Source organism: Salvia miltiorrhiza, chromosome 2 (genome assembly GCF_028751815.1).
Source record: "Salvia miltiorrhiza cultivar Shanhuang (shh) chromosome 2, IMPLAD_Smil_shh, whole genome shotgun sequence".
Classification (NCBI taxonomy): Eukaryota; Viridiplantae; Streptophyta; class Magnoliopsida; order Lamiales; family Lamiaceae; genus Salvia; species Salvia miltiorrhiza.
In genome coordinates, this window is record NC_080388.1 from 66,084,556 (window position 1) to 66,211,681 (window position 127,126).

General features: G+C 35.6%; 13 protein-coding genes across 30 annotated transcripts; 9 read left to right on the forward strand and 4 right to left on the reverse strand.

Annotated features, from left to right (window-relative positions):
- The first annotated feature begins 14,908 nt into the window (after nucleotides 1–14,908).
- Nucleotides 14,909–15,759, forward strand: LOC131013120 (transcription factor MYB114-like). Its single transcript, XM_057941132.1, has 3 exons — nucleotides 14,909–15,162; nucleotides 15,244–15,361; nucleotides 15,443–15,759. The coding sequence occupies exons 1-3, from the start codon at nucleotides 15,021–15,023 to the stop codon at nucleotides 15,708–15,710; spliced, it is 528 nt and encodes a 175-aa protein (XP_057797115.1). The 5' UTR covers nucleotides 14,909–15,020; the 3' UTR covers nucleotides 15,711–15,759.
- A 14,201-nt stretch (nucleotides 15,760–29,960) lies between these two features.
- On the forward strand, nucleotides 29,961–32,368 carry LOC131013122 (protein ELF4-LIKE 4-like). 3 transcript variants are annotated; one of them, XM_057941140.1, is made up of 3 exons: nucleotides 29,961–30,334; nucleotides 31,148–31,532; nucleotides 32,025–32,368. In XM_057941140.1, the coding sequence occupies exon 2, from the start codon at nucleotides 31,171–31,173 to the stop codon at nucleotides 31,513–31,515; it is 345 nt and encodes a 114-aa protein (XP_057797123.1). In that variant the 5' UTR covers nucleotides 29,961–30,334; nucleotides 31,148–31,170; the 3' UTR covers nucleotides 31,516–31,532; nucleotides 32,025–32,368. The 3 variants fall into 3 exon arrangements, with proteins under 3 accessions (XP_057797123.1, XP_057797122.1, XP_057797121.1); XM_057941138.1 differs by having other exon boundaries at nucleotides 29,967–30,334; nucleotides 31,136–31,532; XM_057941139.1 differs by lacking the exon at nucleotides 32,025–32,368 and having other exon boundaries at nucleotides 29,963–30,334; nucleotides 31,136–31,686.
- A 342-nt stretch (nucleotides 32,369–32,710) lies between these two features.
- LOC131013121 (uncharacterized) lies at nucleotides 32,711–35,260 on the reverse strand. Of its 4 annotated transcripts, none has more exons than XM_057941137.1 (9): nucleotides 34,976–35,259; nucleotides 34,235–34,318; nucleotides 34,092–34,150; nucleotides 33,873–33,968; nucleotides 33,706–33,783; nucleotides 33,574–33,636; nucleotides 33,314–33,487; nucleotides 33,080–33,175; nucleotides 32,711–32,997 (listed from the first exon to the last, which is right to left on the reverse strand). In XM_057941137.1, the coding sequence occupies exons 1-9, from the start codon at nucleotides 35,151–35,153 to the stop codon at nucleotides 32,926–32,928; spliced, it is 900 nt and encodes a 299-aa protein (XP_057797120.1). In that variant the 5' UTR covers nucleotides 35,154–35,259; the 3' UTR covers nucleotides 32,711–32,925. The 4 variants fall into 4 exon arrangements, with proteins under 4 accessions (XP_057797120.1, XP_057797119.1, XP_057797116.1 ...); XM_057941136.1 differs by having other exon boundaries at nucleotides 34,092–34,156; nucleotides 34,976–35,256; XM_057941133.1 differs by having other exon boundaries at nucleotides 32,711–33,175; nucleotides 34,092–34,156; nucleotides 34,976–35,260.
- Nucleotides 35,261–40,130: 4,870 nt separating this feature from the next.
- LOC131013123 (uncharacterized) lies at nucleotides 40,131–45,095 on the forward strand. 7 transcript variants are annotated; one of them, XM_057941146.1, is made up of 9 exons: nucleotides 40,137–40,329; nucleotides 40,642–40,774; nucleotides 41,009–41,186; nucleotides 41,991–42,088; nucleotides 42,418–43,233; nucleotides 43,690–43,980; nucleotides 44,074–44,130; nucleotides 44,523–44,635; nucleotides 44,886–45,095. In XM_057941146.1, exons 2-8 carry the CDS (start codon nucleotides 40,676–40,678, stop codon nucleotides 44,607–44,609), a joined length of 1,626 nt encoding a protein of 541 aa, XP_057797129.1. In that variant the 5' UTR covers nucleotides 40,137–40,329; nucleotides 40,642–40,675; the 3' UTR covers nucleotides 44,610–44,635; nucleotides 44,886–45,095. The 7 variants fall into 7 exon arrangements, with proteins under 7 accessions (XP_057797124.1, XP_057797125.1, XP_057797129.1 ...); XM_057941143.1 differs by having other exon boundaries at nucleotides 44,549–44,635; XM_057941144.1 differs by having other exon boundaries at nucleotides 40,686–40,774; nucleotides 44,549–44,635.
- Nucleotides 45,096–47,116: 2,021 nt separating this feature from the next.
- Nucleotides 47,117–52,346, forward strand: LOC131013124 (developmentally-regulated G-protein 1). Of its 2 annotated transcripts, none has more exons than XM_057941149.1 (12): nucleotides 47,117–47,345; nucleotides 47,617–47,704; nucleotides 47,953–48,020; nucleotides 48,181–48,257; nucleotides 48,481–48,661; nucleotides 48,844–48,900; nucleotides 49,612–49,686; nucleotides 49,913–50,032; nucleotides 50,785–50,955; nucleotides 51,100–51,213; nucleotides 51,356–51,526; nucleotides 51,874–52,346. In XM_057941149.1, exons 2-12 carry the CDS (start codon nucleotides 47,635–47,637, stop codon nucleotides 51,967–51,969), a joined length of 1,200 nt encoding a protein of 399 aa, XP_057797132.1. In that variant the 5' UTR covers nucleotides 47,117–47,345; nucleotides 47,617–47,634; the 3' UTR covers nucleotides 51,970–52,346. The 2 variants fall into 2 exon arrangements, with proteins under 2 accessions (XP_057797132.1, XP_057797131.1); XM_057941148.1 differs by having other exon boundaries at nucleotides 47,298–47,510.
- Nucleotides 52,347–59,762: 7,416 nt separating this feature from the next.
- On the reverse strand, nucleotides 59,763–61,433 carry LOC131013125 (protein BIG GRAIN 1-like A). Its single transcript, XM_057941150.1, has 2 exons — nucleotides 60,942–61,433; nucleotides 59,763–60,716 (listed from the first exon to the last, which is right to left on the reverse strand). The coding sequence occupies exons 1-2, from the start codon at nucleotides 61,194–61,196 to the stop codon at nucleotides 59,853–59,855; spliced, it is 1,119 nt and encodes a 372-aa protein (XP_057797133.1). The 5' UTR covers nucleotides 61,197–61,433; the 3' UTR covers nucleotides 59,763–59,852.
- Nucleotides 61,434–63,573: 2,140 nt separating this feature from the next.
- On the reverse strand, nucleotides 63,574–67,808 carry LOC131013126 (protein Brevis radix-like 2). Of its 3 annotated transcripts, none has more exons than XM_057941151.1 (6): nucleotides 67,565–67,808; nucleotides 67,133–67,265; nucleotides 66,356–66,732; nucleotides 65,117–65,249; nucleotides 64,519–64,886; nucleotides 63,574–64,029 (listed from the first exon to the last, which is right to left on the reverse strand). In XM_057941151.1, the coding sequence occupies exons 2-6, from the start codon at nucleotides 67,256–67,258 to the stop codon at nucleotides 63,951–63,953; spliced, it is 1,083 nt and encodes a 360-aa protein (XP_057797134.1). In that variant the 5' UTR covers nucleotides 67,259–67,265; nucleotides 67,565–67,808; the 3' UTR covers nucleotides 63,574–63,950. The 3 variants fall into 3 exon arrangements, with proteins under 3 accessions (XP_057797134.1, XP_057797136.1, XP_057797135.1); XM_057941153.1 differs by having other exon boundaries at nucleotides 67,133–67,228; nucleotides 67,565–67,799; XM_057941152.1 differs by having other exon boundaries at nucleotides 67,133–67,800.
- A 12,802-nt stretch (nucleotides 67,809–80,610) lies between these two features.
- LOC131013127 (phospholipid:diacylglycerol acyltransferase 1-like) lies at nucleotides 80,611–84,631 on the forward strand. 2 transcript variants are annotated; one of them, XM_057941155.1, is made up of 7 exons: nucleotides 80,981–81,122; nucleotides 81,190–81,392; nucleotides 82,416–82,638; nucleotides 82,702–82,985; nucleotides 83,080–83,401; nucleotides 83,624–83,883; nucleotides 83,960–84,631. In XM_057941155.1, the coding sequence occupies exons 3-7, from the start codon at nucleotides 82,438–82,440 to the stop codon at nucleotides 84,441–84,443; spliced, it is 1,551 nt and encodes a 516-aa protein (XP_057797138.1). In that variant the 5' UTR covers nucleotides 80,981–81,122; nucleotides 81,190–81,392; nucleotides 82,416–82,437; the 3' UTR covers nucleotides 84,444–84,631. The 2 variants fall into 2 exon arrangements, with proteins under 2 accessions (XP_057797137.1, XP_057797138.1); XM_057941154.1 differs by having other exon boundaries at nucleotides 80,611–81,392.
- Nucleotides 84,632–86,124: 1,493 nt separating this feature from the next.
- Nucleotides 86,125–95,229, forward strand: LOC131013128 (polyadenylate-binding protein-interacting protein 3-like). The gene is made up of 15 exons (XM_057941156.1): nucleotides 86,125–86,280; nucleotides 87,903–88,078; nucleotides 89,125–89,268; nucleotides 89,387–89,520; nucleotides 89,669–89,859; nucleotides 90,140–90,317; nucleotides 90,410–90,646; nucleotides 91,145–91,266; nucleotides 91,437–91,506; nucleotides 91,596–91,629; nucleotides 92,197–92,444; nucleotides 92,554–92,700; nucleotides 94,013–94,105; nucleotides 94,268–94,330; nucleotides 94,838–95,229. The coding sequence occupies exons 2-15, from the start codon at nucleotides 87,943–87,945 to the stop codon at nucleotides 94,868–94,870; spliced, it is 1,830 nt and encodes a 609-aa protein (XP_057797139.1). The 5' UTR covers nucleotides 86,125–86,280; nucleotides 87,903–87,942; the 3' UTR covers nucleotides 94,871–95,229.
- A 1,360-nt stretch (nucleotides 95,230–96,589) lies between these two features.
- LOC131013131 (PHD finger protein ALFIN-LIKE 4-like) lies at nucleotides 96,590–100,004 on the forward strand. The gene is made up of 5 exons (XM_057941161.1): nucleotides 96,590–97,006; nucleotides 97,117–97,149; nucleotides 98,317–98,545; nucleotides 98,942–99,074; nucleotides 99,469–100,004. The coding sequence occupies exons 1-5, from the start codon at nucleotides 96,916–96,918 to the stop codon at nucleotides 99,712–99,714; spliced, it is 732 nt and encodes a 243-aa protein (XP_057797144.1). The 5' UTR covers nucleotides 96,590–96,915; the 3' UTR covers nucleotides 99,715–100,004.
- A 763-nt stretch (nucleotides 100,005–100,767) lies between these two features.
- LOC131013130 (uncharacterized) lies at nucleotides 100,768–105,460 on the forward strand. Its single transcript, XM_057941160.1, has 4 exons — nucleotides 100,768–103,292; nucleotides 103,577–103,720; nucleotides 103,960–104,277; nucleotides 104,840–105,460. The coding sequence occupies exons 1-4, from the start codon at nucleotides 102,867–102,869 to the stop codon at nucleotides 105,248–105,250; spliced, it is 1,299 nt and encodes a 432-aa protein (XP_057797143.1). The 5' UTR covers nucleotides 100,768–102,866; the 3' UTR covers nucleotides 105,251–105,460.
- Nucleotides 105,461–105,739: 279 nt separating this feature from the next.
- On the reverse strand, nucleotides 105,740–109,188 carry LOC131013129 (protein phosphatase 2C 16-like). Of its 3 annotated transcripts, none has more exons than XM_057941159.1 (5): nucleotides 108,891–109,166; nucleotides 107,363–108,231; nucleotides 106,845–107,195; nucleotides 106,647–106,752; nucleotides 105,740–106,238 (listed from the first exon to the last, which is right to left on the reverse strand). In XM_057941159.1, the coding sequence occupies exons 2-5, from the start codon at nucleotides 108,140–108,142 to the stop codon at nucleotides 105,904–105,906; spliced, it is 1,572 nt and encodes a 523-aa protein (XP_057797142.1). In that variant the 5' UTR covers nucleotides 108,143–108,231; nucleotides 108,891–109,166; the 3' UTR covers nucleotides 105,740–105,903. The 3 variants fall into 3 exon arrangements, with proteins under 3 accessions (XP_057797142.1, XP_057797141.1, XP_057797140.1); XM_057941158.1 differs by having other exon boundaries at nucleotides 107,363–108,226; nucleotides 108,891–109,118; XM_057941157.1 differs by having other exon boundaries at nucleotides 107,363–109,188.
- Nucleotides 109,189–117,758: 8,570 nt separating this feature from the next.
- On the forward strand, nucleotides 117,759–120,647 carry LOC131009899 (uncharacterized). Its single transcript, XM_057937301.1, has 2 exons — nucleotides 117,759–117,972; nucleotides 120,451–120,647. The coding sequence occupies exons 1-2, from the start codon at nucleotides 117,759–117,761 to the stop codon at nucleotides 120,645–120,647; spliced, it is 411 nt and encodes a 136-aa protein (XP_057793284.1).
- Nucleotides 120,648–127,126: the final 6,479 nt, after the last annotated feature.

A 127,126-nucleotide genomic window follows, 5' to 3' on the forward strand; every position in this document is an offset into this window, starting at 1 on the left:
ATAATTAAAAAAGTAGGCAGTATATCGAAAAAGTTGATTGGGATGAGGTAGTCGCTCGGCTGACCAATTGCAATTCGATAGTTTTGGCTTTGGTATTATTGCCAACAAGGTGAGCACTAAAGTAGAAAACGATAGTATAAATACAAAACTCAAGGACCCAATTAGAAAGTCGTGACAATTCAAGGTTCACTTTATGTATTAATAAATAATTAAATTTAAGTAAATTCATTATATAAAATAGTACTTAATTAAATCCTAAGAAAATAATTAAATATGTGGGCCCAAAATTAGATAGCACGACAGAGGTTAGGCCCATTAGTGACTCATCTTCTTCAAGTGCAAGAAATGAACCATTCAATTCTAGCCTCTCCAATGGCCCATTAAGCCCACTATTGAAGGTTCTGATTTAGGACCACAAACCACAACGATATAATAATATAATAGAAAAGTAAATTCAGCCTTATTCCCCCCAAAAAAAACACTAAATTCAACCCACATTGAATAGGAAAAAAAAAAACGCTAAATTCAAATTGTTTTAATAGAGCGTGTATTTTTTAAGTCGATTTACCAACTCGAAGGTTAAGAACATTGCCCCAGAATATAGGCTATTGCAATCCTCCTTGAAAGTTTTTTTTCTCTTCTTTTTAAAAGGATCAATAATATTTTAAATTTTAAAACAAATGATTCCTCATTTATCCATTTATAATGACTCGAACTCTTACCCTAATAAGTATAGAAAATTACCTTACGAATTAAGCTACAATTTATTATTCATTTCACCTTGAAGGTTCTCTTAGAATGATTTATCATATCATATTTTCGTCTAATGCAATTTATTTATCTCTAATTTATGATTTAGTCGGATATTATGCACGAATACCCTTGTCATTAACGAAATATATTTATTTTTGTCTAATTTATTCCCATATAATTTACAAGTTACTCTCTCCGTCTTATAAAATGTATTCAATTTGTCATTATCGTCCGTCCTCATAAAATACCAATTTATTTTTAGTAAGCTTTCCACTCACAATACATTCAACTACTTTATTAAAATCCGTGCCATTTATAAATGGTGACTTTTTATAAGGATGGAGGAAATATATTGTATCATGTTCCGCTTAAATATCACCCCATATTCAACAATAACTAGATCGTGTTTTGGTAGTACCCAATCTTTAGATAGTAGTATTAAATTTAGACCACATATTACGTTCATGTGGACACACTAGATAAATAATACGTGACAGGTCCTTTTCAATTAATTTTTTAAATATTTCACAGAGGGGCCAAACGAAAAAAATTCGTTTTTCTTCTTCTTCTTCTTGTTGGAGTTGTTGTCACTTGTCAGCAAAACCTAAATCCTTCTTCTCGTATTCATATATAAATATATGCATTTGTATGATATATGCAGCCAATGATAATTGTCGAATTTTGATTTTGATTTTAGAATGCCATCGGGTTTTGATTCCGTCGTGCTTAAACATGACCGACGTGGCGAGGACGACATCTAGTGCTTAAGCAAAAATTCAATCCAAAATACAACGGCCTCAACATCCTCTTCAACAAAACCTAAATCCTCGGCCTAAGCACTGGATGTCGTCCTCGCCACGTCGCCGTCATGTTTAAGCACGACGGAATCAAAACCCGATGACGTCCTAAAATCAAAATCAAAATCCGACAATTATAATTGGCTGCATATATCATACAAATGCATATATTTATATATGAATACGCATATCAAATAGATCATGCGTGTACCAAGATAAATCTACGTATTTGCAAACGGAGACATGCATATTAGACAACAAAAATATTTAAAACAGGAATATACATGCACGTCTCTCATTTTCGCATATTTCTTTCCTTTTCACTCGAAATTCGGCTAAATGAATCTCATGTGTTGATCACTAGCTTTCTTTCGTGTTGATCCATTGTTTTTTCTTTTCTCTCGATTATGAATATATAAGGAAGCAATTAATCCCCATATATACAATAGAGCAAGTTCTGGAGCACTCAATTTTATTCATATATCTGTGTTGAAAGTTGAAACGTGTACAGATTGTTAGTTATCCTTGACATCATCTAATGATACGCAGCGGAATATACATTCAAGGATTAGATCTAGATTTACAAATGCATCATGTGTAGAGATAGACACACAATAATAAGAATAACTTACTTGTTATGTGGTAAACGTGCGTCTCGATTCGTGCCGTGAATCCACTACTAAGGTATCCACGTGTATGTCGATTCGATGCAGGAACTATTCCAAGTGCACGATTCAATCGTTGACAGCTAGGAAATCTCCGATTGAAACTATAGTGCTCTCTTAGTGTTTGCAAACCAAAAGCTCTAAGCTAATGTTTTCGTATGTTTTCGTATGACCAAGCTTCCTTATTTATAAGCGAAGAAGACAATTCTAAATTGTCTTGTCTTCCTTAGTCAACAATTACGACTAAGGAATTCACACTTGAGTCAACAATTACGACTAAGTAATTCACACTTGAACTGTCTTACTTAGTATTAGAATATATCAAATATATCCTAATCTAGTCCATAATATCTTTCAATCTCCCACTTGGACTAGCATTAGATTAAACACCAAGCACTAACTTTGCACTCTTAAGCGAATCAACAATACACATAAAGTGTGACCCTTTAGGCCTCCATTATCGACGATAATCAAATTAAAGTCTACACAAAACTCCTAGACTGCGTTGTGTAGCGAACTCGATATATGAAGAACGTTTACGTGGATTCTGTAAACAAACCTTTATATGAAGTTTATGTAATATCCCTTCATTCACGAACCACTCGATTGAGCCTAGGATCTGCCATGTGTCTATCCCAATAGCTCAATCATTTTATCTCATCTTTATTAAATGACCCTTCCGATCATATTCAATTATTCTAATTGAATATATCTTTGCATTGGCCAATGACTAACGGTCAAATAATATAGAGAATTTGAAGTGTTCTCTCGAAATTCAAATCGAGGAATGAATCCTATTCTTGGCTCAACTACCATTTCCATTTGCCTCATGATGTACCCAACACAAGCCGTATCTACCCCTTTGATGGAGTGCAAGCATTGTACTTGGTCAAAGCACACCACTCAACAAACAAAATGAGTATTGACCTCAAGTCAAAGGACTATTACATACTCCATACACTATTAAATCATAGACACTAGAACAAATGATTTAATAGCAGGGTATACCAATATTCTCCAAAATATCCATGTGTCCATCACGAGAATCAAATTACTCGTAGTTGTGAGATCAACTACATTCTCTAAGAATATGATGCAGACCACATGCTAACCTATCGCATGTCATCAATATCCCATTCTTGATGACCATTGGTTAGGGCATCTTTTAGAATTACACTCAAACCATTAATGTCTCACATCATTAATAGTAGTGATAATTCAAGGGAACAAATAAAAGAATAAAGTCAAACAATAAAACCAAATATTCTAATAAATGCACTAGCCCATGAAATCAAATAACATATATAAATGTGATCAGGTAAGGATGTCTCAATTCAAATTGTTTCTAAGACATTCAAACCAAAAACTCCCACTAAATTAAAGCCAACTTCCAACATGTCTAACACCCAAGCTCTCAAAATGTTTGTTGTGTTTTGCTATACACAACGGCTTGGTGAAAGGATCGGCTAAGTTATCATCAGTGGGTACTCTTTCTAATTTCACATCGTCTCTTTCAATTATTTCTCTGATCAGATGAAATCTGCCTGTCATGCTAAGCGCATATGCCACATCTGGCCTAGTAGATGTCATGGCATACATTATCGATCCTATAGCAGAAGCATATGGGATCCTTTTCATGTATTCAATCTCTTGGTCACTAGAAGGGCAACCCTTCTTAGACAAGATTATACCATGTACCATAGGAAGAAATCCTTTCTTAGAATTTTCCATTGAGAAGCGCTTTAGCAATTTGTCTATGTAGGTGGATTGTGATAATCCCAACAATCTATTAGGTCTATCCCGATAGATCTTTATCCCAAGGATATAGGAAGCATCACCCAGGTCCTTCATCATGAAGGAACTAGCCAACCAATCTTTCACGGATTGCATCATAGAACGATCACTACCCATAATCAAAATGTCATCAACATATATGATAAGGTAGACAATGTTCCCATCTTTGCGTTTACTATAAACACATGGATCCTCTTTGCTTCTGACAAAATCAAACGATTTGATAGCTCTGTCAAAGCAAATATTCCAACTCCTAGAAGCTTGCTTAAGTCCATAAATGGACTTCTTTAGCCTACATACTGCATTCGGCCTTTCTTTGGATACAAAACCTTCAGGTTGAGTCATATAGACTTCCTCTTCAAGTTCTCCATTGAGAAATGCGGTTTTGACATCCATTTGCCAAATGTCAAAGTTATAATATGCAGCTATAGCAAGTAAAATCCTAATGGACTTGATCTTTGCAACTGGTGAAAAGGTTTCGTCATAATCAATGCCCTCGCGTTGACTATAACCCTTTGCCACCAACCTAGCCTTGTAGGTTCGTACTATGCCATCTGCATCTCTCTTCTTTTTAAGATCCATTTGCAGCCTATGGGATATTTCCCATCTGGCAAATCAACTAGTTCCCAGACTAGATTGAAGTACATTGAGTCCATTTCGGAAGTTAAAGCTTCAAGCCACTTCTCCGAGTCGGTGCCCGACACCGCTTCGGTATAGGTCTTAGGTTCATCATCATCTGAATCAACTCCATCATCTTGGTTCTCAACCAATAGATTAAGTCTTTCAGGTGCTCGACGATTCCTACGAGGCCTATGGAGTTGTTCTTGCGTTTGTTCGGGTTGTATATTCTGAATGTGAGCAGGTTCCTCTGTGTTGAACGTTTCAACAATTTCGGAATTTTCAGGGACATCCTCAAGATTTTCTTGAGGTGGTGGTGACACAACTATTGTATCATCGTGTCTTTGATGCATCTCATTGTCTTGAGGCGTCTCTCTAAGAGATATTCCCCTTCCCAATAGATCATCAAATACTCCCACTGAATTCTTGTCCACACCATTAGACAAGTTTTCATCCTCTATGTTATTTTGCGATTCTTGAATTTCTTCAAGTTCTATCGTATTGTGACCTTGTTCCTTAGAGACAAAGGTGTCTTCAAGAAACGTCACATTCCGGGAAACAATCACATTGTGATCACCGGGAACGTAGAAATAATATCCAATTGTTTCCTTAGGATATCCCACAAAATAACATTTCTCACTTTTAGATTCCAACTTATCAGTCATCATTTTCTTAACAAAAGCAGGACATCCCCAGGTCCGCATATGGTTAAGACTTGCCTTTTTGCCACACCATAACTCATATGGTGTTTTCTCAACTGATTTAGAAGGAACTCTATTCAGAATATAAACAGCGGTCTGTAAGGCATGACCCCAAAGGAATAAAGGGAGACTTGCAAAACTCATCATGGATCGAACCATATCTAATAAAGTCCGATTCCTCCTTTCGGATACCCCATTCATTTGAGGTGTCCCCGGAGGAGTCCAGTCTGACCGAATTCCATGTGATTTTAAGTAATTAAGAAACTCATGGCTTAAGTATTCTCCTCCTCGATCTGATCGAAGAGCCTTTATACTTTTTCCAAGTTGTTTCTCGACTTCTAACTTGAACTCCTTAAATTTCTCAAAGGCCTCAGATTTGTGCTTCATGAGATACACATATCCATACCTCGAAAAATCATCAGTAAAAGTTATGAAGTACGAATATCCACCTCTTGCTTCTGTTGGAAACGGTCCACACACATCTGTGTGAATCAATTCTAGCAAGTTTTTGGCTCGTAACCCCTTCCCAGAAAAAGGTTTCTTAGTCATCTTACCTTTGAGACAGGATTCACAAGCACCATATGACTCAAGGTCAAATGATTTGAGATAGTCTAACTTTCTCAATCTTGCTATCCTGTTTTCATTGATATGACCAAGTCTACAATGCCAAAGATAGGTAGTATTATTCGCATTACTCAGCTTAGGTCGTTTGTTTTGTACATTGAGAATACTCCTTTCACATTCAAGATAATATAAACCATTCAAAAGAGAGGCACTTCCATAAAACAATCCATTAAGGGAAAACGAGCATCGACTGTTTCCAAAATGGAAGGAAAAACCTTCAATGTCCAACATCGGAATGGAAATAATATTCTTTGAAATAGAAGGAACAAAGTAACAAAGTAACAATTACTTAAAACAAGTCTATTTCCCGAAGGAAGATCTAATCTATAAGTCCCCACGCATTCGGTAGCAACTTTTGCTCCATTTCCCACGCGTAGATCGACTTCCCAGGCATCACTTTCTTGGTTTCACTTAGGCCCTGCACATTATTGCAAATGTGTGAGCCACAAGCTGTATCTAATACCCAAGATTGTGAATTATCAATAGACATGTTTATCTCAATGACAAACATACCTGAGCTCATACCCGATGCACCTTGTGCCTTGTATTTCGGGCAGTCTCTCTTCCAGTGCCCCTTTTCATGACAGAATAGACACTCATCCTTTAGCAACTTCGGCTTTTTCTGAGTCCCTCCACCTTTAGGCTTTAAACCAGCATCAAATGCCTTCTTCTGCTTTTTCTTCTGCTTGTACTTCCTTTTGGAAGACGTGGCAGTAGAGCTCACCATGAGCACAGATTTGCCTTTAGAGGTGGAAGACTCATAGGTCTTCAACATGTTATGAAGCTCAGGCAGGCTTGCCTTCGTGCCGTTCATATTGAAGTTCACTATGAAGTTTTCAAATGAGGCAGGCAAAGACTGCAGAATCAGATTGACAGAGACAGTAGCGGGTAGCATCGTTCCAATCGATGCCAACCTCTCAATCAACCCGATCATCTTCAGTACATGATCAGAAACCTGACCCCCATCATGAAGCTTACACTTGAAAAGATCTCGGAGTATCTCATACTCCATAGTCTGAGCTTCTGAAGCATACAGACTCTTCAAGTGTTTCAGCATATCATAAGGGAACATGTGTTCGTGTTGCCTCTGTAACTCCGTAGTCATAGAGGACAGCATCACACATTGTGCCGATGTTGCATCCTCGACATGCTTCTTGTGAGCAGCCTCATCAAATGATGCATACTCAGCAGACTTCTTGTCAGGAATGACAGTGATTGGGTTGTCCAAGACATACTCAATCTTTTCTAGCCTTAAGACCAGACGCAAGCAACGGAGCCAATCCGTGAAGTTTGACCCAGTCAACTTATTTGTTTCCATCAAACATTTCAATGACAAATTCGACATATTATCTGATCAATAAATAAAGAAAAGCAAATTAGAAAGAATAAACTATGATCACATTGTATCACTAATCAAACAATGGGCTATCGTATTGATTAGCTCCCACTAATTTTAACATATCTTACGCCCCCAACGTAAAATACGAATTTATAATCCATATAAATCTTAGTGGTCCAAGATCCAAGTCAATATTATGCAGCCTCTGCTTTGCTGATGACTACAATAATATTACTTAGTAGGCCTCTAAGCCAATTGCAACAACAATTTTGCAACTCTTGGTTGATTAATCAAATTAATCTGCGTCCTTAAATTATTCTTGGTCGCTTTGCGTTCCAAAATAATTTAAGTAAGTCAATCCCATCACACGGTGCCAACCTATGAATGAGCCTTGGCCTTGTAGATTAGAGCATACAATTTTATGTAAATACTCTTGATCGAAAAGGATGGGTTGCTCAGACAATTATGATGGACGACGCGTTTTGTGTTTACACAAAGACTTATATTTAATGGGGATTTAACATGTGATACTAATTGCTTATATTTAATATCCAATATTAAATAGCAACATAATTACTGGGTGCCGCCTACCCAGGCATATAAAATGCGGACCACACATATTGGGCGCCGCCTACCCATACATAGCAAAACGGACTACATATATTGGGCGCCGCCTACCCAAGATAAATGCGGTCTTTAACTACTATAGTTAAATAATAAGCATAAAATCAAATAACATGCTTATCACATAAAGACATAAAATCTCTACGAATAAAATCATTAATCAAATTAATATTTTATTCTCTAATTAAATATGGGTTAATCAATTTATATTAATTCTAAATTTAATATAAATTTATTTCTATTATTATTAATTCAAAATTAATAACAATAATTTAAATCTATTAATCCAATTAATAAATTAATTCTGAAATTGGGATTCAATTATTAATTCAAAATTAATAAAAGATTTTTTTTTTTTTTTTAAAACAGTTTCAGCCCAAATGGCCATTTATTTTTAAAACTGCAGGCCCAGACCCTAAAGACCGCAGCCCAGCAGCCCCAGGCCCAGACCAAGGCCCACACCTTTGAAAATTGCAGCCCAACAACTCCTCTTGGCCCAAAACCCAATTTTCAGCACAAGGGTTTGAGAAATGAATTTGCAGCAGTAACTGCCGCTTCCTTTCTCCTCCCCGTCGCCACAACGCCCGTCAGCCAGCCGGCACCGCGCGCGAATCGACGATGCCATCAGACGTCGCGCGTCCACGCCGGAGGTCTCCACGCTGGTCGCAGCTCGAAGCTGCGTCGGAGGGCTGCAGCCGCAGCAGCAGCCGCTGCTCCTTCGATTCCCGTCAGCCATCGCCGCGATCGGAGCCTTGGAGCCACGCCGCCGCCGCTCGAAGCAGCGAAGCCATCGATGCAGACGACGTCGCGCGACCTTGCCTGACGAAGCCCGCTGGAGTCCAAGGTCGCGTCGAGGAGGAAGCAGCGGCGCTCTTGCCGCGAGCGCGCAGGTCCGCCGCGCGAGAACACCGCCGGTTCGACGCCTCTTGCGTCGTCTCGCCACCAAACCACCACCACGCTTTCGCCTTCCACCGCCGGACTCCAAGCCCGAGATGGCAGAATCATTACAGAGGGGCAGCAGCAGGCGAAAGGCTCGTAGGTTCATCCAATGAACATCCAATTTCAGAAAACCAATTCTCAAAACAAATTTCGAAAATTTCTAATTCCAAATTAAATTTCAATTTCGAAATCAGATTTCTAAATCACATATTCTTAACCCATAAACAATTAGAACACAATAGCAATTGTAAATCGAGCCCCGGGCTCTGATACCACTGTTAGTTATCCTTGACATCATCTAATGATACGCAGCGGAATATACATTCAAGGATTAGATCTAGATTTACAAATGCATCATGTGTAGAGATAGACACACAATAATAAGAATAACTTACTTGTTATGTGGTAAACGTGCGTCTCGATTCGTGCCGTGAATCCACTACTAAGGTATCCACGTGTATGTCGATTCGATGCAGGAACTATTCCAAGTGCACGATTCAATCGTTGACAGCTAGGAAATCTCCGATTGAAACTATAGTGCTCTCTTAGTGTTTGCAAACCAAAAGCTCTAAGCTAATGTTTTCGTATGACCAAGCTTCCTTATTTATAAGCGAAGAAGACAATTCTAAATTGTCTTGTCTTCCTTAGTCAACAATTACGACTAAGGAATTCACACTTGAGTCAACAATTACGACTAAGTAATTCACACTTGAACTGTCTTACTTAGTATTAGAATATATCAAATATATCCTAATCTAGTCCATAATATCTTTCACAGATTTATGTCCAACCATCCACAGATTTATGTTCAATCATATGCAGATTTACGTTTAACAATATGTATGTTTTTTTGTATCGCATAAAAAATTGAATTGCGATCATACCTTTATTACTATAAAATCAGCGCTCATAAATTAAAAAATATGAAAAAAAAAATTGGACTAATGAAATGAATAACGAGATTAAGTACTAGTATATACCATCTCTCTGTAACAATTTAACTATTTGGTTTCTGTTGACCATCGCCGATGAAAGAAATAATTTAGAAATAATTTAAAGTATATATCCATTGCATGCATTATTAAATTTTATGTTAGCATTCAATATATAGGTCAAAAAATGTCAATTCACTACAAAAAAACGCCGAATTACCGGCGGCTTTTTCCCGCCGCTAAATAGAGGGCGGCCGCCGGAAACACATTTACCGGCGGCATTACCGGCGGCGAGAGGCCGTCGGTAATTTTCTCGTCGGTAAATAGAGTGGCTGTTGCCGCCGGTGATTAGTGGCGGCGCCGACGCCGCCGGTAAAGTCCACCAGACGGCGGCCGCACGCTCGCCGGACTGCCGGAGGGTTACCGGCGGCTTTTTGCCGTCGGTAATATTTTTTAATTTTTTTAATTTTTTTAATTTTTTTAATTTAATTTATTTATTTATTTTATTGTATGTCCACAATTTATTTTCGTATTTATACAGTATTGCATAACTTAGACGAACTTCCCACTCGGTCACTCATCTTACTTGTACTCTGAGCCAAACACGCTTAACCTTGAAGTTCTTTTCGAGTGGTCACCAGTACAGAACACTCGTATTATTGATATATCTAGTACTTATTAATTCATTTAAAGTCTACTTCAATATACAATATCATATATATTCATAACCTTAGAATATGTCGAGATGATATCCAAAAAATGTTGTTAATTACGGATTTGGCTCGTTTCCGTCCTTATTTTTATGTCGGAAAAATATTTATTTATTATTTTAATTTAATTTAATTTATTTTTTATTTTTATTTTTATTTTTATTTTTTTATCAATCTAGTAACAATCTTGAATTCTTACTATGAATATATCTTAGATTAGTGATAATTGATGAGTGAATCACTAATCAAATTAACATTCTTAAGTTATAATTATAAGTTTCTTACTAAGAATCTTGAATTCTTAGTAATAATCTTGGATTAGCGATGATTGATGAGTGAATCACTAATCAAATTAACATTCTTAAGTTATAATGATAAGTTTCTTACTAAAAATCTTGAATTCTTAGTAATAATCTTGGATTAGCGATGATTGATGAGTGAATCACTAATCAAATTAACATTCTTAAGTTATAATTATAAGATTCTTACTAAAAATCTTGAATTCTTAGTAATAATCTTGGATTAGCGATGATTAATGAGTGAATCACTAATCAAATTAACATTCTTAAGTTATAATTATAAGAGCACTCCCAGCAGAAATCCCAAAATTATGCTCATATATTCCTCCCTAAAGCTTCCCTATTTAATTTTAGGATCTCGATTTTATAAATACATACACCAGATCTCCTATTTTCTACATAAAAACAATAATTATGTGTGGGCCCTACTAATTATAAGCTTAAAATAAATTTAGGGTGGGTGTAAATTTAAGATTGAATTTAGGTAGGTGTAAAAAATTTTGTGGGCCCCATCCAATTTAGGGGATCTGCTGGATGCATTTTTTATCTCATTTTCAATTGTTTTAACCTAAATTTAGAGTTAGTGATGTATTTAGGTGATCTGCTGGGAGTGCTCTAAGATTCTTACTAAGAATCTTGAATTCTTAGCAATAATCTTGGATTAGCGATGATTGATGAGTGAATCACTAATCAAATTAACATTCTTAAGTTATAATTATAAGATTCTTACTAAGAATCTTGAATTCTTAGCAATAATCTTGGATTAGCGATGATTGATGAGTGAATCACTAATCAAATTAACATTCTTAAGTTATAATTATAAGATTCTTACTAAGAATCTTGAATTCTTAGCAATAATCTTGGATTAGCGATGATTGATGAGTGAATCACTAATCAAATTAACATTCTTAAGTTATAATTATAAGATTCTTACTAAGAATCTTGAATTCTTAGCAATAATCTTGGATTAGCGATGATTGATGAGTGAATCACTAATCAAATTAACATTCTTAAGTTATAATTATAAGATTCTTACTAAGAATCTTGAATTCTTAGTAATAATCTTGGATTAGCGATGATTAATGAGTGAATCACTAATCAAATTAAAATTCTTAAGTTATAATTATAAGATTCTTACTAAGAATCTTGAATTCTTAGTAATAATCTTGGATTAGTGATGATTGATGAGTGATTCACTAATCAAATTAACATTCTTAAGTTATAATTATAAGATTCTTACTAAGAATCTTGAATTCTTAGTAATAATTTTGGATTAGCGATGATTGATGAGTGAATCACTAATCAAATTAACATTCTTAAGTTATAATTATAAGATTCTTACTAAGAATCTTGAATTCTTAAATATTGTCAAATACTCCCTCCGTCCGCCAAAAGTATTCCACTTTGGCCGGGCACGGAGTTTAATAAAATATGTGATGATGTTGATGTAGTGGAGAAAGGGCCCCACCACTTTATGAGATGTGTGGTTGAGATTGAATTTGGGGTGAGTTTTTTATAAATAAAGAGTGTTTATAAGGATAAAATATAAAGGTGAATGGTGGGACCATGGCTTAAAATGGAAAGTGGAATACTTTTTGCGGACGCCAAATATAGTAATTGTGGAATACTTTTGGCGGACGGAGGGAGTAACATTTATGTCCTTAAAATTATATTTATATTTTTATTATTCAATAACAATTAACAATTTATTTTGATATTAGGAAATGCTTAAATTTTATATCGAGATATGATATTTTTATTGACTAAAAAATAACAAAAACAAAATGAACAGAAGGAAAAAAAAGAAAGAATTTTTTTAGCAGATTACCGGCGGCAAACACCGCCGGTGATTAGCGGCGGCAGTAACACCACCGGTAACTGTGGCCGGACGACGGTGTTTCTATTGCCGGACCTCACCGGCGGCGTATGCCGCCGGTGATTAGCGGCGGCCACACGCCGCCGGTAAATAGCGGCGGCATCGCCGCCGGTAACCTATTTACGTATATAAATTAATTCATATTATTGTTATCGGCGGCGCCGCCGCCGGTAATCACCGGCGGCAGTGGTGCCGTCGGTAATGTCGCTGCTATTTTGACAAACACGGGTCGTCCGCTCCGCCGTCGGTGAGCCGCCGGTAATCACCGGCGGCGGAGCTGCCGCCGGTAATTTTTGCCGCTAAATCGGCGTTTTTTTGTAGTGATTGACTCAATTCTCTAAACATTACAACAGTTTATAGACCATATTTTGATTCCAACACATTAGCTACAACCTCATTTTTACCATATTAAAAAGAAGGGATAATTGCGTGAAAATACACAAACTTTGCCAAAAATTCATATTTGGCGCGAAGTTAGGATTTTACATTTTAATACGCCAACTTTCGTTGTTGTCCAAATTTGACACGACTTAATTCTTAAAAATTCACAAAACAACCCCTTTTTGTAAATAATTATACAAAGACCCACTTATGTTATTATTTGGGACATTTAAACCAAAACAAGACATTTCCTTATGATATTTTCTTTTAATCTTTGATCTGCGCCTAAAATGATTTAAAAGAAAACATCATAAGGAAATATCTTGTTTTGGTTTAAATGTCTCAAATTATAACATAAGTGGGTCTTTGTATAATTATTTACAAAAAGGGGTTATTTTTTGAATTTTTAAGAATTAAGTCGTGTCAAATTTGGACAACAACAAAAATTTGTGTATTAAAATGTAAAATTCTACCTTCGCATCAAATATGGATTTTTGACAAAATTTGTGTATTTAGGTGCAATTTTCCCTAAAAAGAACGTGACACCATTCCAACCAAATTATAACTCTAGGTGAGAAAAGAAGGGTAGACTATTATCATAATTATATTTTACTACAAAACATGATCTCAAAATAACCTTTCAATTATGTTAGGTTTTACTTTATTGTCTTAAAGCTTATGTCCAAATGCTGCATCGTGCAATTTTAAAAATTTATTCAGCAGCCCTAGAGTGGCTGTCCCCATCGAAAAAGGTGTTTATTTTTTTAAGCGCCTATGACTCTATTTGTATTTTTACTTCTTTTTAGCTGCCAATATATTTTAATCTTTAATTATCATTATTCATAAAACAATAGTACATATGGTAGTTAGACAAGAAAAAATGTGTTATATTCTAGTCATACCCTAATTCCACATGAATAGATCTACATCTCAAGTTTTGAATCACTCTAGCAATTAATTAGTCATGTAATTAAACTTAGGTCAAAATATTTAATTTACAACATGACTAAAATGAATATTTATTGTCCCCAAGGGGACACCAAGCGGTGCGACCTCCTGTGTGTGAACAGTGAGGTCCCGGGTTCAAATCCCACTGCTCCCCCTCCCCAACTCCCCCAAGTCAAAAAAAAAATGAATATTTATTTGTTGACCCTCAAATACAAAGCAAACTTAGAAAATAAATGCCACATGCATCCCCCCATGAGAAATAGTCTAAATATTCAAATGTAGAAACAATGGATCGGATAAACTTCACTTCCCACTTGGATTTTATTTTTCTTACTAAAATCTAATGACAAAAGCGTTTTGCCGGAAATAATAATAAAGCATGCGACACCTTCGAAGCTAGTATTAGTTTAATTTTCATAAATATATATTCCATTCCCAGTGACGGACGCAGAATTTCTATTAAGGGGTGGCAAAAAAATTATATCAACTAAAACTAAATATATATATAAATTATCTATGAAATCCAATCTATATTTGACCGTGATGATTCGTCGTGATTTGAAACTCATATATAATAGCATCATTAGAAATTTAGAAACACAACATGTTTGGTAGGTAGGATAAAGCTTATATTGCTTACATATTTTGAGTTAACTAAGCGTTTGGTAGCATAGATACATTAGAGGAAAGACTGGTTTAATGTAAAGGTCCGGCTTAAGTTTATTGTTCATCTTTAGAAAACAAATCTCACCTTCACTCCATGACAAGTTTTAATCTTGATTAAAATCTAGGATATCAAACAATCAATCCATTATAGTATATGTTTCATATCTTAAATACCAACACAAATATTTAAGACATATTTATAAATAAATAATTAATTAGGGGTAATATAGGTATTTCAAATCAAAAATCAAGGGGTGGCAATTGCCTTCCCTTGACTCCATGTGTGTCCGCCCCTGTCCATTCCAACTATAAAAAGAGAGTTGTTCACATTTTAAAGCAAGAATTTTTTTTTCCATGGTAGCCTCAACTTCGATCAAAGAGAAGCAGCGGCCGTCCAAGAAGAGAGGGCCGTGGACGGCGGAGGAGGACCAGAAAATCACGGCCGCTGTCGCTGTCCACGGCGCCAAGCAGTGGGCCACCATTGCTGCTAGTTCAGGTCACCACCTTGATAAAAAAAAATTGAAAATTTTTCACGAGTTATGAATTGTTGATTTATATGATTGCACAAATGAAGCAGGTTTATCGCGTGGTGCTAAGAGCTGCAGGGTGAGATGGATGAATTATCTGAGGCCAAACATCATGTCTGATCAAGAAGAGGACTTGATCATCAGGCTGCATAAACTCCTCGGAAACAGGTAAAACCTTATACATGTCCAATCCGGATGTTAAATTGTAATTTTCCCTTAAAATGAAAAAGGTTGAATCTGATGGTGCAGGTGGTCGCTGATAGCAGCTAGGTTACCTGGTCGAACAGACAATGAGATCAAGAATTATTGGAAGCATCATTTGAGCAAGAAGAGATTGGAGAAAGGGGTAGTGGTTGCAGGGATTTCGAGTGATCAACACAAGGGAACAAGTGTCAGTAGCAAATCTGTGGAGATCTCAGTCTCAGAAGCCAAGATTGATGATTTCTTTGATTTCTCTAATGAGCATCCTTCCACTTTGGAATGGGTCACCAAATTTCTTGAGTTTGGTGACACTTGATGTTAATATCATGGAATTCTACTTGCTTTTCAGGTTTGAAGCCTGTTTCTGAGCTTTCTTCAATTTTCTCACAAACCCACAAGTATGTGCATATAGGTGTAGCATCGCTATAATCTTTAGCAAAAGTTTCAATCCAACAATAAATCTGTTTGCAGAGTGAAACAGAATCTGCAAATTAAAAATAAAACGGATTGAAACTTTTCTAGAATAAATAGTTTTCTACAAAAGTATCCATTGCATGCTATTAAATTTTATATTGGCAGTCAATACATGCTAATGCTGTAAAGCCATTTTCAAAAATTTCATTATAGGAAAGGAACGTCTAAATACTAGCGCTACCACTAAGTTCTGAGGCTCATTGCTCATAAATACAATTAAGACATGGGCAGAGATGATTTGTATTGTAGCAAACGGCGACTGCACCAAAACCAGAGATGATCAATGTACAAATCAAACTAGCAGTGGAAAAGAAGGATGGAATTTAGTTTCTTGAAGCATAGAAAGAAATACCTCATCTCCTCTTCTATGAATGTAGAGAACCAAATCTTGTTAGTAATATGGAACATCAACTTTCCATCAATGCCAAAGTTGTGCAATGCAATGAACGTAATTCACAATAAAATAAGCTCAACTCCGTCTTTAGGATAAGCGTTTGGAAACAGTAGTGTGATTATCAAAGTAATATTAGGCAAAACACAACAAACTTTTCAACAACTAGAAAGAAGATTTCAGTAAATTGTATGATCACTACGCTGCCTAAAAACATTTCCATTCCCCAATTCGACAAGATTCCATGAAAAGAACAACTCATCAGGATTTGGAGAGAAGGCTCTGTTACAATAGAGCTTGAGGAAATCTATTACTTTAACAAACTTCTCAGTCCCAGCCATCTATATTTCAAAGCAAAAGAACCATATTTTCTTGATTAAAAAGAATAACATAAAAGGATTTAACCAACTACATTGCAATGATACCATAACCAAATTCTTGAGTCTTGACTAAGCCTAATCATATTCTGCTAACACAGTGAACCAGAATAATCCTGAAAATCACATTTCTTCACCAACCAACTATCTTATATTTCAATTTCTAGGGCCATAAGTTTATAGGGTTACTCCAATCCCAAAATTAATCCCAATTTCTATTTGTTTAATTAGGTTTTATTTAATATTTTAATTATTGGACCGCATAGTGCGATGATCTGCACAAAAAATCATCATGTTTTATGTATTTTTGAAAGAGTAGGACTTGTGTGCGGACTCCCGCATAGTATGCTGACCCGACCCGAATCGAAATGTTATATTTTAGAGTTTCATAAATGAGATGAATAATGTTGAGTGGTGCATTGGTTATGTGCGCCTTTTTATCTCAAAGGTTAAGAGTTCAAAACCCAATTCCCCCATCTTTTTCACTTTTTTCGTTTTCTTGCTTCTTTTTTGGGTTTTATTTATTTATTTATTTTTTTTGTGCTTTTTTACGTGCTTCTTTTTTGTTCTTTTTTTTGTGATTTTTTACTTCATTTATTACTTTTTCCCAACACTTGAGGCTTGAACCACAAGATATTTCTTTATAATGGAAGCAATAAAATATTATATTTTAAATCCCTAAACACTAAATCCTAAACTCTAATAGGAATATTTACTTTTAATAAGTATAAAATATACATTTGTGCTAATAAATGTATATATATGTTAATATAATATTTACCTTTCATTCAATATAAAGTATTATATTTTCTAAATTCTAAACCTTGAAAACTAAACTCTAAATCATAAAATAAATGAAAAATAATTAATGACATGAAGAAATGTAATGTTTTTGAAACATTACTTTTTCTTCACATCAATAGTTACTTTTTTTTACGACAATGATCATTTGACCAAATATACAAAATTACAAGTTCTAACGAGTAAAAATAACATTACTTTTATTCATATCAATGATTACTTTTTTCGTACAATAATAATTATTTGATTGAATAACTAAAAATATAAACTTTTAAGAATTAAAGTAACAATTACCGTGAACAAATGTAATTATCTAGAAACGTTACATTTCATTGTAATAATAATTACTTTTTATTACGACAATAAATACTTGGCTAAAAAGTTAAATATATAAGTATTACCCATCATTCAATATTTTTAAAACCTAAACACTGAATACTAAACCCTAACCCTTGAATATTAAACTCTAATGGAAATATTCACTTTTATTTATCCTAATATATACATTACTGTGCATAAATGTATACTTATGTGAATATAAGTATTACCTATCATTCAATATTTTGTAAACCCTAAACACTGAATACTAAACCCTAATTAGGGAATACTAAACCTTAAACACTGAATACTAAAGCCTAACCATTCAATAATAAATTCAAATGGCAATATTTACTTTTATTTTATCTAAGATATACATTTCCATGCATAAATGTATACTTATGTGAATATAAGTATATATTAACCATCATTCAATATTTTTTAAACCTAAACACGGAATACTAAATCCTAAACACTGAATACTAAACCCTAGCCATTCAATAATAAACCCAAATGAAAATATTTACTCCCTAAAGGAAATACTCACTTTTACCTAAACACTGAATGTATACTTTTATTTTATCTAAGATATACATTTTCATGCTTAAATGTATACTTATGTGAACATAAGTATTAACCATCATCCAATATTTTTTAAACCTAAACACTGAATACTAAACCCTAAATGAGGAATACTAAACCATAAACCTTGAATACTAAACCCTAGTCATATTCAATAATAAACTCTAGTCATTCAATAATAAATCCAAATGACAATATTTACTTTTATTTTATCTAAGATGTACATTTCCATGCTTAAATGTATACTTATGTGAATATAAATATTAATCATCATTCAATATTTTGTAAACCCTAAACACTGAATACTAAACCCTAAATAGGGAATACTAAACCCTAAACACTGAATATTATACCCTAACCACTGAATAATAAACTCAAATGACAATATTTACTTTTATTTTATCTAAGGTATACATTTTAATGCATAAATGTATACTTATGTTAATATTAGTATTAACCATCATTCAATATTTTTTAAACCTAAACACGGAATACTAAACCCTAAATAGGGAATACTAAACCCTAAACCTTGAATTCTAAACCCTAGTCATATTCAATAATAAACCATAGCCATTCAATAATAAATCCAAATGACAATATTTACTTTAATTTTATCTAAGATATACATTTCCATGCTTAAATGTATACTTATGTAAATATAAGTATTAACCATCATTCAATATTTTGTAAACTCTAAACACTGAATACTACACCCTAAATAGGGAATACTAAACCTTAAACACTGAATACTAAACCCTAATCATTCAATAATAAACCCAAATGACAATATTTACTTTTATTTTATCTAAGATATACATTTTCATGCATAAATGTATACTTATGTGAATATTAATATTAACCATCATTCAATATTTTTAAACCTATATACGGAATACTAAACCCTAAATAGGGAATACTAAACCCAAAAAGTACTATTACTTTTGCTTACACAAATAATTATTTGATCAAATAACTAAAAGTACAAATTCTCAAAAATAAAAGTAACAATTATCGTGAACAAATGTAATTATTTAGAAACATTACATTTAGTTATTTTATCAAATAATTATTATTATAATAAAAAAATAATTATTGACATGAAGAAATGTAACGTTTATGAAGAAATGTAATATTTTAAAATAATATATTTTTCACAAAAATATATAAAAAATACAAAAGAAAAACAAAAAATAAAAAACAAAAGAAAAATAAAGAAAATACCGAAAGGATAAAAAAAACCAAAATATATTAAAAAAGAAAAAGAAAAACAGTAAAATTAAAAAATAATGCAAAAGAAAAAAAAATATTGTAAACAAAAAGAATATATATATATATATATATATATATATATATATATATATATATATATATATATGGGTCAAAATTTAAAATACCCACCTTCATAACTTATCGATCAAAAATACCCACTTTCACAAAACACATATCAACTATACCCAACTCATAATTAATACCAAAACTACCCCTCAACCAAACCTCAACAAATCCATCCTAAAACCATTTTATGTTCAAATTATCAAAATTCAATTAAGACATTACCAGGCCCAACATGCTTCCGTACAACTTCGAAATAATTCAAATCATAAATCAACAGTATACCTTTCGTCTAAGGGTCACCTTCAGGAGCTTAATCGCGTTTTACGGACTTCTTGCCTCCTCGGCCTTCGTCCAACCACCCACTCGCAAGTGATGGTTGCAACCTTCTTCCTTCACTGTGTTTCGGCTTTCGCCGAATGGTCACCTTCAGGAATCAGTATCCCTCCTTCACTGTGTCTAGACTCCAAATATTTTTGTTGAAAAATGAAAAGAAAATATTTTTACTAAACCGGAATAGTTGGACAAAACTAAGTGTTTATAGAGGAATTATATAATAATTAATTTTATTTCATAAAATAATCCCCCAAGGGAGGAGACAACTTGTTTTAGCTACTCATAGTAGCTAATACTTGTGTACATAAAAAAAAACTAAAACTAAAAACGAAAAACTTTGAAGACAAAAATTAAAATTACAAAGATAATTTCTAGAGAGAGGAAGTGGTGTGTGAAAATGTTGTGAAATTTCGGATGTCCTTCTTCTCTCCAGCTCTTGTGATTTTATAGAGGTCTGATACCCTCTATTATTGCTTGGTGGTTGGCCTCGGATGCTATCTTCGTGGCCAGCTTGCTTGAAATTGACAGCCACCTTCTTTTGTTGGCCATTATTGCCGACACTTGTTGGTGTTGTCACATGTGCTGGGCCCTTGCTCTATCACTTTGTGATAATGCTGGTAGGGGCCGGCTGCTTTCTTTCCACTCGCATTTGTCTTGGAGCGCTGAGTGGTCTTCCTGTCATTCCACCCACTTTTGTCGTTTTTGTGGGTGCGATCCTTGCTGTGAATCACATGATTCACTTTGCTTTGTCGGCCACCTTACTTTTTTGGTGCCCGAGGGGTCCTCCCCTTTGGAGTCTGATGCTTGTCGTGTTCATCAGACCGGAACCTCCTTCTGTCAGGTTTCGGGAAGAAACCTTTGCCGAATTCTGGTTCCTTCTGCGACGAACATTGATCGCAGATTTTCTCGATCCACTGGCCCGAATGCGCCATGTTGCAGAATTTGCGACGAGTCTCTTTGCTCCCCGCAATCTTGTTGTCCCAAATTGTTTGCCGTTTTTTCTCGAAAGATTTTTCGGCAAACTCGGTTGTTGTTCTTGTCATCGTGTTGACCAGGAACGTTCCCAGATCTGAACTCTGAAAGAATTTAAACCTGGACTTCATTTTGTCCATCTCTGTGAGACAGACCCAAAGACCCCATGCTCGTCTCGTGGAGATTTGATCCTCCGTAAATGTTGAGGCGATTGGGACTTGAAAATCAGGAACTTTGATCCGGTTCAAGGCTCCTGTATCTGGTCTCCGAAGCTTGATGAAATGAAAAGCTTCATAGACTCCTTTTCCGACGGGTTCTGGAGCTGCACTGAAGAAGTATAGTTCCAGAACATCTCCCCGTTTAAGGGACTCGTTGTTCTCCCAGGCTTCAAACACCGTTCTCTGGATCCACTTGGGTAGACCCTGGATTTCTTTGAAGGCTGGAGCAGTGGTATAAACTGAGGCCAAAGCCCCAAACTCATACCATTCCTTGATGTGATTTGGATTGGCTCCCGGAGTTGTCCAAATCCTAGGGTATCTCCCTGCAACATCAACCCGGCAATTTCCCGGATTAATGCCCTTTCTCGTGATGAGTTTCTCCCACCTGTCTTGGTACATCTGCCAGGAAGGAGAAATATCAATAAAATTAGTATCAACCTTAACTTGGCCTGTCATGGGCCTAAGATTGATCTCTTCATCTTTTACCCCAGATGCGGAGGGTTGACATGTTGATTCAGGGTGTGACCCCTTAACAACATCTTTTCCTCGAGCGTCCGGCTGTAAAGCCATTCTCTCAGGACTTGTGCTAGGGGTACTTGAATCCCCTGCTACAGGTAATCCGCCCTGTACGGAAAGCATTGCTTTAGCCCGGTTTTCACGGACAACGCGCAAGAGCGGCCTGTTGAGTACTTCCTGAAGATTGAACATCTTCATGAAGCAATCATCGATTTGGTTGGATACTTGGGCTTCGTCAGCCGCTTGTATCTTTCCAGCTTGTTTAGTGTGTAGTACACACTTCTGCCATTCTTGTTGTAGCAGCTCTAGACTTGCAAAGAGCTGCCCCTGTATTGCCTCGATGGCCTCCACTTCAGGGAGCTCCATCCCTTGTAAGGAAATCTGCAAGAACATTCTGATCAGATTTCAAAACGACAATATCATAATCATAATATTGACATTCGGCTTGCCATCTAAGCAGTCTAGATTTTTCAGGCTTAGATTCAATCTTTTTTGTTAAGAAAGCTTTAACGTTAGTGTTATCTACTTTCAAAACAAATTTCTTAGCAAGTAAGAAAAGCGGCCATTTTTTAAACGCCTTTCGCACTGCAAAGAATTCCTTCTCGTTGATGTGCCATCGCACAGCCTCGTCGTCGGAGAATAGACCACTACAGTATCTGCAAGGTTCTTCTCCAAAAGGGGTGATCTTTGTAAGCACTGCTGCCCACCAGAAATCACTTGCGTCGGTGTAGAGGACCAAGTCATCCTCGTCTTGTGGTATTGAAAGTTTCGGGAGATTTTTACAAATCTCTTTCAACTTCTTCATACCCTCCCGATGTTCCTCCTTCCATATGAATGGAACATCCTTCTTTAGTAATGGACTAAAGATTTTCCGGTACTCTGCAAGATTTTTGATAAACATTCCTGCAAAGTTAACAACTCCGAGAAAGCTTTGGAGCTGCTTCTTTTCTTTGAGATCTTCCGGAAATCCCTGGACTTTTTCCACAATATGATCTTGTAGAATTATCCTAGATTCATCGATCTCGATCCCCAGAAACTCCATCTTCTGGGTGGCTATGACTGCCTTCTTTTCTGACAGTACCAGTCCTTCTTGTTGACAAACATCCGCAAAGATCTCCAGATGCCTGACATGTTCATGAATGTTTTTTGATGCAATAAGGATGTCATCAATATAAACAAACATAAACGAAGAATAATCTTTGAAGAGATTATCCATCTTTCTTTGGAATATCTGGGGCGCGTTGGCTAACCCCATTGGCATGACATTCCAGACATAATGTCCTTGTGGAGTTGAGAAGGCTGTAAACTTCTTACTCCCTTCCTCCATGCGAATCTGGTAGAAACCTGATTTGCAATCGAACTTTGAGAATACCTTTGCACTTCTGATGCAGTTGATGAGGTGTTCTCTGCTTGGGATGAAGTATCCGTCAAACTCAAGAATGTCATTAATTCCTTTGTAATTAATAACCAATCTTGGTTTTCCTCGCTTGATCTCCCCATGATTTCTCACCAGAAATCCAGGACTGCTGTAGGGCGATCTCCCTGGTTCGATCAGCTTCAAATCAAGGTGTTCCTTGATTATTTCCCTCATATCCTGTTGATCTTGAGTATTCATCAGGATAGGTCTGTATCTAACGAACTCATGCTCCTTTCCAGTTTTAACTTTCAAGGTTGCTCTGAGCTGGTTCTTGTCCCACCATGCCAAAGGATCCTCATGGTAACACTTCTGGATTCTCATTTTGACGTCGGCAATGGACACCTGTTCTTCCTCCTTGATATCTTGGTGTGATATCAGGGAGACTTTGAGGATTTGAATTTCCTCTTCGGAGAGATTTGGGAATCCCTCAGTTCTGCATTTGAGCAAAACTTCTCCGAACCTCCTTTGATCCTTCATTTGGGGTCTCCGGAGTCTGCCATCATCACCACGCTTGCTGCGAAAGTTGATTGGCATCGAACGATGAAAAGCTCCCTTGAGCCTTTGCACAATGATTTTGTGATCACAATTGGTTGTGAACACTAGCCTCCTGGCTTCATTGTCCTGTATGTACCGCTTGAAGCTTTGCAGAAAATTATTTCCGAATAATATATCTGCTCCGGTATCATGGAAATAAATTGGTGGAGTTTTGACCTTGTACCAAGGTGTCTGTCCTGCTCCGCCGATCAATATTTCCGTCTGTTTTACTCCCTTTGATAAGAGTAAAATCTTCTTGGAGAAATCCCTTCCTGCAATTCGAGGTAGATCTTCTTCCACTTCTGTTGGAAAGACTCCTCGTTTTGCTGTACAGATTCCTGCTCCTGAATCCACATAAGCAGCAAAATATTCTGCTTTGAATTTCTCATATAACATCCCTACAGAGATGTATATCGAGAATGGACTGGTCATTGGATCATCACTCTTTGGCGCCCAATGGTGATCTCCATTCCTCCTGCTTTCCATGACCATGGTTTATATTTGTCAAGGAAATTTCGTCCTAGGATTAGGACATCTGCTTCTTGTCCGGCTTGGCCTTCGGTCTGAATTTCAAAACCTCCAACCTCCAGAGTTCCGATGTATCGGTTGTCGCCTGGATTTGCCAGATAATACAACATACTGCAGGGAAACTTGTTTTCCATGCTTGTTGTATCAATCTTTGTGGAAACCTGTCTCCATCCTTCGGGGCATTTGAATTTGACCTTCATGTCTGGGACTGGTATTTCCTGGATCGCCCTTCTCTCATAGGAATGAGAGAAACTTCTTGATATAGGTCCTGAAGTTAGCCTATTTCCTTGGAATGATAGCCTTGGTGCTCCCAGTCTGAGACTCTGGGTATGGCTAAGCACTGGTTTGTCTCCAACATCGATGTCGATTTCCCTGATCCGGGGAATTTCTACTCGGTTTGGAGGGGCTGCCTTGGCAACTTCCTTGAATATTTCTGGAATTTCAATAGATTCTTTTCCCAGAAATAACTCCGTATGATGGGAATTTGATAAGGCATACGAGACTTGATAAGTCAGTGAGTATGGCCTGTTTCCATCTGTCATGTACTCCTTCTTTTTGTAGTCCTGATAGAGAGTCAGGGCTCGGCTGAAGGATGAATCTTGTAGATTATAAGCGATCTGTGGGTAGAATTCGGTTATAATCTTCTTGGCATAGAGATTGCCCGAAAAAGCTCCAAGAACTGATTCTCTGGCATCTTTGACCCTTTTGTCGCAGAGTGCGACATCAATTGGTTGGTCTGTCCCTGGGAAGAGGGAAGATTTGATCACCAACTGAATTGCTCCAATATGAATCCATTTCATCGTGCTTGCGACTTCTGGCTTCATTTTCTTGAGATCCTGCCTAATATCTTCGGCCGGAACCAGCTGGATTTCCACCTGGTTACTTGTGATCTCAATTGGAAGCGCCGTTTCTTGGCTTGTGACGCCAAAATAGACATGATGCTTCCTTTTGGTTGGAATCAAGCTATTAAGAACTCGATTCAATCTTCCATTGGAAAACCCTTGATAGGTTTGAACCTCCTCGGTTTCCTTCTTGAGTTTTCTTACGAGCTTCTTCACCACCTCTTCTTGTGGAATCAGAAAATGGCTGGTAAATCCATTCTGATCCTCCTTCTGGGTGTGATGAACCTCGCTTTCCTCTTTAGTCTGACTCGTCTCCGGTTGATCCATCGGTCAACTCCGAATCCTCAGAACTAAAGACCTCTTCTTGCTCATATATACTCTCATCAGAGGATATATCTTCGAATTGATACACGGGTATCAATTTCTGGTGGTAGATAGCGTCTTCGATATCCGGTGTGGATTCGAATCTTCTTATCTCCCTTTTCTCGTTATCTGGGCAATTGGTTGAAATATGCCCCTTTGCACCACACGACCAGCAGTTGCAATCCTTAAAACTTTCATTTGTTTTGGCTTGAGTGCGCCTGAAAGTTTTTCTCGCCGGAATTCTCTTTTGATTTGAGAATCGGTTCCTTGATGGTCCGCTCCGTTGGCCTGACTTGTAGGAGCGTGCCTTCTGTCTGGTCCACATAGTCCTTGGCTTCCAAGAACTCCTTCTGGACTTTCTTTCATAGGGTTGGTACCTATGTTTCTTTCGGCTCCTCCTTTGATACAGCAACTCAGCACCAATCTCTGTTGGAAGATCAATGTTGTCGCACATCAATGGGGATTTCTTGTTGAGTCTTCTCAATCTTTTGAGATTCCTCTGGTCCGCCGCCTTCTGGCACCATTCGGACAGCTTCTTGTGGACATAAGACATCCTCCTTGAAGCACTATCGAGGGGATATCCTCCGGGCGAAACATACTCCTTGATGAGCATCTCTCTCCATGGACTTGGAAACTTTGGGAAAAAGAGGTCCATGGCCGTTTGATCTTCAACTTCCCCCATATGAACATATAGGGTATAAAGGCGCAGAAATTCATCGAGAGCTTTTGGCTCCAGCACCATCAATCTTAGATTGTGAAGTGCCTGTTGATATTTCTTGCGCTTCTCCTCTGCGGCTCCTTCGAAAAAACCCATTCCCAAGAAATGGATTTTAATCTGCTTAGTAATCTCCTTGATGATGTCATACATGGATGTACTACTAAACAATTCTTCCCTTACTGGAACCTCAAGTTTGTCCCAGTATTGTTTTGCCATTCCTGCCAAACTAGCTTCGAAGACTCTGGCAAATTCTTTTTTATCGTAATCAATTGTAGCGATTACGACTTTCAATGATGAAGCCCATTCGTCAATGAGACCCTCCCATTCTTTGAAGCTGGCTTCGTCAAGGTTGAGAATCAATCCATATGGATGGACTGGTTCCAGTGTGACCTTTCCAACCGGAGTATTCTGCATCTGAGGCCTCCGTCGTCGGGTTCGCTGGAACTGGCTTGCATCGTCTTGTGCTGACCCTTTTCCTGACGATTCTTCTCCTTGAGGCTCAATTTTGGGGCCCTCATCTCCTTGGTTCATCTTTAGATCAACCATATTGAGGTTAGCAAAAGACTCTGCTAACTCTTGTAGATCCTCCAATCCGATTCTGTCAAGGCTTTCCATGATATTTGCCTTTCATGATTCGGATTATGTCCTCCGGCTGCAACTCCTTGGGTGTTGCATCAAATAGAGAGGTAGACGTCGGGTCTTTGGACCATTGATTCCGAATTTTCCCGGAACATGGTTTTCGCCTTTCGATCTCCTCTATTCTTTTCTGGATATCACGCAAGAGAGTTAGTATTTCCTCTTGTTTGAGTGATATTCTGCTTAACTCCATCGGTAGATCATACAGCTTGACGCCATAATATTCCACCGTCTTCTGGATCTCCCGCAAGTTGACGTTGTCGGAAGAGCTTGGCTCGATCTTTTGGTAGCCTGGATAGACCACTCCCGCCTTGTCTTTGGGTTCCATTAGTCGTGAGACCAATGGGCTTCCTCCATGTTCTGTTCAATCCTTGTTCTGGCTGCCGCCATTCTCATGAGATTCTCATGATAAAATTGGATACTCGCGATGACCTCACGAATAAACTCGATATCTCCTCCTCGTCGTAGGTTGGTAACGAGAACTCGATTATTCCACCTGAGATCGCCTAATAGGCGACTGGTTTCTATCTCCAGATTCTGGAGAGAGTTCCTGTAGTGTACACATCTCGGACACTCGTCCGGATCCATAAACTTTTAATGGAGTCTCCTCCCACATGGGTTAATAATAAAATAAACTAAAAATTATATAATTCCTCTATAAAAACCCGCTCTGATACCATTTTGAGAAGCGCGGGATCAATTTGAACAATTACCAATTATAATAATTTTTTGCTTAACAGTACGTGGCGTTGTCGCACAGTCCAGACCCAGTTTACCGAAGTAACCTATCGGGCACGAGGAAAGTTTCCAGCCGATATACTAGTCAAGCTTAATTAGGCAAAAGATGGGAGATAAAGAGAAATTAAGTATAAGGGTAAAAATGGCATTTCACAATAAAGTGGGTATTTTTCATAGATGTTTTATAGAGGTGGGTAGATTTGATAGATGTATTATAAAAGTGGGTATTAAAAACCATTTGCCCTATATATATATATATATATATATAAAGATAAAAAAAATAAAGAAAATAGGAAAAGGACAAAAATATAAAAAAAGAAAGAAATAAAACAAAAAAAAAAAATGGTTGAAAATCAAAATAGTGGGGGGAGGAGAATTGGGGATTAAGAGTTTCGAACTCTTGACCTCAAGAGTAGAAACTGATGCTTCCACTCGACCACCACAAGATTTTGTATATTTAATCTGAAAACATATATCTATACTATAAAGACGATGCGGCCACCCGCATGCAAGTTTTTGCGTTTTTGAAAATGGTGTAATTCCAATGCCACATTGTCCATCACTAGGACACAAACAAATCAAGTTGAAATATACAAATTATTCATCATTTCAATACTGACATTTTTAATCTATTGCTGTATCTCTACATTCATGCACATTGTACACTATAAAATTACAAATTATTCATCATTTCAATACTATTTCTCATTTAAAGATATTGCTATTGATTTGATAGTCAAAATTTAACTTCTAAGTCATAATATTTCATATTGAGTTTTCACTAAAAGCGATATTTACGATTAGATTTCAATCATTCATTTTTTCTTTTTTCTTTTTTTTTTGAGGTAAACCAATCAAATTACAATGATACCAATATATCCTATCAAATTCATACACGTATTGTTTATGGGCCTCTAATAATGGGCACAAATTATTATTCCTAACTCCCAAGTGGTCCCAAGAAGATATAATATTTGGAAACTTCTTCGCCTGTACATATCTTTTAATTGACCCATAATTATAAAAGTATTTTCCTAATTATTAACTCGAACAAATCTCAACATTTTTCGAGCTTATTCTAAGTTATATTCAATTTTTGACATGTTTCAATAAAGTTTAAACTTTTCATTCATTATAATATAAGTTCGTCTCTCCTAATATGTGCAAGTTTGTGATTTAACTCTCGTTGTTTGTGGAGGGTCATCTCCATGTGCCATGTACGTGTGATTAATAAAATCTCTCTTTTTCCTTAAAAAAAAAAATATGCGCAAGTTTGAAATTAGATATTTAAACTCAAATTTGATGTCAAAATTTAAAATTAATCAAAGACTTTTAAAATATGTTTGACTATTTTCACTTATTGTCAATTCTTCTATCAGATGTCTTAACTAATTGAATTAAAAATTGGTGCGATAGAATTAAAGCTTCGCAACGGCTTCGGATGTTCGATGATGAAATTAACAATACAAAAAGTAGTCTAAATAACGAATCTCAAAAACCCTAAATTAATTTTAAATTTAGACATTAAATTTAAGCTTTAATTTACGGGGGAAAAAAATCAAGAAAAGACGAATTTATTGTAAATTTGAAATATTTGAGACATCATTAAAACATTTTAAAAACTCCGTGTAATTTGAAATAAAGTGGGATGCCTTGAGATTTCAATAACGAATCGGTTCTATTTAATACTCTCTTCGTCCCAAATTTTCTTTTTGGACGTCACATTTATAATGTTTCAATCTAAAAAAGAAAATAATTTATTTTATCTATTATCTCTATCGCTTTCCTCATTTACGTTATCTATTTTTTACTTTTTCAATACTCTCTCTACTTCTTTTCTCATTTACTTTATCTCTCTATTACTTTATCTATATTTTCTTAATTTATGTGTCATTTTGAGATGTTATTATTGGGACGAGGAGAGTATACTTATGAGTAAAAATTTAAAATGCACATTTTTGTTAAGTTGTAATGAAAAATGCCCACTTTTATAAAACTATTGTGTTTATGTTCAAATTGATTAAATTATCTTTAATGTCTCAATCAATATACATGCAAGACAAAAATAGTCTGTTGTCGGAAAAATAGGCCGCTGCCAGGGCGGCAACCTACTTTTTCTTGTAGCAAATTAAAAATTTCAATAAAAAAAGTAGCTTACCGATAGGAAAATGAGCGACAACCTACTTTTTCGATAGCAGATAATTTTTTTCTACATTTTTCTTACACATTTGTAATTGTGTCAGAAAAGTGTAAGCCTTTACTCAAAAAATGAGCAAAACCATCAACATCCAAAGATAATTTTGACTCTTCCCTTTAATTGAGCATAGAATTAACTTTTTTATAACAATAGATATTTTTAATTAAAAATTATAAATATGGGCATTTTTACCCATTAACGCTATATTTATTCCCAACCTATTGGTATATTTTTTTCGATTCTTTTTAATTGTCAAAGAAAGGAAAAGGAATTATAGCATTAACTATTGGAGGCAAGTGGAAGCTAACATGGGAGCTGGAGATTGGAGAATACTTTTCCATAATCATCGAAAAAGGCCAGCAATGAATGAAGGCCGAATCCCGCAGGTGAAGTAAGCGGAGAGAGAAAGTACATATCCATCTGTCAAAACTCTCTCTCTACAATTTTTAGACAGAGAAAGAAAAATCCCACAAAGCCACCATAGGACGAGGATCCTCCGTGTGACTGACTCTCTGTATTGTCGAATCCCGTACAAAGCAATTCTCCTCTCTCTCTCTCTTCATGATTTCAGGGGACCTGTAATTGTTTGTAGTGTTGACATTTGAAGACAAAAGACAGAGAAGAGCTAACCTATGGTGCTCAATTAAAAGGTGAACTTCTGGAAAAACCTTTGTTGTTGGCTTCTTCTTCTTTTTTTCTTTGTGTCTAACTCTGTTTCTTGATGGGTTTGCTTTTCTCGTTCTTTAATGCATGTGTGATTTCTAAATTCTTGAACTTTTTTTTTGTTCCTCGTTAGATTTCTTTATTTGTGTGTTTTATTGCAATTTAGGCACCTGCTTCATGAAAGAAACAAAGCTTTTTGTACTGAGTTGTCATAAAAATTTCAACTTTCCTTTTTGCGTTTTCTGACCCCTTCTTTTCAAGAATGTAAGGTTTTAAATTAAAGGTGTTTGGTTTTTCAATTTTGTTCACAGTTGAGCTCTTTTGTTTTTTCTTTTCTAACTAGAGAGATTTATCTGATGTGAGTATTCGGAATTACAATCATTAGAATATGACTCAATTAGCTTATTTATTGAAAAGCGATCAAATTTCTCTTTATCTCTCTGACTGTGTTTTTTCTTTTTCATGTGTACTTAGTTTCAGTTGCCATCTGATATGAAGAAGTAGAAGTTATGACTTGTTTTTAACTTTTCTGTTGTACATGGATTCAATGGATTATTGTCTTACATTCACTTTCTTGAAGAATACTATAATAAAGGAGTCTTCCTAATTCTTTGGAGTATAGTCTTAAATTTTAGTTTAATTTTCAATATGATTTGAAGAAGTAGAAGCTCTGGTTGTCTGATTTATGTACATTGTATACTGATTCAAAAAATTCTTGTGCTACATTGATTTTCTTGAAGAATAAAATGAAGGAATAAAAAAGTGATCTTGATCTGTATCTTCTTTAGCTAATGTTGCAGTTGAATTGAGCAAAGAAGGAGTGATGGAAGACGATATATTTTCGAGCATTGCAGCTAGTGGACAGATTGAGCCTAAGTTTCAACAAAGATTTCAGAAAAACTTTGTGCTGGTCCAGAACATTTTGGACCAGAACAGGTTGTTGATAAATGAGATCAACCAGAACCACGAGTCGAAGATCCCAGACAAGTTGACGCGTAATGTGGGACTAATTCGTGAGCTCAACAACAACATTAGACGGGTGGTTGACCTATACAGCCATCTCTCCGACTCTGCCAGATCAATGGAAACCTTGTCTGAAGGGGAGTCGGCTGGGACAACTAAGTCCGATGGGAGAGGTGGACTAAAGAGAGTTAGGTCTGGCAATTGATCATATCCCCTTCCTAGGTATGAAGCTTCAATCTTGTGGCTTCATTATATGACATGTTCTTCGCCTTAATCATGATGATGAGTTTTTCTTGCAATGAGATTACTCGATTGTTTCTTATGCAAATTGTTCTATTGAATCGGTGATATGTGAAAAAAGTACAAAATTTCATTCCTTGTGGCTTCATCATGCTACACTTTCATGGCCCTGATCTTGATAATTGAGATTTTGTTGAAAGGTACAAAATTTCATTCTTGTGGCTTCATTGTGTGACATTTTCTTGGCCTTAATCTTGATAAACAGCTCTTCTTCCATTGAGATTAGTCAAATACACCTCACTTGTAGCTTAGTAACTTGTTCCATTTAATATATGATACAAAATTTCATTCTTGTGGCTTCATTATATGACATTTTTCTTGGCCTTAATCGTGATAATGAGGTCTTCTTGCATTAGGAATAATCCATACACCTCACATTGTAGCTTACGAAACTATTCTGATTGAATCATGTAGTCTTACTGCACTGAATCTGGTGGAAGAGTACATACACGAGATTTAGGTCTTGCTTCATATCTGGGGTTGTTTGATCTGTGGAAAGGTACAAATTTTCAATTTCAATTATCGTAGCTCGATTTCTTGTAACATTTTCTTGAGATTGATCTCCATAATGAGCATTTCTTGCATTAGAAAAGTCGATACGCCTCACTTAGTAGCTTATGTAACTGTTCTGATTGGAGTAATGTAGTTTTGCTGCACCCAACCCAAATCTGCTATTGCAATGTTGTTTGTGAACCTGCTGATTGTAGACAGTGAAGGGTTTTACATCTATCACCACTTAATGTGTTTGGTTCATTTTAGATTCTTCGTGTTGTAACTCCAACTTACTAAAGAAAAATGGGCAGAATTTCACTTTTTCAGTTTGCAATAAAAGAATAGGTTGTTCTCTTGTAAATTGATAAGCATAAGAAGCATATAAAATATCTCGTGATGAAGTTTTGAAACGCTAATTTGGATCGATTTTGGTGGACTAGAATTGTTGGCAACAACTTGTGATGTTAGCAGCCACAAAAAAATAATAAAATGAAAACTAGATTCTGATTGTGAAGAATACTGTTAGATTATAGACTTGTGTTTTGTCCCATTTGATGTTCCTCTGTTAAATTTGTTACTTTGCTGACAGAATCATACGAAAAAGAATCTTGGACAAAAAGCCAACATTGATTAGATTTAAAGGGTTTGTCTCAATTCATTAGATTCTTGATCGATGGATGATGATCATACACTTTGCATCGATTCGAGGGTAATTTTGTCTTTTAGAAATTGTACAAATAATAATACAAACGTAATCTCTCTTTTTCTTCAATAATCATTAGATACGAACCGGGTCTGGTCAGACCATTTGGATCTCGAGCTCCTACATCGATCTTTCTATCAAAGCAGCAAAACATTTTTTCCAGTCGGAAACCTTCTCGTCACCGTTAACTACCTGTAACGAACTCCAATATAAAAAAAAAATAGGATGTGAAAAAATAACTGCATGAGAGAGTTGAGTAGTTGTATTTCGAAACCTCAAATAGCAATCCATTCTGAGGGGCATTGTCTAATGCCTCTACACAAATAAAAGCAGCATCTTCTTTGCTAAGACTTCCCTTTGCTGCACAACCCTGTCATCCATATTATCTAGTCAATCCAGAAAATTCATATGAATTCTTATACGGGTAATCGAAATAGTTTTTGTAATATCCCCCTACAGGTATTTTAACGTGCAAGGCCCGAACTTGGACACGAAAAAATGGAAATACCTCATGGAAGCAGAAACCTTGTTGCCCCCCAGGGGTGTTTTTCAGGATCCCAGTTCTGATGATGGTGTAAGGGACACCAGAGGCCTTCACCACATCCTCATCTTGCTCAGCTAGTTTTCTTGCGTTGCTGTTCATGACGGCTTGGATGCCGCTAGAATCCCTATAAACAGACAGCTGAAAACCTTCACACACTCACAACATCAGACATATGTGTTTTTTGAGGTTGCAGAGCTTAGATTCATGTCTGAAATTTGTGATACCTGAGACAATAAGATCACATGCTGCAGGCCTTTCCAGCCATCCACGTTGTACAAGCTTCCTTCCTATGATTTCTAATTATCGGTCAAATGCATTGATGAAGTAAAACACAATGTTTTTTAAGGGATACGTACAACTGGGCATATAACTGCACGGACGCCTTTAAAGGCCTTCTTCAAGAAGGTCTTCTCCTTTGGATCTCCAGCCAAAGACTTCAAAACAAACAAGAGCTTCAGATTTAGACAGCAAATTTGTTTCACTTTAAAGTGAAACAATCTGTAAGGAGAATATGTGTACCAACCTCAACATAAGCGCCAAATGCTTCCATGGCAACGCGCTTGTCCTTCACAAGAGCTTTTACTCGAAGTCTTTTGACAATCAGCTGAAGTATAATCATCTGGAGAAGCAAATGATCGAACACCAAAGTTTCAAAACATGACAGCAGAGTACCATTTTTCGTGTTCCAAATCCTAATGCAATCTAGACTAATAAATTCGGATCATATAGTATTTATTATCACCTGACCAATCTCATTGTCCCCATCAGTTACTAACACTGCATCTCTAACTTCGCCTTCCTCTGTTTCTAGAAAAGAAAATGAATTAATGCGACCATCAACAACAAAGGACTAACAAAAGCAATAAATCTGCTAAAATATAGGACCTGGAGCCTCATCTTCGTTCAGTTCATCTTCATCTTTCTCAAGAATATCAGGAGCTCCATACCATTTCCTCAACTTTGGACCACCTACATGTGAACCAAACACATTCTTACTCGACAAGCAGGGTTGTAAACGAATCAAATCTAGTGCGCACACACTGTCATTTCAAGCTTGTTTGAACTTTTATCGATTTTTAAGAATCATGTCTGAGACTGATCGATTATTTTCCGAAGCAAGAAGAAGCAATAAACTACCAATTCAAGCTTGATTGAATGATCATCACGATTTCAAACGGTGCTGGAACTTGGTTCATTCCCAATCAAATCGAGCTTACAAACGAAACTATTAAAATACTGTAGATGACCAAATTACATTTCAAACAAAATGATTCAGTAATGAATAAAATCTAGCAAGCTCGCTACCATTTTAAGATCGTCTGAACTTTTATCGATCTTTACGAATCATGTTTGAGCTTGATTGATATTTACCAAATCAAGAAGAATAAATGAACTTTCAGCACCAAGCTTGATTTTGAATATTCATCGCGGCTTTCGCAATGCGTTTCAACATAATCAATCAAAATGAAACCCTTAAAGTCTTAACCACACAATAAATTACATTCCAACACACGAATTCAGCACATAAATTTTGGAATTGAGCGAATCCAGTTAGTGAAAACTAGTCCAAGACCTGCAATGAAAAAATTGCAAGGCAAAAAAGGTGAAAATGAAAGAGCGCGGGACCTTCAATGTAATCGAGAATCTGGTCCATGAAGCCGAGTTTTTTCTTCTTGGACGAGAAGCAGGTAAATGAGAGCCGCTTTTCGAAAGAGGAAGACGGTTTGGCATTCTCGAAAGCGCGGTTGGAGTAGAGGGATGAGAGAGAGTTGGAGAGAGAGAGGGCTGAAGCTGAACCCGCCATTGATGGAATTCAGCTATCTTTGATTGTTCCGTACTTTCGTTTTCCCACCAATTTTCTCTTATCTGCGTTTCGTATGTCATCCAATCGTTCGAATTTTGGACTTTGGAGTGGGACCGCTTAGTGTCGATAAAATAAATTTTAAGTTTTAATGTATTTGATATTTCACACTTTGTATTTTCTTACGTTCGTGTATTTTTATTTGTTAAATTTGAGTTGTTATGAAACTCAACATTCTTGGTTCAGTTGATGAAACTTCTCAATTTAATTTTTTTTAGTGGATTATACGGATGGAATTCTATCTCCCACTAGGGCCACACTACTTACAGCTGGTCTCTGGTGCGCTCACACGTCGTGAATTTTAAGCATTATCTTATATGGAGCTTGAAGATTATAACTTATTTGTGAATATTATTTTGTCTAGAATTTGTGAAACTATAATTAAATTATGAGAATAATCTCGTCTCAAACTTTAAACAACATCGTCAAATTTGAAATCATATTCAATCGTATACATAAACGTATTATATATATACATATTAATTTGTGAGTATGATGTGATAAACTTAAACTAATATTATATAATAAAATAAAATACAAATATAAATCTTTTTTAGATATGGAAATTGATTAAAAATTTAGAAAAAAATAAGAATGAATGAAAATTGAAGAAAATTAAAATAGAGTGATTATAGGGCGCCACGTAGGATATGATTTATTTTACTATTTTATATATGTAGATAGATTGGGCATATGCATGTATTTTATTTATTTATAACATTTAGTTGAAGAATATCTTTTCTAAAAAATGAATTGACATTTGAATTGATTGCTTTTTCGTGGATTAATTTATTGGTATACTTTATTTAAGTTTTAGTCACACTTAGAACAATCTCAATTAAGTGGGTATGAGGATTCCTATTCTGGATGCCATCATTTTATTAAGTTAAATTTTTCGGGTGAAAAAAGGGTGGATTGTGAGGCATGATGAGTTCTTGTTGGTCATTGAGTTTATATATATAAGAAAAGTTGGTATGAGGTTGGAAGGGATTTCAGGCGTTTGAAAACAAATGAATGAACTCTCGAAGTGCTAATGTGTTTTAATTTGGCTGGGTTCCGATAATCAAATGGATATAGTAGAATTTATAATTAAATGGATATGTTGGCTTTATCTAATAGTTTTATACAATTATTTAATAGTACAAACTTTATCCAATAGTTTTATACGATTATTTAATAGTATAGAATTTATCTATAAATTTATATGATTATTTAATAGTTTTTAAATGTAAAAATTGATTAGAAAGGTATAAATAAATAAAAAAGAATGAGAATTGAGGAAAATTAGAATTAAGTGATTATATGATGCCACGTAGCCATCATTTTATTAAGTTAAATTTTTCAGGTGAAAAAAATGTGAAAAAGATGGATTTTTCGGGTGGATTATTTAAGAGTTCTTGTTGGTCATTCAGTTTATATATATAATAAAAGTTGGTATGAGGTTGGGAGGGATTTCAAGCATTTGAAAACAGACGAATGGACCCTCGAAGTGCTAATGTGTTTTAATTTGGTTGGGTTCCGATAATCAAATGGATATGTAGGATTTATAATTAAATGAATATGCTGAATTTATCTACAATTATTTAATAGTACAGACTTTATCTAATAGTTTTATACGATTATTTAAGGTGATGGTTGGTATGCAGGAATGGAATTAGAAGGGAATGAAATGAATTTTGGAATGAAATGACAATGGGAATGAAATGGAATGAAATGTAGTATTCCCATGGTTGATATTTACAAGAAATGAATGGAGAGGAAGGAAAGAAGAAGAAGAATAAGAAAATAAGAATAAGAAGATAAAGATATAGGAGGATAGAGGAGGGATTATAATTTATACTATTATTTGTTACATTTTATTATTATATTAATAATAATAATAATAACTACTATTATTTATTATTAATTTTTTTACAATTTTTAGTATTTATTATTATTTTATTTAAAAAAATAATTTTTTATTTTTAAGTAATCTTTTTATTTAATTTAAAATATATAAATTTTTATTTTTAAGTAATCTCACAATAATAATAATAATAATATTATAATAATAATAATATATTATTATTATTATTATTATTATTATCTTATTATAATTTATTATTATTTGTTACATTTTATTATATTAAATAATAATACTACTATTTTTATTATTTTTTTTACAGATAGTATGGATGAGAAGGATAGTAGGATGAGTATTATTATTATTATTTAAAAAATATATTTTTATTTTTAAGTAATCTTTTTATTAATTAAAATAAATAAATTTTTATTTGAAGTAATCTCACAATAATAATAATAATAATAATAATAATAATAATAATTATTATTATTACTATTATTTTATAATTATTAATTGTTACATTTTTTATTATTACATTTTATTATTATTATTTATCATTATTTTATTATTTTTAATTATTATTTGTTACATTTTATTATTTATTATATTATTAATAATCTTTTATTATTATTAAATTATTCTATTTTTTACAATTATTATTTTTAAAATAAATAAACTTTTATTTTTAAGTAATATCATATCCGTGAGAGTACACAATACCATGTAGGAGGGGAGGAATGGCTAATCCGATATGCATGGGAATAAGCATTCCATCGGGAATGGTGATTCCCATCACAAAGTCTGTACCAGCCATAAGATTAAGAATCGACGCAGAAATCACCATTCCATTCCCATTCCATTCCTGCATATCAGTCATACCCTAATAGTATAGAATTTATTTATAAATTTATATGATTATTAATAGTTTTTAAATGTAAAAATTGATTAGAAATGTATAAATAAATAAGAATGAATGAGAATTGAGGAAAATTAAAATGAATTGATTATACGATGCCACGTACGATAGGACTTATTTTGCTATAATATAAAAAAATTGATTATAAATATATAAATAAATAAAAATGTATTAGAATTGAGAAAAATTAGAATGAAGTGATTATACGATGCTACGTAGGATAAGATTTATTTTGCTATAATATGTAAAAATGAATGAGAATTGAGAAAAATTAAAATGAAAAGATTATAGGATGCCACGTAGGATAAGATTTATTTTGATATAATATACTCCCTCCGTCCACCAATCAACTTCCCATTTGCCTCTAAAATTTTGTCCACCAATTAACTTCCCACTCTGCTTTTTGGACTTATATACCCTCCATTACTTTTTAAATCACTACACATTATCAATTGGACCCACCACACTCTATCATTACTTATCTAATTAATCCAATTTTGATTTTAATTAAATAGAGTAGGATATTTAAAAATTTTCAGTTTATTTTTTATTTTCTGAATTTTCAGTTTATTTATTTTCTGAAAATTTTATTTTCAGTTTATTTATTTATTTTCTGAATTTTCGGTTTATTTATTTATTTTCGAATTATCAGTTTATTTATTTTCCAGTTTATTTATTTTTTGAATTTTCAGTTTATTTATTTATTTATTTACTGAATTTCCAGTTTATTTATTTATTTATTTTTGAATTTTCAGTTTATTTATTTATTTATTTATTTTCTGAATTTCCAGATTATTTATTTATTTACTTTCTGAATTTCCAGTTTATTTATTTATTTATTTTTGAATTTTTAGTTTATTTATTTCCAATTTATTTATTTATTTATTTTCTAAATTTTCAGTTTATTTATTTATTTATTTACATTCGAATTTTCCAGTTTATTTAATTATTTTCCGATTTTTTAGTTTATTTATTTATTTATTTTTGAATTTTCAGTTTATTTATTTATTTATTTATTTATTTTCGAATTTTCAGTTTATTTATTTTCTGAATTTTCAGTTTATTTATTTAGCTATTTATATTCGAATTTTCAGTTTATTTATTTTCCAGTTTATTTATTTATTTTCTAAATTTTCAGTTTATTTATTTATTTATTTTCTGAATTTCCAGTTTATTTATTTATTTATTTTTGAATTTTCAGTTTATTTATTTATTTATTTACTGAATTTCCAGTTTATTTATTTATTTATTTATTTTTGAATTTTCTGTTTATTTATTTATTTATTTATTTTCAGTTTATTTATTTATTTACTTTCTGAATTTCCAGTTTATTTATTTATTTATTTCCAATTTATTTATTTATTTATTTTCTAAATTTTCAATTTATTTATTTATTTACATTCGAATTTTCCAGTTTATTTAATTATTTTCCGATTTTTCAGTTTACTTATTTATTTATTTTTGAATTTTCAGTTTATTTATTTAGCTATTTATATTCGAATTTTCAGTTTATTTATTTTTCAGTTTATTTATTTATTTTCTAAATTTTCAGTTTATTTATTTATTTATTTTCTGAATTTTCAGTTTATTTATTTATTTATTTTTGAATTTTCAGTTTATTTATTTTCCAGTTTATTTATTTCCAGTTTATTTATTTATTTTCTGAATTTCCAATTTATTTATTTATTTATTTTCAAATTTTCAGTTTATTTATTTTCAGTTTATTTATTTCCAGTTTATTTATTTATTTATTTTCTGAATTTTTAGTTTATTTATTTAAAGTGTAAAAAAAAGAATAAATAAATAGCTTATCAAAAAAAGAAAAACTTTAAGTCAAGGCATTAAAATAATGTCAAATAGCTAGTGAAAGATTAGTAAAATTAATCACTATACATTAACACTACCCTTTTAGTCTTTTACACCACATTTTTCAACTTTCTTAGTTTCCGTGCCGACCACCAAATGGGAAGTTGATTGGTGGACGGAAGGAGTACTATGTAGAATTTTTTAATATGCGTGACCTATAATGGGACGAGTAACAATTTTGCTTTTACCTTTTTATCCTTTTAAAATGAGAAAACTAGAACGTGCTCTCGGGGGTCAATTTTGTCATTTCAGAAATGATCAAAACATATCCGGACTCCATATCCACTTTCGGATCCAGTTAATTCGATAGTTAGGATTCCGGGCTCTTTTGGTAGTACAACCAGCGTGCTCACGAAGCAAAAGCAGAAAACCTCACTCTGAACTGAAAAATTCGAAATCCCCAAACTCATAAAAAATATATTCACTGAAAATTTTCACTTCTCCGTGGCCGGATTATTCTATTTATTTGATCGGAGTTCGGGTACAATTTTGTGGTAAGTTAATTTACCCCCCCCCCCCCTTTTTGGTAATTGCCAGTTTTTTAGCTGAATATTGTTACATGTAGTAATGTATATTAATTTATGTATCTGTTTGTTAGCAATTTTATCTGCGAAGAAGGAAATGCTGGTGGAATTTATTGTGTATGTGATGTAGGAGAAGCATAATGATTTTAATTTGATGAGCATGTTTACATGTCATGCATGCGTTAAATTAATTTGCAATTATTCGAGATTTTGACTTCAACTGAGAAATTTACGTTTCTGTGGAAAAGGTTTTGTATTTATTTTATTTTTCATTGTTGGCAGTCATTGTATCTGAGTGGCATATGCTTTGTTATCAATGGAAACAGTGGTTGATATGCTGGGAGATGAGGAAGCTAGAGATGAAGATTTTCGGTCGCAAGACACTGCAGACCCTATTGTTTACCAGCTCGTTCGGGTACAACTTTATCTGCCATTAATCAATAAATTTTTGTGAAAATTGTTATTTAAGTGGTTCTAATGAGGAAGTATTTGTATTATGATTTGGGCTTGCTTTTCATTTTCAGTTTGATTGTTTTATGGAAAATATGATTGGTTGCCCATGTACTGTGATTCTTTTTGAGGCAGGAATTTTGTAGTGGTTTTCCTCTGTCCCTGATTAAATTAACCTGCACCTCTTGTAAAATTTAAGGTTGATGGCAATGGGAGATTAGTACCTGCAACAGATGATGAAGTTATAGCAGTCGAAGACTTGATTGAAGATGATAAGTGCAAAGTAAGAAATATAGACGATGGCCAGACTCTAGGATGCAGTATAAATAGTGGGAGTAAACCATGTGCTTCAAAAACAGCTGAGTTTGAGAGCTCAGGTCCAGTACCAAAATTTTATTCATTTGTTTCTGTACGTTAAATGCGTGTTACAGTTGCAATTTCCATTTTAACACATCATGCATAGCAGTTATCTAAGTTAATACACATGTATTTTGTTGAAGAAGCAAAACCACATCCCCCTGGTTTATGCTTAGCTTGCTACACATTTCCCATCTTTTATGCATTGCAAAACAAAACTAAAGCTGAAAATTGCTGCACGATCCTGGCCGAGTTGGTGCTTAGGAATGGATCCACATTAGCACATGAAAATGAACTCAAGTAAATTATTCATACCCATGCTTATACTGCTGATGGGGTCCTCTTGGGACTGTGTTTGAACAAGTTTGAGATTTTCCTCCCAATCCAGAACATCTTGGAGGTGTCTTATCAATGTCTTTGAAAACTTTTTATCCATAGTTCATCTTCATTAGGGCAGTGAATGCAGCTAGAGCCTTACCAGGCATTGAAATCTTGACTGTTGTGGTTCTAGAGTTGACTTCCACCAAATGCACGACATTGTGGCATTCGTCCCCAGGTCCCCTTAGCAGGGCACCTTGCTATACCTTTTTCCTTTATATCAGTTGACAAGCAATAAGCGAATATACCTACAGGATCAAATTTGAGCCTGGATAGCAGCTTTGTGATACTTTTCTCCTGGTGACTTACAACTTATAAGTGTATGTATTTTTTGCTTCTGCATAGTTTGGGGAAGATCATCGCACATTTCTCTAACTTGCCATTTCATTTACTTTGTGTTTTATATTTCTGTGATATCTAGATTAATTTTTCTTTTTTCCCTGCAGGTCAGACACAGCTTAAGGTCCTAGAAGTTGGCAGAGAAAAGCAAATTTTGTCACCTGAAGCTGAAATTGGTTATATAGAAGTAGATGTTAAGCATGAGGTAATTAAGTTGGTGTTTCAGCCATGTTAAGCTATTGTATGACACCAATATTTGTTTGATAGAGTCCTACTATGCTGGATGTCAAAAGCAAGGAATGGTCAAACTTCTTCAAATGGTCACTCTAATCCTTTTCAGTGGAGTCGCTTGTATCCCATTCTGTCCCTAAATATCGCCAACGATATTGTTTACTTTTGTCTGTAAAATTTAATTCTAACATAGTCATGTTTGTTTAAGACATGTGCATTTCAAAGATTTGTTTGTTACAGAATGTAACAGATCTGCTCAACATTTTTGCTGCAATAATATGCATGTTAAATTTTACCATGCAGGATAAGATCTCTAAATTGGTTCCAAATGCAATTGATGTCAGTGAATGCCAATCTGGGAGTGTAGAGGGATGCTCAAAGCATTTAGATGAATCAAACAAGGCCAAAACCTCCAACTCTCCTGTTGGTGCTGACTTTAGACCTGATTTCTCACTGTTGAATGGGGAAATACACCTCGACAACCTGTCAGTTAAAGATCTTCAGGAGATTTTTCACGCGACATTTGGAAGACAAACTTCTGTGAAAGACAAAGAGTGGCTCAAAAGGAGAATTATTATGGGATTGACTAATTCCTGTGATTTCTCTACCACAACTCTAGTAATTTCTGATAACAGAGTGGTGAAGAAAGGTAAAGATGAAACCAGTCAAAGTATGGATGGTTCTGTTTTGGTTGATTGTGTAGTTACATCTGCTCTGGAGACAGATGAAAGTCCAACCACTGTCCATGATGAACCCATCGAAACCCACCCAATTGGTAATGCTATGGCAATACAAAGTTCTGTTAGTCAAGATAATTGTGAAAGTAATGATACTGACACAGAACAAAGACCAGTAAAACGAGTTCGAAAGCCCACAAGACGGTATATTGAAGAAATTTCTGAAGGAGAATCCAGAGATTCTGGTGCACAAACTGCCTCCTCACTTGAACCCCCCGCATGTGACCAGCCATCTGAAGAAGTTTGTGTTAGACCTATTCAGAATTTTGGACTAGATCGGAGATATCTCACAAGGAAAGATTCTCTTGGAGGTTTTGGAATTCAGGTTCCATACGTCAATCGCATTCGCCGGAGCCGTCCAAGGAAAAATTTTGTGACTCTGGTAAAGTTGACATCATACATTTGTTTTTGTTGAGCTTTTATTTTTTTATACTCTGATTATTTCCGTGGTTTATGAACAATGTATATGGTTACCTGATCACCTGTGTATTATTTTTCTGCGTGTCTGTCGACTTGTGAAGTGTTGAGTTGAAGGAGCAAGTCAGGCAGTGGGCAAACTCAAATTAGTTTGTACTATGCTAAAAGAGAACTAAAGCATAATATCTGAACAGAGAACCCTGCGGGATATGTTGAATGGCATGGTGAAAATTGCATCATGGAATTTTCTGGGAAATAATCTCTTCTTGTTTGATTATGTTTCTTTCTCCCTCATCCAATAATTCCATATCTGCTACTGTTTCAGCTTCTTTGTTTGAAGTTTTTATGCTATACAGCTTATGTATTATTTATCAGTTCCCGTCAAAAGTTGTTAAATTGTGGAACCTCTATATGTGTGTAGTCTGTTGCTTATTCGGAGAGATGCACTTCAGAAACAGAAAGGAAAACTCTTCAGTTGGAGCAGGAAGTGAAACTAAAAAGTATGGAAACGTTGAAGTCTAATTCAGATGACGATGTTGTCACTGTACCTACTGCAAATGGAGGAATGAGGAGGAAGCATCATCGACCTTGGACACTCGGTGAAGTTGTTAAACTGGTTGAGGGTGTTTCAAAATATGGTGCTGGTAGATGGTCAGAGATCAAACGCCTTGCTTTTGCTTCATATTCTTACCGAACATCAGTTGACCTAAAGGTAAGTGGCTAGGAGGTCAATCGCATACTCTATACAGTTGGTCTTCTGGTTTTCACTATTAGAATAGTTTGAGAAGGTGAAATCATCCTACAGGACAAATGGAGGAATCTCCTGAGAGCCAGCATGGCTGAATCACCAACAGGAAATGGGGTGAGCCACATATTCTTTCTTCGTATATGGTGCAGTTAAACATGATATCTCTATCTATCCTGTATGTAGTCCCCACTGCCTTTGTTTCATTTTATCCCAGAGGAGATAGTTGCCAAGAACCTATTTCTTGATAAAAATCAAAACAATAAATTGTTTTAACATGGTAGCTTTGAAACTTTTAGGAGGGTGAAAGCTAATGTTGCATAACACCTATGTGTGATTCAAGTCTGCCTCTGCCCTGAAGTTCTTATTCAAGCTGTCCATGCACCGAGACAGTATTTTGTTTGTTGATAAATGTTTATATTTGCTGAATTCAAAAAACTTATATTTACACTGTTTCCGTGTTCTATAATATTTTATGATTTTACTCGCATCATTTCCCCATGGAGTAGGTTGACAATGTTGGGTGGATTTACAGATGCAGAGTTCTCGGAAGCATGCATCAGTTCCCATTCCTGCTCAGATTCTGTCAAGGGTGAGAGAACTTGCTGATACACAAACACAGGTTCCTCCAAGCCTCACCTCTAGCAAATTAATCAGACATAATGACTCCAATAATCCTGTACGCGTTGTAGATGTGCATGTTAGCTATTTTGATTAAGAACTCTGATGTAGTGTAAAATAAACTGTAGGGGTGGTGTATCCTAGGGCATTAGTTTGTGTTAATATATCGATGTTTGATGATCATTGGAAACTCTTGTTTTTGACTAACACAGCATCAGTGGGGTTAGAGACGTGTGTATTTGTTGTGACAGGTCACAGGGTTCGGTTGCTTGGATTCCATCGGTCATGAGGTTTTTGCTCCAAATTCTGTAATAGATGTTTAGTTAACGGTTAATCGCTAAATAAATCACCATTTTTAACCCGTTTTGCGATTTAGACACTATATTTAAAATCAACGTACCTTTCGTATTTTTCCCGAGCAAAAACACATGAAAGATGAAATGAAACTATTGTTGGGTGTATTTTGTATATTCAAACAAATAACATTATAGCAATCTATATGGACTATATAAAATATGAGCTTTTATATTGAAGAAAATAATTAATTCGAATATTCAAACAAACAAATAACGTTGACGAAAAAAGAAGAGAAATAAAAAGATCTTTAATTTGATTATATATCCAAAAATTAGAAATTTAAAACATTATATAAATTCATTTAATTATGTGTATTATTTATTTATTTATTTATATAAATATATTTTGTGTTAAGTTTTTTATATTATCCGTATTATTCATGAATTTTTATTTAGTTTTAGGTAATTTAAATATGTACTTTACTAATAATATGATTTGGACTTTTAAGAGTTCAAAATTGTTAAATTAAATGATAGCTATTAATTTTGTCATATTGATGGTATTGTGTTATTTTGCTCAAAATGAGATTGACTTAAATTATTAGTTTTACAATCTGTAAATTTAATTATTATTATTATTATACAATATTTATTAAATTTAATATTATACTTATTAAGTTGATAATATTGTTATTATACACTATTTTAAATCAAATATTAATATTTAAATTAACATAATTTTTTTGTTGCCAATTAATCTAATCCATAGATAATGATATTTTGACATAATTTAAAATTTTAAAAATAATAAAATATATAAAATAGGAGTACATACTAATTTCTCATTGTATTTCAATATTTTGATAATAAAGTGGATAAATAACATTCTCATGTTTGGTAGGTCTTATCTATCTATATATCTATATATCTATATATAATATAAAAGAGAAGTTTAACGTAAATTTTTTCCCATCAAAATTTCTCTCTCTTTATTTTTCTTTTTGTAGTTTTTGATTCTCTCTTAAAATCATCAACTTTAATTTATAAAAAAATATTCAACATGGGTGTTAAATTAAAGATAATGACGATATCTTTAATTTGATGTAAAGATTATAAAAAATAAATTTAAAACCAATAAAAAATTATAGTTTAAAGTCACAAAATTATTTTTTTTTCTCTCTCCTCTATCATATCCTCTCTCATTTCTCATTTTTTAAATGTTATGGTTCTTTCATTCATTTTTCCATATTCTTTCATTTTTTTTTTTTTTATGTTTTTACTATGTATTAGTAAATTGAAGAGTTTAATTTTGTAGTAGCACATTTATTTAAATTTACTGAAATTGTATACATTTTATTTTTGAAAATGAATGATACATATCTCATGTTAAATCCTTTATTTTTTCACTTTCCAATTGATAAAAAATTGTATATGTTGATAGTAACTTTATTTTAAAATTTGAGCAAAAACAAAATGACCACATAAATATGATTTAAATATGTATTCGAAAACTATATTAATCTATAGCTATACCATATGTAAATAAATAGTTTTGTACATCTTAGAATACTATATGATCCATAATGATACGTATTATCATCTATACTTGCTTTTGATATTTCACAGTTTATATATTTATACACTTTATCAATTAAATCAGTTAATTGCTATTTCAAAAATTGAAAATTCGAATGTTTTCAGATTGATATTTTTATTGAGATTATATTGTGGATAATTTATTTTTTATTGAGATCATATATGTTTATATTTACTTATATATATATATATATATATATATATTTAATATTTATTTATTTATACTATTGTTCAATTTCGATGAAGTCGTGCATCGCACGAGCGGGCACATACTAGTAAACATAAAAAATTAAACAAGTTGTGATTTTCTATGAGTTTAGCACCCCAATTTATTAATCAAGACGCCCGAGATAAAACCAAAGTCTTCTTTTATTTCACTATTCCTCTTTGAAAAACAACCTTATCCTTGAGATAAATTAATTTTAATAATATAATAACTATTCATTGTATTATTATCTTACTTTTATTAATCACCATTTCCAAACCTAACATGGATACCAAACAATGAAATAAATACGCCTCTCAACTAATATTAAAATTAAGAATATTTTAACCTTAATTATAACATTTTTTAGTTATAAGATTAATATGCAATTGGGAGTCAAAACTTGGGGCGAATATATGGGCATTTCGCAGCCCATATCAATTCACTACATCCCACGATTTTAAGGAAGCGTTTGAAAGATTTAAGAACATTTTGTGGCACGCTTTTAACTAAACGATTCGAACTCGCTTCAGTAAAGCCCTACAGGCTGCGAATTCCTGTATCCTCTCCCATCTCTCTCTCTCTCTCTCTCTCTCTCTCGCCTCTTTCTCTAGGTAACATTTTGATTCAGTTATGTATATGTGCATGGCCATAGATGTATATGAGTGTGGATTGACATATCAAGTATATCGACGAGAATTCTGGATTCCGATAGGTTGTATGTATTTGCATCGAACAATTAATCTTAGCTGAAGCATTGCGGAAAGTGTTTATGTGCAGTTATAATCTGTTTACTTGAACTCCTCCATTTAGTTAGTAGTTCTATGAATGAAGCAATACTCAACTGATTGGGAGAATGTTGTTGCTGTTGTCAATTTTTTTCAGGTAAATAATTAAGGAAAGATGGGGATCATAGAAAAGATTAAGGAAATTGAAGCCGAGATGGCTCGGACTCAGAAAAATAAAGCCACAGGTGAATTCCATACCCCACTGCTCTCGTTTTTCTCCGCCTTCTCTGAATGAGTATATATCTGTGAAATGTATCTGTCGAGGTTTATAGCTTGTATTTATTTTATTTTATTTTATTTTAACTAAGCTTTGTGCAAGCAGCTGTGTTGTATTTTTGTTTCATGAAACTTTTCGGGCATGAGAATTGAATTGGAGTTGGTTCTGTTCTGAATTTAATTTGATGCTGACATTTTGTGTAACTTATTTGCTCAGAATATCATTTGGGTCAGCTCAAGGCTAAGATAGCAAAGCTGAGGACACAACTGTTGGAGCCTCCAAAAGTATGCAACCTTTTAGATTTTTGTTTTTGTGGGGTGAAGTTACAATGAATCATATCTTTGTTTCATTTGCATGTATTTGTATACTAAATGCGTTTTCTAGGTGTTACTATGCATCATTTGCAAGTTACTCATATTTCATAATTCTTTGATGGTGGATCAGGGAGCTAGTGGAGGTGGTGAGGGCTTTGAAGTTTCAAAATACGGGCATGGCCGTGTCGCACTGATAGGTTTTCCCAGGTTTGTCATGTGATTATGTTAGGACACATGTGTTGAAGAATTTAGATTAAGATAATTTGACTTTGATGACTAATTAAGTGATTTTTGGTATTTTCTCATTTTGTACAATGGGATTGACTGCCATTCTTTGTTTATGCATTAAATTGTCCTTTTTAGGTTATCTTAAATCATCCCTTTTCATTTTTTAAATTCTAAAGGCATGTTTAATTTGCTTTTCCTTTAGTGTTGGGAAATCTACACTTTTAACTATGTTGACGGGAACGCATTCAGAAGCCGCGTCATATGAGTTCACCACGCTTACCTGTATCCCGGGTATTATTCACTATAACGACACAAAAATTCAGTTGCTTGATCTTCCTGGAATTATAGAAGGCGCATCTGAAGGAAAGGGTCGTGGTAGGCAGGTAATTATATATACAGTTGATGCTATTACTTGATACCTAGTGAGACAGAATGGGAGATGCACGTGGTGGAGAGGTCCCGGGTTTAACCCACTCTGCTCCCCTCCCCCAACTCAAAGGAAAATAAAAATAAAAATGACAAGATTACACACCTGATTTGAACAGTTAAACTTCTTGTTTTTCAGGTTATTGCGGTTGCCAAATCATCAGATCTCGTATTGATGGTTCTCGACGCCTCAAAAGTAAGTCGTAGCTATATCAACTGCTCCTGGATAGTCCTATATTTCTCTATGATAATTTTGAACCACACTATTGTCAGAGTCATCTGTACTGATATTTCTGTGTGATGCTTTGACTGCGTTAAGATATTTGTTTGCTTGCCATTAGTAATGGAGTTTTTTCCCTCCTTCAATTGGGCATTATTGCGATCTCTTATATATTTAGAACACATTGCATATCCTGATGATTAATTAGACACATAAAACACTTTTGAGTATGTGCTTCAGAAAAATGTCATGAAAGCAGTCCATGCTAATTTTACATGACTGCTACTAATGGCCTTTTAGGTTGCTACATTATATGTGGTTCTACAAAGTGAGTTATTGGCATAATCCTTTGTTTATTTGGTTTTCCGGACACTATGTGAACCCTCTCTTTTTGGGAGCTTAAATACATTTATCCTACTTTGTAGAAGAAGATTATTGAAAAAAGTTATCTATTCCGGCATTGCTAGTAGCCTTGATATTTGTTTGCACTTGCTCGTTGATCTTCTGAATTTACATGGCTGCCTCGTGTTTTGCTTAGCATTTCTAGCTCGGCGAAATTGTACATTGAGATGATTAATAATTTGGGGTATTCTGATTTTGCTATGAGAAATTAGTAGTTAACTAGTTATATGATATCTTCATTCAGCTATCTCTGAATCTAATTTCTTCTTTATCCTGAAAATCTAGAGTGAAGGGCATCGGCAAATCCTAACAAAGGAATTGGAAGCAGTTGGCTTGCGTTTAAACAAAACTCCACCTCAAGTAATTGAACTTTCTCTATTGCATCTCTGGTTCTAGCATTTATTCTCGAGCACTACTTAGAACTTAAGTGTATGCTTTTAGGCCTTTTTCCGCTAATCCTTTTGGGAGGGATAAATCTTGAATATTGTAATTGAATAGCTCTTTTGGGGAGAGTGAGGCATTTCTCAAAGTTTTGACTTATAGCTTGTCTCATAATTGATGTGTGTGTGGTATTTCGTGATGACAGATATACTTCAAAAAGAAGAAGACTGGGGGAATTTCTTTCAATAGTACGCTACCGTTGACTCATGTGGATGAGAAGCTCTGCTATCAAATATTACACGAGTACAAGATTCACAATGCTGAGGTAACTACTAATCCCCAAACAAAATCAAACATGCACTAGTTTCTCTCCCTTTCTCTCCGTCTCCCTCTCCCTCTCCCTCTAACAAATTGAAAAGTGTCTCTCCACCGATGAATTTAGAAAACGACTTTTGTTATAGTTATCCTTTCACATTAAATGACATTATTATTTCTTTAATGGAGATATACATGCTTGAAAGTCAATTGTTTTCTTAGTTCAGAGCAAATATGATTTTGTTTAATATATCTGTGTGATGTCTGTACACATTACAAGTTACTTTATCTATTAGAAAGACCTTGAGCTTGTAGACAGATTCACATTTTACTTCATCTAAAATCTGTGAATTTCCTCTCCTAAAAGTGTTGATCTTCTTATAGCTTCTATTAGCTTGTGCTATGAGTATTACTAGACTTGAGAATAGCACAGAATTATCATAAGGAAAAGAAATACCCCTGGTATATAATACTAGTGATGCCTTAGCACATGACCACCAATTACTGAGCACACATTAAAACTGCTTAACTCTGAAACACAAGCAGCGGAGATTGACTTCAATGCTTGTAAACCCCGAGCTACAATGTCCCGAACCTGGTAGGAGATTCTCTTCTTCAATGTTTGTGTTCCAGCTGCCTGGTATTGTTCACTCTGTTTCAGTTTTGTGCTATGATATATGAAATGGTGACTGGTAATGGCTGAACTATGCACTAGGGCTGAGAATTTTCTTGACGGTGCTTTTCTACATTAATTTTCACAAGGTTTTGTTTCGTGAAGATGCGACCGTGGATGATTTGATAGATGTTATTGAGGGCAACCGTAAGTACATAAAGTGTGTATATGTCTACAACAAGATAGATGTTATTGGTATTGATGATGTGGACAGATTAGCTCGACAGCCCAATTCAATTGTCATTAGTTGCAATCTGAAGGTATTTGTTTTGTCCATGTATACCTTCCCATCTATCGTTTATATTATTAACCAAAAGAATTTGACGGACGACTGATAACTAGCATGTGGCCTCAAACAACTCACTTTTCTTGCTTAACATTGTGTGGTTATGTCATTCCAACAGCTCAATCTGGATAGACTGCTTGCAAGAATGTGGGAAGAGATGGGTCTTGTTAGAATATATACAAAGCCTCAGGGCCAGCAACCAGATTTCACAGACCCATGCGTCCTTTCTGCTGTATGTCTCTTAGTATCTAATACAATTCTGATACATGCATGTACTTTTGTGAAGCTCTCTTCTTGTACAGATAAAGTTACTGTTTTTTTTTTCTTTCCATTGATCTATTTTGTTTCCCTCAATGGTTGGACTTTTATTTCAGGGTAGAGGTGGCTGCACCGTTGAAGATTTTTGTAATTACCTTCATCGAAGCCTGGTAAAGGAAGTTAAGTATGTGCTGGTGTGGGGCACAAGTGCAAGACACTACCCTCAACATTGTGGCCTTAGTCATATTCTTAATGATGAAGATGTAGTACAAGTGGTTAAGAAAAAGGTACTTGAGCTTTTCCAATCTCGCCTCTTCGCGTTGCTCTTGATAAACACGATCATAAATATATTATCCTCAATAATTTATATGATAATTGATGGGAGCTAAAATTTGGTTGGACGGTTAAAATAGCATTTTCTATATAGTAGGATTTGATAAATTAGGATTATGTATCCCAAAGCAACCCTCTTGCTTCGAGCCTGATGAGCTTGTATCTTAAACAGCGACATGTTGATTTTGTTCATTGTTAGGGTATTATCCGTTTATTTATTATGACACTGGTCCTGACCTCCTGTCTCTGAACCAAATGGAGTCGAAACCCTGACAAATGAAACCCCGACTGCCTTATGCAGGAGAAAGAAGATGGAGGTAGAGGGCGATTCAAATCACACACTACAGGTCCTGCTCGTATTTCTGACCGAGAAAAGAAGGCTCCTTTGAAGACATAAAGTGGCACCGGTGAGTAACCTCTGGGAAACTCTTTACTTATATGTCGCTATATGCTGGAGGGACTAGCCAAAGAATTTCTTGGAATAGCGTGCTGAAGCTGAATCTAGATTGGTATTTCTCCTCCCCTGTGATTCAAAATAGCCATTCATCACTCACAGACGTTGAAGGTTGTGATTTTTGTGTTGATGCCTACTAATGTAAGACTTTAAGGTGGCAAAATTTGGTTATGTTGTACAATTTTTGAAATTTTATGTCAGCAGTCTCATCTTTTTTTTGTTTTTTAGGATTTGATTTACCATGTTTTCGTGTTATAGACACATATTGAGCTTATCGCATGAATCGATGATATGTAATATAAAATGCTATGTCGAAGTAATACATTCTCTCTCTCTCTCTCTCTCTCACACACACACACACACACTGGGCATGGAATATGTAAATTTTGATACTTACAACCATTTCTTATGTGGCTACGAAGTAACTCAACTTTAAAGGTCAATATGTATTGGTTCATTTCATGATTGTTTTTTAGTTACCAGTATGTGTGTTAAAATCAGAAGTTGTATAAAAGGAATAATAATTCCGGTTAAAATCAAGTGTCACACATCACCTATATTCGTATTTGAATTAAATAAACAGTTTTTTTGCCATATCTCTTTTTGCAATTGCATTGCAACACGTGCGAACTCGAGGTCCAGGGTAGTTGGTTGATGGGTACAATTAAGAGGGTAGGGCCCATTGGGCCTCATAGATGACATACGTATGGACAATGAGGGCCAGCCCATCCCATCATGCTCACCCAAACGTATATGGGCCTCCAATAGTGTTTTAGTTGAGATTGCCAGATAATTTTCCATATATATATGGCTGTGGCTGTGGTGGTGATAGGTAGACATGTCTCAACAAATATACTTAGCACATATAAAGAATACATTTCAAAATAATTAATAAACTCGATATATTACTAACCAATGGTTGTGTATAATTTTAGAGAAAACACGATATCAATCATGTTGCATGTGATGATGTCTTTACAAGAAAAAAACATCATTGAGATGCATGCATATTGCAGATCGTAATCTATAGGATCACAACTTCTTACATGAAAGAGGAGACTCAAGTGCAAGATTTGAAAGATTATCTTAAATTTAAACCCTTAAATGGAGAATTATATCTAAAAGATTTTCTTAAATTTAAACCATTATATGAAAGAAGAATATGGGTAATCATGCACCCATTTTCCGAAGGGCCTAGATGAATTGCCACCAACATAGCTTTCATAGCATTGTCCATAAGATACGAAGTAGAAGACAAACTAGATGATTTAGCATTCAAATTATTATTACTATTCTTCTTTTATAATTGAAGTTTTTGGATTGGCAAATCTATACACAAAAAATTGACCCACCTAATATTTTGTGGAAAGTTTGGAGTGGACATGGATAAGAGAGAAAGTTTAATCAAATCAGTACAAAGATAAGATTATAAAATGCTAAATATATATATATATATATATATATATATATATAGGGTGTGGTTCTAGAGAGAACTACATTATTTGTGAGAACGGGAGAACCATCAAATCTAATGCATTCTATGTAAAAGTTAATGCATTCGCTGTTAAAATTAATGCACTAAAAAAAATAAAAAAAATTGCTCCCTTCAGGATTCGAACCCAGGATCTGCATTCATCCAACAAGATGATGCATCCACCGTAGATCTTGATGATCAAATGGCTAAAAATGGTTCTCCGTTCTTTTTTTATTTACAGTTCTTTCCTGAACCTCTCCCTATATATATATATATATATATATATGAATTGTGGATGTGCTTAATTCTATCTCAAATTAGTGAACAAAAGAAAACAAAAATCAATGGATTATTGGCTGAAGATTGATCCCTTCTTGCACCCTTAAGAAAAGACAAGAAGTAATGAAAAACAATTATTAATTGCGCGCGCATATATACATATATATATAGGGGGCCGCTCCAATGAGACCCCCTAATTTTAGTGAGATCTAGGGTACGATCTGGTGCGTTTATTTTATAAATCCTATGGCTGATGTTGTATCTGGAGGGAGAATTTTTTTTGCAGGGTTCGAATCCCGGAGGGAGCAAAATATTTTAAATTTTATTATTCATTATTATATACTGTATTGTTCATCAGTATATAATGCCTTGTTCATCAGTATATATGTCTTATTCATTAATAATTTTTTAAATTTTGTTTTTCACTAGTATATACATATTGTTTGTTAGGTATAAGTTTTGTTCATTAGTATTATATGTCTTATTCATTGTCCTAGTGTTTCACGAAAAATAGGGGGTCTCACTGGAGCGCGCCCCTATATATATATATAAACTTAAATGTGGTATATGTAACAATTGCCCACAAAATTGGGAGCAGTGATTGTAACAACTTATTTTGGATACATGAACATTTAATAAGTAATGGATAGTGGCAGTTGAGAAATATAGGTAATAAAATACTGGGCACTTTTTAATAAACTGTTTGAAAAAAATAATGACCGCCAGGCGCCAGTTCCTAACAATTTGCAAACGTATGCTGTATGCAGTTTTAAAATACATCATGGAGGAAATTTTATTATAAGTTTATAAATAGAGAAGATTTTGAGATAGTTATATAAAATAATGAAAATGAATATTTATTTATAAATATTATTTTATTGAATTTTGATCATTTTTAAAAATTCTGGATGAAAATACCCTGAACTCATTATTTCTAACTGTTTTCGTAGTATTGTTATAATTTTTGCTTCAGACCCGATTGAGATTATTCAGGTGACCACGAAAAGCTCTTTATTAAAACGAAGAGAACGTGTTTTAGGGTCTGGAGTCAAAAGAGATTGCTTAAGGCCTCAACATGAGAATGACTAGTACAAATGGATTCTTTCGTATCATTCGTCCCAAAAGTGCATGAAAACAAAGAAATGTAAGCCCAGGACCACTTATGTCATCGCGCAAGGCACGATGAGTTCACTCCAAATCGTTGTTTTACTCCCGAAAAGGTATTATAATAGGAAATCTAAGTTGCAGACCAAAAGTTATGTCTATTTTAAATTTTGCCGACAACGATACTTTTTCGCGATCCTTAATTAGCAGCTAAATAACCAACGACAAGTTGTTCCACATCAGTAACACTTGGAACAAATGATATGGATGAGGTTCTTTTGTATCATTCGTCCCAAGAGGTAACACGCAATATTTGGGGCGACTGATATGAATGAAGTTCTTTCGTACCATTCGTTCTAATAGTAGCGGGGAACACTTGGGACGATTGGTACGAATGGTGTTCTTTCGTACTATTTGTCCCAATTGGTAGTGCATAACCGTTGAAACGATTAATACGGATGAGGTTTTTGTACCATTCGTCCCAAGAGCTGACGGGATTACTTGAAACGAATGGCACGAATTGGTCCATTTGTATCATTCATTCCAAGAACTGGCGCACAACACTTTGTACGAGTGAAATACGCAGTGTTCTGGCACATCTGGTACAAATATTTCTCTTTCGTATAGTTGAACGAAATATCATGGCTAGATCTGGAAAATAATTTTTTTTATGAAAAAATATAAAAATCGATTGGTTAAAAAATCAAATATGATCGAAAAAGTATATTTGTAAGCCTTAACCAAAGAAGGAGGTGAAGCACCAAAATCGCGTGAAAAATATATGAAAAAGATGATCGAAAAAATATACGAAGAAGATGATTGGAAAAATAAATAAGAAAAAGAGAAGTTTAAGCAAAATAAACACTTAAAAATATGAACGCCGTTGTCGGATAAAAGCACAGACGCCGTAAGGATCCTTACGGCGTCAGACAACGTGTGATGTAGAGAATCAGACGAGAGAAAATGAGTTATGGTATAAAAATATGGGCAATTTCGTCCCCTTAACAAAAGTTAATTAAAATTTATATTTAATTGATGTTATGATTAATATCTAGAGAAAAGGGAATGTTCTAGTCAATAATATATGCATAAAAGGTAAAGTGAAGAGTATTTGATTTAAAATATAATTAATGAATGGAAATAACAAGATGGAAGCATAATTTGAACGTGCAAACTAGTTCAGCATGCAATAGACCCACACCCACTTTTAGTCTACGAGTATTAATTAAATTGGAGTAAAAAGTACTAGTATATTACTACAAGCAGGGACGGAGCCAGTAATTAAGTTCGGGGGGCTGGATTTGTACGGCCCCCAATAAATTTTTTTTGGGCATTCTGTATATTTAAGGTATTTTTTTTAATTAAAATACGAGCATAATACTAATAATAACGAACAATGTTTTCATATATTATATAGTTTCAATATATCACAAAAAATTTTTTGGACATTCCGTATATTTAAGACATTTTTTATTAAAAGGCAAGCATAATAATAATAATAATAACAAACAACATGTTCATAGATTATATATTTTCTATATATTACAAATTAGTTTCAATACATTATAATTTCTTTTAGCATTTCATACATATTAGGCATTTTTTATTAAAAGACAAGTATAATAGTAATAATAACAAGCAATATTTCATAAATTATATAGTTTTAAATAACAAAATTATCCTTAAATTAAGTATATATGAGAGAATATAATAACCAAATACTCTTTTATAAAACAAAATTATTTTATAATAGGTATAAACATATATCTATATATATTAAAAAAAAAAAAAAAAAAACTCAAAATTTGGGAGGGGGCTCTAGCCCCCGGCTCCGTCCCTGACTACAAGTTTATTTTTCATCGAAAGCAATGATTTTACACCTCATTAACTTTACCTAATATAGCATTAATCATTTATTCAAATAGACTAAAACAGAAAATATGACAAAAATCGTGATATATCTAATTTTAAAGTGCATAGTGTGTATTAAAAAAAAAAACACTTTCATGTATGATATGTATATATCATAATATCATCAATTGTTATGTATATACGTGCCTAATATATATTATTATAATATGACAATAAATATTACTTAACCATTAAATAACAACATAAATTATACTATCAATTAGTTTGAACAAAAATATCACTAACTTTTGATTTACTAATACCTACGTATCAGATTATGAGGTCGTCAAAGTTAATGGTGCGATTGAACTTGTTAAACGTATTAGTCAAAATCTCACCTACCTAAATCAATCTTGTCTAATTTGAGGAGGTTTGTATCTCCTGTATAGTTTTTTTTTGAGGCAGAACCTATGGAGTATATTATTCTAAGATCATTCCGTACAATATCCCTAAGCCAACTAGGGAAATTTTAAGTCCACCTCATACGGTGCTCAATATGCCGCGCAAATTGCGCCAAACTATGTGCGGCTTTGTTTGCCGTTCTATACATATGATAAACGCCTATAACCAAGGTCTTCCTCGCCGCTTTCAAAATCTTTCTGATGTCAGTTGGCAGAAAATGCACTCACATATATCAAATAAAAATATTTTTTTTATTTTTATTTTTATTTTTATTTTTATTTTGAAAGATGATAAATTAATTGACAAAAACTATTTGTTTTCATTTTACAATCATATCCTAAACACCCTCCTTGAGTGCACCTACAACTATCCAACTCCATTCTCATTAAGTCTACGGCACTTTTTGAACATAGGATAGCCTTTCCTTCTCTTTTAGTTCAAGACTAGTTAGTATAACCTTTTTATAACTATTAAACCATAGTTGTTTCAACTATATATAAGCATGTCAACCATGTTATCATTCTCAATGTGGTCCTCATTTTCTATCACGTAATTATATATTTTACTAAATTTTCTATCACGTAATTATATGTATTTTACAAACTTTTTCTTCACTTAAATCGGTGCAATTTGATGGAGGTTTGACTCATTAACTTTACCCGTCTATTGCTCACATATTTTAATCAAATTTTTCGGGTGAATCAATTTAAGTATGAAAGGGAGACACCAATGAACTAAAGGCAAAGTTGAGGCATCAAAGACTTTTTTGGGTTCAATTCCACCTGCGTGTGCGGCGATGTTTTTTCATTTTAGATGGTGTTGTATTCTCACCTGCATGCGGTGTTGTATTTTCGTATTGAGGTCCCAACGTTTCTCACCTGCATGAGATGATGTTTTTCCACCGTTGAATGGTGTTGAGGTTCCTGCCTGCCTGCGTGCAAGTTGCATAATTAATTATATTCAGATATCACTTGTAATTTTTTTTAAAAAAAAGTATGAAAGGGAGTAATATATTTGTAATTATAAATTAAATATTTTTTTAATAAAAAAATGTCATTAATTTGGATTTGAATCTTGACCTATGTTGTTAATTTTACTTTAAGACGGTCTTATATAAAAAAGATTGTAATAAAGAATTTTGTGTAAAACATAGACAGATAAAGTTTACAAAGAAAGAATAATGGAATAATATATTCATCGTAACGTACTTTGCCTATATACATAGTAAAACTATAGATTATCTGATATATATATATATATATATATATATATATATATAGAGAGAGAGAGAGAGAGAGAGAGAGGGATAGTAGGGTTAGGCTACCGTAAAAACAGCTCTTAAAATAAAAAATACGAACCAATAAAAATGTATGAATTTTATGTAGAACATGTATGAATTCGTTGTATAAAGGTATGAATTACGAAAAATAATTTTTTTGCTACCTATGGGATTCGAACCCGGGACCATGAACTAATCCAATAAGGTGATGAATTAACCGTAGATTTTGATGATCTATGGGCTGCAAATTGTTCATATTTTATATTCTAAAATGTGTTTTTATTTTATATTCTAATATATATAGATATATATCTATATTTACTTATGGTTGAGTTTGAATTTCATGTGGTACCACTTACATAAATTTACAATATGGGATAGTGAAAAATAATAAAACAAGAAGAGATTTTCTTTTTTTATTTGGGGAAGGGAAACGGTGGATACCTTACTTCTTGCTATTCATAAACAGAAGTTTGCATCTCTTAGGATATATAAAAAAAGGAAAAGAAAAAGGTACTTGGAACCTTTCTTTATGGCTAATTTGCTCAATCAATTTATCACACATCTCATCTAACATTAGGTTTACGTACCGAACTTTTAGAGACCAACATCATCAAATTTTTCCAATAACCGTTTTATCACCATCATAAGTAAGTTCTTTAATATCATAAGTAAATTGTTAAATATCATTTCAATTAATGTATCACCAATACATATATTCCTCTTTTAATTTTTTTGAGAATAAATTCAAAATATTAACAAAAACACCTATAGGATATCTAGCCAAGTGAGAAAAAAAAAAGTATACCTTTTGTTTATCAAATAAAATTTCAAGAGAGAGAGTAATACAAAATAAAAGCTATTATTAGGTTGAAACTTGAGAGGAAGATTTTCCCTTTGCTTTCACTTTCACCCTAATCATCATCTTCAATCTTCTTCTTCTTTCCACTTTTTTCCCTATATTTGCATCATTCTTTAACTCAACGTACAACTGTATCAATTTTTACTTAATCTATCAAATACTCTCTTATAGAATCCCTACTTCACATAATTTTTTCATATACGTACGATAAAGTAATTAACATAAAAATAAGTAACAAGATCGAAAATAGTATCTTAATTATTTCTTCTTATTCTAATTCCCAAACCAATTAACCTACAAACCTCAATATTTTATTTTTACTTTTAATCCATCAAATACTCTTCACGTAATTAATATTTTCGTTTACATCCACTAATTAAATTTACCGAAATCGCAACGTACGTAAATAAATAAGATGGCAAATATATATCAACATTTATTTCTTCTTATTCAAAATCCCAAATCAATTAACTTACAAAACCTCAAACTCTTTTTTTGTGGGCAATTTTACAAATTCAATCCATTTGCATAATTTTCTCAAGACGAGTAGTTTCATAAACCGGTAGTTCTTCCATTCCAATAGCCGATAGATTCTCCAATTCAAACAAATCCGAACTCGCGCAGCTCGCTCCATCAAATTCATCGTCTTCATAATCAAATTCACGATCAAAATCTCGATTTTTATCGTGAATTTTGCTGAAAATATCGAAAGAATGCTCTTTCTTCCTCACATGCATGGCCAGCTCTTCATCAATGGCAGCTATGATCGAATCCACGTCACCGCTGTTGTTGTTTTGGAGCAACGATTTGCGGCCGCATGGCCGGCGATCTTCGTCGCTAGCCGGAAAAAACTTAACCGACCTCTTCGCGTCGGCGGCGGACTTCGCCGACGACGGTGTCGTCATTCTGTTTAGGCAGGAGCGCGAGAACGGCGAGGAGCAGGTGGTGGTGGTCGATTTCAGCGACGGCGAGTCGTCGCCGCATGCGGCGGGGATCTTCGATTTCTTCAAGTTTCCGGCGGCGAGGAGCGAGTTTAAGAAGGCGGCGACTTTGCCGCAGGGAGAGATCGGCTGCTTCACTCTCTTCAAATTGCCGTAGATTTTCTGCGCTTTCGACTTAGTCTTCACGAATCTGCTCTCGCTCTTCTGCTGACGCTCCGATCTAGATCCGTCGCTGAAACCTAGCCGATTAATTCCTGAATCGTCGCAGTTTGTCCCCTTTTTCTCCTTCCCGAACGCCGATTTTCCGGTTCGAACCGGCTTAGGCGGAGGAACCGCGAAGGATTCGGCTTCGGAAGGGGAGAAGAAACTACCGGCGCCGCAGCTGGAATCGGATGAACTGGAGCTCCAACACTGCCTATCTTTCCCTGACATCTTCTCCTGTTGAAATTCAAACAAACCTAATTAATAAAATCTCATTTGAGTTGAGTTCTAAAATTCCATACACATATACTTTGGATAAAATCTAAAGCTCTTGAGCTAAATCATATTCATAAAATTTAAAGATCGGGTGAGCAAAATAACATAAAATTAGTTATTGTATTTAAAAATAAGTTTGAAGGAACGTGAAATTAATTACAAATTATAAAATGCAAAGTAATTCACCTGTAACTTGGGTGTGGATCTTTGGCGGGCAATGGCCTTCTTCTCCATCCACCTCTCGATCATGCAAGCGCGTTGGTAATTGGCCATATCTTCGTCGGTCTTGAGGAGAAAGCCAGTGGTCTTCTTCCTCATTGATTCTCCCTCGTCTCCTCCACTATCAATGGATTGATAAATTTCTTCCAGCAGCGTTGAAGAGAAGGATAGGTTGTTGGAACTGTGATTACTCGTGCAACTGTAACTAAAACGATCTGCCATTGTTTGCCGTTTTATAGTTGCAGGAAATCAGAAAAAGGAGAAGAGGAAGACAAGGAATGATATCAATAAATCTTTAATGTCGGCTTAGAGAGAATCAACAAAAGCTGATCGAGAAAGAGATATTAGAGACAAGAGCACTGATGCGATGTGGGTTTGCCACAGAGAGGCTGCTAATGAGAGCTCAATGGCACGCTTAGAGAGAGAGAGAATGCGTTGTTCCATGCGTGGATGTGGTTACCTTTTATATTAAATTGGGATGGTAAATTTTGAGCAAGGTGAGGAATTATGGATGCAAATTTACTCTATCTTATTAATTTCCCATAAATTTTATTCAAGTATATCACCACCAAAATTCAAATTATTAGAGGATTGGCATTTTGCATAATGACAATAAACTTATTGTTTCACTATTCACGCTATGAGCGCTTTTAATGATAAAAGAATTACGAAATAGCACGAGAGATATTTATAATTAATAAGGATATTTTGATGAATTATTTTTCCTTCAAACTAACCGTAAACGTTACTTTCAACATAAAGTTGAGTCGAGTATTTTTGTTTTTCATTATTTCAAGATGTATTTAGTTAATCAAATACATTTGCATTTTCTTAATATTATAATAGTCACTTTTTCTTACTCGTTTGTTTCTACTATAGCTTATTTATTCACTACTTATTGATGAATATATTACTTTTTTTTAGGGAATGAATATATTATTTTTAAACTATTGATTTTATGAAATATATCGAAAAATGCATCATCTAGTATATAAAAGTCACTAAGAAAAAAATGTAATTAAAAAAACCACTAGAAAAAGAGTTCAATTTTTATGTTTTCATTATTATTACTATTGTTATTTTCAAAAGAAAAGGGCTACGTTTTCATTCGCACGTGCGCGCGTACTTGTGCACGAGAGAGAGAATATATAGAAGGTAATTATTGATGAGATGAAGAAATTATAGCCAACACATACTTGTGTGTGCGTGAGAGAGAGAGTATAAAAAACATGATTTGATCTAGTGATCAAATCTTAATAATATTCAAATATATAAAGTATGAGATATCGTGGGATGTAAAGTTATGTGATTGTGACTCAAGTATGTTCAACTATAATTGTATAGCATTCATACGAATCCACTAGAAAATTATTCCATAATGAATATCGAATTAATGTAAGATGCATCATAATACTTGTTTATACCTTTTTTTTCCTTCCAAAAGAAAATCTTCATTAAATTCGTCTATATACCAAAAAATGTTAGCAAATAATGTTTTTAGGCAATGTTAGCAATTGTGAATATAATTTATAACAATATTTGTACTACTTTCATCCCTGAATAAGTTTCCTCTATAGTCAATTATCGTATACCAAGAAAGGGGATAAATTTAATCTTTTTATCTTTAGTTATTGCTTGGAATTAAGGACAATAGACATATGAAAAGTTTGATATCACTTGCTATAAAATTCTAAAATATGACACTTGTTAGAATTTAGAAGACGAGTATTTATTTCCAAATAAAACACTTATTGTGTGTTGTGTGTTGGCCAAACGATAAGGGATTAATGCGTAAAGCCAAAGGTCTTGGGTTCGAGTCCTCTGTAGCGCGACCTTTAATTTTCTTTATTTAATATTAATAATTTATCAAAAAAAAAAAACACTTATTAAGAGGTGGAGGAGTACACGGAGAGGCGGTACCGAACACAACACGGAGAGATACTTGGAACTTATGAAGAAAGGGTATCAAACACAGGAGGGGGGCTAAGAACCTCAAAATAATTCTCTTCATAAACCATACTTGAGAGAGAGAGAGAAGTCGTAACTTGTCTAGTGGGCACAATGTAACAGGGCTAAAAAGATGAAGATAAATCCTTCACAAACTTGAGATTCCAAAAGGGACCATGAGAGAGAGAGAGAGACTTTAGTTCAAGTTAAAGAGGCATGAGAATCATGTACCATCACCAAAAAGAGGCGCAGCGGCAATCCCGAGAAACAAAATTCCAATCGTACCTTACCTAACTACACACATCTTCGAGTGAAACAAAGCAGACATTGATCAATCCAATTCACTACTACAACTATCAAAGGACACCCTCTTTACCTTTCCTACTCACAAAAAAGGGAAACTAGACAACAAGGCCCATTTCCACTACTTTATGCAGCCAACAAAGTAACAAACATGATCAGTGAAAGTCATAATTCAAGATTCCAAAAATAAACTAACCGAGTGGGAGTGTGATCCGAGACCCAATCGTTGCCAGTTTTCTTTTTCTAAAGCTGGCAATGCTTTCCATTCCCAGCTTATCCACTGTCTATCTCCCCTGCAATGTTCCTAGAGAATGCGTATAGTGATAATATCATATTATAAATGCATGTATGTGTAAATCTTAGACGCGTTGATGAATTGAAACATGAGATTCGTACACAATGATAATTACAGGTTCAAGACTTCGGCAAACTAAACGATTGACATGTGTTGCTGATTTTCCACTAACTAGAAGTAGAAGCCACATAAATGTCCACAAATTTTCATTGTGTTGTATGGTATAAGTTTCAACAGACAATAAAGTTATCCGCACCCTGATCATTGCTTTTTTCTCAAGAAAAGGGTGATTTCAAGAAATTCACCATAGCAAGGCGAAATTTCGACACACTAGAATTGGAAGAATGCAGCACCCGTTGATAACTTAGTAGCTTTTAGTTAAAGAATTCATGAGAATGGTAAGTGTATCTTCCTACTGAGTTTGCCAAAAGTCACAAGTATTGCTGTTGAATCCTCAATCTGTTCTCTTCCCACCACAATCTTGCTTGAGATTCTCCAAATCTTTCTCGGCTGCATTCATCATTTACAAAGTCAGATACAAGCAATGATGTGTAAGAATAAAAATTTACTGTGGTAAAGTGGCTCGTAATTGGTTTTTCCGTGTGAGCCAACCTTTTCCATTTTATTACAGTGGATAAAAATCATAAAATGGATCCAAATTACTTATTCCATTCACAACAAGGATAGTGAGATGTAACATTTAGATAGTGCATATAAAAGTGTGACTAATTGGTTTCCAAATAATTTCCCTAGTTTCTGAGATTAGCAATGGGATTAGATGTGATTCCCAGAATAATATTTGTCACCTTTAAGTTTGATACTAAGAAAGAGTATATAAAAGAAAGAAAGAGTGTATAAAAAGATCATATATATGTTGAGTCTTCCTCTTGTGGAAGCCAATCGTTTGTAGCTTCAGTATTATATGACATAGATGCTATTGATTGGTTCTACTTATTAGGAATCAAAGAATTACAGGTCCAGCTTTAAAGGAATGCTCACCTGAACCGCACTCTTTTAAGCTCTCGAGCACCATTTGAAAGTATTCTGATGGTAATGTAGACTCCAGGCTCATCTTGTTCAACCCACTCAGTCTCTAAATCACTAGCATTGCTAACTGAAAGCTCTCCAGAGTGATCAATCTCCCTTGAAGAACTTGAACGTGCAGAAGCATCAATGGATGACGTCTCAATTTTTGCAGCACTGGCGCTGGAGACTTTTGGTGTTGAGTTAAGACCGCCAGAATCATAGTACTGACGAGATTGCATTGGGTGCTGTTCGGTAAAGCTCTGACAAAAGTGGTGAGGAAGACGCTCCTTGCTCAGTCGAGGTGTCTCAGGGGTATCCTCCATCGATTCAACTTTTGAATTCTAAGGAAAAGGGATCACTTCAATTATTACTCTTTGCAAAAATCCATTGAAAGGTAAATCCCACAAGATAGTCACTGACAATGAATAAAAACCAGTATATATTGACAAGCACACAAATAATTGAACTGAAGAAAGGTATATATTCAACAAAATGGCAGGTTAAACCAGTTGGATGATCACTATTGTCACCATTAATGACATAAGAAGTATGAATTCTCAAAAAAGTATACCTCATCTTCTGATCGAGGAGTTGGCACTGGTACTGCATGACGACTGAACTTTTGAACATTGTATAATTCTATTACTTTATCCTGGTTCTCCGCCCACCACCTTTGAGCTTGCCACTTGTTAAATATCTCTCGGCTGTAAAAACAATCCAAGAAAAGTGAAAAGTGAGAAAATCGTGAACAAGTATTGTTGAAATCCCTCAATATGGAAAAAAACCAGATCAAATCAGGTCATTCTCGGGAACAAATAATATGTTAGAATTCTGTACAGATTAAGGTTTGATTATACAACAGTAAAAGCAGTAACTAAACATGCACAGTAAGTTACACAACTAACAATTCTCATCTTCAAGAAAACTTTTGAACTTTTATTAAGGCTCCACACAATATTCCTGATAATATGGCTAGCAATTGAACACTTTAATGCTAGTAACTCCACGAATAGAAGCAGCAACAGAAAAATACAGAAAAGGACTATCCAGTTTGGATTCTTTGTGGCACTTTTTATTTTTTCATTCATTTCTATTTAGATCGCATAGTTGACTTTTTTTTCTGATAAGTCCAACATTGATTCCCTCCCATGTGTCAATTGGGCAAATACGAACTCTTTTTATAAATTTTATTTTTATTTTTCTGTTAGTCAATTACCCAAACAAACTAGTATCCTCAGTTAAACGTTATATTCTCATGGTGATAGGACTAAGATGTAATAATATGTATTACTGATTTAGCCTTCAGTGCTATGCCATTTTTTCCATATCCCACCACTTTTTCAAAGAATCAAGGGCCACCACCATAATTGGGGGCTAGTGCAATTCATAGTGGCTAACATGCCCCAATTCAATTCAGCCACATTCTCCACACTTAGAAATCTCAAATTCTGCAAATAAATCAAGACAAGTAGATAACCACCAACTAAGATCAACATCATGGATACCACATTAAACTTTTCATCACTCGCGAAGAAATCACATGTTCCAGATATCATGTTGAATCAGATTTTGCAAATGCACTGTTTATAAAGCAGCAAAGAAAGCACTGCAGAATCACAAAATGATACTTAACACACTTCGCATTTACCAATGTGAACAGCCAAGTGAGCCATAATTCAATAAATGAACTTCATATCAATATTCAATGTTTCACAGAATAATGATACTTATTTCCATAAACCAGCCCGTCATATTAATTCTGCTTCACAACATGATATATAATTGATTACCCGAATAATTGATTCATTACCTGAATCTGATCCTCTTAATATCATTTCCACACTGTGGCAACGAAACAAATGTAATCAACACCCCAGGCTCAACCTGTGCAACCCATTCTTTCGGCTCATCTTCCTCCATAAGAACAAACGCCTCACTTCTACTGCTAACTGAAGCTGGTGTAGCATAGCCACTCGAGAGAGCCTTCAACTTCACATCCATTTCCTTTCCCCAAAGCCGTGGGGTGGACTCTGAACTGCCAGCCCTTCTGTATGAGCCATAGAACCTCTCTGACACCGAGCCAGCATCTGAGTCCAAGTAGTCCCGGCCCTTGCCGTGCCCTGATGAACCAGCACAGGGCTTGCAGTTCTTATATGCACCCGATGCCTTGACAGCCATGTCCTTGATCTAAAATATTCATGCAATCACAAATAAATACATCGAAAGAAGATTAGGAACAATTCAAAATTGCAGTTCTATAGATGATGCATCAGATTAAATATACCTGGCATACTATAAAACAAACAAACAAAACATGTCGTGTGAATTCAAATACTAAATCAAATAAATCGAGAGACATTCAACTATTAAGCTAAGAAACCACTTTCCATGAGATATTCACATAATACACAAAATAAAACATATATATGGTGGGCTCAATTTTTTGGCCTGCGTGATCGCCTCGATTATACGCGCAAATATATGGTGGATACTGGATGATACTACAACAGTCCATGTATTTGACAATGCTAAAAAACTTGGAGAAAAACTACAACAATAGGGTGAAATGAGGGAAATTAGTGTTTACTTGGGCAGTGAGGGTTTTGATGGCCTGTTTGGAGGAAGGAGCCGCAGCACTTCCGTCGTCCTCAGGCGGCTCCGGGAGAGATCCGGCGGCGTTCAGCTGCTTCGAGCAAGCTATGCACGTCAACATTCTATCGCTAAAATCAGAAGAAAACCAAACCGAAAATGCAAACAGCCGATTAATTCAGTAATCGATCGAAAAAACAAACAAACGGAGTAGTCTCTGTCTCGACAAAAAGAAGCAAAATAAATAAATCAAATGGCCATTTCTCAGCTGAGTCCAATCGTTACAATTTCGGGAAGTTGGGCAGAGAAAGAGAATGCAGGAAGAATGGGGAGTTTGAGGAGTAACGGAGGTGGCGTTAATGGCGAAGTAGTGTCATAGTTTCTGACGATTTAGCTTAAAATAGTATGCAGCGTGGGATTAATCTATCACCTCTCTTTGAGCCACAGCTCATGTGTGGGAGATGGACATGGTGAGTGCAACAAGAAATCTCTCTCTGTCTCTAGAAATGGAGGGGAATGAGGCTTGTGAGGAAGAGAAAGAGACGGCGGCAGTGTGGAGGCGGGCCTCAGCAGTGTGGGGTGTTTGAATCCAGCCCAACAATACTTTCCCTATCATTTAATTTTTTTTTTTTTTGAAACGCCTATCATTTAATTTTTGAAGTTGTATAAATTTGATGTCGAAGTATGATAATGATAATTTGTTGAATTTATACAAATTGAATAGTGTTACTACCACTTCCAAAAAAAAAAGGAATAATGTTACAGCCACGTCTATTTAAAACCCATATCAAATCTAAAACATCAATGCCCAAAATTATACTTTAGACTTCTACTATGGTTGACAATGTCGATTTTGCTTTATTTTTCGTTGAACAAACTCTTTCTCAGGGGAAGAAATTTTTACTATAAATTATTCCAAATTCAACCCTAATATTCAGAACCAACAATGGAAAGGTCGACTATCAGATTATTACAATTTGAAAAATCAAGAACCACACTTTCATTTTGCATGATATATAGCTTAAGAAGGAATCCGAGAATGAGTATGAAGAGAGATGATGCACCAACATTATGGTTTATGAGCCGTCATTGAAATTGAACGAACTTTGCAGGGAATTTTGTAGAGTTCGAGTTGGACAAAATAAACTGGAAATTATCAAATATATCAGTTTTTCATAAAAACATGAGTTCTCCACCGGCAGCAAGCTTTCCCCGCGACCTGTCATCCATGGCCTGGAATGTTTTCCTGGCGACGGCCCTAACCGTGCGACGCAGAGCTGCACGCGCCATGCATCGGCGCCGGCCAGAAAGCGTCCAAGCTGAGCGGCTCCTTTCTCTCTCTCTCTCTCCCCACCAGGCCAACGCATCGTTCCAGTCGCCAGGAAAGAATCGACCCCCAATTAGCCCCTCTTCTTCTTCGTTCCAGTCGCCGAGAAAGAATCACTACAAGAAAACACGGCTCTAACAACCGAATTTTCGGTCGTTAATCGTGTTAACGACCAAATTAACGACTGTTTTCGGTGGTTGTTGTTTGAATCGTCGTTCCGGATCCCAATGACCATTTTTTCCGGCCGTTAACTTTAACGACTGAAATTTTATTTTTAACGACCGAATTTTCGATCGTTAAAAAATAAATACTCCATCCGTCCACGAAAGTATGACACTTATGTCATTTTTTATGTCCACCAAAAGTATGACATTTTCCTTTTTAGAACATGGCCCCACATCTTTTTCTTAACTTCTATCCTTACAAACACTTTTTATTTATAAAAAAATCTATTTCAAATTCAATCTCAAACACACATCTCATAAAATGGTGAGACCTTTTCTCCACTACGTAAAAATCATCATCAATTTTATTAAAATATGTGCCCATCAAAAGTGCTATACTTTTGGTGGATGGAGGGAATAAAAAATAATATTTTTTTTCAATCTATCTTTATATCTCACAAGTATTTTGGTATTTTTAATATTTTTTTTAAGAATAATTTTTTAAGGTGGTCTTGGGTGCAACCGGTTGCACCGTGCTATCGGGTTGCACCCTCACTTAAATCATGATCTGTACCCTAACTTGAATCCATATCATGATCTTAACCGTATAAATGTATTTTTAATGTATTTTGACCTTATTTGCATACAATTTGACGAACTTTCCAGTGGGTCACCCATCTTAGTCGTGCTCTAGATCAGGCACGATTAACCTTGAAGTTCATTTTGAGTAATCATCAGTACAAAACACACGTATTATTGATATAACTAACACTTATTAATTCATTTAAACTCTATTTCAATACACAATATCATTCATTCATAACCTTAGAATATGTCGAGATGATATCTAATAATTGTAGTGCCGGCGAAAGAGTGATAGTAAATATATGATCGAATTTAAAATAATATAAAATTAATATTATCGTAATTTTTTTCAAAGAAAATATTATGAAAAAATAACAATCAATTTCTAAAATAATTAGAGTATAGTGTAATAAATAATTATTTGATTTAATAAATTATTAGATTTATTATCTTCAAATAATTATTAGATTTAAAATAATTCAACTTTAAAAAGTAAATGTAATAAATAATAATACTATTCTATATTGATATAGTGTATTTAAAGTAAATCATACTAATATATAATGTGGAGTATAATCTATATATATCTATACAATATTAAAAAGGGAGTTTCCAATTTGAAATCAATTTCAAATTAATTTGAAAATTAAGTGGCAATTATGTAATTATAATAAAATAGAAGGTTTATGTTTAAACTATATATTTTTCTTTTTATTTTCATTTTCTTTAACTTCTTATTTGTTGTTACATTTCTTTCCAAAATTGGGAAATTTGATTTTTTATAAAATATTTAATATGCATATCAAATCAAAGATCACTATAAGAGCTTTAATATGATACGTATATTGTATGAAAATATTTGATTTAAAATGTAAAAATTAAATTTGTTTAAATATTAAAGTTTTACAAATTTCTCTCTCCTCTTTCATCTTTTTAATTACTAGTATTTTATTTTTAATTTTTTTAACTTATTTTTTTGTTTTTGTTTTTCATACTATCAAATTTTATAAGTGTGAATTCTTTTTTATTTTCTCAATATTCAATTAAAGTTAATTTTTTATTATATTTATAAGTATAATAACTAAATTAGTATTAATTTTATATAAATATAAAAATATAATCAAATATATGCAAATGCTAGTGTATATATATAAAGAGAAGTAAGTGTAAATAAATTCAATTAGAATGCTGAAATATAAAGTTTATTAAAAAAAGAATAAAGAGGTTCAAGAGATAAAACAAAAACAAGCGAAAGCACCCGCGAGAAGCCACGGGTAGTGTGACACCCAAATCCATTTTAATTTTAAATGAAAACGCACGCGGAAAAACTATGAATATAAATAAATATTTAACGAGAAAATCAGGAAATAAATTCTTATTAATAAAATATTTAAAGGCATGGTTTTATAGTTCAAATCTCAATTTAAAATCAAACTCAATTTAATCAATAAAATTAGCCCAATTATTAGAAGTCAAATTTTAGCTCATTAATGAATTTAAACTTAAGCCCATACTTAAAGCCCAACATCTCTCTATCTCCCTCTTAAATCCCTCTCTGCACTCACTATTCAACATACACACGCACACTCTCACACACATACTCACACACCAGCACACCCTCTCTCTCTCTATATTCCTAAACCTCCATTTCTCTTTCTGCCTCCCCTATATCTATTTCCTTTTTCCATGTAATTATAAGATTTATTCTATTTGATTTCTTATGAAAAATAGATAATAGATTTGATGATGTGTATGCATGTTTTGGATTTGAAGAACGGAATTTCTTGTAGAAAATCTGATTTTGGCATGAATTGGAAGAAATAATTGAGATGATGAAATAAAATTACATAAGCTCTGTACAAGATTTAAAATTTACCACTTAGAAGCGAAATGAACAGACAAGAAATCAGTAGCTGGGGTTTTGATTTGCTTTCAGAAAGTGAAGGAGCTTAATAAGCTAAAATGAGGCGGTGGAATAGATAATAAAACAAATTCCAAAAGATTGAGAAAATTAATTGGATGGCTGAGGAGAAAACTTGGCTGCCAAGAGTTAAAATTTGTGGCTAAAAATGGAAACAAATGGTGGCTTCTTGAGAAAGGAAACACGTAGCAAATTTTTGAAACAACAGGGAAAAATGAATGATGATTACTAAAAAGTCATGGGCTCATATTGGGCTCATTTAAACTCCAGCCCAATAAAAGTAATTGAGGCCCAATATGGAGAAATTAACAAATATTTATTCAGGCCCAATAATAATTTTCTATTTATTAAAATTAAAGTTTGTAAACTTAAAACTATCTATCTAACTAGGGGCGCGACTAGACTAAATTCATAAACTCGACTCATAGATATATATATTAATAACTCGAAAATATAACAATTTCCAAATAAAATTTGCAAATGAAGTAAACGGTTTTGGGCTGTGACAAACCTACCCACTTAAAATAATTTCGTCCTCGAAATTTAACAATTCAAAGCTGCAATAATCTTCAACATGATAACTTGAATACTGAACTTGAATTTTCTCATAATAACTTCAATTATTGCAGCAAATTTCAACATACTTTCAACGTAAATAATTTATACTCATCCCCTTGAAAACTTTTCAAATACTTTTACCTTGGAGTCAGAGCGCGCAGTGGTCGAATGACTTTCTCACATATGACTTTTAAAAATTTTACGTAAAATATTTTGCAGAGTCTACAGGAAAGTAGACCTGCTCTGATACCACCTTGTGACACCCAAATCCATTTTAATTTTAAATGAAAACGCATGCGGAAAAACTATGAATATAAATAAATATTTAACGAGAAAATCAGGAAATAAATTCTTATTAATAAAATATTTAAAGGCATGGTTTTATAGTTCAAATCTCAATTTAAAATCAAACTCAATTTAATCAATAAAATTAGCCCAATTATTAGAAGTCAAATTTTAGCTCATTAATGAATTTAAACTTAAGCCCATACTTAAAAGCCCAACATCTCTCTATCTCCCTCTTAAATCCCTCTCTGCACTCACTATTCAACATACACACGCACACTCTCACACACATACTCACACACCAGCACACCCTCTCTCTCTCTCTCTATATTCCTAAACCTCCATTTCTCTTTCTGCCTCCCCTATATCTATTTCCTTTTTCCATGTAATTATAAGATTTATTCTATTTGATTTCTTATGAAAAATAGATAATAGATTTGATGATGTGTATGCATGTTTTGGATTTGAAGAACGGAATTTCTTGTAGAAAATCTGATTTTGGCATGAATTGGAAGAAATAATTGAGATGATGAAATAAAATTACATAAGCTATGTACAAGATTTAAAATTTACCACTTAGAAGCGAAATGAACAGACAAGAAATCAGTAGCTGGGGTTTTGATTTGCTTTCAGAAAGTGAAGGAGCTTAATAAGCTAAAATGAGGCGGTGGAATAGATAATAAAACGAATTCCAAAAGATTGAGAAAATTAATTGGATGGCTGAGGAGAAAACTTGGCTGCCAAGAGTTAAAATTTGTGGCTAAAAATGGAAACAAATGGTGGCTTCTTGAGAAAGGAAACACGTAGCAAATTTTTGAAACAACAGGGAAAAATGAATGATGATTACTAAAAAGTCATGGGCTCATATTGGGCTCATTTAAACTCCAGCCCAATAAAAGTAATTGAGGCCCAATATGGAGAAATTAACAAATATTTATTCAGGCCCAATAATAATTTTCTATTTATTAAAATTAAAGTTTGTAAACTTAAAACTATCTATCTAACTAGGGGCGCGACTAGACTAAATTCATAAACTCGACTCATAGATATATATATTAATAACTCGAAAATATAACAATTTCCAAATAAAATTTGCAAATGAAGTAAACGGTTTTGGGCTGTGACAGGTAGCCGAAAAACAACCAAGACTATGATATAACTTTTAATTTTTATGAATTGAATTCGTTATGATAATTTAAATTTTCAACATATTATTTGAATGTAATAACTTTTAATTTTTTATATTTTCCTTATATATATATATATAAAGAATAAAGACCAAATCAAGGTCATTCATCTCACTCTAATCAATGGTTCAAATAATTTCCTGATATGATTTTTCATGTAATTAAATATTGATTATTTACCTTTGTTTAATCCGAAAAGGGCAAATATGTCAACTCAAATCCACTGAATTCTGGGATTCCGTTGAACAAATCCCGAAAAATCCTCTCTTCTCATTCTGGGACCTGATATATTTCGACGAACATTAGTATGTTCATTTATTTTTCTACGAACATATTGACGAACATTAGTATGTTCATTTGCGTGTTCTATGTGAGAAGGAGGGGGAGATAGAGAGGCTGAGATGGAGAAGAAGGCGCCGACCATCTCCCTCTCACACACCCACATTCAGATCTCTCTCCCTCTCGAACTCAGCCACCACGGCCTTCCTTCCGGCGATCGACCATCTCCCCCAGCCTCTCTCTTCTTTCTTCCTCACATCTGCACCTCCCCCTCTACGCATAAACACACACACAGACGCAGCACAGGGCGTTGCCGCTTCCCTCTATAATTCCAGTGACAGCGGCGAGGAGCCGCCGCCGCCGCCGTCGCCTATCTCTCATCCCCATCTCCCTCGACATCTGGACTCCTTTCTTCTCCAAGCAATTTCAGCCGCCGCCGCCCGTATATCAGGCGATGACGTTGTCAGAAACCCTAAGCCCTAATTCTAGACATCTCTCTTAAATCTCACATCGATCCCCGGCGACAGCACAGACTGAAGACCACCATCGCCGGTTCACAACCCGAGCTCTCTATCTCTTGTTCGACTCTGAAAAGGACGCACTCCCACCGCCTCTGTTCTCTCTAAATGTCGGACAACCAGGCAGCCATAGCGCCGGCGCTGCAGTGACTGCTCGTCGGATAAGGAGGCAGCGGCAGCTGCAGCTGCAGATTCAAAAGGAGATCCTTTATTCATTATAATATAATAACCATTTTTATTAAAATTTATATCATCTTTTTCTATGACTATTTTTTGTGGACGAACAAAATGTAAAATATATACACAATTTATGTAAGTCTAAGATCACAATTTTGTGGACGAGTAAATTCTTTTAATTAAGAAAGAAACTAAAACAATCAATTGCATAGAAAATGAAAAGTAAATTATAAGTGTAACAATTTAACATTTTACATTTAAAACTCAAATTTGAGTTTTTATAAGTCCACTACAAAGAACTCTAAATTAAAACTACTAATTAGATATAGAAAAGATAAACAAAATATGAGCAACAACTTCGTTCTTAGAAATTAGATATAGTCTTTCAGATACCAACACCACGTAATGATGATCAAAAGTTTAACATAAAATCTCCCGTACATGCATCCGGGTATACCGTACATTCGAATTGACCCGTACCCAAATCCTGATCTGCATGTTAATTCAAACTTGCATCCTGGCCTAAATCGTGTAAATGACACTTTTATAATTGACATTATTCAATTATATAAATGGCACTATAACATTTTAAAATGTTTATAGTATCATTTTCAATCTTATAGTGTTATTTAAAATATTATATCATTTACAATCTTATAGTGTCAATTACAAGAAGTGTCATTTATATTTCAGAATAGTGTCATTTACAATGTTATAGTGTCATTTATAAGCAGTGTCATTTGTATAACATAATAATATCAATTACAGACAGTGTCATTTGTATAACCGAATAGTGTCATTTATACGATTTGAGTCAGGATGCGAGTTTGAATTAGGATGCAGGTCTGGATCTGGGTACATGTCAACTTGAGTGTACGGTACACCCAAATATACCCATCCCAAGACCACCTTAAAGTTTAATTATAGTATTTCAGGTTTCCAAGAAAAACAAGGAAATCAATAGCTCTCACAGACAAATTAAACTCGTCACGTGACCATAGAATTAAATGAAGAATCATAAAATGATGCAGTTCGAACCTAGCTAAAGATGCGCCGGAAACAACACAACAAATGAGAGGTTGGGGAACTTGGGGTTGGCGACGGAGGCAATTTTAATTTTAATATTTAAATATATACTAATGATATAAATAAGAGTAGGGTAATTATATACACAGCCCCCATATTATTCATTATAGCCCCCTCTATTTATAAAATTAATAAAATATTAATATAATTACCATCTCACCCTTATATTTCCATTTAAAAATTCTAATAAAACAAAGATTAAAAAGTATAGCCTCTCATTTTTCGTTCTCTCTCTCACACACTAAAAGTATAGCCTCTGGTCCCTCTCTATTTCTTTTTCCTTCACTGCACATTGATAGATTGCCTGGCGTGGTGAGCAATCCGGCGAAGGAGCTTATTTAATTCCTTAACTTGAGCACAAATCCTAACTTTTTATTTTATTAAATTTACTATCAGCATGTTTCTCGTCGCCTCCACGCAATAGCTTTCGTTAACCAGCAACGACACATCGTCTGTTGGCCGCCGCTGTCGCCGCCAAAGAGAAGATGACATTCAATGTGAAATTGGAGAAATCTAACGTCTCATGGAAGGTTTAGATGATTAAGGCTTTTACATATCTAAATTTCAAGGAGGTTAATAATTTGGTGGGGAAAGGGAGAAGCGAACATGAGAATTTGTGTGGAGAATGGAAAAACAACAACTTTTTGAAAAGTGATGTAGAAGCTAAGGCCGCTGGCAAGTGATAAGGCCATTGGGTGTGTGGGTGAAGAAGACAATAGGAAATAATTTGAGAAATTCTATCAGTTAACTTGAAGAAGACGATTTGTTTTCAAATTTTTTTTGAAGAAGACGATTATATATATATTTGTTAATTTAAATGGGGGCTATGGGGGTAATATAGTATAATTATAATTATTTTAATTATTTATTTAAATAAGAGGCTATAGTGATAAAATTGGGGGCTGTGTTGAAAATTACCCATAAGAGTAATATATGAAAGTAGCCATTTTTTTATTGTAAATTTAAAATTTACCCACTCAAATAAATACTTAAAAAATTACTCATTTTTTTGTGTTAAATGACTAAACTACCCTTAATATTAAAATTAAAAAATTACCCACTCTTAATCTTATCTATCTCTGGTCTCGTCTCTCTCTCACTCTCACTCTCACTAAGAACTCTCTCTCTCTCTTCTATTTCTCTCTCCTCTCTCTCTTCTATTTCACTATCTACTAGTATACGCCCATTCGTGTGATGCACGATGGACATCGAAATTAAGAGGTATTTAGATTAAAAAATTTAAGGAGGTTGATAAATTTTAAATAAAAATATCCTTAAATTTTATGAAAAATATTTTAATACACATTATTTATAAAGTAGGGGATTCAAATATTATTTGAAATTTATTCACATGCCTAGTTTATATATGGATTGGTTATTGTGAAAATTATGTTTTTCGTAAGAATGTGAGAATACTGTATTGAATTAATAAAGTTAATGCATTTAAAAATATATAATTACCAAAAAAATTATTGTTAAATTAAATGAATATAAATCATATGTTCAATTCTACTTTTTTTTACAGGAAAAATAAATTACAAATCTATGAATTTATCTTTTTTTTTTCATATTAGATTAAAGAATTCTAAAATAAACCAATATAAACTCCTACACCAAGTTGGATTTAAAAAAAAATATATTATAATTAAAACTCATGTAAAACTCAATTGTATATCATTAAATTTCATATTTTTATATATAACCAATACGAAATAATCTATTGAAGCAATCCAAACATACGACAAAACATATGAAAATAATTAAATGCACTATGGTCCTTATCTCTCTACACTAATTAATAACAATAAAAAAAACCTATAAGTATAACGCAAAAAAAATTTATGAAAAACTCATGCAAGTTTAAAACATGAATATAGTGAAAAAATAAAAATAAAAACTTGAAATAAAAGAGTAATAAAAATAACTGCAGTCTTGCATAATAAATTGTACATAATTTTCATGATTTCATAAAATATTTTATGCAAATAAAAAAAATATGAAAACTAACTTCATTTATAAAATAAGAGAGAGAAAGAGATTAATTTTAAAAAAATTAATTTGAATATCTTCTTTTTAGTTTAAAGCTTTTTTTTATATACTATTATAAATTAAATTAAAGCTCATGTCATGATATTTAATTTGATATGCGTATTAATTTTTTTTAATTAATTTAAATGTATAAATTTTAGGAAAAACAAAAATTCTAAATGTAAAAAAAAAAATTAAAGAAAAGAAAACCAAAATTGAAAATTGCAAAGAAAAAGAAAAAGGAAAAAAGAGAGGGAAAAAGTGAGTGACGGTGGTTGTTGGTTAGAAGTGAGATAAATTGGTTAAATTTAGAGAAAATGGGAGAGAGAAAATTTGGCGGTAAAAAATTACCGTTATACTGATCTTTTATATTATATATAGATAACGCAGCTTTCTCTCTTTTCTCTCTCCTCACTATTTCTCTCATCTCTCTAATATTTCTCGTATGTGCAACAGGTAACACATCTCTCTCTCTCTCTCCCCCCTCTCGCTCTGTAAGCTATGTCACCGCTTCCATCAACGACTGCCGGCAAGCAGCATCAGCCATGGAGCTGACGCTGAAGTAATGCTGCCGCTCGTGCTCATCATCCGATTTGCATCTGATATGCTAAAATAGAAAACAAAGATTTGTGAGATCTTAAAATTCCAGATCGATGTATGCATATTTCGAATTTGCATGCGATTGATAGTTAATTAAAGTTAATAATGTAAATAAAGTAAATAACATGTGTATTGTTCAACAATAGGGGGATATGAAAATCGAGAATTGTGTGAAAATTGAATTAATTTGTCTGGTTAATGTTCTTGAATTCACAACAAACTCGATGAATTCACAACTGAATTATGAATTTACAATTGAATTATCAGCATTGATTAGTGTTGGTTGAGAATTCACAACCAACACTATTTCTAGTTGTGAATTTACAACCAACACTACTTCTAGTTGTGAATTCACGCGAATTCACAATTAACACTATTTATAGTTGTGAATTCACGACTAACACTATTTTTAGTTGTCAATTCAAACTTTAAAACTTGAATTCACAACCAATACTTGTTATACAGTTGTGAATTCGAGTTTTAAAGCTTGAATTCACAACCAAAATACATCTTGGTTGTGAATTCGCGGGTATTTTTTAAATTTATATATGCAAGGGTAAAATGGTAAGTGTGGGTATTTTTTTTAATTTACTATTTCAAAGTGACTATTTTCAAAATCCACTCTATAATAGCATATATTCGAGTATATTCCCTATCTGAAAATATTACTCCCTCTGTCTCGTTAAAGTTGGCAACATTCGTTTTGGCACGGAGATTAATAAATTAAGTGTTAATATATTTTAATAGAGTGTGGCCTACAATTGTTGACCAAATTAGTGAGTAATTGTTGACTTAATTAAAGTAATTTTGGCATTTTTAGAAAATGACCTACAATTGTTGACCAAATTAGTGAGTAATTGTTGATTTAATTAAAGTAAACTTTTGCCATTTTTAGAAAGTGTCCAACTTTAGTGGGACACCCAAAATAGAAATGTTGCCAACTTTAATGGGACGGAGGGAGTACTACATTTTACTACCATATACTATCAATCTAGGGCTAGTAAATTGTGTGTTCCGATCGTTATCGGGTCGACCTGATATCGACCCAACCTGATAAGGCCAAACCCGAACACGACCTGTTAAGGAAATGATCTCGATAACAACACGATTCAAAGCGTGTGGACACGACACGATCTGATTACAACCTGATAACAACACGAATTTGGAGCTGATCTGATAACAACTTGATCTGATTTGCCCAAGTTCATTCACATCAGTAATAATAATAAAAAATACAAGTAAATATTTAATAAAATTTTAATTCTATCGGGTTACCCGAACCCGACACGAAATTATCAGGTCCTTATCAAGTCAACCCGATAAGGACTGAAACCTTATCGTGCGTCTCACTAACCCATTAATTTCATGCGATTTCGTATCGTGCTTTCGTGTCGTGTCGAAAATTGCCAACCTTACTATGGGTTAGTGTCAAGGTTGCTATACTTAAGGAGTGGCGTTTAGCTCCAAACCTCTAACGAGTCCGAGTAGTCCAACATATTATTCACAATATTGAGTTATATAATAATTATGGCTTATGATCTAAATCTTTCACGTTTATTTTGATTGTGAGTTTAATTTCAATTTAATTTAATTTTAAAATAGTTTTAAATTTTATGAAATTATTTAACATGGAATTCGTTAAAAATCTCAGCATCATAAATTTGGCTAGGTTCACTCGTAAAATATGTTTGTCATTTGGTAATTTCACTTTCCCAACATCCTAATCTGAGAATATATGTTAGTGGTGTTTTCTTTTAACTGCATATTTACCAAGTGATTTTAGTCAAATTTTCAACGCCAAATTTTTTAACGTGGGTCAAAATTAGAATATTAGTTTGGTCAAATTAAAAAAACTAACGTGTTTGATTTGTAATATAAATAAAAGAAGTGGTATTGAGTGCAACCGATTGCACCCAATTTTTTGTGTTGATAAAATGATTAATCAAATATTTAGTTTGCATAATTGGATCCATAATTGATAACTTGATCAATATCTAATTATTTACTTAAGTAATTATTTATTACCTTAAAATTAATAAATTATTTAATTACTCCTTAAATTCTATTAATTTTATCAATTTTATGTATCTTTCTCTTCCATCGAATCAAACCATTGGTAGCATGTTCAAGTGTGGACATAGAGGGGGACACCGGGCACGAAAGTAAAAGTTAGCGAAGACGTGTTATACCAAATAAATAAGCGTCTTAAGCTGCCTTTACTTTGATGAATAAATTTATTCACGAAAAAAGATGAATAACATTAATTTATACTTTTAAATGTCTCATTATTTTTTCAATATTTGACACAAAAGAAATGCTCACCATTTTTTCTTCATTATTTTCACTTCAAAGATGGATAATATTATCCCTCCCTTTTTGGTGTGATAATATTATTCATCCTTGAAGTGAAAATAAGGAAAAGAAAATGGCGAACATCTTTTTTTTTGTCAAATATTAAAAAAGCAAGAAGATATTTAAAGGCATAAATTTTTGTTATCCATCATTTTCTATGGATAAATTTATACATCAAAAGAAACGCAGTCTTAGAAGAAATAGTTGGTATAAATCAAACCCAAAGTAAAACCAAAATTTGTCGATTGAGTATATTTCTATATTTAAATATTAAATAAATATTTCGAAGGAGAAATAAAACATAAAGAAACGAAAACGACAACAAACGACGAGCCCACAATTTTCATATCGAACAATAATCTATACTACAGTACAAAGCAAGTCCACGGTCTACTTACTACCACATTAAAACAGTAATAAAAAAAGTGGCAAAAAAAAGAAAATAAAAGGAATGTGTTCATAACTGCAAACAGCAGAAATTCAACCGCTAAACACAATCCACCACTTCCTCTCTCTCTCTCACAGTCTCACTCCATCCACCCAATCCCCAGCCCCTTCCAGAACTCCCGCCATCTTTCCTCCGCCGCAGCGCCACTGATCCCACCATCACACAATCTTCCAATCAATGCAAGCACCAACTAGCAACTATGCCTAGCTATTTGTTGGCTGAGCAAAGGATTTATTCCTCAAAAGTTAATCCCACCTAGATTATGCTACCTTCCGGCGCTCACCTACGAGTATCTAAAAAAACGGCAGAATCCCCTTTTCCTTGAAGAAGTGAGGATACATGTCGCTGCTGAGGAGAAGAAGGGGCGGGCAGGATGAGCCGGGAAGGGCGCCCGACGCGGAGGAGAGGAAGCCGGAGCACCGGAGAGCCGAGAAGAAGTGGTCTTGCTTGGACAACTGCTGCTGGTTCATCGGGTGCGTGTGCGTTACGTGGTGGGTGCTGCTCTTCTTGTATAATTTGATGCCTTCCTCTTTTCCGCAGTACGTCACGGATGCGATAAGGGGCCCACTGCCCGATCCGCCCGGGCTGAAGCTGAAGAAGGAGGGGCTGGCGGCGAAGCACCCCGTCGTCTTCGTGCCCGGGATTGTGACCGCCGGATTGGAGCTGTGGGAGGGGCATCAATGTGCAGAAGGGTTGTTTAGGAAGAGATTGTGGGGAGGGACATTCGGTTCTGTTTACAAGAGGTATTTTTTCGAATCTGCAAATGGATTTGACTTTCTTTCTCAAGTTTTTGGTTTAATGGTTTGAGGTGGATAGGGAGGTTTACTAGTGTTTGCTTATTTTTGTTTTTGGGAGTGAAGGTCTGCTGTGGTGTTGAATGATTTAGTGTATTTTTGGTGGTTTTGTTGTGTGTTTCTTGGTGTTTTCAAGATTGTTTCTTGAAGCTTGTTTGTTTGTTTATGAGGTTGTTGTGAGCATTTGAGGTCGATCACACTGTCGTTCGATTTGGTTGGAAATTCTTGGGAGTTGTCAAGAATCTTCCGTGCAAGATTTCTTGCTTGTTTCACATTCAGCAGTTTGCAGCCAAGAAGATAGATTCACTGATTGTTTATCAGCAGCCGAATTAGTTGAAACTCCCTTCTGGACAGTTTATCTCAACCCATCTACCTCAATAACAATATATTTATTCTTGCCTCAACTGTCGTAAAGGGCAGTAAACATCTGCTTTTTGGCAATGAAGCACCTGACTTTCCAGAAGTAACAATTTTGGAGGCCAAAAATATGCAGATGCAAATATTAGTAGAACCTGTTGGTGATATCTAGAGCAATTATTTTGGGACTTTTTCAATGTTGAATTCTTGAGCAGAAGTTTGTTTTTGTATCTGTGTTGCTATAGTAGTCGGATTTTGACGTGTTCTTACCATGCCAGTTCTCTGAAAAAGTAATGTTGTTTCCTTAAAATGACTTCTGCATTTTATGTAATGGGAACTGAGAGTGTACTTCATTTCTTTGAAACAAAATCTTTCCATTCATGGAAAAGCTATTCAGTTCCTTATTCTGCTCGTCTTTTCTTCGAGGGAGGTTAAATTTGTATAGTTCTTGCTACACAAAGATGCAAAATTTATATACATGTCCTATTGTATGCGAATGTTATTAGCATTTCTTTGTAGTACTGCATCAAATCTAGGTACATGAATGCTTTTCTTGAAGGTATTTGGTCAATGTGCTTCGTATATTTTCATTTGGAAAGTGGTTATCGACTGCAGACCTCTGTGTTGGGTGGAGCACATGTCGTTGGACAACGAGACTGGTTTGGATCCACCTGGTGTGAGGGTCAGACCTGTGACTGGTCTAGTAGCTGCAGATTACTTTGCACCGGGATACTTTGTGTGGGCGGTTCTGATTGCAAATCTTGCTCAGATTGGATACGAGGAGAAGACTATGTACATGGCTACGTATGATTGGAGACTCTCGTTTCAGAACACAGAGGTATGTGCTTTCCCACCTTCTTTGCCTCCCAAGCCGGCCTTCATTTTCATATCTATTTTTCAGGTGCGCGACCAGTCACTCAGTAGGATTAAGAGTAACATAGAACTTATGGTTTCTACAAATGGCGGCAACAAGGCTGTGATCATTCCTCATTCGATGGGAGTTCTGTACTTTTTGCACTTCATGAAGTGGGTCGAGGTACCTGCTCCGATGGGGGGAGGAGGTGGGCCGGATTGGTGCGCTAAACATATCAAGGCCGTGTTGAACATTGGAGGGCCGTTTCTAGGCGTCCCAAAAGCCGTTTCTGGCCTTTTCTCTGCAGAAGCAAAGGATATTGCTGTTGCTAGGTATTTTTCATTTATGCTTTGATGCACAGAATTCTTGAATTTCTTGTTTGTTGCTTGAAAATGTTGAGAATGGAGCTATTGGGTTGTGTGATAGGGCGATAGCACCGGGTGTTCTGGATCAAGATTTGTTTCATATTCAAACTCTGCAGTATCTGATGAAGATGACCAGGACTTGGGACTCAACCATGTCGATGATACCAAAAGGTGGAGACACCATTTGGGGCGATCTTGACTGCTCACCTGAGGATAGCTACATCCCTAGCAGACGAAGGCGGAATACCACTGACGAGCCAATACTTACTGAAGATGAAAGCAAGGAAACGAAACCCAAACGCAGGCATTATGGAAGGATCATATCATTTGGAAAAGACATTGCCCAGGCAGACTCTTCTGAGATTGACAGAGTGAATTTTCGGGTTAGATTTCTGATTTATCACATGATAATTGCTGAAAACATATAAAGGTTTAGCCTTGTTTGACATTGCTGTGTATGCATTTTGAATTTCTGAGAATCATATATAACAATCAACGTGTTGAAAATGGAGTTGTTTTATGTTGTACTCACCTGCGGCTACATGTATATGCTACTTTAGTTGATCTTGTTATCAATGAAATGAAGGGTTCGTTTGTCCTTGTAGGGCGCTGTGAAGGGGAAAAACGTTGCGAACAGCACGTGTCTTGATGTGTGGACAGAGTACCATGACATGGGATTTGGAGGCATCAAAGCTGTGAGTGAGTACAAAGCTTACACTGCTGGAGATCTGGTCGATCTCTTGAGCTTCGTCGCCCCCAAAATGATGGCGCGTGGCAGCGCTCACTTCTCGTATGGGATAGCCGACGATCTGGATGATCCCAAGTATCAGCATTACAAGTACTGGTCGAATCCTTTGGAGACGAGGTAAGGATGTCAAATTGGTGAGGCGTCGGATTGAGGCGCGTGGTTTTGTATTACAATGCTTGCTGTTTCTTTGCAGGCTGCCGAATGCACCACACATGGAGATCTTCTCCCTCTATGGAGTTGGCATTCCGACCGAACGAGCCTACGTGTACATGGAGGCTCCTTCAGCGGAATGCTACATTCCCTTCCGGATCGACACATCCGCAAGTGAAGAAGACCAGGATATGTGCTTGAAGGACGGTGTTTTGTCCGTTGAGGGGGACGAGACGGTGCCCGTGCTTAGCGCGGGCTTCATGAGCGCTAAGGGTTGGCGTGGGACGACGAGGTTTAACCCGTCGGGGATGAAGAACTTCGTGAGGGAGTACGAGCACGCCCCTCCGGCCAACTTTCTGGAGGGGCGGGGGACGATGAGCGGCGCCCATGTTGATATCATGGGGAACTTTGCCTTGATCGAGGACATTATGAGGGTGGCTGCCGGGGCCACCGGAGACGAGCTCGGCGGCGATCGTGTGTATTCGGATATATTCGAGTGGTCCGATAAGATTAAGCTAGAGTTGTAAGTTCATCACTTTAGCATCTTCTTTTCATGCGATATCCGAGCATCCCAAAATAGTAGGGTTGAATCTTACGCTTCATGTATCATGTAATGAATGAATCATTATATTATGTGTACATTTATAGATGTAATCATATACGGTTATACGGGTTGTTGAAAACTTGAAATACTAACTTCTATTTTTTCCGTCCATCTTATACCTTTCCGCTTCTGAAAATTAACTTCGGTAAATATTAAATAAATTTTATTTGCATATAACTATTATTCATGAAATATATTTTTTGAAGCATTTACCTTAAATATGTGGGTGTGGTTGAATTTAATCCGTAATTTCTAACGAGTTATCATCAATTACATTATATTGTAGTTATTGTTGCCAAATTTGCGCTGAGAAGTTTATTCTTGTGCTGAATCAACAATTTGTCTTGTATCGAACAAATCTGCTTATTGCTTATTTCTTTTCCATCTATTCCTCTAAGAAGGCGTTTGATCTGAGTGATAGTAATATATATAATTGATAAAATAATTCATCTTAATTAGGTATTTGTTTTATCAGAAACGATCACCTATCCACCGTGGGCATGCATAACGTGCCCACCATGATGTGACAATTGTAATTATGGTAAGATAATTTTAATTAGAGTAAGATTTATTAATTCTCTTTCCTAATTAAAATTGTCACATCAATGGTGGGCACGTTATGCTTGCCCACGGTGGGTAGGTGATCGGTTCTGTTTGTTTTATATATGATTTAATTCATGATAGATAATTTGATTCACATTATAATTCATCTTAATGCATGATTGATTATTTAATCATCCTTTAATCATATCAATCTTATCTATTTCATCCATCTTGTGCCCAAAAATATCACCTATACGGAAAGCTAAAAGAACGCAGAGATTTAAGTGGTTACGATCGTAAAGATCTACATCCACAGAGGGTCTACTAGAGTATTTCAATATTCGTGGTGGGAGCTGCTAGAGTATTTCAATATTCATAGTGGGAGTTTACAATTACAGATATGTTTCTTTGAATAATGAATATATGCCTCTAAAATACTAAGAATTCTAGTAGAAAAATAACTTTATTTAGATTTATAATAGTACTATAATTCTTCATATTTATCCATATCTTCGTGGTAATCTCAAATCAGAGTTGCTAGACCATAAACAATTATTCATATTTATCCATATTTTAGTGGTAATCTCAAATCAGGTCTTCAAATGATGCATATTTGTTATCGTTTGAGTAGCTTTAATCTTCCGGTCTTCGCTATAATCTTCGTGCAATAAATTATGTAGAGAATTTATATGTTTATGTTGTTATTTGATTAATTTTATTAATAAATATATTTTTTGTTATTATTCAATCAAAAAGTTTAAAATTATTTATATTTATTACCTGTGAATATAATAAATTATGAAATATTTTACTACTAGTAGAAACGATAAATCTATACAACCACGATACCTGAATTAATACAAAAACAAAATTCAAATTATAGCAACCACTCGAAAAATACACTTTAAAAAGATTTATAAGTGTATTTTTCAAATATAGGCACACAATTTGTCAATTACAAGGCCAAATATTTTCGAGAATAATATGCCAACCCAAATATACGGGGTCGGGTGGGGCTGGGTCGGGTCAATGAGCTCAAAATAAAACCCGCACAAATATAATTGGCGATCATTAATTTGATTCAGCTCCTCAACTCTGATTCGGATCCGGCGAAGTAATCCCAATTCTCAGTTCGGAAACGACGCCTTGCCTTCTCCGATCTGACCCTACTTCTCAGATCGCATCTTCTCTTTCCCTCTCTCTCTTACCTATCTACTGTGAGCATCTTTACTCGCCTCTTGCATGCAATTTTGCAGGTTTTATGTATTGATTTAATTGTTCGGATCATAGGGCTTTCGAGGAGGATTTATCTAGGGTTTTTTCACCTTTGGCCCCTTTTTTCCTGTACTGGAAATTCTACTTAGTTGATTGTTGCCTTTTTTTTGCTGTTGAACCTTGATTAATGGCGTAAGTGAGTATAATTGCGGTGAATTTGTAATGTATTTTGTATGTGTTTGCTCTATGTGCTGAACTTGGGTAGCTTGTTTGCTTTGTTTATTAAATTATGTTTGTTTTTATCATTGGCTTTCGGGGTGCTAGAAACTGCTGTTCTACTCTGCTTCTTCTGATTTGGTTGTTTTTATTGAGTTGAAGTAACTTAATTCAAGTTCGTGGCGCAGCAGGTTCTTAATTGTTATTAATCGTTTGGTGATAGTCTTTCTTGAGGATTTGTTTTGATGATCTGGGGTCTCATCGAACACTTTAAGCTCTCGTAGTGTGTTTTTATGTGTATGTCATACTGGAACAAACCTTAGGAATGTCCACTTGATTGATTAGTAGTTTAATTATTGTATCTCTTGGAAAATGGGCATCCCAAAATTAATTTAGATTTTTTTTCGACTTTTCATGTGGTTATGAAAGCAATGATAGTATTAGTGTAAAACTTTTATGATCTACAGGTTACATGGATATATCCTGTCGTCTATGTGATCCATTATGTTTATGACAGCTGTAGTACAGGGTATTGCTGTCTTTCTAGATATTTTTAAGACAACAAATCTCTGGACCTTGGAGTTTAATTTCTGGGCTCAGTTTTGGTTCTATTAAACCACAGCTTATCTTTGTCTTGGCAGTGTCATTTTATATTGTCTTTGGTGCTTATATTCAGCACTGTTAAATTCTGTAAACGATGACAGATCCTAGACATTACGGGTCACCAAAAATAGTTTAAGCATTGCAGTGTGTGTAGAAGCGTTAGGCTAAATTAGGGTACAAGTAAGGTGAATTCACTCCCAAGAAGCACAGTTTGGTGCCATCATATGGTCACGTCACTTCTTGTGTCTTTACTTGGATCTTGGATGCTATTTATTTTTTGCTGACAATGTTATTAATTGGATCTCTTATTAGAATAAATTGTAAGTTCACTTGCATTCACTCTTATTTCTCCAAGTATCTGAAAAGAATGAGTATCATCCTTATTCCCATGATCTAGATTCAATTATATTTGAGAATTGAGACCTTTTGTTGAACTCATAGTTCTGAACCCTATATGATTGTACATGCTTCCCTTGTTTGGGACGTATAGTTAATTGATAACCACATAATCTTTGTTTCAATTGTTTAAGATAGCTGATGGATATAGATACCAATAGACAGTTTGTAGCCTTGGCGCTCTAGAGGAAATGGATGGTGCATGCTCTTGGGTCATCTGAATTTTGGCCAGATTCAATTGCTAAAAATATCTCATCACCTTTCGCATCTCCATGAAAAGTTTGTGCTGTAGGAAATTGTGGGCTGACCTCATACACTCAGTTTTATTTCATTCTCCTTTTAATTTGTTCCTTGTCAGAGACTTTCTATTTGTACAACTTGTTACCTTCCAGCTATTTTTCTGAACCAGGGGTTGAGTCAGCTGCCTATTCTTGAGCTCATCTTTAAAGATGAATATGCAGCAAGTTGTGCAGCCCAGATCTTCTTCGAATGGATATGGTCGTCGTAAAGTTGAAAAAGATCATGCGGCTAGGTCTGACAGTAAATTTCAGACGGGGAAAGCAAATTATAGCAGGACTAATTTTGGTAATCATCCTATCCTTTTGATGTCTATGAAACACACACACACACACATATATTGAATAAAACAATAAATTCTAAGAATAAATCAATAAAACTGATGAACAGACGCATCTATTTAATATAGTGAAAATCTCTTCCCCCTCCAGGATTCGAATCCAGGCTAAAATGCTTGTTCATCAAAATTATTGACTTCTTCGCGAGAGCTCACACACATTCTCAATTCTCAACACACTTAGCATTCTCAATGGAACCTTTCTATATATATATGTGTGTGTGTGTGTGTGTGTGTGTGTGTATGTATATAGGGTTGAGATCTAGTGAGAATGTTATCTATCGTGAGAAATGAGAATAACGAATAAATCAATAAAATCCATGAACAAATCAATGTAATGCACGAATAGCCGTATTCAGTTAATGCAGTGAAATTTTCGCCCCCTCTAGGATTCGAACCCATGTGAGAATGGATATTCGTGCGTTACATTAATTTATTCATGAATTTTATTGATTTATTCGTTATTCTCATTTCTTACGATTAATTCGAATAAATATTAGTCATAGGATTTGAAAATCTCACGTTCCAGATTCATTATCGTTTCTCACCATATTTAGCCATTCGCACTTGATCCTCTCTCTCTATCTCTCTCTCTCTCTCTCTATATATATATATATATATATATATATAAAATATAAACAATTTTAAGCCCTTGTTAAAATATAAAATATTTTAAAATAAAAACACTTGTTAAAATATAAAATATAAACAATTTTCAGCCCTTAGATCATCAAGATCTACGGACGATTCGTAACCCTGTTGGATGAATTCGTGGTTCTGAGTTCGAATCCCAAAGGTAGCAAAAGTTTATTTTTCACAATTCGTAACCCTGTTGGATGAATTCATACGTGTTCTACATAAAATTCGTACTTTGAAAAACGTTTTTATTTTTATTTTAAAAAGTGTTTTCACGGTAGCCCTCCCCTATTATATATATATATATATATATATATATATATATCTTCTATGAAATCTTAACTTATTTGATTGATTTTAGGTAAAGGAGGGGTACTTGAACCGCCTTCACGTGATCGATTGATATATTTAACTACATGCCTCATTGGACATCAAGTGGAAGTCCAGGTGATGGATGGATCTGTGTTTTCTGGAATATTTCATGCAACAAATGCAGATGATTTTGGTATGTTAGAAAAATGTTCTAGCATAGAAAATACTCTTGCTTAATGAACCTTTATTTTGGATTATGCATAGTCATTAAAGTGCTCTTTTTATTAACTAGATGCCCTCTTCCGGTGCAGGAATTGTTCTGAAGATGGCTCACTTGATTAAAGATGGTTCTCAAGGACAAAAAGATGTTTCAGATTCTATTAGCAAGCCTTCTTCAAAGACACTGATTATACCAGCTAACGATCTTATACAAGTGATAGCAAAGGTATGATTGTGTTGCCTGTCAAAGATGTATCATTGCTTATATTATTGACGCCAATTTAGGTTTCTACATCACCAACATGAATTGATTGGATTGATGAGTGTAAGTTGCAAAACTCTGATTAAGTGGCTGTTCTATTGGACTGGAACAGGGAGTGCCTGTAACAAGGGATGGGCTATCAAATGAGCTGCAATATGAAAGGCAGCAAGAGCTATTAACAGATTCCTGCATATCACAGTCCCGGCATGTTGATGTGGGAAGAGAATTGGAGCGCTGGATCCCTGATGAAAACGATCCAAGTTGCCCTGATCTTGAGAACATTTTTGATAGCCCTTGGAAAAGGTTGGAGAATCACATTTCTTCTCAGAAATTTTGATATAGTAATCATATATGCTAGTTATGATAGTGCCTGCAAAATTAATTTCTCTGTGTTTGTAGCATATTATTTTTGGCCTCACATAGTTTCACAGAGTAAGCGATGAAATAGTTGTCACACTAATATCTAATATTGTTTAACTGTTTGCAAGAATCTTTTTTCAATAACAAAGATCCTCGATTTGGTACTCAATGTCTTTGTAATTGGTGCTGTTTTGACGATTCAATACCTTTATTTGCCCATCAGGGGCTGGGATCAATTTGAAGCAAATGCAACTTTATTTGGAGTTAAGAGCACCTTCAACGAGGAACTTTACACAACAAAGCTTGAGAAAGGTCCTCAAATGAGAGAATTGGAGAAAGAAGCTATGCGGATAGCTAGAGAGATTGAGGGTGAGGATACCCGTGATCTTCATTTAGCAGAGGTTAGCTTATGTTTTGATTGCCGATCTTTTGGTTTTCTGTTTGCCTAGTTGGGTTCCTGAGTCCTTCATCCTAAATCATATCATTTCAATAGGAAAGAGGTATTCAGCTTGATGAAAATGTAGAAATTGATGAAGAAACACGATTCTCCTCAGTCTACCGGCCAGTCGATGACAGTGGATATGATGAGATTGAGGACATATTACTGGATTCACGAAATGATGAAACATTTGGTGATACCTTGAGTTCTGTTATTGGCAAACCTCCGATGGACATTTTTCCTGGGAAAACTGGTGATGGGGCTCAATTGCCATCAAGATTTTCATCATTGGTAATCTCTTTTCCTGTTAGGAAATAACTTTTCTTCATTGTCATGCCAGCTAATTAGATAGTTAGAAAGGCTAGTATCATTTCCTAAATTTATTTGTTTGACTGCTGTGTGTTACATCCGAAACTTTAAATTGCTATTTTTTTGGTTCTTCGTAATGTTTGATGGGTTAAAAAGAAGTAACAACCTGCAAGTAATGCCAGATTCATTTCAAAATCATCCACGGTTTCTTGCATTTCCTGGCCTTTAAATATATTTTGTCTGTTCAAGTAGTGGTTGGTCATTTAAATGTGTGCATATAAGTATGCATTATTAAAAGGGATTGGTGACCTTACAAACACAGTTATGAGTCTAGGACTTGTTTTAAGGTGCTTTATTCTGTAATTTCAGTTAGCTATATGTCAGCTTTTCTCTTGCATCTGTTGATCTTATTAATTTGTTAATGGTTTATTTACACTGAAAAGTACATGTTTTAGTCACTATCTGCTTTTTTGGCTGTAGGGAGAAGTGCAATCTACTGTGTCCAGTAGCAGGGATGTGTACCATTCAGGTTCCGAGGATCATGGCAGACAGATATTGACTGAACAGCTTCCTAAAGAATCCTCTGGGATATATGCAAGCAGGTTTTGTTTCCGACTTCTTATATTCATGTGTTGCTATAATGGTATAATCTGGTTGAGCTTATTGCATAAACTGATGCATATAGACTCCGTGGTTAACTCTGAGATGATAAGTTACAGTATTGTATCCAAGAATCTCTCTAAGTGGATAAGAGGGGTTATTTTTTATTCAGGGTTCTTGACAACCAATATACAGGGTATGCTGAAAGTAATAGTGTTCAGGATGATAGAGATAAGCCAGTGGTTAGTGCTTGTTTACTGCTCTGAAGTTGTCTCCTATTTGTGACTGTTCAGAGTGAGTGATATCTTACAAGTAGTTCTTTTTCCTGCAGTTGCCTGATCGAGGTGGAGCATCAAAGGCTGAGGGTGAGTGAATTGTCTTACTAATCCTTCTTATATTTGTTCTGCATAGATTTTGTTTGTTTATCTAAATAGTTTTTTGGAGGTTATCTTTTACTCAGTTATCTTTACTCATTTGAAAGTAAGGGACCAATAAATAGGTGTTCTGTTCTGTTTTCTTTTCTTTTCCTTGGTGGTGAAGACTTTTCTGTTTTATCTGTCCTTTTCTGTGCTTTTTCTAAGAGTGGTTGCCTTGTCTTTATACACATTTACAGAGCACCGTCCTTGTGTTCTAATGAAGAAAAACCGTTATCATGCCCACATGCTACACTGATCTATTTGGGCATCATGGATTAGTGGAATGAAACAGGATAAAATCCTTTAGGGTTCCTCTAGATTATTGAAATGTGGTTTTATTTTTCCATGAGTGTTGTCTCCCCATAATTTGTGGTGTTATAGAATCTAATTTACTTTGTTCTGCTGTAGTAATCTCATAGGTTACATTCAGCTTTCACATAAATAGGTATGTTGGCAGGTTCTGATTCATTCATTACTAAAATTAAATAAAGGCTGCCTTGTCTTGATATGCTGCAGCTTTTGATCCATCACATGTATCATCCAAAGGAGAGGAGAAAGTGAGCTCTACTAATGAGCTATCGGAGGGCGTATTGCCTCCTAAAACTCAAGTGTCAGCAAATTCTCTTGCCCGGCCCAATAGTTCTGCATCATCCACTTCTGATCGTGGAGGTGCTGCTTCAACGTCTGCTAGCCGAGGATTGTCATCTAGTTCATCAGTTGGTTCATTGTCCTCAGAGAAGTCATCTCTGAATCCATATGCTAAGGTGGGATGAAAGACAACGCAGATCTCCTTTCCTGATATTTCGTGACTTATGCAGATAGTTGTGTTTTGCAAATACTGATTCTCTTCTTGCTCCGCTTATTGCTTGGTAGGAATTTAAGTTAAATCCGAATGCAAAGAGTTTCACCCCATCTCAGTCGTCTATAAGGCCTTCTTCTCCAGTTGCTGATGGTCCCTTCTACTATCCAGCTAATGTGGCACCAATGGCTCAGATGCATGGAATGCCCGTTAATATTGGGGTGAGTATGAGATTTCCTAGTGCTAGTTAGTTTCATCATATTATGTGCAAATATTGTACCTTGTTCTACAACTTGACTAGCACGATTCGATTCCTCGGCATATTGTTGAAACTTGAAAGCGGTGTATATTGTCTCAGTAGCATGTGGATTCATAGATGCTAGTCCAACCCATTAATAACAAAGTAGAAGTTCTAGAAGTTGCAATTCTCCTTGGGGAATCCATCATACAAAGGAATACTACAGAAAGAAAGAAAAGGAAGAGCAAGCTAGTAAAGTGTAGTAGAATTTTTACAAAAAAGACTATTCTTTATTATATGTCAAAAAAGTTCTACATTTTTCTTCACAAAATTAATTTGAATTTAGGAAATTAACCGAGTTGACCAATAGAATAGTTGTTGGAGACGTATATGGCAAAGATTATTGCAAATACACTTGATCAGTTTTATTAAATGATGATGTTGATGTCACATTCACTACACACTTTGTATACATGAAAAATTTCTAAAACATGTATAATTGTTATGTTATTATTCTCTAGTTATTTATAATCCATTTAAAGTGCCTTGCACTGATCAAATTAGAAATATATCGTATGATATTATTTTACATATTCTTTTCTAGATAATATAACTAAATAATAGTACTAATTAATTTCAATTGCATTCAGCGAACCAATAGTTTTACATCTCTCTAAAAATGTTGTTTGTGGTATTTTTAAAAAATGATTTAAAAATAACTTTTACTAAACATATTGATTTTATAATTCTCAATGTGCTAAACAATAAAATGTCTATTGCGCTTTGCGCTCGAGTGTAACAAAATAACGGCAAGTCTACCTCATATCACTATACGTTTATTTATAAACCTAACTGTGTAGTGATAAAAGATAATGTTTCATGTTTGTGTGTGTGCATGTGTAAAATTGTATGTCCAACTAAGTAGAGATGTATATATATTAAATTTGTGAAATATGTTTAAATTCAAAATTAGGTTTAAGTTGATGAACTTCTTAATAGTTAGCCCTGAAAACTATTACTTATACAGAGCTCCTGTGCTATACGCGGGAGAGATAGTAGTTGATAACAAAGTAGCAGTTCTAGAAGTTGCAATTCTTCTTAGGATATTTGTTGTACAAAGAATAGTACAGAAAGAAAGAAATGGCTGGGTGTGTGCATGCGTAAAATTGTAATTTGTATGTCCATCAAATGCCTTGCTTGTGGTTCATGAATCATGATTAGTATTGCTGATTATCATTTTCTGTTTTCTCTACTTCTGGATTTATTCTTATAATAATGGCTGGGTGCTTTTGCAGATTGGACCTACCTTTGCTACTCACCAGCCTGTTATGTTCAATCCACAGGCTGCACCAGTGCCACAGCCATACTATCATCCAAACGGACCTCAGGTTTGTTATATATTGCTTTCAGGTGACTCATGCCTACAATGATCTACTCCCTCCGTCCCATTTGTATTGGCTCCTTCAGTGAGAGTAAATGGGCCAATACAAATGAGACGGAGGGAGTATCTGTTTTGGTACTGCAGAAGTCTTAACTCTAATTGGATGCAGTATGGGCAGCATATGATAATTGGACAACATCGGCCAGTTTTGTACATGCCAACTTATCCAGCAGTAAGATTCTTATTATCTTTTTTTTCTTTCCTATTCTTCCATTACTCTTTTATCTGTGTGGTGTTCCTAGTATAAAAATATTTTACTTTGCATCATTATACTTTGTTAGTTTCTATTCATGTTTTACTATGTGTTCTTCTCCACTGTATTATTGGAATTTGGAGCCTTAAGCTAAAAAAGGAAATAGTTGTTTGTCTAGGCTTTTGGACTTGTTTCATATTTTTGGAAGAGGTCATGTTGTTCACATATAAGATGGTATACTTTATCTACATTCGACTTGTCTAAAATGCATAGTAGTTATTATCTTGGACTAAGTTGATCAAACAACTTAAGATGAAGAACAACAAAAATTCAACCATTCCCATTCTGCAAAATCTTACACACACACACACACACATATATATAGAGAGAAGTTTTTGTTCATGTCTAGGTCCGTTTTCCATGTTTAGGCTAGCAAGGGCCTGACTTTTAGGTTGCTGTTTTTGTTCCTTCAAAACATTTGTATAGGAAATGCCTTACAACAAGGGGAGAGAATTTTGATCAAGGCTAGCCAACAACATTAGCAGTTTTGTCTTTGCTCGGCAAATGTCTAAACTTACAACGACAGGCTGCTGCAAAATGATTTTTCCGATAAGGCCCACCCGCTGAAGAAACATTGCTCAGCTCTGGAGACCAATAGGAAATTTGTGCTTTTAGCTTGTGGTAACATGTGTTCACAAGCCAGTACATTTTAAATTATGTTCATGTTCTAGTATGGAGTGTTCACTTTTTTTTTTCTTTTTCGTTTTTTCGATCATTTTTTCTCATGTTGTGATTTTAGTCATCATTTGTTGAATTATTGTGATTATTAAGTGTTTTTTTTTATTGTGGTTTGTAAATAAAACACTACCATCTCTTCATTCCCCCTCCCCAACTTATTTGGTTTTACCTGTCTGAAAGTGTGAGTAGCAAAGTGTATCCCCTCCCTTTTTTCTTGTGTTTGTAATGTACCCATGTTGTTGTGTCGACTGTCGTGTCTGGTCGCATTCTCTTATGAGACAAAGTATTGGGTTGTTTAGCAGGGTGTGTTGTATAAAGTGAATTATTTGCTGATTACAAGTTTTGGGGCTTCAAGTAACAAATCAATATCGGAGCATGTACTTATTTTACCCAATTTTTAGCAAAGTTGTGTTAGCAATGAAATGAAAAATCTTGGTTCACAAATTCATACCAATTCGTGTCTCATTTTGTGTTTGGACGCTTTTACTTGAAATACAGACCTTAAATACAATTTTTATAGTAGACCATCTTTGCCAAAAATCGACATTTATAGTCGTACTAGTCTTTGTAACACCCAAAAGAAGAACTAATTCGCAAATTCACCAGTTCAGTAATTTTATTCAATAGTATTATTGACTAAGTTGGTAAAGACTTTCGAAATATTTTATAAAGCTATTTAGAACCACACACGAAATTTCTATATAACATTGAAGTCAAATGTTATATAGTTCTTGTATGTTAAAAAGAGTATAGTTTGACTAAACTTTAGAGTCTTTTGCAAAACTGACCTGATTTTCTGTTTATTTTAAGCCTCAAAGTTTGCAATAATTCTGGTTATGGTCCGCAATCGAGAATCGCCGATGAAAAGATCAATCAACCTACCAGATTGTTACGTCAAATAACAGTAAATAAGGTGGAAAATAAATTGGCTTTGAAATTTCACTCTTGCATTGGAAAATAAATTGGCTTTGAAATTTCACTTTTGCATTGAAATAAATATAATTATATTCAATTAATGTAGTATATATTTCACTCAAAATGATTCAATTTTTAATGCAGAAGAAGCCTGCTGCATCCTAGGAATCCCCTACACAGTTTCTCGCTTCTCTAAACTTCGTATGATTTTCGATCACGACCGAAAATTGAAATTTTAAGCAGAGTTCAAGATTCTTAAAAACCGCACTTCATGTCGTTTTTAAAAAAGACTTCAAAATTTACTTATTTAATCATTTGAAAAATAAGGGTTTATAGAGTTTCTCTGCTATGTTCAAATATTTATATACACTCGTGCAATGAATGTATCAAGATTTTAACATATTATATTAAATTCAAGATCAAGCTAACGTTAAGATATTCTATTTCAAAATAGTCTCGAGATAGAAGTTAAGGTTAAGACTTAAGTCAAATTTAATTAATAATTCAACTGAAAAAAATTCCGATATAATTATTATTTCTCCAAATATAGAGAAAGAAAATACTAGGATAAACAAAAAACAAACAAATATTATAATTCGGAGTTTGTCGGACACATCAGCCAATCCTCAAATATAGTTAAACCATCCCTCTTCGTTAGATTCAAGTCCGTCTCTCTCTCTCTCTCTAGAAATGAAGCTTCCACTTTTCGATCTAGTAGACTGAAACCTGCAACAACAATCATTTTGATTTTTCTCCCCGTGAATTCGAACTCAAGTAAACAAAACGGATCTCTCGTCTCTGTCTACCTAAAATAAAAGCTTCGATTTTTCGATCCAGTAGATTTAATTCAACGGCAATTATCGGAATATCTTGCCGTAAATTAGAGCTCAAGAAAGCTAAAAAGGTGATAAATGGCGGCAAGGTTGTATCCTCGATCTGTTGAGGAAGTTTTTAAGGATTTCAAGGGTCGAAGAGCTGCACTTATTAAAGCCCTTACTACAGGTATGCAATTGCAATTTGTTTACTTTTATCCCCCTACTAATTTGGCTACTAATTTTTGGGTTTTGTTTATTGTCCGTTTCCTAATGTGGTTTGTCTCTGGTTTCGTGCAGATGTTGAGGAATTCTACCAGCAGTGTGATCCTGGTAGTTTCGATTGTTCTTCTTGAATTACAGTGCTGTTCCTTTTCTCTTGTTCCCTAAAATATTTTAATGTTTTTAGTTTAAATTTTTGGTTTCTTGAAACTTGTAGATACTTAGCATTAATATATTGTTGTGTTTCTAGTTTTACGGAATTTTGGGAATTGCTTGTGTGGCTTAGGATGGTAGCTTTTCTGTGACTTTTGTTTATAATCTATTGAGATTGAAAATCGTTATTAGCATTTGGGAGTTTCAGTGTCATCATGGCTACAATCGCAGGTTTGAGTTTGCAGTTGTTTTTTTTTTTTAAAAGTCTTATGCCAAGGAAGGATATGTATCCCATTTAGTTTTTAGAGCTTCTCTTTACAATTTGTCTGATGTATTGGATAAATATCTGATGTTAGAGTCGTCTCAATCTGTTATCTAATGTTGTGTTATGTTCTTCAATTGTATTTGTATGCCATTACTTAAGCAAGATGGTGTTTTTCTACATGAAAGTTATGTAAATTAGTGACACCCTCTTTGGCTACATATTTGGTCTTGTACTGATTTATATATGGTTTGGTTTGTTGTAGAATTGATTGTGTTGTGCTTCTGTGCCCTATTGTTGGATTGAATTAAAAATGACTTAATAATGTCTTTTTCATGGGGCTTTGATTATCTTATTTGTAGGAATCAATTAGATTCTGCTATACTTTGTTTTGGTATGATGTACATTGTATCTGAATATATTGCTTCGTGTCAAGAAATTGGTTTGGTGTCACATGATTCTTCTTCTCAGGGATTGCTTTTATTTGACTATGACTTTTTTACTTGTGTTTACCTCTGATTGGTTGATCATAATTAGAAGTAATTATCTATTATGCATCAGTGTCCTTGAGCAACTTAATAAAAAAAAATTATCAGTAAAAGTAATTGTATTGTATCTGATAGATCACTGTATAGGCCTCTTGGAAATATCTTGCCCATCACATGCTATCCTACTATAGGCCTCGTTTAATTTTGTTAACAAATGTTTGCTTGTTACCTGTAAAAGTTTTGGTTGTTTCTGTTATAGTGTTCTTTTATTTATTCTAAGCACGGTTAATTTTATTGATATCTTCTTATTTTGTTTTTGCCCTGGTATGTGCCTACTGCTTCTGGTATTAATTGTGCTCGTGGTTTACTTCACAGAGAGAGAGAATTTATGCCTATATGGACATCCTCATGCGGAATGGGAGGTCAATTTGCCTGTTGAAGAAGTGCCGCCTGAACTCCCCGAGCCTGCTCTGGGCATCAACTTTGCTAGAGATGGGATGCAAGAAAAAGACTGGCTAGCTCTTATTGCTGTCCATAGTGACTCCTGGCTGCTTTCCGTTGCTTTCTATTTTGGTGCTAGATTTAGCATTGATAAAGCTGACAGGTATGCCTAAGGCTCTTTCCGTTTTCTCATTCTTCTTTAACACTTGCTAACCTGTGCTTAGCCAGTACGTAATCTTAAGACAAATAACAGCGACGGTTTGATCTTTTGAAGTTCATATTAGCATTCAATTTCTTGCTTAGTAGATTTCCTTTACATGGTCATAACGAGTCAGTTTATGCAGAACTTTGATCTCCGGGAGTAATTGGTTCCCCTTTGCATTTTGCTATTGTTCAGGTTTTCGATTGGTTTGAAAATAGCACATAATGTTCATAGAAAGTAACAGCGCAGCATGTATATCTTTCGTCCATTCTATTTTATGTTCTGTAGATATTTCCATATAGCTTGTTTAAGGTTCCATCCGAGCTTATGCTTATATAACGCTCGTCATTTGTGCAGGAAGCGGCTATTCAGCATGATCAATGAACTTCCTACTGTATTTGAAGTTGTGACGGGGGCAGCCAAAAAACTACAGAAAGAGAAATCTCCAGTCTCAAACAGCAGCAGCAAATCCAAGTCAAATTCTAAGCCGGTACTGTCTATTAATCCCCCCCCCCCACCCCCCCCCCCCCCCCCAACCAGAGAGGGAAAGAAAAAAAAACCATAATCCAATAGCCACTACCGTTGTTCTGTGCACATCAAGTTTTACATGTCCCTTAAGTGCTGGCATGAGGTACATCCACATGCACGGTGCACCTGTCTTAATTAAATTTTAATTTTGATTAATAAATTTTAATTAAGAATTAATAAACCGTAGTTGGAGATTGATGACCCTAATTAGGGTGGATGCACTGTACATCCGGATGCGTACGGTGCACCCAAGTTTTTGACTACTTCCCTAGATATGGATTTCTCCCATTTTTAATCTTGAACTTCTCGATGATATCAATTTGCTCATTCTCTAACAAAAAGCATCCAACTATCAGGTTAAAGTTTCAAAGCCACAGCCAAAAGACGAGGAGGAGGAACTGGACGAGGAAGAAGACGACGAACACGGAGAGACATTGTGTGGTGCCTGTGGAGATAACTATGCATCGGACGAGTTCTGGATATGCTGCGACATATGTGAGAAGTGGTTTCACGGCAAGTGCGTCAAGATTACTCCAGCTAAAGCCGAGCAAATCAAGCAGTACAAGTGTCCATCATGCAGCAACAAGAGACCTCGCCCTTGAGATGGAAGACGGATCTCTCGACTCAATTCCAAGAATTCCGGCTGCCGCCTCGGTGCTCTTGTTCAAGTGTTACATTTATAGTGCTTTAACATGTGAATGTCGATGCAGACTTGTGGTGGCTGGTTCTCTCTTGGCATAGCATTATCTGTTGTTAGCTTCAGCAGTAGTCCCCAGATTTTGTTGGATTATCATGCTTCTCTTTAATGGGATTTTTTAGCTTTTATTGAGCTTGACATTAATTTAAATGTTTGCACTGAAAATAAGATAAAATGTATATGATTTTATTTGTACCTATAACTTCCTCTGCATGAACGTATACACTTGAGATCTCTCCCTCTCCCTCCCTCACACACATACTACACTCATCAGTCTTATACACTACTCTACAAATCATACATATGATTAGTCGAGTTATTTAAATTGAGTAGAAAAAAGTATATTCCGATTCGTTAGCATGAACGACTCAAATTTGACTTCCTAATATAATACATAGTAGGATTTGATTGGAGTGTGTGGTCATTGATGGTTCAAGAATCTCCATCAAAGACTTCAAGTCTTTGGCACTCGTCGACAAAGATAGGGACATATACCTACACATCAATCAATTACATTTCTTCATTTAAATCAAATTTGATTTATTACAAAACTATATGATTATTTTTACTACAAATTGTCCTTCCTACTTCGCATTGAATCCAAGTCCTAATTCCGAGTCCATGTAATAGTTTTATCTTCTGTTCCATGAATTTTAATGAGACCGTATACAAATTTTTATGTTGCTTTTAAAAACAAATTACTTTTTCGTTTTGCTTTTGTTTTTCTTTCTCAAGAACAATTTGTAATTCCCATCATCTCTTATTTTCGTATTGTTTTTATACTTCACATATATACATGAAATGATATGAGAAGCATATTTGTTATTTAGACACATGAGACTTGGAGGTGAAGTTGACACAGCAAAATAGTCTTTTCAAGACAAAATCGACGTCATCTCATTCTACAATTTGCTTTAGAAAAAATAAACTAAACCAACCTAAAAAACAATATAGATTAAAACAAAACAAAACAAAGAATTATCTTGTTTTAAATCATTGCACAAGTCTAATAGGGCGGCCATGAATCCCTATATATAAGCATCACTAACAATACCTGACTCAAACCAAGAAAAAGAAAATGCATATACGTAGGTATGAAAGCAAGATTGGTATAGCTATAGCAATGTTGGTATGGGTGATGATAAATATAGACGTAACGTGTGGTCAGAACATATGCAACATGTCGGGGGAGGATCTGATGGCGTGCAAGCCGTCGGTGACTCCGCCTCGGCCGCCGCCGCCGTCGGCAAAGTGCTGCTCCGCCCTGTCTCATGCTGATTTCAGGTGCCTCTGCTCCTACAAGAACTCCAAGCTGCTGCCATCCCTTGGAATAGACCTTAATCTTGCCCTGCAGCTTCCTGATAAGTGCAAGCTACCTCATCCATCTCATTGCTAGACACACACACAATACCATCCATGCTACTATATTAATCGCTATTTTGGATAGCTTTTATTTACAATATATATATAGAATAAATTGTTTCTCAACTATCAATTACAAACAAAATCTCGTCTAATATTTAATTGCGTTTAATCGTAACTTTAGTGCATATATGCATCTATAATGCTAAAACATAATCGTAATAATTATCTAAAAAAAGATTGGTAAGAGAATAATTAATTCATATAAACAATCTCAATTCTCAAATATTAAATCTTCCGGTTAGGGATGAGTCGGATGACAATGGGTCAAATCTGGATCGGATCTTATAAATATCAAATCCAAATCCGCCCCAAATTCGACGGGTCCAAAAATTTGTGATCCAAATCCATATCCGTCAGATCCGCGAGTCTACTACTGTATTGATTTTAAATATTTACTAGTACTCTCCTTCATGTGATGCATGACGAACATCGAAATTAGACGATATATTTAAATAAATAAATATAAATACTAAACAAAACTAAATATAAACAAAAGTAAAAATAAAATAAAATAATTCACATCAATTACTCAGTAAAATCCTGAATTTGAAAATGTAAATTTCAACTTATATAAAGTATAATGATAATTATAGTTATTAAATAAATTTAAAAATTAGTATTTGATAACAAAAATTAGAGTTAGGTGTTATTATTATAAAGTATTATGCGTCATAATAAATACTCCATATAAATATTTTCATACACAAACATAAATAAAAAGTTGTAAATTTTAAATGAAGACAAAAAATACAATATTTAAATTTTAAATTTTTCATAACTTATTCATCTTAAATATTTATTTTTGATGGTTTTTATACTATATTAAATTTAAGATACATATTGAATGTTTTTTCATGAATCAAATTTGACAATGTTTAGAAAATAATTTTTTTTAAGAATAGTAGAAAAATTAGTGGATGAAGAGAGAGAAAAAAAGAGGAAAAAATGGAGGGAAGAAACTCCTCTTTTATATATTATATAGATTTATGTTTTATACATTTATATTGTGTAAAGTATTAGTATTGTGTATTGATGTTTAAGGTATTATTATTGTGTATTAATTTTTTTAATACTTATATTTATGTTTTATATTATTAGAAAAGTAAATATAAAATATAAATAATATATATTAAAAAAACGGGTCCACGGGTCGGATTTGCGGCGAATCCAAATCTAAAATTTCAAGATCCAGATCCATTTTATAAATTGAGATTCACATTCGGTTCAAATTTATTGGATTCAAAATTTTGAGATCTAAACCCTAAAAAACGAATTTAAATCCATAGATGTGGGCCGAGTCCAATGTCCATTGCCATCTCTACTTCTGGTGCATTCATCTTATTTAATTTCACTTTCTTTGGGTGTCAATATAAAAGTAGGAGCTAATTGTCTAAGAACTCATGATTTATTAAGTCATTTACAAGTATTACTTGACTATAGGTTCGAAAATTTTCAAGCCGGCCCGTAATCCCTCAGTGGCCCGTTGAGGATACATAAATACAATTATACAAAAGTTGAGTGCCACAGTTAAATTTCCATGAACTTAAGGGGGTCAAATTGAAAATACCCTTTTATATTTTTGAAATAGGGTTTTAATACAGAAGCCCTGAAAACCCCTCCAACCACGGAATTATGGGGAAATCAAAAGAGAAGAAGAATATATCATTGGAAGGAGAAGAGGAGAGCGCAAATGCGAGAATGGAGAAGCAACTGGAAACTCTAGATGTCAAAATCAAGGCAATTAGCGAAAACCTAGAGAGGAAAACCTCACCAATAATCGGATATTTTCCGTCCGGATTTGACCCGTTGAAGAATTCGGAAGAATCGGACTCGAAAGCCGGAGCTAACTGTAGCGTGAAGGTCTACAAGAATCCAAACTCTCGAAACCCCAAAAACCCTAGAATGGAGGTTGTGGTGGGAGTGGGCGGGTCCGCCGTTAATTTTGTAGGAACGAACTATTCCGGCGAGGCGAGGACGCCGCAGCTCTGTAATTATGCTCTTGGGGTGTTGGATAAGGATACTGGAGTGCTGAAGTTGGTTCCTATTGCTGCTAATAAGGTATTGTGTTTGTGTTTGGTTGCTAAGGTTTTAGGTGGAAGACTGAAATGAACCCAGTTTTTGTGGTTGCTTTTGTTATTAGAATTTCTCATTCCAATTTGGTGTTTTTTCTGCATGCGTGTGTGTTTTAGGTGAAAGATTAACTTTTCTTGATTTTTCTGATTTTGTGTTTAGCTGATAATAAGTGATAACTACCTAAGGGAGATACAGATACTCCTCGATCGATCTCAGAGGGTATCTTTTGAATATTTGTTTCTGGAATTAATATGTTGAAATGACTGTAGATATTCAGGTTGGAACCGAAAGTTGCTGGGCTGGAGCAGCCTGAAATTGAAACGCCAGATGCCGATAAGGAAGTTGATACCAATGAGGAGAAGAACTTCAGGAATGTCCCACCCATTTATTCAACTAAGAAAGATATCAGAAAGGTATGCTGAGTTCGATTATTTGGCCTCTCAGTTATAAATCTGTGTCAACCTAATACAGTTTTTACGCATTCTGCTTTCCAAACATGGGGAAAAGCTTTTAGAATATGCTATGCAGGGCCGGATCCTTTTTTTTAAAGATAATGAATCACAACAAAGTGAAAAAGGGGTGCAGTCTTGGATTAAGTAATTTTTTCCTATTTTTGTTTCACTACTTATCAGTAGTACTCCTTTACTTTCAGGATGAGAAACGTGAAGCCTTACGTCAGACAGAAGATCCGGGAGCGCAAGAAGGTGTGGGACATAAATTGGAGGGGATCAAGGTGAAAATGGAGGCACTTGAAGCAATGGCTTCAACTGCTAATGCTCGCAATATCCCTCCACATAATTTGGAAGCCAATGAGGCAGAGATGGCCTATCCACTCGACAGGATCATTCTAAATGGGGAGTGGGATTACCTTCAAGACATTTTCGAAAAGGTGCATGCTGGATCAGAATTGGCCCCTGATGTTTACCCAAGTTTTGTTCTCAATCGAGTTCATACACTGCAAAAAACCAAGGTGAGAATTCATAAGATGATTCAAGTTCCCAAATTTCATTGTTTGGTGTGTTGCATATCACTTTAAAATTTCAAGTTTTCATTAATTTGCTAAAAAACTGCTGGTAAACTTGAACAAAATGTCAATTGTATGGAAAAATCTGAAATTTAAAAAATTAAGCCCCGACTTGGTTTCTATGAAACTGTGATATTTAGATAAATACATTTGGTTTCGTGATTTGTTCCTCGTGAGTCGTGAATACAGCTTGTTCTTTTGTGTTATACTTAATGAATAAGTTTGTTAATTTTAATAATTGGAAATATCTTTTCTGATTTCTTTTCCTGCTCAAAACTACGGACTATCCCAATTAGTTAAACCAATTTTGTGATACAAATTATACAGTTTTGCTGATTCCTTTCTGTTGGTTAAGATATCAAGCAATTGACTGCTGGCCCTGTTGAGTTAAATGAGATTATCACAATCCTTCTCTCGAGCTTATAAGGTTTCTCAACTTTTCCTAGTGGAGTGCATTACGTGGAGTCCTGAGCTATATTGTTATGGTTTCTGCCTCTGAATTTTGTAGGATGAGTCGAATAGAAGAAGGATGGCCGGCATCTTGTCATACATCACTCATCTCATCCATTTCAAGGACAGACACTCTATGGATGGTGTGTCGTCTGCAAAGCATCACAAACTGCCTAGCATCTTATCCCAGAAGTTCTCCACCATGTTTGGTTCCAATAAGGATAAACGGATTCCCCAAGATAAACTTGATCTTCTGATAAGCTACGTTCTGGTGCTCTCCCTCTTTGCTGACGATTTTCGCTCAGACCCTTCAGACATCGCCAAGGATCTCCGAATGAACACTCTGATGCTGAGAACTCACTACGAGTTCTTAGGCTGCAAGTTTGTGCGTGAAAACATGTCTCTGGTCGCGATCCTCCCCGTCCCACTGGAATTCCAGACAAACAAGAAGAGGAAAAGGCGAAAGTAGGTCTCTCATCACAATAGACAGAAAGCCATTCTTGTTGAGTGTGTTCATCTGGAAAATTTCTCTCTTTGATAACCAGCTTGCAATTTTGACCTGCTTCCCTTATTGAGATATAAAGCCCATGTTGTTCTGTTACAAAAATTCTTTGCTGAAGTGAAACTGTGATGCTATATATTTTTGTTGCCCTATAATGAAAATTCATTTCAAGTACTAGCATTCAGAAGTTATTCAAGTAATAGATTTTTCTGATTATCTAGTGAGTAAATGCTTGATAAAATCAGAGGTAGACCATAATTTCATCAATTTTGAAAATAGTAGCTAACAAATCTTTCATATTTCACCTTATGTGGCATTTATTCACTCTGATTTTGTCTTTGTGTTCGCGATATATGATTCACTTATTTATGTGACATTTATTTCCCCAATATAGCATGTATCATACTTTCGTTCATCGCCGTCGTAACACTGCACAATCCCAAAAATGTTCCTAAATTAAGTAATCTCCCCTCTTTTTCTATATTACATACTAAAAAACCATTCTCATACACACTTTTCAAGCCCATGAAGAAAAAAAAGAACATATGGACTGATTATGTAAAAATGAGAAAATATTACGCTGTGTAAAAACTACAGTAAGCAACAGTGAAAATGGAAGATCAAGATTTGGTCTTGATCTTCCTCTTAGACTTCAAGTCTATCACAATTACAGAGATGTTATCTTTGCTCCCCGCCTGCAGGGCCAGGTGGCAGAGGTAATCTGCCGCGGATTGTGCGGCCGGGTCGACGCCTTGGCCTCGATCTGCCAGCGGGTCTGTCCCGTTCTTCTTGTGCCAGATCAGAATGCGTTTCTTCGCCACTTCACACACTTCCTCGTTCGACATCACATCCCACAACCCGTCGCTGGCCAGGATGAGACAGTCGTCTTCTCTGCTGCGAGGGACGAACATTACCTCCGGCTCAGGTATGATCCATGGCTTCAAGTATCTGTCGCCTGAGAAACACGTTGGAGCAAGTGAAGGTTCAGTTGCATAACGATATGAATAATGCAGCGAGAAACAGATTCAAGAAAACAAAGGCCGTGTCACAATTTAGTATATGACCTAACAACGTCGTTTGAACCAAGCCCCCGTGAGGTAGAAACAAAGATATTTGTGCTACATCACGTCTTCTAGAGTCGAGATCCTCTGATTCACAATTAGAGCCTCAATCCATGTTTAGAAATAATGAATATACATTCTTGAAATAAGGTTTATTTTTCAATTATTTATAAGAGTTGTCAAACACGGATTGAGATATCAATTGTGGAAGAAAGGATCTTAACCAAAAATTGCATCATACAAGCAAGAATAGTTCCATAAAAAGCACAACGAACAATTATCTTGGAATAAGATAGACGTACCGATAGACCTTGACATTGCAAGAACACCAAAAACGCGGTGGCCGTTCCACGATATGACCTTGCCTCCGGATGCCTCAATCCTAGCATATTCATCCTCCCGACTTGGCTGACAGATAAATTAAAAGGAAAAATGAGAATGCATTGCCAACGGACTTCAAGAACGAGCAATGGAGCAATATCAATAAGATGCAAGCTTACTTTGTGATCAACTGATAACGGGATTGCTTCTTTACCACGATAGAGTACAGCCCTCGAATCTCCACAATTCGCAACTATAATATGGGAGGATGACAAAACTGCAACGACAGCAGTAGATCCAACGGTTTCTGGGGCAAGAGGTTCGACAATGCAATCCTCTTCCATATCTCCTTGAGGGTTGCCCTCTATTGACTTGCCCCCAACTTCATCATCGACTTTTAGGAAGCAATCGGTGAAAATCTTCTCCCACTGCACCTGCCTAGTGTCCCTAGTGCTCCCTTCCACCACTTTACATTCGTTCAATTCCTCCACCAAAGCCCAATGAATACGATCACGACAATAATTCGCAACCTACAAAATCGAGTTCTAATAGTAATGAGCTAACTACATATTTTCACACCATAGATCCATTATGAAAACACAAATCTTCATGTTGATAACAAATAATCACAGTTTATGCTCCAAGTAAACATTACTCGTAGATGAGAAACAAATTATCAATAAATAGAGACACGCACCTGAGATCCACCATGACCATCATAAACCGCAAAAAAATGAGAAGTCAGTTGATTCAAAGTCTGACTTATTCCATCGCTTCCATGGTCACCAATAAATAACTTCACCGGAATTTTCATGAAATGTGGTGCAACCATAAGAGCATCTTCCATCTCGGGCCTGTGTCCACATATCGACACTGAACCCCAGAGCGGCACACAGTCCAGCTCAAAGACACTCTTAACACCACCTTTCCCGGGGGTTCTCTCACAGGGCAGTTTAACAGAAACTACAGATTCTCTAATTGCAGGTCCACTCGAACATTCTCCCGTTGGTATGCCTTTCTCCTCCACACTGATCACCTTTGCAACAAGCTGTCCATTCTCCACACCCTCAATCTCAACAGCAATTGGCACGCTCGTTTCAGAAGCAGCAACAAGTGGCACAGCTATATTTGAGGTGGGATCTAGGGGTAGCAACTCTACACTACCTATCAAGTTAGTGCCCTCCCCGAACAAGATAAGTTCATCCTCTTCACTATCATGAACATTACTACCGCCCGACTGACTATTCTCACTAACGAGTGTCGAGTCTAGCATGCTATCCACCTCACTGGTTTCAGTTTTCACACAACTAAAACCAGCATCCCAGCCAAATGCTGGATCAGACAGCAACGATGCTGTCTCCGTCACTAATTTGAGTCGAGCAATCTCCATATGGTTTGAAATCGCGGGATTCTCACACACGGGATTGCCTAGACTAAATGGAACTGCGACTGCTGCAGGAGATATCTCTTCCATCATTGCAATCCCAAACCGATTTATAGATAAAGAAAAGGCTCTATAAACCTATGCAGATGCTCGAAATCGATCTTTTCAGGTAACAAACTGACCTTAAGAGAGGAATCAAAAGTTCATCAATTGGATCACTACCCAAACAAAAAAGGAGGAGCAATTGCGTGAAGAAGTAAACAAAAAAGGAACGAGATCGAAACTAACTACTTTCCAACACAACTGAAAGAGGTAAATAGGGATCTAGGAGTCAAACAAAGGATGCATTAAACATACTTCCACAAAGAGAAATTTTAAGGATTGGAATCAAGAAAACTCAAAAACAACAACCTTAAAAGCCAAGATCCCAATCTGCAAACACCAACCCTTATATACTCACGAGAATCAAGAAAAGGACAAAAAATTTAAACCCTTATCCATAACTGCAAGAAGGGGAAGTCATGAAAACAAACCTAGGAAAAAGGAAAACCGACCCCCCACAAGATTCACAAGCAAACCCTCAAAAGATGCCAACTTTTTTGACACATGGAGATATGGATTTCATGGATCTAAGGCAACCCCTCTCAGCCTCTTGAAAATATGCATTTTTCTTTATTGATATTTCACTTTTCCCTCAATCAAAGATTCATTCCGCAACAACAAATTCCAAATCCCAACAAATTATACAGCAAAAACTACAAATGGGATTGATGCAGCCGCAGCAAAGATTCAATTTTTTCCCCCAAAAATGGATTCAAGATTTGAGTTGAAGGACTCTTACTTACAAATTTTGAATTGAAACAGCACAAACAAATCAATAACTCAAAAGGGCTGAAAGCATGCTCAGCAATAACGCTCCGCAGCTGATTTTTCAATTTTCCTTCATTTTTGAGCTGGTAAGAGAGAGAAAGAGAGGAGAGAGAGAGGGAGCAGCTGTGGAAAAGCATTTACTAATTGCGTTACATCTTTTGATCAATTTTTTATTTTTTTGCGTTACATCTTCATAGGACACGTGTAGATGCAATTATCTAACTCCAATCAATGCTTGTGTAAAGAAAGAACAAAAGAAATTAGGCTAAAAACCAAAAGAAAAAAGAAATAATTAGTGCATAGAATATAGAAAAAGGAGTCATGGACTTTTCATGATACAGACTTCAAGAACACCACGTGTCCTTGCTTGTCACCGGAAGGTAAACCATCTCATAAAGTTACTCTATATAAATACTCTTTCAAATAAACCCAATAATAATTCATTTTTAGTTAGTTTTATTTATTTGGATCTTTTTAGTAAATACTCCTTTCCTCACACGAAGCTTTGAACACTTTTTTTTTTGTATACAAATTTTAAAGAGTTGATATTTTGTATGTTAAATGTGATAGGTGAAGGAAAAAAAAATTATCATATAAAAAAAATATTCAAGCTTCATAGAACAATCCAAAAATTTTATATATATTTTACTCAAGCTTCATGAGATTGAGGGAGTACAAAGATTGCAATTGACACTTAGAGCATGAAAAATGATACTCTCTTTGTCCCATTAGAATAAGTTCAATTCTTTTGAATACAGAGATTAAGAAATTTTTTTGTGAAAAAAAAGTGGGTGATCCACACCAATTAAATATTTTAAATATATATTTTTCACTTAACGAGTTTATTCTAGTGGGACATTCTAAAATTAAAAACGAGTCTATTCTAATAAAATGGAGGGAGTAATTGGGAGGCAACCCACAAAATTGACTTCACTATATTTTGTTTATAATAGCATCCTCATATAATATATCTTGAGGTGATTTTTGTATTAGCCTATATTAATAATAATACTTAATATAATTGCTTACAAATATAATTTCAATAAATTTTAGTTATTTTTTATTTTATTGGACAAAATGCCCTTATACATATTTCAAATTTAAATTTATATTTTGCAACTCAATTCTCATTTCTCTCTTTCTACTTTCACATCTCTCTCGGTCCTTTCTTAATGCTCATCGAATGCTGTCGTTGTCCTTTGAAAATTCAGCGATGTCCCCGCCATCACTTGCGCCAAGTCATCCTCTTCTCTGATTCACTGCCACTGATATGACTAACATATAAATCGGTGAAAATACCGTCTACCTCTCCAGAATTCGGTGAACTTCGTCGCCACTTCCATCATTTCTATTGTAAATTTACATGTCTAACCTAGATCTATGAGATCTAGTTCAAGATCTACAAAGAAAATAAAGATTTAGTTCAAGCATTTAGTTAGATTTGGTTTATATATGTGAGATTTCATGTTATTTTGTTCATTTGATTCAAATTTTGTTCATAAATTGGAGTTGAATTTATTGGAACAAACTACAAGACTACATTCTTTTGACGTAACAACTAGTACAAATGAGTTTTTCGTACCATTCGTGTCAAGATGTAGAGCACAATACTTGGAACAAATGGTATAAAAGGACATATTCGTATAATGAACTAGCACACAATCTGTTGGTACGAATGGACCAATTTATACCATTTGTCCCAATAACTGATGTGCAACACTTGGTATGAATCATGCATACAGTGTCGTGGCATGCCTGATATAAAAAATCCTCTTTCGTGCTAAGGTGTATCATATATTTAAATTCAAATTACAACTGAATGGAATATCACAATTAGATTTGAAAAATAAGTTTTTTATGATTAAAATTACAAAAAGTCGACTGATTAAGCACCAAATATGATTGAAAAAGTATATTCGGAATTTTTAATCAAAGAAGGAGGTGAATCACCAAAGTCTGTAAAGAAAATATATGAAAAAAATGACCGAAAAGTAAATAAGCAAAAGAGAATTTTTAGCAAAATAAACATTATTTGGTAATATGAACGTCGCGATCAAAGAAAATCAATTATGCCCGCTAGTGAAAAAAAAATAAAGAAAGTTGAGATTGGAAGAGAGAGTTGGAGATTTAAAGATAAGACGGTAAGAGATAGAAAAAGAAAATAAAGAGAAAGCGAGCCTAACATTGAGAGATAAGAGAGAAAATTGTAATGTAAAGTTGAAGAGTAAAAGTAATTTCATCTTTTTATCATAAATTGACTAAAATTTATTAAAATTGAGTTATGAATAACTATTGATTTTCATTCTCATTTGAATATTTTGCACCACTAACTCATAATATGATAAAAATTAAATAGAACAAATTATATACATATTTTGTTATTTTGTGCAATTTTTTGCACATCTTTAAGTTATTAAAGGGAAGCCAAAATTATCAATTTAAATTTGTTTGACAATATTCAAATTAATAATGTATCTATCATGAAATTATCCACTTCATGAATTATACTACCCCATGTACAAAAGCTAAAATTTGATTGATAGTATTACTTATTTTATAAGCAATAAAAGTCTAATTAAAGTCATGGAGTGAAATATCGAAGATGACATAAAAATCTTGCGTATTCATCATTTGAGTAAAATATAACCGACTTTCAACGAAGCATGACCTTGAGTAGAAAGTTCATGGTTTGGGCAAAAACAAATAACAACTTGTAGAAAAGGGACACACACGCACACAAACATAAAATACGATTAATTTAGATAAAGATTTCAGAAAAGAAATAAAAAAGAAGATGGGTGCATGATGTACCTTTATAAAAACTTTAGCATGAGATAAAAATTATTAATCAATAGAAGTATTAATTGTATACATGTATTGAATTCTCTTCGATTTTGAATATTCATTTATAGAGATTCTTGTAAATGAAAGATTAATCACAAACCATATTTGACTTGCTTTAATTAGATATATCACATTCCGCATATATCTAAAATCGAATGTAGTTTATTATTCGACATACTATCATCAAAAACCGGATACTATATATAATAACTCTCAATTAATCCTAGTTATTTTGTTTTATTTTTATGTAATATTATCGTGTATGATTTTTATATTTTATATTACATGTGTCTCACGTAACGGACGACCAAATTATTTTCTTGGAAGAGGTAGTGTGGTGTGGATGGGTAGGGTGTGGATAAACTTTTTAGGTGGCTCAATGGTATTGGCCTGTGACTTTAGGCATGCTACACATTGCATTCAAAATTTTTTGGGCAAGTCAATTTATAGAAAATAAAATAAAATAAAATGTAGGGACATGGGCTTGAAAGGTACTTGAACCAATAGAACTTTGACAAGAATGAATTTTCTAGTGAATCACCCTAATTGCCAAAGGAATGTTGCAAGAAACAAGAAAAATAGGTATACACTCCATCCACATCTACCACAATTTTAGTATTTTAATAATAAAATAAATCTCAACTAGAAATTTAGAAAGAAAAAGAATGAATAGTGTATATATTAAGTACAAAGACAGTCTTGAACAACACATAATTTAAGACGACAAGTTGATTTAAAATATTAAAGGCGGTCCAAGTTTATGGATTTTATTGAAGACTTTTAATTGTTTTCGAGAAAATTACATCCTTATATACTCCAATATAACTAGAAAAATACAAAAATTAAGATTTTCTTTAATTGTTACTATTCTATTAAAACATCGATCATTTTCTTTGGGACAAAATTTGACATGTTCATCTTGTGCTATATATCTAGTTAGGTCCCAAAATTTGACATGGTCCCCATTTCCAAACTCTACAGATATGGAGAGTCAAATAAATAATTCAATTTGAACAATAAAATATACAGTATATCTTTTAAACCTAATCAAGTCTTATACATATCAAGATTGGACTAGCTTAAGATTCTCACTACTAGGCTTGTCTAATTGGTTATTGGGTTTTGGATAATCCGTTAACCGAACCGAAATTCTTGAGTTTGGTTATCCAATAACTGAATTTTTTGGTTATCGATTCGATTTCGGGTATCATTTTTAGAAAAATTTCGGGTATCGATTAACCCGATAACTGAAACGGGTTAACCGAAATAACCGAACATTATGTAATAAATTATTTAATATATATATTATATACATTTTAATTATTAATTCATTAATTTGTCTTTCTTTTAAAAAAAATCGATTCTTAGGTAAAATAAAATTATGATATATTTAAAGTATAAGAATGAGCTTTAGTTTAGTAGATAAATTGCTTTGTGTATTTTTTAGAGACTATGGTTCAAATCCTTTATCTAGCAAAATATTTGAATTTTAATTTTTTAAATGTGTATTTCAGATACTCAAATAACCGAATCGAAGCGGTTATTGGGTAACCGAACACCTAAAATGGTTCGAGAACGGTTAGTGAAATATGGCAATTTTCGTATCTAGCAAATTATTTGAATTTTAATTTTTTAAATGTATATTTCAGATACCCAAATAACCGAATCGAAGCGGTTATTGGGTAACCGAACATCTAAAATGGTTCGAGAACGGTTAGTGAAATATGACAATTTTTGGGTTCGGGTAATCTAAAATTCGGATACAGGTAACTGAACCCGAATCGATTGACAGCCCTACTCACTACATATAATTAAATAATTATTGGGCGATCTCCCCCATTTTCTTGGACCATCCATCTAATCTCTCCAAAAAAAAAAATTATTTGAACCCTAATACATTCTTGAAAGGACAATATATTAGATGAGGCTCCATCCCCTGAAAAAGATTCGGTGACTGATTTTCATCCTATTACTTTCTCTAATTTTGTCTTGAAGATCATCTCCAAATTATTAGCTACTTGCTTGAATTTAATGGCCTCTGAGACATTCCATCAGTGGGAGACTGATACACGACTGTATTATGTTTGGTTGGAAAGAGGTTAATTGCATGATACTGTTGGAAATATGGTTTTGGACCATATCTGAATTTAATTATTTAATTAAATATTCATTATTTAATTGAAATAATTATTGGATGTTAATCTACGTGAGTAGATGAACGTGGTATACTTGAAGTCTCAAAACCGATTTCCGGTGAGTGAGATATTGTATATCAAAGTTTGGGTGTTGAGAAGGGAAATAACACTTGTAATGTGTTGTTGTCCCACATTGGAAAACAAGGGAAGAATACTCTTGTATAAGAATAGCAATGCTCATGGAGCTAATAACTTGTGGGCTTGCTAGTGGGCTTGGATGAAGGCCTTGGCCTCGCGCAGAAAATCTGCATTTTCTAACACTCACTCTCATTGCAGTTCTCGATTCCATTACGTTCGCCGGAGCTCGCCGGATTGTGGTGCTACATCCAACGAGACGTCGTCGTTTTACCTTTGGGGAAGATTCGCCAACACCGTGAGCACTACCGGGGCGATAATCTCTTGCGGGAAGAGTTTCACCTCGACTCGACGTTTCTTCACGTTTGTTTTTGTTTCTCTGTAATTTTCGCTCAAGCTTCCTTGTTGCTTCTAATCTGTTTATTTTCTTAGTTCAGTTTTCTAGTTTCGATCGTTTCGTTTTTTTTTTAGTTGTAAAGTTCCTCGATCGTGCATCCCGTTTGTAACAGATACGACTAAGGGTAGCAATATGGAATTCAAGATCGATATCAAGAAGACTTTCAATAAATTCATGAGTAAAACTTACAACCCTCAGATAATGGTCGTAATAATCATATTTGCATTTACTAAAGTTGCGTTGTGTGAATTGGAACATTGTGATGATTCTGGAGCCATGCATAATGTATGGACGAACTATGTGATTCTTAGAAAAATCAATGTCATTTTTCTCCACCTCTTGCATGGATTAAAATTAATGTACTGATGGTTCATCGATTGGTGATCCCGAAAAAATCTATTGGTGAAAGCTAAGGGTAATTTTCATGTGGAGGGTGGCGTTCCAACACAAATTCTTGGGGCTATTCATCTTGCTTATGTTAATAATTGGATATATGAAGCTCTGGGTAGAAGTCGATCGAGGATGTTGTTCAACGGGATCTTAGTGACTCAACCTAGAACACCTCTAGTTTGACTTGCAATATAACAAGGACATTCTAGTGATGATAAGTTGACCCAGTGTCATCTCTCAAGGAAAGTCTTAAAGGGCTTCTAGTAGTATCGTGGAAAAAGTAATAAAAGAAAGCAGTAAAGAGTTTGATTATTAATCTAGAACTGAAACTTAAAACTGAATTAAAACCAAATTGTAAAATTACTAGGCGAATTAAATTATTAACCCTAGGCAGAATTAAAACAACTTAAATAAAATCTAACTTAAGAAATTAAGTACTTGTAAATTAAAAATAAAACTAATCTAGGCATGAAACTAAAGTGCATAATTTAAATTGCATAATTAAAAAGAAAGCATAAACATGAACTAAAAACATAAACATGATTAAACGAAAATAAATTGAATTGAAATACGAAATACCGTAAATGTCTTGAACGTGTAATTGTGTCACGCAATCACAATCCAATAAATAACTAAAAACTTAACTTAATCGAAAACTAACTAAAAACAATGAATTTTCAATACTATGAAAAAGAACTATGAAAGCAATAAATTCTAAATTTCGGATGCCAAGAGATCTCAAAGATGGAGTCTAAAACTATAGCAAAAGATAGATGATTTTACAATAGAAATGAAACCCTATTTATAGACCTAGCTCTGGTGAGAATAAGCATAGCTAGAAAGTAATCGGTGCTGGCAAGAATAAACATAGTTGGAAAGTAATGGTGCTGGCAAGAATATGCGAAGCTGGAAAGAATAAACATAGCTCTGGAAAGTGAACTCTGATGATTATGCTTGGGAAAGGTAGTCAGCGTTGGCGAAATAGGTGGAGCTGGAAATGGTCAGCGCTGGCATTTATGGGCGGAGCTGAAAATGGTCAGCGCTGGCAGTTATGAGCTGAATTGAAAATGGCCAGCGCTGGCAAGAATGGGTGGAGCTAAAAATGGTCAGCGCTGGCAGTTATGAGTTGAGTTGAAAATGGTCAGCGCTGACAGTTATGAGATGAGTTGAAAATGGTCAGCGCTGGCAAGAATGGGTGGAGCTGAAAATGGTCAGCGCTGGCAGTTATGAGTTGAGTTGAAAATGGTCAGCGCTGGCAGTTATGAGCTGAGTTGAAAATGGTCAGCGCTGGCAGTTATGAGCTGAGCTGAAAATGGTCAGCGCTGGCAGTTGACTCTGGCACTTAGCTCTGCTATGTCGATGTCTGCTAAAAACACCATTTTTAACCCAAAAATCTCCAAAATTGCATTCTTCCATCTATAAACCTAAATCTCCTGCAAAGCATCAAACAAACCATAAAACGCACCAATTTCCAGAAGATTTAATTTAAAATATGCACATGCAAACCCCTAAAATTAGAACAATTAAGCATAAATCAACCCCCCCACACTTAGCCTTTTGCTTGTCCTCAAGCAAAATCCATATGAATCCTAGGAAGAGATTGATTTCAACAATACAAATTTTCATCCAAACATTCACAAAGTCAATTCAAAATTTTATCAACAACACACATCTCTTGATCATGCAAGTAACTCAAAGTTTAAGACGCAACAAAAGAGTAATGCAAGTAATTCGATCAGACCCGATTCTCCGCTAGAAGTGAATTCCCTAATGTGATCACTTTTATAATCAATATCTCCATTTTTCACACTTTTTGTGCTAAAGATTTTCAAAAGTTGAGCCATAATTCATGAAATAAAACCATTTGGATGTAATCCAAAGTCTTTTCACGTGGTTTCCCATGCTCATAGATTTAGTCTAGAGGAGCAGAGACTCAGAGCTGTCACGTTTTCAGAACAGGCCAGATGTTTCAGAGCTGGAATTTTCAGAGTTGGCAATTCGTCCAACATTTTTCACATTTCACAGATAAGATACAATCGTAGGTAATCACACTGACAATACTCCTTCTAGTATCTACCGGACAAATCACGTTTTACTAACTTACAATTATGTTGCAACAAAACTCATAATTCTTTGCATAATCAAGAGACGCATATTAAAAATAAAACAAGAATAACCACCATTCATTCACAAACCCTAAATGCACATCGAAAACCATCTTCTCTTCCACAAATTCATAAAAATTCGCATGAGACAAAGACCAAAAACTAAGCATAGAAGACTAATCTCGCCAATTTTTTTTTTTTATTATTATTTATTTTTTTTAAATATAAGCACAAGAAAACACCCCCACACTTAAAGCATGCCATGTCCTCAGGGAATAAAAGAAATACGAATAGTTTAGAAAACGTCCCTGATTATCGGCATTGAAAAACTGAAGCATCGTGAGAGGCGGTTAAGAAAGGGCTTTGCGGTCTGTTGCAAGTGTGGAGAGTAGCAGCATTGATAGCTGCAGACTAGAAAGGCAGCGCTGACTCAGTGTGTTGAAGAGCGGCTCCACGTAGCAGCTAGATATCGCCACCTTCGTGTCGTCGGCCCCGCCTTTCAACGCCATCGCCAAATTTGAAATCAAGTCGCCTAACGAGTTCCCCACGCTAGGGCAGTTCAGCGCTGACGGGTGTTGGGCGCAGCAGGGCCGAATCTTTGGGAGTGAAGGTACTTGCATTTGGCAGTGCTGGCTTTATGCCGCGCTGAATATGGAGAGTGAAGGTGCTGGCAGCGCTTTCATGTAGCAGCGCTGACGTTCTGCCTTGTTGAATTTGGAGAGCGAAGGCGCTGGCATAGAAGACTAATCTTCGCATGAGGCATGGTGCGCGAGAGGCATGGTGCGCGGAAGGCATTGTGCACCAAGCATAGAAGACTAATCTTCGCATGAGGCATGGTGCGCGAGAGCAAGGCGCTGGGCAGCGCTGGGCATGAGGCAGCGCTGACGGGTGCGGTTGACGGGGCTCGCAGCGCTGGCATGTGGCGTGTGGCTGAGCGGTGCGGGGTGCTGGCGGTTGGCGGGTGGGCTGGAGCGGGGCGTGGCTGGGCTGGGGTGGCAGCGCTGTGCGGGGGGCGTGGCTGGGCGGTCTTGGCGGCTGGCAGCGCTGGTCATCGCTGGTGTGGCTGGTCGGGCTGGCAGCGCTGGCAGCGCTGGCGTGGCTGGGCCGGATGAGCGGGGCTGGCATGTGCGCTGACGGGGGTGGCTGGCAGCGCTGGGCGGGTGCGGGTGTCGGTGCTGGCAAGCGCTGACGGGGTGGGCTGCGGTTGGCGGTGGCAGCGCTTTTCGGGGGTGGCGTTGACGGTTGCGTGGCTGGGCGGGGTGGCTGGCAGTTCGGGGTAGCAGCTGCTGGCGGGTGGCAGCGCTGCCGGGGGCGGGCTGCGGTTTGGCGGGTGGGCTGGGCGGTTCGGGGTGTGTGGCGTTGGACGGTTGCGTGGCTGGGCGGGGTGGCAGCGCTGGCGGGTGGCAGCGCTGGCCGGGGGCGTGGCTGGGGCGTGTGGGCCTGGGGCGGGGCGTGGATGGCGGGGTGGCAAGCCTGCCGGGGGCGTGGCCTGGGGTTGTGGGCGGCGGGGCGTGGCTGGCGGTGGCAGCGCTGGCGGGTGGCAGCGCTGGCGGGGGCGTGGCTGGCAGCGCTGGGCGGGTGCGGGTGTTGGGTGGCTGGGCGGAGGTGCTGGCAGCGCTGGCGTTCCGTGGCGGGCTGGTCAGCGGGTGGTTGGCCGTTGACGGAGGAGTTAATAAATTTTTCTCTTTTTTTTTTTTTTTTTTTTTTTAAAGATACTCTTTCCCCCAAAATTTGCGACGCTGACTGCTTCACTCAATCGGCCTTGCCTTTATTTGCCAACGCTGACTCTTTCAGCTATTTTCCTTTCTTTTGCCAGCGTTGGCTTTTATGGCGTCTTTTCTCCCTTAGCCATTATTGGCAATTCTTGACCTTAGCTTGGTAACTGTGCCATTATAGGTGCTGACGGGTGAGGGTGGCGGGTGGCGGAGGAGTTCTTGCAGCGCTGACCAATTCGGTTGATTTATGCGGGTGGCAAAAATCAATGCCGATGGAATTGGTCAGCATAAATCAACCGAATGGGCGGGCTGGAGCTAAGGCGCTGGCAGCGCTGGAGTCAAAACATGAACGCCAACATCAAAGTATCCACATGGCAACCAAAACTGAGGAAAGACTCAAAACAAACAACGAAAACAAAGAAAGCAAAAGAAAAATAAAAATTAAAAACAAACCAAAGGTGGGTTGCCTCCCACTAAGCGCTAGAGTTAAAGTCTCCAGCCCGACTTCAAAGTTGAACTTCAGCTAGGGTTGTGCAGAGCTTGAGACTCCACCTCCATAGGCGAGCTCTGGTGCTCGTAGTACGGCTTCACTCGATGGCCATTCACTCGGAAACTCTCCTTTGTGTGCTCGTTCAACAGCTCTACCGCACCATGCTCGAACACCTCTTTGAGTAAAAATGGACCGCTCCATCTGGATTTCAGCTTTCCCGGAAATAACTTAAGTCGAGAATTGAACAAGAGCACCTTCATTCCAGGGCAAAGCTTCTTGTGGCAAATGCGGCGATCGTGGAGTCGCTTCACTTTGTCCTTGTAAATTCTCGCATTCTCATACGCCTCATTGCGTAGCTCATCTAGCTCCTCCATTTGTAGCGTGCGCTGCTTCACAGCTGAGTCCAAGTCATAGTTAGCAACCTTGATCGCCCAATAAGCTTTATGCTCAATTTCCACCGGCAGATGGCAGGCCTTGCCATAGACGAGACGGTACGGACTCATCCCAAGCACGCCCTTGAAGGCAGTTCTGTACGCCCAAAGAGCATCATTCAACTTTGTGGACCAGTCCTTGCGTGAGGGTTGAACTGTTTTCTCCAAAATTCCCTTGATTTGCCGATTGCTCGTCTCGGCTTGGCCAGAGGTCTGCGGGTGATAAGGTGTTGCTACCTTGTGCGTGATTCCATTCTTCTTCATGAGCTTTGCAAACAACTTGTTGCAGAAGTGCTTGCCTCCATCGCTAATGATGGCTCTAGGAAATCCGAATCTAGAAAGAATGTTCTCTTGCACAAACTTAAGTACCACATTAGCATCACATGTTCGCGTGGGAATAGCCTCAACCCACTTGGACACGTAATCTACAGCAAGTAAAATATATTGAAACCCATGTGAAGTAGGAAATGGCCCCATGAAATCAATGCCCCACACATCGAAAATTTCGACAATTAATATGCTTTGGAGAGGCATCTCATTCCTGCGGCCGATATTTCCTACTCTCTGGCACCTATCGCATGCAAGAGTGAAAATGTGTGCATCTTTGAAAATGGAAGGCCAAAACAAACCTGATTGAAGAATTTTATGTGCTGTTTTCTGCCCCCCAAAGTGTCCACCACAATGATCTTCATGGCACATCTTCAACACTTGTTGTTGCTCCTCTGCCGGCACACACCGTCTAATGACATCATCCTTTCCAAGCTTGAAGAGGTGAGGAATCTCCCAATAGTAGTGTTTGCACTGAGCTAAAAATCTTTTTCTCTCCTGCGATGTCAGCTCAGGTCGTAGAATACCACAAACTAAGTAATTGACAATATCGGCATACCAGGGCTCGGCGCTCGCAGGGCTGGACTGAGCAGCGCTGAGTTCGGCAGTGCTGGGCTGGACAGCGCTGAGCTTATCAACGCTGACTTCGGCAAGGCTCGCAGGGATGAACTGAGCTGCGTTGGGCTGGGCAGCGCTGCATTCGGTGGAGCTGGGCTCGGTAAAGCTGGACTCTGCAGCGCTGCACTTGTCAAAGGTTAATGCATATGTTTGCTCAAAAGGAAAAGATTCAGGGATGCAATTAAGATTCGACTCTATCCGATGATTATCCAAGCGTGAAAGGTGGTCAGCTACATGGTTCTCGCTCCCTTTCCTATCCCTGATCTCTACATCAAATTCTTGCAACAGTAAAACCCAACGGATCAGACGAGCTTTAGCTTGAGGTTTAGTCATCAAATATCGCAGCGCAGCATGGTCACTATGAACAATAACCTTAGACCCAATGATGTAGGCACGAAATTTATCTAAGGCAAAGACCACAGCAAGCATCTCTTTTTCAGTAGTGGTGTAATTTACTTGTGCACTCTTCAGAGTTAAACTAGCATAGTAAATTACACGTAACATCTTATCCACACGCTGACCTAGCACAGCTCCTACAGCAGAGTTAGACGCATCACACATAATTTCAAAGGGCAATGACCAATCAGGCGCAATCACCACCGGGGCAGAGCTCAATTTTAGTTTTAATGTTTCAAAGGCATTCATGCAAGAGTCATCAAAATTAAACGGAATGTCGTGAGCTAGCAGTTTGCATAGAGGTTGGCTAATTTTAGAGAAATCTTTAATGAAACGTCGGTAAAAACCGGCGTGACCTAAGAAACTCCTAATTCCTTTAACATCAATAGGGGGTGGTAACTTTTGGATTACCTCCACTTTAGCTCTGTCGACCTCTAGTCCATGCTTAGACACCACATGACCCAAGACAATACCACGTGTAACCATGAAATGACTCTTTTCCCAACTCAAGGTTAAGCCACTTTCAATGCACCTTTGCAACACTACATCAATCTTCGTCAAACAATCATGAAATGACTGCCCAAAAATCGAAAAATCATCCATAAAAACCTCCACGAATTACCAATCATTTCAGAGAATATGGACATCATGCATCGTTGAAACGTCCCGGGTGCATTGCACAACCCGAACGGCATCCTCTTCCATGCAAACGTTCCAAAAGGAGTGGTGAAGGCAGTCTTGAGTTGATCTTCCGGGGCGATCGCGATCTGGTAATATCCTGACAAACCATCAAGAAAACAATAAAAATCATGCCCAGCTAAACGATCTAACATTTGATCAACAAAAGGGAGAGGAAAGTGATCCTTCTTGGTGACGGCATTGAGTTTCCTATAGTCAACACACATCCGCCACCCCGTCGTAGGACGCGTCGGTACCAACTCCATCTTGTCATTGCGCACAACCGTCATTCCTCCTTTCTTTGGCACGACATGCACGGGACTCACCCACTCACTATCAGCGACAGAGTAGATGATCCCTTCGGCCAGCAACTTAAGGATTTCCTTGCGCACGACATCCATCAGAATAGGATTCAATCGTCGCTGAGCGTCTCGCTTGGGTGCTGCTCCCTCCTCTAGGTTAATTTTGTGCATGCATGTGGCTGGACTTATGCCACGAATGTCTGCCAGGCTCCATCCCAAAGCTGCCTTGTTTCTCTTCAATACCTTGAGCAACGCTGCCTCTTGCTCCCAAGTCAGCGTGGAAGATATGATCACTGGCTTCTTCTCACCTGCTTCTAAAAATACATATTTGAGATTGGCAGGGAGTTCCTTTAGTTCCAGCGCTGACCTCTTGGTTTCCATCTGTTCATCAAAGGGCAGCTCGGTATGGCTGAAGGGTGCTGAGCTCGGCAGAGTTGACTGTAGCAGCGCGGGAATCGGCAGAGCTGGCTGCGGCAGCGCTGACTCTTCAGGCAGCGCTGATTCTTCAGCTTCCTTAGCTAATTCCTCCATGTCGGCCGATCCAGCAAAAGCTTCCATATACTCCTGTTCCTGAATAAATACCTTCTCAACCAAGCCATTAATAGCATCTATATATGAACATTCACTTATGAAATTCGTAGAAGGCATTGCACAATTTTCATGCACCGAAAAAAGACACCGACTCCCCTAACACCGTCATTTTAATAGTTCCATGTTTAACATCAATCAAAGTGTTAGTGGTCGCCATAAAGGGTCTTCCTAATAGTAGAGTGTGGTCTCTACCATTCTCATGCACATCCCCAATCTCAAGCACTACGAAATCAACAGGCACAATCAAACCCCCGACTCTAACCAGAATATCCTCTACTATCCCACGGGGGTACCTAACGGACCTATCAGCTAGTTGTAGACACATGCGAGTGGATTTCAAATTACCTAACTCTAATTGTTGAAAAATAGAGTAAGGCATCAAATTAATTCCTGCTCCCAGATCTAACATACCCGTGGCCTTCTTACCATTTCCCAAAGCAATATTAATCACAAAGCTACCTGGATCGCGCTACTTTGGTGGTAAGGATTGCTGCATGATTGAGGTCGCTACTTCCGAGACTAAAATTTTCTCATTGTCCCCGAACTTTCGCTTGTTGGAAACCAACTCCTTGAAAAACTTCACATACGCCGGTACTTTTATGATCACATCAAGGAGAGGAAGATTCACGTTCACCTTGGCAAGCATGTTGTAGAAGTCGGCGAACTATTTATCCAGCTTTTCATTCTTCAATCTGCTAGGAAAAGGGATCGGAGGTCGATAGGGTGTGGTAGACTTATGAAGTTTATTCTCCTTTTCTTCCTCCATCTCTCCATCTTTTTGTTGATCTGCCTTCTCTCCATTGGTAGGGCTGGTCAGAGCTGAGCTTGGCATCTCTGGTCTGGGCTGTGCTGAGCTCGGCAGCTCTGCTCTTGTGAAGGCAGAGCTATTCAGAGCTGAATTAGGCAGAGCTGGACTTGGCAGCGCTGACATCGGCGGAGCTGGATTCGGCAGCGCTGACTGCAGTAGCGCTGACTTTGACTTTGAGAGATTCTGTAATGCTGAGTTCGTCAGGAAGGATCTTGGCAGCGCTGGCACTTCCACTTTGTTATCCACCATCTTACCATTACGAAGAACAGTTACAGCTAGAGCTTGATGCGGCTGAGCAGGTTGGCCATGAAACTTTCCGGGCTGCTGTTGTTGTTGGATTTGATTCAAAGTACCGGAAAGTTGACCGACAGTTGTTTCAAGCCTTTTTATGGTAGATGCTTGGGACTCCATATTCTGCTTAGTCATCTCCATATTTTGCTTACTAATCTCCATGAAAGCTTGCAAGGTATCCTCTAGAGATGTTTTCTGTGGTGGCATGGGCTGTGCACTCTGCTGCAGGGCTGATTGTTGGTGTTGGTATTGCGGTCTATATGGTTGAGAGGAGCTTTGCTGCGGAGGGAAATATTGTGGTTGCTGTTGGTAGCCCATTTGGGGTGGTCGACGGTATTGATTCCCCCCAAAATTTTGATTTCCCCATCCAGCATTCGGTTGACTTCTCCATCCTCCATTGACATTCTGTTGCCCTTGATTCATGTTCTGCCCATATGGTCTACTTAGCCCTTGATTATAGCTTTGAAATCCTTGTGCCGCATAGACCTCGGCTTGTCCTTCCGGAGTAAACTCTCCCATTCTATGGCACTCATTAGCTCCGTGGCTGAAATCTCCACAAATACCACAAGGCTCCATATTCTGCATAGCTGGGTTCGGCAGAGCTGACATCGGCAGTTCTGCATTCTGCAGAGCTGGCGTCGGCAGCGCTGCATTCTGCAGAGCTGAATTCTGCACCGGAACGGAAGGTGTATCCATCTTGCCCATCTTCAGCTGTTGTACGTCCCGCATGATTGAAGCCAATTGTTGTTGTATTTCAAATTGATTCGTCACTGCGCTGGCTTCAACTCTTCTTCCACGGACGGATTTTTGTTGGGAGCTCTCAGCTAAAGTTTTGAAAATCCCTTTTAACTCAGTTGCTGTCTTCCGAGCTATGTTACCTCCTGCCGTGCTATCCACCATAAATTGGGCAGTTTGCACTAACCCATCGTAAAAGAACTGCATCAACATAACATTAGTGAATTGATGTTGAGGGCATTGACGGAGGAGTTCTTCATATCTCTCCCAAGCTTCATGCAAAGGCTCGTCCGCTCCTTGGGTGAACTCCATTATTTTTGTTCTCAACTCCTGTGTCTTATGGCTTGGGTAGTATTTCAGCATGAATTTTTCACAAGCATCTCCCCACGTAGTGATTGAGTTGGGTGGCAGAGATAGCATCCACGTCCTCGCCCGGTCTTTAAGTGCATAGGGGAAGCACTTGAGCTTGAGTTGGTCCTCCGTGAGACTAAGCAAAGGAATTGTTTGCACTTGGGTGCAAAAATCTCGGATGAATTGCAGAGCATCCTCGCTTGGCATCCCGTGGAACACCGGCAGTAAACTCGAGTCATTTGGTTTGAGATTGTAGTTTCTCACAGCAGTGGGGAGCACGATTGCCGACGTGTTGGTATCTCCAATCACAGGTCTGGTGAAGTCTCCCATGTATTCTATGTTCTGGGCCATCTCCTTCTTCTCCTCGTTTAAATTCTGCTCAACTTTGTCCTGTTCAGAGCTGGTTTCTTCCTTGGTGGTTTTCTGCTCAGTGCGGAAGTTGGCAGGGCTGGCTTGGTCTGTGCTGAAATTGGCAGTGCGAACTTCGGCACCGCTGCCAGCGTTGACTTCGGCAGAGCTGGCAGCATTGACTTCGGCAGCGAAGAACTTGAAGGCAGGGCTGGCCTCTTCCTCCTTGAAGGCAGGGCTGGCAGCGTTGACTTCGGCAGCGAAGAACTTGAAGGCAGGGCTGGCCTCTTCTTCCTTGAAGGCAGGGCTGGCAGCGTTGACTTCGGCATAGCTGGCAGCGTTGACTTTGGCAGCGAAGAACTTGAAGGCAGGGCTGGCCTCTTCCTCCTTGAAGGAAGGGCTGGCAGCGTTGACTTCGGCAGAGCTAGCAGCGTTGACTTTGGCAGCGAAGAACTTGAAGGCAGGGCTGGCCTCTTCCTCCTTTGTCTCTACGGTGTGCTCTGGAATTTCAGGTTCAGATTCAGAGCCAGAGTAGAAATCGTCAGTTGGAGACACCAATTTGCCTTTAAGACTACGGCGTCCCTGCATGCATAACACTGAACAAACAGATTACGCGTACCGAGTGGAAGAAACGTAAAAACAAAACCGAGAAAAACTGGAAATTAAATAAAGCAAGTAAAAACGACACAACTAAAACGCCTAAAACTGTCCCCGGCAACGGCGCCAAAATTTGACTCAACCTAGAACACCTCTAGTTTGACTTGCAATATAACAAGGACATTCTAGTGATGATAAGTTGACCCAGTGTCATCTCTCAAGGAAAGTCTTAAAGGGCTTCTAGTAGTATCGTGAAAAAAGTAATAAAAGAAAGCAGTAAAGAGTTTGATTATTAATCTAGAACTAAAACTTAAAACTGAATTAAAACCAAATTGTAAAATTACTAGGCGAATTAAATTATTAACCCTAGGCAGAATTAAAACAACTTAAATAAAATCTAACTTAAGAAATTAAGTACTTGTAAATTAAAAATAAAACTAATCTAGGCATGAAACTAAAGTGCATAATTTAAAGAGGCAAAATGGAAAGTACCCCTTTTCAAAGACAAAAACAAAAATGTACCCACCCTTTACCAAACATATAAAATCTACCCATTTAAGACAATAATACCCCTATGCACATTCTGGTGTATTGCTCGCCAACAAACAAACGAGCACGTCGAGTGCGTCGAGCAATATACACTTCAACCTTTGAACAAATGATTCTCTAAAATTCATTATAATCATTTATGTTTTTAAACAGTAAACAGGCCCAACATGCTTCCGTAACACTTCGAAATAATTCAAATCATAAATCAACAGTATACCTTTTGTCGATTGGTCACCTTCAGGAGCTTTTATCGCGTTTTACGGACTTCTTGCCTCCTCGGCCTTCGTCCAACCACACACTCGCAAGTGATGGTTGCAACCTTCTTCCTTCACTGTGTTCCGGCTTTCGCCGAATGGTCACCTTCAGGAATCAGTTTCCCTCCTTCACTGTTTCTCGACGCCAAATATTTTTGTTAAAAAATGAAAAGAAAATATTTTTACTCAACCCGGAATAGTTGGACAAAAACAAAGCGTTTATAGAGGAATTATATAATAATTAATTTTATTTCATAAAAACTCCCCAATGGAGGAGACTAACTTGTTTAGCTACTCATAGTAGCTAATCCTTGTGTACATAAAAATAAAAAGAAACTAAAACTAAAAACTTTGAAAACAGAGTAAAAAAAATACAAAGATAATTTTCTAGAGAGAAGATGTGTGTTGTGTGAAATGGGTGTGAATTTTTTTTTTTTTTTTCTCTTCTCTCCAGCACTTGTGATTTTATAGAGGTCTGATACCCTCTATTATTGCTTAGTGGTTGGCCTCGGATGCTATCTTCGTGGCCAGCTTGCTTGAAATTGACAGCCACCTTCTTTTGTTGGCCATTATTGCCGACACTTGTTGGTGTTGTCACATGTGCTGGGCCCTTGCTTTATTGCTTTGTGATAATGCTGGTAGGGGCCGGCTGCTTTCTTTCCACTCACATTTGTCCTGGAGCGCTGAGTGGTCCTCCTGTCATTCCACCCACTTTTGTCG

Excerpts from the sequence above, each read along its gene's own strand:
- LOC131013120 (XM_057941132.1), top strand. The coding sequence starts at position 15,021 with ATGGTAGCCTCAACTTCGATCAAAGAGAAGCAGCGGCCGTCCAAGAAG. Across the intron at positions 15,163-15,243 it reads CACCATTGCTGCTAGTTCAG|GTTTATCGCGTGGTGCTAAG; the intron begins GTCACCACCTTG and ends CAAATGAAGCAG. Across the intron at positions 15,362-15,442 it reads CATAAACTCCTCGGAAACAG|GTGGTCGCTGATAGCAGCTA; the intron begins GTAAAACCTTAT and ends CTGATGGTGCAG.
- LOC131013122 (XM_057941140.1), top strand. The coding sequence starts at position 31,171 with ATGGAAGACGATATATTTTCGAGCATTGCAGCTAGTGGACAGATTGAG.
- LOC131013121 (XM_057941133.1), bottom strand. The coding sequence starts at position 35,153 with ATGGCGGGTTCAGCTTCAGCCCTCTCTCTCTCCAACTCTCTCTCATCC. Across the intron at positions 33,637-33,705 it reads GTGCAGTTATATGCCCAGTT|GAAGGAAGCTTGTACAACGT; the intron begins GTACGTATCCCT and ends TAGAAATCATAG. Across the intron at positions 33,488-33,573 it reads ATGTGATCTTATTGTCTCAG|CTGTCTGTTTATAGGGATTC; the intron begins GTATCACAAATT and ends GAAGGTTTTCAG.
- LOC131013123 (XM_057941141.1), top strand. The coding sequence starts at position 40,676 with ATGGAAACAGTGGTTGATATGCTGGGAGATGAGGAAGCTAGAGATGAA. Across the intron at positions 41,187-41,990 it reads AGCTGAGTTTGAGAGCTCAG|GTCAGACACAGCTTAAGGTC; the intron begins GTCCAGTACCAA and ends TTTTCCCTGCAG. Across the intron at positions 42,089-42,417 it reads AAGTAGATGTTAAGCATGAG|GATAAGATCTCTAAATTGGT; the intron begins GTAATTAAGTTG and ends TTTACCATGCAG.
- LOC131013124 (XM_057941149.1), top strand. The coding sequence starts at position 47,635 with ATGGGGATCATAGAAAAGATTAAGGAAATTGAAGCCGAGATGGCTCGG. Across the intron at positions 48,901-49,611 it reads TGGTTCTCGACGCCTCAAAA|AGTGAAGGGCATCGGCAAAT; the intron begins GTAAGTCGTAGC and ends CTGAAAATCTAG. Across the intron at positions 51,214-51,355 it reads ACCCATGCGTCCTTTCTGCT|GGTAGAGGTGGCTGCACCGT; the intron begins GTATGTCTCTTA and ends CTTTTATTTCAG.
- LOC131013125 (XM_057941150.1), bottom strand. The coding sequence starts at position 61,196 with ATGGCAGATCGTTTTAGTTACAGTTGCACGAGTAATCACAGTTCCAAC. Across the intron at positions 60,717-60,941 it reads GATCCACACCCAAGTTACAG|GAGAAGATGTCAGGGAAAGA; the intron begins GTGAATTACTTT and ends GAATTTCAACAG.
- LOC131013126 (XM_057941151.1), bottom strand. The coding sequence starts at position 67,258 with ATGTTGACGTGCATAGCTTGCTCGAAGCAGCTGAACGCCGCCGGATCT. Across the intron at positions 64,887-65,116 it reads CTCCTCGATCAGAAGATGAG|AATTCAAAAGTTGAATCGAT; the intron begins GTATACTTTTTT and ends CCTTTTCCTTAG. Across the intron at positions 64,030-64,518 it reads CTTAAAAGAGTGCGGTTCAG|CCGAGAAAGATTTGGAGAAT; the intron begins GTGAGCATTCCT and ends TGATGAATGCAG.
- LOC131013127 (XM_057941154.1), top strand. The coding sequence starts at position 80,989 with ATGTCGCTGCTGAGGAGAAGAAGGGGCGGGCAGGATGAGCCGGGAAGG. Across the intron at positions 82,639-82,701 it reads TCTCGTTTCAGAACACAGAG|GTGCGCGACCAGTCACTCAG; the intron begins GTATGTGCTTTC and ends TCTATTTTTCAG. Across the intron at positions 83,884-83,959 it reads TCGAATCCTTTGGAGACGAG|GCTGCCGAATGCACCACACA; the intron begins GTAAGGATGTCA and ends GTTTCTTTGCAG.
- LOC131013128 (XM_057941156.1), top strand. The coding sequence starts at position 87,943 with ATGAATATGCAGCAAGTTGTGCAGCCCAGATCTTCTTCGAATGGATAT. Across the intron at positions 92,701-94,012 it reads GAATGCCCGTTAATATTGGG|ATTGGACCTACCTTTGCTAC; the intron begins GTGAGTATGAGA and ends GTGCTTTTGCAG. Across the intron at positions 94,331-94,837 it reads ACATGCCAACTTATCCAGCA|GAAATGCCTTACAACAAGGG; the intron begins GTAAGATTCTTA and ends ACATTTGTATAG.
- LOC131013131 (XM_057941161.1), top strand. The coding sequence starts at position 96,916 with ATGGCGGCAAGGTTGTATCCTCGATCTGTTGAGGAAGTTTTTAAGGAT. Across the intron at positions 97,150-98,316 it reads CTACCAGCAGTGTGATCCTG|AGAGAGAGAATTTATGCCTA; the intron begins GTAGTTTCGATT and ends TTTACTTCACAG. Across the intron at positions 98,546-98,941 it reads AGCATTGATAAAGCTGACAG|GAAGCGGCTATTCAGCATGA; the intron begins GTATGCCTAAGG and ends TCATTTGTGCAG.
- LOC131013130 (XM_057941160.1), top strand. The coding sequence starts at position 102,867 with ATGGGGAAATCAAAAGAGAAGAAGAATATATCATTGGAAGGAGAAGAG. Across the intron at positions 103,293-103,576 it reads TTCCTATTGCTGCTAATAAG|ATATTCAGGTTGGAACCGAA; the intron begins GTATTGTGTTTG and ends AAATGACTGTAG. Across the intron at positions 103,721-103,959 it reads CTAAGAAAGATATCAGAAAG|GATGAGAAACGTGAAGCCTT; the intron begins GTATGCTGAGTT and ends CTTTACTTTCAG.
- LOC131013129 (XM_057941157.1), bottom strand. The coding sequence starts at position 108,142 with ATGATGGAAGAGATATCTCCTGCAGCAGTCGCAGTTCCATTTAGTCTA. Across the intron at positions 106,753-106,844 it reads CGTTATCAGTTGATCACAAA|CCAAGTCGGGAGGATGAATA; the intron begins GTAAGCTTGCAT and ends TTTATCTGTCAG. Across the intron at positions 106,239-106,646 it reads TGCAATGTCAAGGTCTATCG|GCGACAGATACTTGAAGCCA; the intron begins GTACGTCTATCT and ends CGTGTTTCTCAG.
- LOC131009899 (XM_057937301.1), top strand. The coding sequence starts at position 117,759 with ATGGTGCGCGAGAGCAAGGCGCTGGGCAGCGCTGGGCATGAGGCAGCG. Across the intron at positions 117,973-120,450 it reads CTTGGCGGCTGGCAGCGCTG|GGCTCGGCGCTCGCAGGGCT; the intron begins GTCATCGCTGGT and ends TCGGCATACCAG.